At 52.6% G+C, this 142,535-nt stretch overlaps 2 protein-coding genes across 3 annotated transcripts; both read left to right on the forward strand.

Annotated features, from left to right (window-relative positions):
* Positions 1-16,897: 16,897 nt before the first annotated feature.
* On the forward strand, positions 16,898-101,471 carry ABCC8 (ATP binding cassette subfamily C member 8). Of its 2 annotated transcripts, none has more exons than XM_056130876.1 (39): positions 16,898-17,157; positions 18,440-18,581; positions 23,614-23,735; positions 31,906-32,072; positions 35,202-35,444; positions 36,471-36,659; positions 46,448-46,612; positions 50,412-50,567; positions 53,531-53,665; positions 53,838-54,000; positions 60,615-60,655; positions 61,942-62,087; positions 64,209-64,314; positions 64,478-64,585; positions 64,943-65,018; positions 65,618-65,723; positions 75,743-75,778; positions 77,435-77,470; positions 78,420-78,518; positions 79,468-79,552; positions 80,396-80,476; positions 82,477-82,614; positions 84,681-84,806; positions 85,973-86,072; positions 86,302-86,546; positions 86,680-86,846; positions 88,335-88,404; positions 88,829-88,986; positions 91,155-91,247; positions 95,337-95,439; positions 96,763-96,876; positions 97,138-97,258; positions 97,395-97,525; positions 98,551-98,629; positions 98,769-98,877; positions 99,321-99,424; positions 100,218-100,351; positions 100,827-100,889; positions 101,247-101,471. In XM_056130876.1, exons 1-39 carry the CDS (start codon positions 17,010-17,012, stop codon positions 101,382-101,384), a joined length of 4,743 nt encoding a protein of 1,580 aa, XP_055986851.1. In that variant the 5' UTR covers positions 16,898-17,009; the 3' UTR covers positions 101,385-101,471. The 2 variants fall into 2 exon arrangements, with proteins under 2 accessions (XP_055986851.1, XP_055986859.1); XM_056130884.1 differs by having other exon boundaries at positions 75,746-75,778.
* Positions 101,472-105,380: 3,909 nt separating this feature from the next.
* On the forward strand, positions 105,381-106,748 carry KCNJ11 (potassium inwardly rectifying channel subfamily J member 11). Its single transcript, XM_056130898.1, has one exon. It carries the CDS (start codon positions 105,546-105,548, stop codon positions 106,707-106,709), a length of 1,164 nt encoding a protein of 387 aa, XP_055986873.1. The 5' UTR covers positions 105,381-105,545; the 3' UTR covers positions 106,710-106,748.
* The last annotated feature ends 35,787 nt before the right edge of the window (positions 106,749-142,535 follow it).

Consider the following 142,535-nt stretch of genomic DNA (forward strand, 5'->3'; position numbering starts at 1 on the left):
GGGAGCCCCAGGCTTGGCAGGGCCAGGGCGACCAGGAATCTTCCAAGCCGGTCCAAAGAACCAGGGTTGACTTGTCCGCGTTCATGTCCTGTGCTGACCTGTCCGGGGGTGGGGGGCTTTGCTCAGACCACCCTCTGCTTTGTGCCTTCTCTCTCCCTCGGCTTCCACTGGGGGGCACTGTGGAGGCGGTTCCCAACCTGGGCTGGGGCTTTCTCTATGGGAAAGACAGCGCAGCAGGCTGGACTTGGTGTGGCCTCAGTCTACCATTGGCATCCTGGGGGCAGATCCAAGCCTGGCTGGTTGACTTTGCCATTCCAAGTTTCTGGGTCCCTCCGAGCCTCCTGCCTCCTCCGGCTGCTCCGCGTAGCCCCATCCTTGCATCAGTGAGCACTGTCTCTTGGGGAGTGCCCCAGCCCTGTGCCTTCTGGTGCTTTCCTCCCTCAAGCCAGGCGCCCCTCTGCTGTGCTTGGCCTCCTGTGTGCCGTGTCCCTGGTTGGTGGTTAGCTACATGGGGCTTGCCCCCAAGAGTCTCCCAACTTGTGCTGTTGGCAGGGGGAGGAGGGGAGGGGGTATGAGGGGGCGTGTTTCCAAAATTGAGGCCCTGCTCTGGGCCAAAGGTGCACCCACAAGACCCACTCCCACTCGCTCTGCTCCCTCTCCCCCCAGGACCTTTTTCTGAAGTCCACGCGGAGAGAGCAAATTCACCCCTGGAAGCCAGTGAGCGCTGGACTTAACCCTCCCAAATACGTGGCCTTGAGAGACACCAGCCTGGAGCTGCCCTGCAAAGCCAGAACCAGCACCCAGGGCCTGCGGACAACCCCCAAGCCCCAGGCTAGGGCTGGGAAGAAGGATCGAAGGGCTAAGTCCATGGCCACATGCCGGAGCCCAGCACCCCATGATCCCAAGCACAGCCGAGCGTGGCCCTGAGACAAACAAAACTGGAACACGGGGACACCCTTTCAAGGCCAGCATGGAGGGAAGGAGCAGACAACCATCCTGAAGAGATTCTGGCATCCAGACCCTCCCTCTGCTCTTGCCTCTGCCCTGGTGAATTTGTCTCCCTCCTCACCCTGTCCTTGCTCATCTCTGCTGGTCTCGCTGCCGGGAAACTCAGAACTCAATAATAAAGCAAACACTCCAAGCCTGCAGGCCCGCGTGTGGGTTTGGACAGCAGACGCCAGGCTGGCAACAAAAGCCTCCCAGGGCTTTAGGAAACAGAGCCTGTGCTGGGTCTCAAGCAGGACAGACTCTGGCAAGGACCAGAGGCGCGCCTGGACAGGAGGGTGCGGCGGGGCCGGGAGCTGCCTCTCCTAAAGGCCAACATGAGACCCTAGGGGGGAGGGAGGTGCAGGGGTCCACTCGGCCCACAATGTTGCATCCAACGAAACCTCCCAGAGGGGAGGCATGGGTAAAGGTAGGAAGGTATCACCCCCAGGTGCTGGGAGGAAGCAAATCAGGGTCCTCCTGGTTTGGGGCCCCACAGGGCGCTCTCAGACTAGCTCCAGATCAAAGGCAGGCCTGTGTCCATGTGGGCATCTCATGGGAACGCAAGGCAAGGAGACACGGTGTCCCTGGGCTCCCTAAGAACTGGAGGCAGAGGGTGGCTCTGGGTCTCTGTGTCCCGGGGGCCACATAGGCCACCTGTCTCTGTCATGGCTCAGCTCCACTGTGGCCATCACAATCGCCTGCCTCCCTCCTCCTCCACCACCTGCCTCAATCCCCATTTCCCAGGTCCTGAAGCAGCATCTGATTGGGCCGACTCAGCAGAGCGAGCAGCCAGGGCCCAAGCAAAGGTAGAAGCAGCCGTGACTGGGAACAAAAGCTTGTCATACCCAACACGGCTGGTGAGAGAGGGCAGGGGCCACGGGCAGTAGTGGGGAAAGGGGGCAGGGTTTGCAAATTGCTGGATGTTCTGATCTCAGAGGACACTAAAGCCACCTTGCTGTGATGCTCGGGGACCAGATGGTGTTGGTGTCAGGGACTACACGCAGGGCCTCACCCCGGCAAGGCATGTGCTGTACCCCATGAACCACATACCTGGCCCCTGTGTATTTTCTTTCTTTCTTTCTTTCTTTCTTTCTTTCTTTCTTTCTTTCTTTCTTTCCTTCCTTCCTTCCTTCCTTCTTTCTTTCTTTCTTTCTTTCTTTCTTTCTTTTTGCCTTTTTTGGGTCACACCTGGAGATGTTCAGGGCTTACTCCTAGCTCTGCACTCAGAAATTACTCCTGGCGTGCTCGGGAACCTTAGGGGATGCTGAGGATCAAACCTGGATCAGTGGTGACCACGACCACGGCCATCCTGTTGTTCGTCGATTGCCTCGAGCAGGCCCCAGTAACGTCTCTTTCGTCCTAGCCCTGAGATTTTTTAAAAAGTGCCATATTAAAGGCTCTTTCAGGGTTAGGAAAATGAGACCCATCATTGTTACTGGCATTTGGCATATTGGGTACACCACGGGGAGTTTGCCAGACTCCACCGTGTGGGCAGGTTATATTCGGTAACCTGCCATTTTGTCCAAAGTAAGAATGAGTGGATCAGTTGCATGCAAGGCAAATGCCCTACCCACTGCATCTAGCTCCTAAGTTAGCTCTGAAGACAAAGGTAAAAGGAAGAGGCTTCTATTTGCTGGCACCCCCGGGTGCCAGGCCTGAGGGGGACCTTGGATTCTGGAGCCTCAAGTGCAATGGCTGTCTGGAGTGTGGCCTCCCAGAGGCGTGGTGACCCCAGCTGAGGCAGAGACGCCTCTGACCGCATCCAGACCCAGTCCCTGTGCTTATCTTCTCCCTTCAACAACCCTGCGAGGTCAGCTCTATTATTACCACCAACCTTTCTTCATTAAGAGCAGATTAAGGTAACAGAGGGGTGTGGCGTGGACCAGGTTACCTGGGTGCAACCCACAAGGCAGCCCTCCCAGCCCCACTGTGGACTCAGAGACCCCCCCCCCCACACACACACACACACTCCACCCGACTTGCTACATTCAGTGGCGCTGGCTCTGCCAGGCAGCCCTGCCCACAATGGTGTGGATTTGAGCTGCTGGCACCTCGCTCCTCCCCACAAGTGAAGAATAAGAATGTGCTGTCCAGGGCTGGTTATGTCCTCTTGTGTCCGACAGACACCACCACCCAGGCCTTCAGCGGGATCATGCCTGACATTTCACCATTTGAAGTTCATCTCTGGCTATTCTTAGTTATTGGCACATGGAGCTAAGGAGTTTATCAGTGCTCGTGGGGACCTGATGAGTGAGGCAAAGAGGACTTTGAAGCCCCTGGTCAGAGGGAGAAGCGCAGGGAAGATGTGTCACTGGGCAGGGTGGGAGGAGGAACCACAGGGAGGCTGTGGACACGGGTGACTTATGTCCTGACTCATAAGGTCACCTCAGGCTGGGCAGGGTAGATAAGCCATAATGAACTTTAGCTTTCATTATTATTCTTTTTTTAACTCATTGACTCTGTGGCATCGTCAGTGGCTCACACTTGCCTGTGACTTAACACCAGTTGCAGCACCAGCCGTAATGGGAGCCCCACCCCGCGGGGCTCAACACACCTGCCTGTGGGGTCAACTTGACAGGCCAGTGCTCGGGCCAGGGGTCGTGGAGCTCATCAGCGCTCCACCCAGCTGTGCCCCAGAGACCAGGCAGTGCCAGGGACCGAACTCAGGGCCTCACACTTACCAAGCCTGTGCTTGACCCTTTTGAGCCATGTTCCCACTCCATCCAGCTCCCTTTATTCTGAGGTCTAACTTCCTCTTCGCTCTCATCAAATCCCTGGAGTGTCCTGGAAGGCAAAGCTGTGCCCCGTTGAGCCGAACACACTCAGCATTTTCAATCTTGTGCAGAGAATGTGTACAGACCTCCTCTGGGGGTCTTGAAGTCCAGCAGGGAAGCTGGCTCGGACCTGGGAATTCACATCAGGGGTTCAGGCTGAGTACTCACCACTATGACCCAAGCAGGCCAAGAAGTGCCCACACTCATCACCAGTTCAGCCCCCAAACGTCCTCCCCTAGCCACCCCAGGCCAGCCACTGACAGCTGAGCAGATCCATCCCACCAGGTTCACCCACCCTGTTTGCAAACCCCCCCTTTGGCCACCTTTGAATCTATCCCCCCTCGCCGGGTATTCAGGGAAATAGAGGCCAAGGTGGGGGTGACTCCTCCAGGCGTTCCCCCAGTGCTAACAGAGCTGCCGTTTCTGCAGCAGCACGTACTAGAGCCAAGTCTGCCAACAGCGGGGGAGCCTCAAAGATTGCCCCCCTCCCCACATGGAATGGGCAGCGTTTTCTGCATCTCTCTGGCACAGCTTCCCACAGCTGGTCCCCTGGCTGCGCGTGCCTCACCTCCACATCTGGAAGCTGGAGCTCAGGCTGCGTTTCCAGAACAGCCCCTCTGGGTCTGTGCAGGGCTTGGGAGCTTGTTTTCATCCTCTTCCAGCCAATTCCCAAGACAGACTTGGATAAGGATCTATTTCCTGAGCTGAAAACCCTTTTCTTCTCCCGGCCCTTCAGTGACCCCTTCTTGGTTCCCTGGGGCCCCGGCTGGGGCCCCGGCTAGCCATGCCTCTGTGAGAACTAGGGGGAGACTCAGCCCCCCTCCCACCCTGGGAAAGGCAGGTGGGGCTGGGGTAGGCGGAGGCAGAGAGCAGGGACCACACCCGCCGGCCTTAATAGGACCGAAACTGCGAATGACAAGATGTTGGCTGGGCCAGGTACTGAACAAGTAGTGCAACCATTTCTGCATAAGGACAAAACTGGAGAGGGAGACTGCGGTGTGTCCATGAAGGAAAACAAGCCAGACTTAAGGAACAAGCCTGAGGGGAACAAGGCGGGAGGAGGCAGAACCCGGGTGTAGGACCAGCAGGGCCATCCCAGGAGCTTGTTGTCATTAGCCACTGTGCTCTGCGGCTTCCAGTGGAGGAGAGGAGAGGATTTCAGGAGCACCAGGAAGAAGTTCCCAGTGGTCCAAGATTGCAGCCCTGCCTCTGGTTCATTGAGCCACTGCTGCAGGGTGAGCCAGCCAATGCCTACCTCTCTAACTCTGCATGGGGGACTTCCTGTCCTTAGGAAGAGTCCAGACTTCTCAGTCTGCCATTCAGAGCCCTACATCACCTGGTCCCCGACATCCTCTCCATCCCAGGCTCTTGCCAGTCATTGCATTAATCTCAACCACCTGAAGCTTTTCAGTATCCTGGGCTTGCCATGCACTTCTTGGTCTTTGTATAGCTTCTTGGTTTTTGTTTTTGTTTTTTGGGGTTTTTTTTTTTTGGCTTTTAGCTTTTTGGCTTTTGGGCTCACACCCAGCAATGGCAATGCTCAAGGGTGACTCCTGGCTCTGCACTCAGGAATTACTCCTGGCAGTGCTCAGGGAACTCTGTGGGATGCTAGGGGATGAACCCAGGTCGGCAACATGCAAAGCAAATGCCAAACCTGCTATATTGTCACTCAGGCCTGTTGATCTCTGTACATTTTCAATTTCCCCATCCAACTTATGGCTCATGAACCGCTGTCTATCCTCCAAGTCCCAGGTCCATTGTAGAAACAGAACACTAGGCCTGGCATAAAAATAGTGCTCAGCTGAATTTTAGTTTTCTGCTTTGGGTTATGAGGGGCAATATCCCAACTCAAGATGACCATTCAAGTGAAAAGGCAGGAGTCCTGGATGTCGGATCTGGCTGTATCCAGAGGCTCAACCAAGTAAGCTAGGAATCTGTTCTGATCATCTGTGATTGTCAGAGATAAAGAAAGGAAAGGAAGAGAGACAGACAGAATCAGAGAGTCTAAGAAGTTGGCTCAGAGGTGATGGGAGGGAAACTGGGGACACTGACTGGTGCTGGGAAATGCACATTGGTGGAGGCATGGGTATTGGAATACTGTAGGACTGAAACCAAATTATGAACAGCTTTGTACAGATCTATCTCACAGTGATTCAATAGCAATAACAAAATTTAAAAAAAAAGTAAACTCACACAAGTGTGAGGAAAGTTCAGCACAGGCCAGCAGGCCCCAGACCTGGGGAAGTCAGAGTGAGAGTCGCCTCTTCCTCAGGAGACTTTTAGCTTTTTTCTGTTGAGGTCTTGGACTGGATGAGGCCTAATCACAGAATGGAGGAACAGCTTTTTTTTTATTCTACGTTGGCTCACTATCAAAAAACTACCTTCATAGGTCAAGATGTATTAGATCCAATGGGTTTGACCAAATATCTGAGTCTCATGGCATCACCTAGCTGGCACAGAAGCTCCCCTCCCCCCAACCACCACCACCGTCTCCTGGCTCTGCCCTACTCTGGAAGCTTCATTGCTGAGAGGCCTTTCCTGTGGTGCCAAGACCACCTCCAGTACCCAAAGCCAATACTGGCAGGCAGCGGAAGCCCAGAGGGAAGCATATGCCTCCTTTCAACAGTTTCAGATAATCTCGAGGATTCGCTCAGATTCCTTGGACTAGGGGGTGAGGCCAGGAAAGTGCCTTGACTGGCTGAGACACGCTGAGCCCAGGTTCGATCGCTGGCACCACATGGTCCCCTGAGCACCGCCAGAGCCCATGGCGGGAGTAGCCCCTGAACGACACCAAGTATGGCCCCAAAAGAAAACTTCAAATCTCAAACAAGCCTAGAATGAAGGTGAGAGAGCCAGGAAGCAGCAAACCAACACCGTGTGGTTGGCTGAGGCCACATAGTTTGCCTTGTCGGGGTGGAAAGAACAAGGAACAAAGCACAGCGCTCAGGAGCCCTCAGCATCGGGGGCTGCTGATGCCGCCCTGTTCTCACCTCCTGTTTGACTATTCCAACACTGCAGCCACTGGGACTGTACAACACTGGAGTTTGGGGGACTACTAACTTGTTCCACTTAGCATCTTGTCTTCAGACCTCATCCGTGTGTGAGAATGTCCCTCCTGTCTAGGCCAAGTACTGCTCTGCTGCGTGGATATGCCACACCTTACCTACCCTGCCTCTGTCCATGGACACAGGGCAGCAAGGCGCGGAGGAGGGGGGTGCTGCCACCGTCAGCTGCAGTGAAAAAGGATGCTGTGAACATGGTGTGCATGGAGCTCAGCAAGACCTGAGCTCCATGCACTTCATGTTCACAGCATCCGTTTTACTCTCTTGTGTGGGGCAGAGAAATAGCTGCAATTGCTTGGATATTCTTTATTCAGAGATTTGCACCATATCATAACTGTGTTTAATCTCTCTTCCTTCCCCTCCCTCGCCTCTCCTCCCCTCCCTTCCCTTCTTCCATTCCCTTCCTCCCTTCCCTTCTCCTTTCCCCTCCCCTCCCCTCCACACCCCTTCTCTTCTCTTCCCATCCCTTCCCTTCATCCCTCCCTCCCTCCCTCCTTCCTTCCTTCTTTCCTTCCTTCCTTCCTTCCTTCCTTCCTTCCTTCCTTCCTTCTTTCCTCCTTCCTTCCTTCCTTCTTTCCCTACCCACCATACTATCTCCCCAGCCCCTGATAGATACATCATAGGTACACATGATCACTGACCAAATTCTTCATCAATTCTTTCATTCATTCATTCATTTAAGAGATACTCATTGAGCCTTGGCACCTCTTCTGGGCCAGAACCAATGCTCCTCGACTCTGCCTCAGCCCTCCATCAGCTCCCAGCCCAGAGGGAGAGACTTGGAAGGGGTCAGCAAGATGGGGATTGAGAGAGAGCGCAGTGACAGGGACCATACAAAAGTCTGGGAGACAGAGAGGCCTGCATTCAGGGGCTATCCTTAGGGGAGGGCAGGGAAGGTTTCTTTGGGGAAATGACATTTGTACCCCGTATTGAAAACGGAGGTTCAGGCAGTCTATGGGTGTAGCCCCACAGAGGGGTCATGGGCTCTGGGAACTCTTTATTAGCGCAACTGTTCCACACAGGGCTCACACCACAAGGCCTCTCCACTGTGGGCTGCCAATGTAGTCAATCTGGAGGGACGAACTCTGTGGGAAGAGGTCCTCAGCTGGAAATCCCTGGGGATGAGCACTGCAGGGCGAGCACCCTTCCCCTCACCCCACTCACACACCCAAGACTTGTCTCGGTGTCCTTTCTGCCATGGAGACTTTACCAGTTCACTCACTGCATCTGGGCGTTTTCTCTGCAGCTTCCCTCCCTTCACACGGTCTACAAAGGGAACCCTCCCAACCCAGCTTCCCTTTCCCCAGCCAGTATCCACCCTCCCCAGGGCCAGCTTTCTCCATATAGCTTCTAAAGAGCTCCCTCTCTGAGCCCAATCAACTCCCCATCTGACCCTGCCTTTTTATAGTAGATTTGTGCTATTCTGCATTTTTTTTTTTGCTTCTTAGGTCACACCCAGCGATGCAACAGGGGCTACTCCTGGCTCTGCACTCAGGAATTACTCCTGACGGTGCTCGGGGATGCTGGGAATTAAACCTGGGTTGGCCACATGCAGGGCAAATGCCCTACTCGCTGTGCTATCACTCCAGTCCCTATTCTACATTTTTATGCAATTGTTTGGGGGGGGAGAGAAGCCACACCTAGCAAGTGCTCAGGGCTTACTCCAGTCTGCACTCGGGGAGCACTCTTGGTGGGGCTCAAGGGGGAACATATGGGATGCCAGAGTTTTGAACCTGGGTCAGCCACGTGCAAGGCAAGCACCCCATGGAATTTGGGGCATCATAGTTTAACTCCTCTATATGTGTGTAGAATTCATCAGCTGCCCCCAAAGATTCAGGGCCACCCCATCACCCAAAGACCGCTTTGCCCCTCCTGCCTTGCCAACCATTTACTTTAGCAACCACTTATTTTATTGGCGAATGTGCTGTGGTTTGCAATATTGTTAATGAAAATTTTCCCTAAGCCTAGGAGAGAGTTTTGGGGTTTTTGCCAATTTTTTTTGTACTCAGATTCAATTTTTTTTTGTACTCAGATTCTCCCTGTGGTGTACCCAATATGCCAAATACCAGTAACAATGATGGGTCTCATTCTCCTAAAGAGCCTTGAATATAATCTCAGGGCTAGGATGAAGGAGACGTTACTGGGGCCTGCTCAAGGCAATCGACGATTAACAGGATGATTTGTGATTGATTTGTGACTCAGATTGATGCAAAATAACTGAAGAGAGGACAACGGTCCCAGAAAATTCAATAATTTCTCTATCACTCCAACCCCAAATCAGAAAAGGACACAAAATTAGTAATCCAAAGACAGACAGCTATCTCTGATTGAATATGTATGCAAAAGTACGAAGCAAAATCTTGGTAAACCAATTCCAGCAAAACATCAGGAGATCCATACATCATGACCAAGTGGGACTCGGGCCAAGGGATACAAGAATGAGGGTGAACATACACTAATTAATTTGTGTGATACACCACAGTCACTAAAAGAAATGCAAAAATCACTTGAGCATGACAATAGATGCTGGAAAAGCCTTCAACAAGAATCAGCTTCCATTAGTGATAAAGAGGCAGGATAAATTGGGAATAAAAGGAACATACCTCAGCATAATGAAGGTTTAAATAGAAAAAAAACATAAACATGTACTTTTTTTCAGGTTCCTACAAACAGGAACAATTTATTTTCTCCTCTTATTCCTTATCGGGTACAACGAGGTGCCGAGCATGTATCGAAGTGGCATGTATTGGACATAACAATGTGGCACAACAGTGTGGCATGTATCAAGCCACCAGGAGGATTTGCTAAGACAGATAGCTAAACTGTATTCCTTACGTTTCAGGTTGAGTAGGTCTGGGGTAAGCCAGAGAAATTATATTTCTAAGAGATTCCTGGTGGTGCTCGGAGGACCAAATGGGATGCTGGGCATCGAACCCGAGTCAGCCGCGTGCCAGGCAAACGCCCTCCCCACTGTGCTATCGCCCCAGCACAGCGGTAGGGCATTTGCCTTGCACGCAGCCAACATGGCCGACCCGAGTTCGATTCCTCCGCCCCTCTCGGAGAGCCCGGCAAGCTACCGAGATTATCTCGCCCGCACGGCAGAGCCTGGCAAGCTCCCCGTGCATATCCGATATGCCAAACACAGTAACAACAAAGTCTCCAATGGAGACGTTACTGGGTCCGCTCGAGCAAATCGATGATCAACGGGAGGGCCTTTTACTTTCACGGCAGAGCCTGGCAAGCTCCCCGTGACGTATTCGATATGCCAAACACAGTAACAACAAAGTCTCCAATGGAGACGTTACTGGGCCCACTCGAGCAAATCGATGAACAACGGGAGAGCCTTTACCTTTACCTTAAGAGATTCCTGGCACTGTGAGTGCTCTGAGACCGAACTTTGAGATCCAATGCTTGTGAAGCAGCCGGTCCCAAGCCCTCCAGTCTCCAGGTGAGCATTTCACTGATGGTGGGAGCCTGGGCAGCTCTCACGGCCACCTGGGGTCTCAGCTTCCTAAAGACACAAAAGCCTTCTTTGCATGTCATGGGAAACCAATTGGCACCATTAATTTCCTACTAGCTGACTGGGCAGTTTCTACAGCTCTGGGTCTCAGCACTCATTAACTGAGTGAGTTCATTTCCCCATTCTGGGAGAAGGCACATGTCCTGCCCCACATAGAGTTAGGACCCCTTTTTCAATAGTCTGAAGAGCACGTATGGCACACTGGAGACCCAGGTTTGATCCTTGACTCTGCACAGTTCGCTGAGAACTGCCAGGAGAGACCCTTAAGCATATAGCCAGGAATTGCCCTTGAGCATCACTGGGTGTGACACCCTTCCCCCCGCCCACCTCAAAGAAATGCGAGCACACACACACACACACACACACACACACACACACACACACACAAATAAGGAAGATCACAATGAATGATGTGGGAGTTCTGAGGCTTAAGGAAGGACAGAGCATCCCACTGTTCTCCCCATTGATTCGGCAACAGAATTGCATTCGATTTCTCCAGCACCAGTGGAAAAGGCAAAGTTTCCTTGCACACCAAAGGGTCATGAAACAAGACTTCTAAACAAGACTTCCAAGCCCCCCTCCACACACAATGAATTAAGTGATGGTCTTGCAAAGGCACACTGGCTCACCAACAAGCTTCATATTAAGCATATACACACCCATTTGAATTTCTAATGTGCTTCTGGCAGTTAAAAATATTTATGGGGAGGGGGTGGCAGAGCTATAGAACAGCGGGTAGGGTGTTTGCCTTGCATGTGGTCAACCCGGGTTCAATCCCCGGCATCTCTCCTGAGCACTGACTGGAGTAGTTCCTGAGTGCAGAATCAGGAGTAACCCCTGAGCATTGCTGGGGGTGACCAAAAAAAGTAAAAATATCTCTGGGGGAATGGATAGATAGTGTAAGGACTCGGGCTTTTATGTGCCTTATATGTGGTGACAATAATTCGATTTCTGGCACTATATGGTCCCCTGGACACTCCCAGGTGTCATTTTTGAGCATGGAGTCAGGAATAGCCCCTGAGCATCACTGGGTATGACCCAAACCCTCACCTTCTAATTAATAATAATACTAAAACACTAAAATATCAGATAGGCTGGACATGTAATGAGGTTTGGAGATGACCACTGGACTAAAGCTGTTACCAACTGGATTCCACGGAACGTCAAAAGATCACGTGGGTGCCCACCTACGAGATGGTCAGACTTCTTCGTCAAGACCCTGAACAATCGGTTTGAGGCTCTTCATGTTCCTAGACCGAGCAGATGCCATTGGGCTACACTAGCACACGACAGGGACGAATGGAGACGTTACTGGCGCCTGCTTGAGCAAATCGATGAGTAACAAGATTTCAAGTGATCAAGTGACTAAAATAAAGCTAAAACAGGGAGAAATCCATTGTAGGGAGTGGGAGATGGGGAGTTCTAAATGTTTGCTATGAGTACTGCAGATGATATCATTTTGACTTTCCCACGGAATTTGGCAAGGCTCCATATGCAATCTTGGCTGGGGAGCTGGTGCTTCTGAAGCCTGCCTGAAAGGAAGAATTTGGCCTCAAAAGGGCCTCAAGGTATAGCAATCAAACCGGGCAGATGAGGCTGCCTTCTGGATCAGGTGACTGTAAGGACAGTGGTCCTGGATCCAAACTGAAATGCTCGGGAACTTCCTTTAATTTAGATTTCAGGGGTGGGGGGTGTTGAAAGGGAGGGGCACTGAGTCCTTGGGAGAGGGAGGTGGGTACGGTACTGATGGATATAGTATTGAGATTTATATGGGAAACCATCATTGTATATGGGAAATTTTCATTAACAATATTGCAAACCACAGCACATTAGCATTAAAATAAAATATTAAAATAAAATATTTATTTTATTATAAATATAATAATTTTTAAAAAGAAAATGTTATTGTATCAAAAATAGTTTCAAAACTGATTAAAATCACTATTTAGGGGTTGGAGTGAGAGTACAGCAGGTAGGATGTTTGCCTTGCACGTGGCCGACCGGGCTTGATTCCCAGCATCCCATATGGTCCTCCGAGCACTGCAAGGAGTAACTCCTGAGTGCAAAGCCAGGAGTAACCCCTGTGCATCACCAGGTGTGACCCAAAAAACAAAACAAAAAAACCACCATATAGTCAAATAAATTTTGATCAATAAAGTAATACTTTTATAATTTCTATCTTAATATAATAATTTCTATGTTAGGCTCTCATCCCACCAATTTGACAGAAAGCAGTAATATCAGCTCTCCTCCACTTCCCCATTAGGGGGACCAAGAGCATAGGGCTGAGGTATCATCCATCTTGTTCCTGTACCCATGCAGTGATGGGTGACAGACTCAGAGGTTCCTCCTGAGTCTGTCCATCTGGGCTGGGAAAAGGGGCGCATTCCTCTAAACAATCTTAGAGTGAATTTTCTGGTGCAATCTACTTTTTCCCTTTCCCCCCTCCAACGGAAAGGAGATAATGGAAATGCTTCCATTTCCATTCCCAGGAAAGGGGAAATGATTTCTCTCCCAGTTTCAAGCCAATGGGTTTTGTCTGTAACACTCTTATAATGGTTCTCCAGTCCTTTAAGCCTCACGATGGACATGGGCTTTGCAACACCCATCACCTTCTTTCCACCTGCCACAGCCTGGCAGCCAGTGATGAGGAAGAGGAGGTGTGGGGGGGAGTAGAGACCCCTTCCCAGCACTCTTTAGATCCCCAGGGTTAGAGCTGCAGAGTGCCCAATCTGTTTATTTTATCTGTTTACCAGCCCTCAACAGATTTGGGTTACTGAAAGGGTTGGTTGTCGGGCTTATTGTGTCATCATCATCATCATCATCATCATCATCATCATCATCATCATCACCATCATCCTGATTGGGCCCTCTGTCAGGACCACTGACACCCCTGGGTCAGAGAGGACATGACTCAGCTGGAGGGCGCTTGCCTTAAGTAATATGTGCGGCCCCAAGTTCCATTTCCAGCTTTGCCAAAAACAAAACAAAACAAAACATATCTTTCAACCCAAAGAAACAGGATACAAAGGTTTGAACAACTTCAGAGCTGGAAGAATTTTTTTTTTGATTTATTGAATCAATACTATGCAGCTGTTAGAAAAAATGAAGTCATGAAAATTGCTTATAAGTGGATGGACATGGAGAGTATCATGCTGAGTGAAGTGAGTCAGGAGGAGAGGACAGACATAGAAGGACTGCACTCATTTGTGGGATATAAAATAACAGTATGAGACGAACACCCAAGGACAGTAGAGACAAGGGCCAAGAGGATTGCTCCACAATTAGAAGCCTGCCTCAAGTGCCAGGAGGAGAGGACATTTGGGATAGAGAAGGGACTATCATAACAATGATGGTTAGAGGGTTCATTCTGGAGGGATTAATTTGGAGAGCAGTCTTCCCACCAGCTCTCCCCACTTCCTCACATCGAGAGGGCATGGCCTTCCTTGGCCACACCTACCCAGTAGCCCAATGAGATGCAGGTGCCTGAAATCCAGCCGGGATTTTTCCTTCTGGTCTGAGGACAGCTGCAGGTTCTCAGAGAAACACCTAAACTCGGAGGCCCCTGGGTCTTCCAGTCCAAGGCGTGGTGGGAAGGGGAGAAAGGAGTTTCCTGCTTTGCCAGTGATTGGAAAGCCTGCGCACCAGCCCTTCTCCAGAGAGACAACGTCTGTGTTTCTGCTGTAGGTATCAATGTTTCACATAGCATAGATGTGCCTGAACATCTTTTCATGTCATTGTGTGTAAACCTACTTGAGTCTGTGATTTAATCAGTCCTCTAATGATAGGCATTTAGGACGTTTCCAAGAGTACAGTCCAGCAGAAGCAGTTGCACTAGAGAGACCTGTAGGGAAGGTCTAGAGATGCCCAATACCGTCTCGTCTTGGCTGATGTGCCCTCAATAGTCTGTTTGGTCTAGGTCAGCTTGAGCTGAGCACAGCTTTTTCTTGACTACAAATGATCCAGAAGAGGCAGGAATGTGGAGTCTGCTGCAGGCAGTGATGAGGAAGGGGAAGATCACTAGATAATCCTCATTGATCTTCAGTTCACAGCTGGTCCCTGAATCAGGAACTAACAGCGGAGCCCTAAGACTTCTTACAACCAAGAGGATAGAGAGCCAAAGTGGGCTCTGCGCCCAGATGTGTTCCTGACTCATCACCTGGGAACCTCCACTCAGCCCCCTGCATACTGTTTGGGAGGCCCCTTCACAAAAGCAGGAATAAGTAGCCCAAAGGGGCCCTGCATGTGAACCCCTGTATGATGCCTCTAGGTATAGGGATCCCCGAAATCTTGTATGGTCCCCTGCGCCCGTCAGGAGTCACTCCTGAGTGCAAGAGCCAGAAGTAAGCCCTGAGCACAGGTAAGAGTGGTCCCTAAACAAAAACAAACAAACAAACAAAAACCAGGCCAGAGCTGCAGAAAAAGCACACGTAGTAGAGCACATGCCTACTACCCTGGACCTCAAGCACCCCATGATACCTCCCCCCGAATCCCAGGAGTATGACCTTGGTGCCTGTGGGAGCAACACTATTCTCCCCACTTCCAGGACCTACCTGCTGGCAGACAATCAAAGCGGGTGGCCTTACTCCCCCACCCTCTGCCCATATACCACTGGGTGTGGCCCCTGAAATAAATGTAAAATAAATCATGTGAATACACTCTATTTTTACTTAAAAAGAAAACCAGCATTGCTGAAAGTGTGGAAAACAGATGGCAACTACAAAACACAAAACGGCAACACTGTAAAGATTAAGAAAACACTTGGAATAACAACAAAATGAGATTCTTATCTTTCTGAACTTTAGTTGTCTTTATTTCCCTTTTTTTTTTTTAAGAGAAAGGGAATGTAATAAGAACAAGTGCCACTCGGGCTGGAAATATAGTACACACACAATGACCTTGCACACCATTGTTGACCTGGGTTCAATCCCTGGAACCCCGTATGGTTCCCTGAGCCCACCAAAAGTGATTCCTATGTAGAGCCAGGAGTAAACCTTGAGCATCGCTGTGGGTGGCCCCCAAACAAACAAAACTAGTGCTGGGTAGTTAATATACATTGCAGGTGGTTTCCAAGCTAAGCTCGACCTGAAGACTTGAATATGGCTCTGACCATAGGAAACACGCGATTTCTTTCCCGCTTTTCACTGACATTGAGTCAAGCTTTTCTCATTGGCTGCAGAGACACCATGAGCAATGTCAGCAGACACACTCACCCGGGTTAATCGACTCCTGTTGCTGGGGCTGGACACTCACTGCCAAGTTCTTGCTAAGTTGGCCGAGGTTGCCATTTCAGGGAGATCCCCGAAGTCACAGCCTTGTCTAGACACTAAGCTCCTGCCCTCTCCAGACAACTCAGCACACCTCAACCCTCCTCTGCCATGGTGCCCGCTTCTGTTCTACCTCTCCAAGGCCAGAGGCAGCATGGACGCCTGACCTGGCTGTGCCCTGGAAGTGTTTGAGCTCCAACACAGCCTCGAAACAGTACCAAGAAACTGAAAAGCGATGAAAAGATCTTCCCTTGCTACCCACCTCTCACCCCAAAACACATATAGTGCTCCATACTCCTAATTCAGGAAATCCTTCTAAAGTCTATCTCTATGTCCACTTCTCTTTCTTCATAACACATAAACTTTCTTGGCCATGGACCAGTGCTAATCTCTGCAGACCTGTAGGATGGGCAAGGCATTATCTTGACAGTTTCTCCAGGCCCTAGAACTCCAGCTGACATTCTCTCTTTCCACTAACTCCTTCCTTCACTCTCCCTAAGTGCACTCCCATGAGTGCCTCGTTTTCAGTCTTGGACCGGGACCATTGTACCCAGTCACTTGCCAGTGCTCCTTGACATTAATAGGCATAGATGCAAGTGCAAAGGCTTGGGGAGGAGGGGAGGAGCCACGGTCAAGGTAATGCAAGGCATGGCCTCCCTGTATTGCCCCTGGCAAGGAGACCTGGTTCCAGGGCACCTTCATGTAACCTCCCTCAGTTTCATCACTCGGAAAATGGGCATGATTATTAATAAACAGCAGTGCTGGGAGACCCTGTATTGTGAAAGGCAACCAAGTCATGCATCTGGGACCACTTTTGGTTTCGTGTGGGGGCCACACCTAGCAGCGCTCAGGGTTTATTCCTGGCTCTGTGCTCAGGGATCACTCCTGGAGTGCCGGTGGGGAGGGGATGAGGGGGATCGAACCAAAGCTGCATGCCAGTCAATGCATGCACCCCCTGTACTATCTCGCAGGCCCCTGGAACAATCTTTAAATACATCCCAAGCAGCACCCCAGTTCCTTACAAATGGGCAGGGGGTGGGGGGCAGAGGAACTCCACAATATTGCCACCAAGAGCCCGGACTCTACATTCCCCCGGGCAGGACACTCTAAGCGTGGTCGACAGCGCCCACTCGGGACCCACGCGCACCTTCCTCCTCGCCTTTCCGCCCAGCCCCGTCCCACCCAAAGTGGGGCGCGCCCACCCACCCCCGCTTCCCCAGCGCAGGCGCGCCGCGGGCCCCTAGCCGCGCGTCCCCGGGCAGGTGGAGCGCGGCGGGGCGGGCCCGGGCGGGTCGGGTGGGGGCGGGGGCCTGCGGGCCGGGCCGGGCCGCCGCGTCGGGGACGGAGGGACAGAGGCACCGCGCCGCGCCGAGCCCGCGGCCCCCGCGCCCGCGCCGCCATGCCCCTGGCCTTCTGCGGCAGCGAGAACCATTCGGCCGCCTACCGGGTGGACCAGGGCGTCCTCAACAACGGCTGCTTCGTGGACGCGCTCAACGTGGTGCCGCACGTCTTCCTGCTCTTCATCACCTTCCCCATCCTCTTCATCGGTGAGCCGGGGCGCGGGGCGGGCGCGGCGGGAGGAGGCGCACCGGGTCCCCTGGCGGCCCGCCACCCGCCTCCCGGGCTCTGCTGGCGGTGCGTTCTGCTCGCGGCACCCCGCACCCGCTTCCAATCCCCACCCCCGACTCTCCGGGAACCCGCGCCCCTCCCCAACGCAGCGGACCCACCTGGCCCCCCGCCCCCCGCCCCAGCGCAAGTTTTGCCCGCGGCGGGAACGAGCTGGGATGCAGAAAGGGAAAGCTGGGGCGTCTGTGCGCACTGTCCCCGCGGTGGCGCTGCATAGGGCCACCCCTCCCCCCCAAGGCACCCTCCAGGTCGACCGCTCCACTCCGGGGCCCAGGGAGGAGAAAGCACCCCGCTTTCGGCGAGGCCTGGAGGGAGGCCCCGTGCACCCCCGTGCTTCCTCCCGTCCCGCCCCTCACTGCCCCGAGCAGAGCCTCTGACATGTGGGGGACTCCTGCCCCCTCCAAGCCCAAACTTGGAAACGCATCCCCCCACCCCCCTTCCGCTGCCGCCCCAGCGGCGCGTCTCCAGAACGCAACTTCCCAGGCTGGGGACTGTGCACCAACTCCCGGGTGCAGCCTCGCTGGCGGCCCCCAGCGCCGGTGCTTGGAAACCGGCGGCAGTTTGCAAGTGTGGGACCCCGCTGTCTCTGGGACCATCCGGGAGGCCCCTGCACCCGGCGCTCCCCCCATACATCTCTCTTCAAGATCTGGAATATCCCGAGATGGGGCTCACCGTCCCCAGCGTGAAGTGTCTGTCTATCCCTTGCCTCCCCGCAAATGTGTTGATTCACTCTGAGAGAAAAAAAAAAAAATTTAAAGGCAAGCCTGAAAAATTCATCTGTAGCTTTGGGGGAAGAAAGGAAATTTTGTCACGACTTTTAAAAGAGGAGGATGATGCAAAGGCAAAGTTGCTAGTGTCTGACGAAGACAATGAGAAATGTGGAAGAAAGCAGTGGCAACATATGCTCAAATGGGATGGGGGGAAAAAAAACATCTCCTCTACACTTCTGTTCTCAGCCAAATGGTTTTGTTATTTGATGAGTTGTCACACAAGAGGTCAGCCTGGGGGGTCGCTGCCTCTCAAGTGGGCAGATGAGTCGATGCTTCATGCACATTTAGTTCTAGGGCCAGACATGTGCGCGGTGCAGGTGTGCCAGTGAGGCCCTACTGTGGACCTACCCAGTGCCCGAGCATTCTCCTGGGCTTCACGCACCCCTCATCCCCGCGAGCCAGGCTTCCCGACTCCTCCCGTCTCCCCTTGCAGGATGGGGCAGTCAGAGCTCCAAAGTGCACATCCACCACAGCACCTGGCTCCACTTCCCCGGGCACAACCTCCGCTGGATCCTCACCTTCATCCTGCTCTTCGTCCTGGTGTGTGAGATCTCGGAGGGCATCCTGTCTGATGGGTGAGTGATACTCGGAGAGCTTCCGGGGCCCTCCACAGCACTCAGGGAGACCTCCCCCCCCCTTCACCCGCCTTCCACACGCCAGAACTGTGGTACCGATAATGCAACCGCTAAGAAATCAACATATAATAAATCGACTGTGGGCTGAAGAAACCCAGTGTCTCCTGCGTGCTAGCTTCGCTATGCAAAGGGCTAAGTACCGGAAGGACCTAGGCTGGCCCTCAGCAGGGGATACCAATGTATATGACCCACCATAGAAATAGCCCAAGAGCCCCCGAGGTGCTCCAGCCCATGGTAGTTAGGAAAATTCAGAATCCCTCTGATCCAGGGCCTGAAGATGACTCAGAGAACCAGAGCTCAGGCTTTGCAATGTGCAAGTCCCGAATTCAGTTCCTGACACCATGTGATCCCCCATGCCCCAGCAGGTGAGGTGACCCAGATGGTCCCTGAGCACTGCTTAGGAGTCCCCTCCCCTCCAAGTAACCAAGGAGAAAGCAGTCAAAAATTACACCTAGACAACTTTTCCTGGTTCCCAGTTGTTTATTTATTCCCAGATTCTCAGCCTGGCTTCACAAACCAACCCCTCACCCCCTCTGCCAGCCTTACTCTCCACTTCTCCCCCATCCACACCCCTCTCTGCTCTGTCATGGCACTGACACATGGTATTTAGCGTCTGAAAGGCCGTAGAGTTGGAATCTGAAGGTTAATGTATCTATGTCGTCACAGAATCGGGCGCACTGCAGAGCCCCACGGTTAGTGAGCTCTGCAGAGGAAAGGGGGAGCACGGAGACCTCACAAGAGGGCAGAGGAGGCCGGGGCAGGTGGACTGCATGGTGGTGGTGGTGGGGGTGGGGGTGGGGTGGCTCCGGAGCTGGGCTGGAAGGATCTGACAATGGAGGAGCTGCAGGGGTGGGGAGAGAGAGCGCAAAGGCATCACCCACTAAAGTAGGTGTGGGAGGAGCACTGTGATGGAGTGGGGACCCAGAGGAAGGATGAAGCTGAGGCCTGGAAAGCAGGCGCAGAAGGGCCCTAGGAGGGTTTTTCCCCCCCAGAGTGGCCTGGAATTCCATTTATTTTACATTTGCTTCGTTTTTGGGGGGGGGGTCACACCCAGCTGATGCTCAGGGGTTTCTCCTGGCTCTGCACTCAGGAATCACTCCTGGAGGTGCTTGGGGGACCATATGGGATGCTGAGAATCGAACCCGGGTCGGCCGCATGCAAGGCAAACACCTTAACAGCTATGCTATTGCTCCAGCCCCTTTTAATTAATTTTTTTACAGTGTGTTCATGATTGGATTTTAGTCATACAGTATTCCGACACCCATCCCTCCACTGTACATTTCCCACTACTAAGGTCCCCAGGTTTTTTCCCATCACTCCCTAACCACCATCCCCTGCCCACCTCTATGGCAGGCATTTTTCTTCTCTTCCTAGGAGGCTTCTAAGGCCAGGTTGAGGGCATAGGCTTTGTCAGAGTTTAGTACAGTGAAGGGAAGTGATGTCGCCAGCATGGTTCTCAGGGAGAGCTGATAGTGGTCTGAAGGAAGGGGTGTGTGCCAGCATATGGGGGCACAGCACCATCTCACCCAGGAAGCACAGAAGAATTGTGCTGGCCCTGTCCCCAGCGTGGAGGCCTGAGACGGCCTGAGACTCCTCAGACTGTGCTCTGCCCAGCCCCGCAGCCGCTCCCGACTGCCCACACACCACCCCGACCTTCCTACCCGCAGTGACCCTGTTTCGGGTAGTCAACTCTGGATCTCTGCTTGCCGTGGGGCTCCCCCTGGCTGCCGATGCCCCCACACAGCCACAATGCCAGCAGGTGATCAGGTTGTCTCCCCTCCCCTCACCACAACCCAAACCAGCAGGACTGCCAACGGAAGAGTTGTGGGAGCTGACCCAGTGGGGTGTACTCACGTCCAAACACCCGTATTACTCAGGGAGCCAGGGAGGAAGGTGCCCCTGCCCAGAGGGAATGTACAGGTCTCCCTTGGTGCTCCATGCCAGCCAGGGGGCTTTGTACCCATCACATAGCCTTTCTGAGCTTCACTCTTTCCCTTTTTTGGGGGGGGGGTCAAACCTGGCGATGCACAGGGGTCACTCCTGGCTCATGCACTCAGGAATTACTCCTGGCAGTGCTCGGGGGACCATATGGGATGCTGGGAATCGAACATAGCCGCATGCAAGGCAAACGCGCTACCCGCTGTGCTATCGCTCCAGCCTCTGAGCTTCACTCTTTCTACCTGTGCAAAGGCTGTGAGCATTCTGCCTGGCTAAGCTGTGGTGGCCACAGGGGCCCTGGGGGATGACCTGAGTGCAGTTAGCCTCCCGGGCACCGAGTGCCATTACCCTGTGTTGACAGCGTGCCCTGACCCTGGGAGATGGCAGAGAATTGGGTCTGTGGGTGCCTGGCACCTGGTCTTCGCTGGCTTCCTCTGGGCAGGGAAACAGGAAGGAGGGGACTGAGAAGGGGGCAGACAGGAGGAGAAGCACAGACCCTGCTGCCCGTGGCCCCTCAGTTCACCAGGGCATGGGGTCGCAGACCTGTCTGGACCGCTAGGGGGCAGGGACCCCTGGGGAAGGGGTGGAAGCCATGGTCACCGAACTGGAGTCCAGTTTAGGGCAAACCTCCTCAAGTGATTCATGCACGCATCTGGAGAATCTCCTCTAGTGCTCTGTGTTTTCTTCCTGTATCACTGTATCACTGTCATCCTGTTGTTCATCGATTTACCCGAGTGGGTGCCAGTAACGTCTCCATTCATCCCAGCCCTGAGATTTTATCAGCCTCTCTCTCCTTACTCATCTTTCCCAACCATTGGTGGCTTTTTCAGGGTCATGGGAATGAGACGTGTTATTGTTACTGTTTTTGGCATATTGAATATGCCATGGGGAGCTTGCCAGGCTTTGTTGTGCGTGTGTGATACTCTCAGTAGCTTGCTGGGCTCTCTGAGATATATATATGTATATATTTATTTATATTATTTATATTGCACATATATATATTTTCCTCTATGATTTGTTGCCTACTGTCACCGGTATGTGCAAAGCTTCAAATTTGTTTCTGCTCTTCTCTGAATTCACATCCAGCAAGACAGTGTCTTTAGTGAGGAAAAAAAGAAACACTTTTAACAATGTAACTAGGATGTGTTTCCCCCTTCCCCCCAAACACACATGGGAAAACTCTAAGTCTAAAACTTGTACCTACTTTCTTAGCTAATTCCATGTATATGATTCAATTGAAGAGCTAAAATCTATCAAGTCACATCATAAAACATTTATTTCAGTTACGGCCATCATTTTAGTTAATTTTATATAATATTAGTCATTTCTGTCTTCTGTGAAAAAAGTGAATTTAATTAAACTTATATGATTTTAGATGTCTTTGTGCAAGAAGGCTGGAGAGATAGCTTAAGTCATTTGCCTTTTATGGGGCTATGAACCTAACCTATGCTTTGAATCCTAGCACTATATTATGGTCTTCTAAGCACCTCCAGCTGTGCATCCTGAGCACAGAGCAGTAGTATCAAAAATTTTTGAGAGAGTATAGAGATATTCAACATTATTTCACAGAGTTCAGAGGCACGGGTTTGGTCTTGGAGATTTCCAGTGTTTCCAGCAGTGTCTGGTTGACTTCCTATTCCTCCCTCCCTTTTTTTTTTTTTTTGCTACAAATATCCAATCATTGAGTCCTAAAGAACATCTACATTTGAGGTTTCATTTAACGAGAAATATGAGGTGGTTTTTTCTTGTTGGTTTGGCAGCTCATTGATAGCGTGGGGAACCCTCCTCCCTGCATCCTAACACTGTCCTCTGTGTACCCACCAAGTCCTTCCTCATCATCATAGGATGGCTGCCCTACTCCAGGTGTCACTTTGGAAACCACTGGCGAATGCAAAGGGACGTGGTTGTGTCCTTCCTTGGCTCCCTCCTGTAGAAAGCAAACCCCACGCTCCTGAGCTGGGCAGCAGAGTACAGGGGATGTGACTTCATGCCGTTAGCCTCTCTCTTCCTCGGGCAAAAGATCATCCCCTGTAGACTTCGTGTTAGCTTGAATTGGACCAACCACTGACCAAGGCGTGTAGAATTGCTTGACTGTGTGATCCAATCACTGTCTCTGTCCTAGACTGGGTATATCCCCCGGTGACTTTCAGCCAACTACCCAGTCTGTCGATTCAATTAGAGGGCCTGAGGATGCTGTTGGGGATACTTGGGTGCCTGGCTTTACAGGGGCCTCTAGGCCACACCCAGTGATGCTGTGTGATGTCAGTACTTGAACCCTGTTGGTTTGGTAACTGCCGTACTATCTTTTGGCTCTGCCTCCCACCGGGTCTCATCACCAGAGCAGAGTCCTCCCCCCACAACACCCCATGATAGCTGTTGAAGGTAAAATGGCCAGGATACATGCTGGTGTAGGTGACCCCAAGAAAGCAGTGACCTCGAGCTTGTTTCTTAGCCCTTCTGTGCCCCCAGATATCTCACCTTTGTCAGGAGGACTCTCATTCTACTTCACAGGAGTTTGTGAAATTAGATAAACCAGATGCATTTGCATCCATCCTGTGCTCAGAACGCTGCCTGGCACCCGGTAAGCACTCAGTCAATATTGATTGTTGACAGCCTGGCCAACCCAGCCCCTGTGTCTATGCCAATTCACATGGCTCGTGTCCACTGGGGCTGCTGCTGAAAATTGTGCTGTCCAGGCCCCTGCTCTGCCTCGGGTCGCCAGGGCTGAGCTGAGCTCAGTCCCCGGAAAAGTGGTTCAGTTTGTGGCCGTGAGCACTGACACTGGCTTCCAGCCCTGTGCTCTGTCAGCCAGAAGCCAGGGAGAGAAGCCACCATCCAGGGGAGCCATGAGCCCTCCCCACGTCCTTATGTGGTCCCATGTACCCCTCAGTTAAAGGAATGTGGGGCATGGGTGGAGAAGAGCTGTCTGAGTAGGGAGTGGGCTGTCCCTCTGATGGGTGCTGGGCTGGTCTTTGTGGGCTACACAGCACATCTGTATCCACTCTCTCTCTCTTCCCCTCCTGTCCTGTCCCAGGGTCACCGAATCCCGCCATCTCCACCTGTATATGCCAGCGGGGATGGCGTTCCTGGCGGCTGTCACCTCCGTGGTCTACTATCACAACATCGAGACCTCCAACTTCCCCAAGCTGCTGATCGGTAGGGGAAGGGTGGGGAGGGCAAGGGATGGGCCCCCCTGCATTCATCTCCACTGCCCCCTCCAGCCCCCCACCAGCATGTGCTGTGGATTCGCTGGTGTCAGATTCGATCCCTGTGCACCAGAGGTTGGAAAGTGCAGAAGCAAAGCCCCCAACTCGAGTGAAATTTCACAGCCTGGAGGAGAGAGACAGCCAGGCGCAGACAGGGGACAGGGGAGCAGACAAGCAGGAAGGAATGGAGCTCTGAGGAGGGCAGACTGGGGAAGGGGGTGAGGGCTGGCCTCAGGCTGCAGGGTGTGGCAGGCAAGCTCTCTGCTAGTATGGCGGGTGGGGTGGGGGAAACACCACTGAGAGGAGCAGAGGGGCCAGTGTGGGTCACAGCAGCTGAGTGAGGGGAGCAAAAGCCAGAGAGCAGGTCAGGGGGTGAGAAAGCCGTGAGCAGTGTCCAGGCGTCTGACATGAGCACGTGGCAGAAGGAGAGGGGGATGTTCCCTGCCAACATAGTCAGGGGGCAAAGGAGGGAGGATGGGTCAGTTTTTTTTTTCTTTTTGGGTCACACCCAGTGATGCACAGGGACTTTACTCTGGGACTCTGCCTCTGTTCCTTCCGAGGCCAGCATCCCCCTGTCCTTTCTTAGTTCCCAACTAAGTCCTCCGGCCTTGGCTCTAACATGGCTCTCATATGCTTCCACCCATGTCGGTGGTTTGCTCTGGACCGTGGGTTCTCTTGCTAGGCTCTGCACTCAGGAATTACCCCTGGTGGTGCTCAGGAGACCATATGGGAGGCCGGGGATAGAACCCAGGTCGGCCGTGCTTGCAAGGTAAACGCCCTACCCACTGTGCTATCACTCCAGCCCTGAGAAACTCAGTTTGAAGTGTCAGGTGAGCACTTGGAGGGTGAGTCAGGCCTGGAGGAACACAGCAAAGGCTCGTAGGCACGGGAAGCACAAGGGCGGGTGTGAGCAGAGCAAGGGTCCTGTAGCACAAGCTGTGATTTGCCAACAGGGTGTGGCTCTGGAGGAGCAGGACTCTGGGACACAGGCAGAAACCACTGGTGCTGGAAGCTGGAGAGATAGGACCGCAGGAAAGGCTGTCCAACAGTGCGGAAGGCCTTGCATGAGGCAGACCCAGGTTTGATCCCCTGCATCTCATATGGCCCCCTGAGCACTGCCAGGAGTGATTTCCTTTTTTTGGGGGGGGGGGGGCTACACCCGGCGATGCACAGGAGTTACTGGTTCATACACTCAGGAATTATTCCTGGCAGTGCTCGGGGGACCATATGGGATGCTGGGAATCAAACCCGGGTCGGCTGCGGGCAAGGCAAACGCCCTACTGCTCTACTATTGATCCAGCCCCCTTAAATTTTGTATTTTAATGAATCATCGTGAGATACATTTACAGACTTAGAGACTTTCATGATTGTGTTTCAGTAAAACAATGTTCAAGTACCCACCCCTCCACCAGTGCCCATTCCCCAACCCCAATGTTCCCAGTATCCCCCCACCCCCATCCCTTCCCACCTCCTGCCTCTGTGGCAGGCACAATTCTTCTTACTCTCTTTGTCCTATTGGATGTTATGGTTTGCAATACAGGTGAAAAAGCAGCCATCATGTTTGGCCCATAGTCTACTTTCAACATGGAGCGATCCTTCCAATCATCATTTATTTAGTGCTCCTCTCTCCATCCCAGCTACCTTGCCAGGAGTGATTTCCGAGCACAGAGCCAGGAGTAAGCCCTGAGCTCCGCCAGGTGTGGTTCAACAACAACAACAACAACAAAGTCATTAGAAGCTAGTGGTGCTGGCTGTGGGCTTCCCTGGAGGAGGCGCTATGTGCAGGCTGGACTCTCAGCTTCACGTAGGCCAGGTCTCACTCACTCTCCCTAGGGGCCCTGCTGACTTGTCTCAGGTGTGGGCGCTGAAGCACAGGTTAGAAATAATGACAGCACCTACTGTGCGACAGACACTCATTCAGCACCTACTGTGTGACAGGCACGGCTCTCTGTGTGTTTGAGGCATTAACTCAGTCCTTTCAGCAGTGCTATGCAGTGCCACTAGTATCCTTCTTTACAGATGGGGAAACTGAGACTTCAAAGAGGTTCAGAGCCTGGTAGGAGTCAGCTCAGTTCAGCATGGGGCAGAGCCAGAAATGAAGTCTTAGGAGCTGGGTGTCTTGGCAGAGCCCTCCACCTCCAGGCCCGCCACTGGGTTGGGCTGGGTCTGCGGGTCCAAAGCCTGGGCTGTCCATCTGCCTGTCAGGCTGGGTCCGGGCTGTGTGTCATCAAGTGGGCCTGATGTCTAGCTGTCGCCCTATCTAGTGGAACATTCTATGCAGCGCCAGACCCTGTGGTGGTGTCGGGTGGGTGTGGAGCCGTGGCTCTGCCCTCCTAGTGTAAGGTGGGAGCAGGCCCCACCAGCATCCTTGGGGTGACTCCCCCACACCCTGCAGGGCTGGGCCCATGTGAGTGTGGTTGGGGGACTTGGAGAGCAGCAGCTTGAGAGCAGGAAGTACTAAGTCTAGACCCCAGAGAGCTTCCCACTCAAGCGTCTGCTGGCTGCTGCTGGCGCGCAGAGAGCCCCCGCATTAACCCTGGCCCGGTGGGGGTGTCCCCGCAGCCCTCTCGCAGGCATCTGGCGAATGTCTCTCATTCTCCAGAAAGCACACAGTGTTCTCGGCTTCCACACAAATTACCACTCATGGAGGGACTGGTCCTTCCCCCACGAGCAGGGACTAACTCCCGCCTTTCTCTGTGCTGAGGGTTGAGCCTCTGGCGGGATTGGCAGTGGTGGAGCAGGGGAGAAAGGGGAGGACGCACCCAAGAAGGCACGGGGATGGATGAATGGAGGACAGGAAGACAGTGGGAGGCGGGGAACAGGTGGGGAGCAGCTCACCCTCGGAGGAGGCTACCAGTGTGGTCACAGTCCAGAGCCTAGCAAGAGAACCCACGGTCCAGAGCAAACCACCGACATGGGTGGAAGCATATGAGAGCCATGTTAGAGCCAAGACCGGAGGACTTAGTTGGGAACTAAGAAAGGACAGGGGGATGCTGGCCTCGGAAGGAACAGAGGCAGAGTCCCAGAGTAAAGGGAAGCAAAACACACGAGGAAAAAACCAGCAGAGGGAGTAGAACATGAAGGCTGCAGGGGCAGGTGGGGCCTGCACCAGGCAGGGCCCTCCAGGACCTCACCTGAGGCCAAGGGTGTTGAGAATGTATGCATGTGTGTGCATAGTGACATATATAATGTAGCCATGCCAGGTCCCAGAAAGATGGAACAGGGTAAGGTGCTTGCCTTGCACAAAACTGACCCAGGGTCAATCCCTGGCACCATATATGCCTCCCTGACCACCACCAACTATGATCCCTGAGCACAGATCCAGGTGTAGGTTCTGAGTACCACTGGAGGTGACTCAAAAATCAAACAAACCAAAAGCCAATGAAACAATATTTTTTTGGAAGGGTGATACCCAATCATGCTCGGGGTTAATTCAGGCTTGATGTATGGGGGTTGTTTCCAGTTTGGTGCTCAGGGAGCTATGTGGTGTTGAGGGTCAAACCCAGGACCCCCACATACAAAGGATTTGTTCCTTCCCTTTCACTATCTCCCCAGACCTCCCCCCAACCCAGTTTAACTACTTTTAATTACACAGTTCGGTGGCATTGAGTATGTTCACGCTGATGGGCCATCTCCACCCAACTGCAAAATCTTTTCTCTTCCCAAATCGGAACCCTGAACTCATTCTTCAACAACTTCCTCTTTTCTCCTTGCCTCTAAGCCCCCTCAAAATACCATTTCTATCAGGGGCCGGAGCAATAGCACAGTGGATAGGGCGTTTGCCTTGCACACGGCTGACCCGGGTTCGATCCCCGGCATCCCATATGGTCCCCCAAGCACTACCAGGAGTAATTCCTGAGCGCAGAGCCAGGAGCAACCCCTGAGCATCACTGGGTGTGATCCACCAAAAAAAAAAATAGATCTACGAATCAGCCCACACTCAGCTATCTCAGATATGTTTGTCTATTTGTGACTGGCTGACTGGCTCATTTATTGTCACATGATATATTAAGGTTCACTCATGTTGTAGAATGCTCCTACCAATGCCAAAATATTCTTCCTTTTTTAAGAGTTGCATAATGTTTTATTGTCTGCACAGTGACCTTTGCATTAACAGTAGGTTTAAGGCACCCTTGCATTCTGTATATTTTACATAACTGTTGTCTTTGTCCGTAATGAACCAAAATCATTCGTTGGTCTCCACAGAGGACTGACTTCAGGTCCTGCCCCAGGCCAAGGGAGCCCTTGTCCCTCCTATTCCATACCCTCCCACACTCTCTCTCCAGTTCCACATCCACAGATTCAGGCAACTGGCCATGGTGGGATGAACCTGTGAATGGTGAAGACAAGATTGTGGAGAGCCAATGTATTTCTTGAATACCAAATCCATGTATAAATGGAACCTCACAGCTCAGACTCATTTTTTACAGGTGGCCTCTATGAACCCCATGTGGTTATCTATCATCTATTGGTGGATGCATGGAGAGCTTCCACCCTTTAGTTATGAATCAGCTGCTGTGAGCCGGGGTGCACGGAGACCATCTTTGGCTGTCTCCATTGCTTTCTAAAGACTAGCTTGACATGAGAGCCCTCCCTGTCCCAAGGGAGCCAGCCCTGGCAGCCGAAAACCTCCACAATGCAACCACCACCATGCTCAAGGCCACTCCTCACACGCTCAGGCCACGCCCCACATATGAGTGAACTTATTCCAGGACCGAGACACATCATAAGACACTCCCTATCCATTTTCCATAATTACCACACCATATTTGATGGGGTTCAGGCAGTAGGCAACAAATCATAGAGGGAAATATATATATATACACATACATGTGCATATATGCATATTTTCAAACATATATATCAAAGCTCACATCACCCAAACTTTAACAATATATTAGTGGTATCCTATAGAATGTCATAATGGCTCCTGACAAAATAGAACAATCTTCACACTGTCTCCTATATGAACACTTTTTTTGTAGGCAGCTTCAAGCAGTTCTTTATAACAGACAATACAAAATATATTATTTTGGTTTTGTTTTGGGGACAGGGATTGGGGCTTGGGATGGAAACATCCCAAATTTGGTGGTGGGGAGGTATAATGGTGGTGGGATTGGTGTTTGAATATTAAATGTAATAAAATATTGTGAACTAAGTTATAAAGGTAAAGGTAAAGGCCCTCCCGTTGATCGTCGATTTGCTCGAGCGGGCCCAGTAACGTCTCCATTGGAGACTTTGTTGTTACTGTGTCTGGCATATCGAATACTCTCGGTAGCTTGCCGGGCTCTCCGAGAGGGGCGGAGGAATCGAACTCGGGTCGGCCATGTTGGCCGCTTGTAAGGCGAACGCCCTACCCACTGTGCTATTATAAATTTTTTTAAAAAATTTAAAAAGACTAGCTTAACAGTGGGCAAGAGGGGATGGAGGGAAACGTGAGGAGGATCCAGGTAGTCTAGGGGAGAACAGCTGGGGGCTTGGAGCCAGGCTGCCACAGAGAGGGGGAGAAGGGAATGGAATCAAGATGGTCAGCAGGTAAACCAGGTCAGAGGTGGGAAATGGGGAAGGGGAGGGAGATGGCCAGGGTCATGCCAGTGCAGATGCCCACCAGATCCTGTGCTGAGTTTCTGGCCTTTTCCTCCCCTCTCAGTTGAGCACTAAGCTCTTGCTTCTGCTGCTGCTTCTGTTGTGTGTGTGTGTGTGTGTGTGTACAGGCTGAAGATTCGCACTGGAGACTGTGACTGGAGACAATCCTTGGGTTTATTTCTTATTGCCGACTCCCTGTGCAATCTCGGGCATGAGCTTAGACTCCCTGACCCTCCCTCAGTTTCCACATCTGGACAGGAATAGTCGGTCCTTGCCTAAGTCAGAGGGTTGTTACAACCATCACATCAGACTGTGTCTATTAAGTATTAGAGGCAAGACCAGCATGAAGCATGTTTGCAAGTCTTGGCCCCCCTCGTGAAGGACTGAACAGGTTCTGATGCTGGGGTGTGTGGGGATGGGGGATGTAGGTATTGGAGGCAAGTGATTGGCCTCCTTTCTGGCGACCTGGAGATCTGAGACCTGTCTAATTGAACGAACTTTCACCTAGTCCTGTGAGTTGGTAGCAGAAAAGCATAAAGGGGTGCCAGGGAATTTCAGCTGCCTTTATCTGCGTCTGGCCCAGGCTTTGTGAGGGGGTGGTCTGTAGCAGCCAACAGATGTTATGGCAGGAGTGGTGGTTAGGGGACTAGAGGAGAGAATCCACGCATATGTATGGGCCCCAGTTGGAAACCGGAAGATAATGAAAATATTAACAGGGCTGGAGAAATAACTCAGCCGCCTGACTTCGAACCCCAGTACTGCATGGTCCTCCAGGACAGACCCCAGAGCGCAGAACCTAGAGCAGCTCCCCAGAGGTTGCCTGCCCCCCAAATGCCATTTTTTTTAGGAGATAGAAATATCAACTTATATCCAGTGAGCGTTCACTGCATTCTCACTGTGCTGAGCTCCCTCCACCATGCTCACATAGCCTTCGAGGAAGTACTCACTGCATCTTTAAAGTTTGGTGGTTGTAGTTTGGATCTCGTGTTGTCTTCAGTGTTGCTGAGTCTATATAGCTATACCACTCCTCACGTTGACCATACTGAGGTGGATGAAATCAGCTACTCAAGGCCGTGTCTTAAGCTATTAAGTCCAAGCTGCGACCCCAGGCATTCCTGACCATTTTGCTTACTGCCTCTCCGGACTGGGACCCCAGTTTTGTAAGCCAATCCCTGCTCCCTGAAGGGCATCATCAGGCTGAAATGGGCACTGGACTAGGTGTTTTGTTTTGTTTGGGGGGATGGAGGGAAGCTGTGGGCAGGGGCCTAAACACTGACCCTCGATTGAGCACTAGTTTATAGGGAGCTTGGGGAGGTCACCCTCCCCTCTCTGGACCTCAATTTCTTTGTCAGTCAAAAGAATGAGTTGGATTAAAGGTGATCTTCTGCTTGGGTTGGAGTAATAGTACCGTGGGAAGGGCACTTACCTGGCATGCAGCCGACCTGGGTTCAATCCCTGGCACCTCATATGGACCCCCCGCCTTCACCGAGCACTGCCAGGAGCGATTTCTGAGTGCAGAGCCAAGAGTAACCCTTGAGCATCACCAGGTGTGGCCCCCAAACCATAAAAATTAAAAAAAAATCTCAGCTTGAGAATCCCAAAAGGAAGTCAATAGAAAGGGTGTGGTTATCACTGTGTGACAGAACCTGCTGTGTGACCTCAGATCAGTTACTCAACCTCTCTGGTCAGGTAACTTGGGGCAACTATGCCACTTCCCTCATCAAATTATGTAAGGGGTAAGTGATCATAAGGTTATGTAAAGAGTAAGTGAGATGATCCCTAAAGGACTTACTGGCCACAGTCTGGAATATGTTAAATCCTCTTGATTTAAATTTTTAAATTTTATTTAAGAACCGTGATTTACAACGTTATTGATAGTTGTGTTTTAGACACATAGTGTTCTAGTACCGATCCCATCACCAGTGTCAACTTGCCTCCACATTGTTCCCTAGTTCCCTCCCAACAGCCCACCCCCCAGCCTGCCACCTTGACAGGCACATTTTAAAGTTTGGTGGTTGTAGTTTGGATCTCGTGTTGTCTTCAGTGTTGCTGAGTCTATATAGCTATACCACTCCTCACGTTGACCATACACCCAGGACCCTGACCCCTGTTTCCCCGTTATTTCCCTTCGTTTTATTGGTGTTTGGGGGCCACACCTGGCAATGCCCAGGGATTATTTCTGGAGGCTCCGTGCTGAGGGATCACTCCTGGCATCACTTCTGGTGGACTCGGAGGACCAATGGGATGTTGGGATTCAAACCTGGGTCTGCTGCGTTCAAGGCAAACACCCTATTTGCTGTACGGTCATCCCAGCCCCTGATCATTCGTGTTTTCAACATGTTTGCATGTGCATGCGTCAGTTCAAAAGGCACCCTCCTGTGGGCATACCCGTCCCATGCCCATCCCCACCCCTCCCTGCCCTCCCACACCCTGGCCCAAGCATGAGCACACACGCGCACGAGCACACACACACACACACACACACACACACACACACACACGCATACATGCACTCCATTCTCTCTCCTCTGCAGCCCTGCTTGTCTACTGGACTCTGGCCTTCATCACCAAGACCATCAAGTTTGTCAAGTTCTACGACCATGCCATCGGCTTCTCCCAGCTGCGCTTCTGCCTCACGGGGCTGCTGGTGCTCCTCTACGGGATGCTGCTTCTGGTGGAGCTCAATGTCATCAGGGTGCGGGTAAGCACCCCGCAGGGCAGACCTGAGGCAGCTTCCTGCCCTGCTTCCTAATCGTGCCCCAAAGGGAAACTGAGGCCATGGGAGGTGTTTCAGGAGAAGTCCCTCAGACCCAGCTGCCCTCTGGGTCCGGGGGGGGGGGGGGGGGGGGGGGGGGGGAGAGGAGGTGACAGGATGAAGGACTCTGGGTGAAGGACTCCAGTCTTCATCCTGCAGATGCGTGCTTGTGAGTTCCAGATGATGGAAGGTTGTACTTGTTTGAACATATTGGTCACTTGAACACCTGCTTCAATGAAAAGGCCTGCATGTCTTTTTTTTGGGGGGTGGGGGGTGATGCATAGAGGTTATTCCTGGCTCTGCACTCAGGAATTACTCCTGGCGGTGCTCAGGGGACCATATGGGATTCTGGGAATCGAACCCAGGTCTGCCGTGTGCAAGGCAAACGCCCTACCTGCTGTGCTATCACTCCAGCCCCGCCTGCATGCCTTTTGTCTTAATCTCTTGCCTTTTTAGCTTGCTCCCTTCCCTGAGTTCTGTATACACATCTCTCTCCTTCCTTGGGGAATCCAGATTTTTATCAGTATGATAGCACACATTTGTATGTATTCAAGGTTCCTTAAGGGGTTTACTTAGTGATTTGCACAGTACAGAGCTGTCTGTGCTCCTACCTCAACTCATCTGTAGTTCAAGGGGCTACTCCTGGCTCTTTGTTCAGGGGTCTCTTTTAGCAGTGCTCAGGGGACCATATATAGTGCCAGTGATGGAACTAGGGTCAGCTGGGTGGCTGCAAGGCAAGTACCCTACCTGCTGTGTAAACATGCAAAGGATAAACAAAATGCAAAGTTTAGAAGCATTCCTATTCAATTTTCATTTTCTAAAAATGAAATCATATTATACACAGTTTCCTGTGGCTTGCTTCTCTCCTGGGCTGCCCTCTTGTGTGACTAAACTAATTGAGTTTTCCTAATGGCCACAAAATATTTACACGCAGCTGTGTTTATTCTTCCCTGACCCTCATGATGGACATTCAGGGTTTTTATTACCAAGTTTTTGCCTTCACGACGAATGGTGTATCCACATCCTTTCTCTATGTATTGCTCCTTCTCATTTCTTCGAGACTCGAAGGTGGAGAGTTGCTGGGTGGAGGGGTGGTATATTTTACATGAGGGGAGATGGAGCTTGTCACTCTCCATCCAGACTGTGATCTTGGGCAGTGAGTAGGAAACTTCCCCCCCCCCCCCCCCGCACATACTGTATCACTGTATCACTGTCATCCTGTTGTTCATCGATTTCCTGGAGCAGGCACCAGTAATATCTCCTTCGTCCTAGCCCTGAGATTTTAGAAAGTGCCACATTCGAGGCTCTTTCATGGTCAGGTGAATGAGACCCATCATTGTTACTGGGTTTTGGCATATTGAATACGCCATGGGGAGTTTGCCAGACTCTGCCATGTGGGCAAGATACTCTTGGTAGCCTGGTGGGTTCTCCAAGAGTAAGAACTAGATAGTAAGAGGTTGTGTGGCTTTGAATTCGAGCTTCAGGGAGCTGGGTTTTATAGTCTCTGGGTCTTGGCCGTTGATGAGATAACATGGCGCTGGGGGCAGTTGGTGTGTATAACACCTACCTACTGGAAGATGGGGGATCTGGGTGGAGGAGGCCCAGTCCCGATCCAAACAGGCTTGGAGATCTCAGCATCGGGTCCCACATGCCTGGGTTCCTCTGCTGGTTAGTTCGGATGAGCCTCACGCATGAAGGGACCCCACACACACACTATTTCTAATTTGGGCAGCCCCAATGCGTGTGCAGTCTGGGCTTTCATTGTCATTTCCCTGACTTCTCTGCCTTTCCTTAGGTTTGATGCATGGGGGTTTACAGATGCAGGGCACAGAGCTGCTCCTACGCTCCTACACCCCCTACGCTCCTACCTGAACTCATCCGCACACAGTCCTGTGCCATATGCCCCACCTCCTGTTAGGAGCACACTGGCAGGGAGCCCCATGCATGGCCACCATGCCAGTCTGTGGGAGAGGCAGCACTGAAATTCAGGCCTGCCTGGCTCTGTGCCCTTCTGACCCAGCTGGGAGCTGCAGAGAGACCAGTCTCAGGTGGAGATTCTGCTCTGCCCTGGCCCAGGGAGTCAGAGGAGACCTCAAGAAAAGACTTCAGGGGCTGGAGCTATAGCATAGCAGGTAGGGCCTTGCGCACACCCGACCCGTCGGGTTTGATTCCCAGCATCCCGTATGTTCCCCTGAGCACTGCCAGGAGCAATTCCTGAGTGCAGAGCCAGGAGTAACCCCCGTGCATTGTTGGGTGTGACCCAAAAAGGAAAAAAAAAGAAAGAAAAGAAAAGACTTCAGGAGCCGGTCTCACATGCTGGGGGAAACAGCAGCTGAGATAGAGAAGAAACCACCAAGTAAATGATGTTTGGCGGGTCCGCTTGGAATGAGAGATGTGTGCTGAAAGTAGACTATAATGAACATAATGGCCAGTTAGTACCCGTATTGCAAACCATAACACCCAAAAGGAGAGAGAGAGAGAGAGAGAGAGTAAAAAGAAATGTGCCTGCCACAGAGGCGGGGGTGGGGTGGGGGATAGTTGGGGTGGCAGAAGGGATACTGGGAACACTGGTGGTGGAGAATGGGCACTGGTGGAGGGATGGGTACTTGATCATTATATGACTGAAATGTGATGACGAACCTTTGTAACTCTGTAACTGTATCTCACGGTGATTCATTAAAATTAAAAGAAAAAAATTTAAAAAGAAAAGAAAAGAAAAGACTCCAGGGTCTGGAGAGATAGTATAGTGGTTAGGGCACTTGCCTGCCCACAGCCCATCCAGGGTTCCATCCCTATCATCACCAACCCTGAGCCCCACCAGGAGTGATCCCTGAGCACAGAGCCGGGAGTAGCCCTAAGCACAGCCAGGCGTTGCCCACACAAGCAACAACAACAACAAAATTGTTAAGGAAAAGTCCCAAGTCCTGGGATGGATGGCCAAGGGGTGAGCAAAGGACTTTGTCTAGGGATTAGGCCAGAGGAGCCCCCCACCCTCACCCCCCAGCTGTTAGAGGACAAGGGTGGGGTCACAGGGCCATGCTGCCATGGTACTCATCCCTCCTGGTGGTCCCGCAGAGATACATCTTCTTCAAGAACCCGAGGGAGGTGAAGCCCCCTGAAGACCTGCAGGACCTGGGGGTGCGCTTCCTGCAGCCCTTTGTGAACCTGCTGTCTAAAGGCACCTACTGGTGGATGAACGCTTTCATCAAGACGGCGCACCGGAAGCCCATCGACCTCCGCGCCATCGGGAAGCTGCCCATCGCCATGCGGGCCCTCACCAACTACCGGCGGCTCTGCGAGGCCTTCGATGCTCAGGAGGTCAGCGTGGTCACCAGCGCGAGTCTCTGAGGGCCTCCGGGGACTGACTCCTAGTGGGGCAAGTTAGGACATGAGCCTTGTAGGTGGGGAAGTGTGCCCCAAACCCCACAGCCTAGCAGGCACAAGCCCAGGACTGAAGATCTGTGACACAGTCACAGCTGGACTGGTCCCTGGACTTTAGGCCATCTGATCTAACTCAGTCCAGATGGGGAAACTGAGGCCCAGAGAGGGTCAGCGATACCCCTGGGTGCCCCCTGTACCTTTGCTGCACCCTTTTGGAGCTTGAGGAGTACCAAGGAGAGGCTATTTGTTCACTTTCAAATAGAGCCTTTAGTGGGGCCAGAGCAATAGCACAGCAGGCAGGGTATTTGCCTTGCACGTGGTCGACCCAGGTTTGATTCCCAGCATCCCATATGAGCACCACCAGGAGTAATTCCTGAGTGCAGAGCCAGGAATTCACATCCCTGTGCATTGCCGGGCGTGACCCAAAAAGAAAAAAAAAAAAAACAGGGACTTTAGTCCCCGGAGTCAAGATAACTGAGGCAAGGGTGCCCCCATTGCACCCAGAGGAAGTTGAGGCCCAGAGAATGACTGTGAGCAGCCCAAGGCTGGCCTTGAGCTGAGGGGTAGCACAGATGGTCTCCCGCCTCCTTGCCCAGTGCCCTGTGCTGCCTCTGCTTTGACATCCAGAGAGCAGGGAAGGAGACAGCTGCAGGGGCAGGTGACCATGCACTGACCACCTCCTTAAAGTGCTTTCCTCCTCTGACTGCTTCTGGGGCCTTAACTTATCACCTGGCCTCAGTTTCCCCCAGGTAACCCCCAGCAGCAGTGATAAGGCCCCCAAGTGTGTCCTGGGTATTTCCATGTCTTTTCTCCCTGAGTCCAGTTGTTTGCAGCAGATGTGGTCCCCGGGTTTCTCAAGGGAGCAGGGGGTTTCCTTTGGGGGGGGGGGGGGCGGCAAGAAGGCAGTGGCCCGGGAAAGGCACCCTCAGCCTCCCTCACCTGGCCGTGGGTCTCTCTGGGCAGCGGAAGGACTCGCAGAGCCTGCAGGGTGCCCGGGCCATCTGGCGGGCGCTGTGCCATGCCTTTGGGAGACGCCTGGTCCTCAGCAGCACTTTCCGCATCCTGGCCGACCTGCTGGGCTTCGCCGGGCCCCTGTGCATCTTCGGGATCGTGGACCACTTGGGGAAGGAGAACCACGTCTTCCAGCCACAGGTAAGGCTTCGCTGGGGAGTGGGCGGCCAACAGGTGTGAGCTGGGCTCCTGCACAGAGCCCCCCAGCAGTAGCCCTCCTTAGAAGTGCTCAGCCGCTGGTTGGCAGAAATGCCTCTCAGGACTGTTGGCACCCACCCTCCTGCCCCCACCGTGCACTGTGCAGCAGAAGTCACCCTGGAAGCTGCAGGAACCAGCCAGTGTCAGCAGCTCCTGCTGTGACCTTTTGGTCCATGTCATCTCAGGAGACTCACTTGTCAGGGAGCTGGCTTCCCCCTGCTGAGAAGTCTTGGCACCTGAGGTTCTGCAGGGGCTCATGGGGACTGTTTTTGAGGGCCCAGGGACAACTCATGGGGAGGACTAATTATCCCCCTAGGTTTGATTTAGCACTGCCTCCGTTTTACTAGTATGCTGGGATTTCTCATCAAAAATTCATAAGGGGTTCTGGAGTGATCGCACAGCGGGTAGGGCATTTGCCTTGCATGCGGTCGACCTGGATTCAATTCCCAGCATCCCATATGGTCCCCTGAGCACCGCCAGGAGTAATTCCTGAGTGCAAAGACAGGAGTAACCCCTGTGCATCATCAGGTGTGACCCAAAAAAGCAAAAAAATAAAATAAAATTTGTAAGGGACCATAGAGAAGCTCAAAGGGTAGGAGGGAGTGTGTGCTTTTCTTGTGTCTCTTTTGGGCCATGCCTGACTGTGCTCAGGGCTTTCTCCTGGCTCTGTACTCGGATTAACACTGGCAGTGTTTGTGGCGGGGGGGGGGGGGGGGGGGAACCCTATGTGGTGTTGGGGATTAAGCCGGGGATTTAACCCCAGTTGGCTGTGTGTGAGTTCCAGAAGTGCCTTATGTACTATACTGTCTCTGGCCACTGGAGCACTTACTTTGCATGCAAGAGGCATAGATTGGATCCCTCATACTAGAGTATCCCCAAGCATTACTGAGGGCACTCCCCATCATTGTGCTCGGAGTGGTTCCTAGCAATGCCAGGAATGATGTGGCAAAATGTTTCCAATTCATAAAAATAATGGAGGGCCCAAAGAGATAGGACAGCAGGGAGGGCACTTGCCTTGCACACAGTTGATCCGGGTTTAATCCCCAGCGTGCCCATATGGTTCCCCAGCCTGCCAGGAGTAAGCCCTGAGCACCACCAGGCGTGGCCCAAAGACAGAACAAAACAAGAATAAGTGAAACCCATTGAACTACATACTCTCCAATAGCCTTTTCTCACTCTAAAAGTGCTACAATCTGAACTTAGTTGTAGAAAAGAGAGACATTCTTTCTGGGATTTGTTTTCTACACGGGGGCAACAGTATCCATCCTGGGGGTGGAGGGTGGGCTGTGTGGTGGGGGTTGAGGGCCATGTAGTGGTCCATAGACGTGTAGTCTTTCTTCTTTTGCTTTGCTGCCCTTAGGTGTCACAAAATAGAAAACTTCTCACTTCTATTAATGAGACTCGGTTTTATTTTCTCAGCAAGATCATCATCTTTAACAAGCAGCAGAACAAAAGTGATGCTGTGAATTACTAAGTAGGGAGCTTAATAATGCATGACATGCCTTTGTGTAATGTTATTCATCTCATGGGCTCCAAAACTGGAGATATTATTTAATCCTCAAGAGGTTTCTATTAATTTTTTTTTGAGCTATAATTACTCAGTGAACGCATCTAGTCGGGACTCTCAGACACTCCAAGTCTCTCTCATCTGTTGTTTAGTGAATGTTTATTCAGCCACACTGTGTGCCAGAGTCAGTGGGGCTGGGGAGTATTGAGACAATGGCATGAGGAGATTGTGGGCTGTAGAGATAGCCACATGTTCCCACACTTATGTCGCCTGCCACATCTTTTTTTTCTGCCACACCAGAAAAAAAAATTATTCTGCGACCCCACCGGGAATCTAACTTCTTTTTTTTTCTTTTTGGGTCACACCCAGCAATGCACAGGGGTTACTCCTGGCTCTGCACTCAGTGGTGGTGCTCGGGGGACCATATGGGATGCTGGGAATTGAACCTGGGTCAGCCCCGTGCAAGGCAAAAGCCCTACCCGCTGTGCTATCACTCCAGCCCCAAATCTAACTTCTTTAAGTGACCGCACAGAAAATAAACCCCATTGAACTGTAGGTTACTACCTCTCCTCCAACTTCCAGCACACTTCCTGGCCCGCTGGGAGAAAGTATCAGCCACCTTGGAAACACTAAGTATATGTCTGCATACCCTGTAAATCCCAAGTCAACCTTTTAGGGTTAGGGTTGTATTCCTTTTGTACTTCTTTTACTAATAGCTTGGGGGCAGAGCGATAGCAGGGGTGGAGCAATAGCACAGTGGGTAGGGCATGAGGCTGACCCGGGTTGGATTCTTCTGTCCCTCTTGGAGAGCCCGGCAAGCTACCGAGAGTATCCTGCCTGCACAGCAGAGCCTGGCAAACTCCCTATGGCGTATTCCATATGCCAAAAACAGTAACAAGTCTCACAATGGAGACGTTACTGGTACCCACTCGAGCAAATCGATGAACAACAGGAGGGCATTGCCACAGTGCTGCAGTGCTACTAATAGCTTGATGGAGGTATAATTGACCTACCAATCTTCTTATGAGTCAAATGTTTTGGTGGGGGTGCTGAGTAATTTTTTTCCCCTCAGGGTGGCCGCAGCTACAGGCAAGGCACATGTCTTAATGTCTGTTGGCCAAATGTTTACTCCTTTTTACAGACATAAACATGGGGCTCAGAAACGCTAATGAACTCTCCACAGGGATGCTCTGCTGGTTCGTGTTGGTCGGGATTTGATCCCAAGTCTCTTGTACAGCTGAGCACACACAACCGTGATGCCAATTGGGTTATTTTTATTATCAAGCCATCACTTCCAGCCAAGGACTCTGAAATTCAAGGGAAGAGAGAAAAATCTGCTTGCAGAATTTTTATGCGATGTGTTAAACACCACTCTTAGAAGGAAGGAACACAAGGAGAACTACAGCAGGTGACTAATTAATTCTGTCAGTGGTTCTCCAGCTTTCTAGAGAGGCTTTCCTTGCAGTGGGCTATGACAGATGAGTACAACCTAGACAGGCTAAGTTGGGCAAACTTTTTATGCAGTCAAGAATGCCAACATTCGAGGGCCAGATCAATAATACAACAGGGAGGGTGTTTGGCTTGCACGCAGGCCGACCCGGTTTCAATTCTCGGCATCCTATATCGTCCCCCGAGCACTGCCAGGAGTGATTCCTGAGTGCAGAGCTAGGAGTAACCCCTGGGCATCGCCAGGTGTGACCCAAAAAGCCAAAAAAAAATGCCAAGACTCTTTGTGCCTTAAACTTTAGTGGGTTTTGAAGTCTTTGGAGCCTCTAAAATCGATTCAACCCAGAAAGAGAAAGGGACTGTTTCTTTTTTTTTTTTTCTTTCTTTCTTTTTTTATTAATGAAACACCATGAGGTACAGTTGTAGAGCTACAAATTTTTGTGCTTGGGTTTCAGTTATACTGTGATCAAGTACCCATCCCTCCACCAGTGCCCATTTTCCACCACCACTGATCCCAGTATCCCTCCCACCCCTCATCCCTCCCATCCCACCTTGCCTCTGTGACAGGCCATTCCCTTTTGTTCTCTCTCTCCTTTTGGGTGCTGTGGTTTGCAAAAGAGGCATTGAGTGTCAATCATGTTCAGTCTATAGTCTATTTTCAGCATGCATTTCCCATCCTGGGAGGACCCTCCCAACACCCTTTATTGGTGCTTCCTTCTCTATCTGAACTGCCTTTTCCCCTAGCATGTGGAGCTGGCCTCTAAGCCATGGAGTGAACCTCCTGGTACTTATCTCGGCTATTCTTGGGTGTTAGTCTCCTATTTTGTTACTTTATATTCCCCAGATGAATGCAGTCTTTCTATGTCTGTCCCTCTCTTTCTGACTCATTTCGCTTAGCATGATACTTTCCATGTAGTACCACTTGTATGTAAATTTCATGACTTCATCTTTTCTAACAACTACATAGTGCTTCATTGTGTAGATGTACCAAAGTTTCTTTAACCAGTCATCTGTTCTTGGGTACTCGGGTTTTTTTCCAGATTTTGGCTGTTGTGAATAATGCAGCAATGAACATAGACGTGCAAATGTCATTTTGACTGTACTTTTTTGCCTCTCCAGAATATATTCCCAGGAGTGGTATTGCTGGGTCAAATGGGAGCTCAATTTCTAATTTTTTGAGAATCGTCCATACTGTTTTCCAAAAGGGCTGAATCAGTCAGCATTCCCACCAGCAGTGAAGGAGGGGACCATTTCTCTTGTTTCTCTTGTCCAAAAGAGTGCCATTTTTCATTTTGGTCTGACCTCAGACATCACCAGAATACTCCCCATTCTGCCACAGCAGCAGCATGGAGCCAGTTATCTGTGTGCGGAGAAGTCACAAGAGCCAGCCCCCTTGTCAGACTGGCCACATTTACTTCTTCCTGCATTTCTCAAAGCACACGAGATTCTATCTGAGGCAGGATGTGATAAGAGCAGCCCTGGAGTGGGGCGTGTGGTTCTCATGGTAGAACATGAGCACATCTCTGGCACATGGCTGGCTGTGGTCTTGGGGTCCCTGAAGCTCTACCCAGCTCAGAAGCACTTACGTTTAGTTCCTGTGAACATGTGCGTTGTCGTCTCTTTCCTCCCCTATATATTTCTGTTCCAACGCTGAGATTGCCTGCCGTCTCGTTGGAATGTTCTTGTCCCAGTTACTTGTCAGCACATCCAGCCCGAGACAGATGGCCTTGCCTCAGTGGCAGCAGGGCCTTATCGGATTTCATATTTGTTCCCTGCAGCCAGATACAATCAGCAAATCAGAGACATAGAAACGGGGGCTGAAAGTAAATATAGCCACCAGTGTCAGCAACCAAGAATCCTCCATCCCGCCGTTGCCGGGGATTTGGCTTCATTCTCCTTTGAGCTCCCGGACCCGGAAAATGGGGAACGGGGTCATGCATTGAGGCCATTAGGTTTGTCCCCCTGTCTCCCCACCCACCCTCGTCGCCCCCAGCAGCTGTAAACTAGAGAGGGGAGGAGCTCTGCTGGGCCTCACGAACACAGGAAGGGCAGTGCTCCAGCCTCGGGGGGCAGCATCCCTGCACACTGCACAGCCGGGCACCCACTGCTTCCTCCGCGCCTGTCCTCGCTTCCCCTCCCGGGATGCGCACTGTTGGCAAGAATCTCGCTGCCCTTGGCGTCACAAGGACAAACCTTTCCTCTTTAAAGACAGAGGTGTGGCGGATGCCCCCCAGCCCTGCAGCCCTTCCACTGGGCTCTTTCCAGCCCCATCCCTCCCTCCCCACCCCCACCCGCAATCTGTCACCTGCCAGGGGAGGCGCTGATCTGGCGGGAGGGTGAGAAAATTGGATTCATAAAGTACTGCTGGCACTGCAGCCTGCCAGGGCTGCTCAGGGCTGTCAGCTGAGCAGAGGGAGGAAGAACGGGCTGGGCTGCTTGGGAGCGGAAGAGCTCCCAGAGCCTCTACCCCACTGTGGGGACGCGTGTGTAGGTTGGGGGAGGGGGGCGGCGTGTGTTTCTGAATGAGTCCCCTGGAAGCCAGTTTCCATTCTCTCTGTGTGTCTTCTCTTTGTCCTCCCCACCTCGGTACGTCTTTCTTCATGTCCTCTGCATTTGTGGCCACCACCATGGGTGATTCAGGACCCCTGTGTGCATTTCTGTGCTTTTATTCTGTGAGCATGTGGGCTGCTCTCGTGGCAGTGCTCCTGTACCTGCTCTGGCCTGGAGTGCCTCCCTCCCCTCTCTCGTCTCCTTTCTGCTGCCAGGACTCAGCTCAGGTGTCCCCTCTTCCAGGAAGCCTTCCAGTGATCGACCTCAAGGTTCCTCTTCTCCACTTCCCTAACTTCCTATGCCCGCACCATCTAAGCACCCCTGATCTCTTTGCCCAGTGTGAACTTGAGTCCTCTGAGATAGGAACTGCCTAGGCTGACCTCGGGGTGCCCAGCACTCAGCTGCAGAGCCAGAAAAGAAGCACTTCTTCCGCAGAGAAGGCAGAAGCCGTCTTCGATCCAGGGCTTATGCTTACTGGACCTTTGGGGGCTGTGCTATGGCATGAAATTCCCACCACAACTCTCCGATGTAGAAACCTCTCGTGGGCTCATTTTACAGCTGAGGCTCAGGGAGGGAGAGGAGCTTACGCAAGGGCACAGTGAGTCAGAGGACCTGGCCATGCCAGGCCAGCGCTGTCCTCTCCCTCCAGCCCTGTCGCCAGTTTCCCTAGGCATCGCAGCTCTGCTGTACGATCCGGGAGTCCTGGGAGCACACTCTCCTGTCACTTAGGGTGTTCTCAGCCAGCGAGGGGCCACGTACACAAGGAGATCTCAGAGCCTGGACTATGCCACCTAGGTGTGTCACAGGTGGTGCCACCTAGATGTTGTTACACTCTGTCCTGCTCACACAAGGAGAAAATAACCCAGTGGCGCATTTCTCAAATGCATCCCCGCTGTTACAACTGGACTGCGTCCCAAGGGACTTCACCATTCTCTAGGGTTTGGAAGCTTTTGTGGATTTTTTATACTTTTCCCCCTACTGCCCTCCCACCCCGCCTTCCACACAGCTATTTCTTGGTGTTAAGTTACTTCTTCTGTGATAAATTCCCAGGATAGGCTTGGTTGCTTTGAAATAACAAACTGAGCCAGGGAGATAGTACAGGTGCTTGCCTTGCATGTTATTGACTCCTGTTTGGTCCCATTAACTACATATGGTTCCCCCGAGTGCCACCAGGTAGGAATATCTCTGAGCACAGAGCCAGAAGACAGCCCTGAGTGCCGCTGAGAAAACAAAAAGTAAACGAATCAAATAACAGACTCCCGTGTCCGGAGACAGTTGTCTGAGAAGAAGGTCGAAGAGTTTCAGTACATGTTACACAGGACCGGAGCTTCCCAAGTCAGCATGCCAGAACCAGACAAGTGGCGTGGTTCAGTCCCCTCCAAATCACAAGTTTGTGGCAGAGACTAGGAGACGCCAGGTCAAATGTCTGGATGAGGCGCAGGCCCTCGATAAGCGTTGCTGGCGTCACACACGTTCATGTTCCCATGTGTTCTCTTACCAGCTGTGACCTTGAATCGGCTGCTGGAGGGTGGGCTGAGGATGGTGCCCTTCTTGTGAGGGTGTTGTGAGGATGGAATCTGCACAGATTAGCATTGTGCCCTGCCCCTGGCTTCCCTGTGAGCTCAGCTCTCTCCCAACAGAATAATTTTAGGATCCAGGTTACTTCTCCTGCCTCACTCCTATCTCACTTACCTCCCTTCTTCCCGCTGCCTTTCCTGCTGGTGATAGCACAGAGGTAGGGCGTTTGCCTTGCACACAGCCTACTTGGCTGACCCGAGTTCGATTCCTCTGCCCCTCTCAGAGAGCTTGACAAGCTACCGAGAGTATCTCACCCGCACGGCAAAGCCTGGCAAGCTACCCGTGACGTATTTGGTATGCCAAACACAGTAACAACAAGTCTCACAAAGGAGAGGTTACTGGGCTCGCTCGAGCACATTGTGACAAGTCAGATGGGATCTGGATCTTAAGGCCTTTCACTAAGAATCTGCAAGCATCATAGGACCAGAGACATAGAGCAGGGGTGAAGGGACTTGCCTCTCAGGAAGCCACCTTCGGTGCTGCACATAATTCCACGAGCACTGCTGAACTCCGTGCCGAGCACAGAGCCAGGGAGAGTCCCTGCATACCACCCAATGAGGCCCAATTGCCCCTCCCACTCCATCTCTCAGTCTGTTCCCTGTGTCTGCATCCTACTATTCCCCAAAGAAACCCACCCTCTCAACACACACACACCCAAGGAAGGGAGAGAGAGCTATTTGCAGGAACAGCTCCATCAAGCAGTGCTCGCTGACTTAAAGAGCCCATTGAACCAAGAGACAAGAATGTGTCTGTGGGGAATAGGAGACTAACATCCAAGGATATAAGGGAATGCACCTGCCACCGAGGTGGGGGGTGTGGGGCAGGGGAAGATGGGTGGGGGTGGTTGGGAGGGATACTGGGAACATTGGTGGTGGAGAATGGGCATTGGTGGAGAGATGGATACTCGATCATTGTATGACTGAAATGTAAGCACAAAAGTTTGTAAGTTTGTAACTGTACCTCATGGTGATTCATTAAAAAATAAAATTAATAGTAATAATAAAAATAAATAAATAAAAGATCTAATGGATGCAAGAAAAGAAGATAACAAAAAAAATAACATAAGTGAAATATAAGTTTCCATAAATTTTTTTTTATTTTATTGAATCACCGTGAGAAAGTTACAAGTCTTCATGTTTGGGTTACAGTCACACAATGATCAAACACCCATCCCTCCACCAGTGCACATTCCCCACCACCAATCTCCCCAGTATACCCCCCTTCCCCACCCTCCCCCTGCCTCCATGGCAGACAATATTCCCCATATTCTCTCTACTTTTGGGCATTATGATTTGCAATACAGACACTGAGAGGTCATCATGTTTGGTCCATTATCTACGTTCGACATACATCTCCCATCCCGACTGATTCTTCCAGCCATCATTTTCTTAGTGATTCCTTCGTTATTCCAGCTGCCTTTTCTCCTCCGCTTATGAGGCAGGCTTCCAGCTAAGTTTCCATAAATTTTAAAGAAGATTGGATTAGGCATAGATTTTTGAATAAGCTTTCTGAACATTTTTTGGATTATTTTATTTTAACAGATAAATAAAATATAGGTTATATTGTAAAAAAAAAAAAAAAAGAATGTGTCTGTGGGGAGGAAGCCCTGTCTACCCGATGGAGCCAGGAATTCTTGACCCAAGAAGAGGACATAGTTTAGAACCCTGACCTTGATTCTCTGTCCCCCAGGCAGGACATGGCCTCAGGCACCTTCCCATCATTTCCTTTCCCCCCTCCACAGCTGACAGCCACTCCCACAGCCTCCCAAATAGCTGACTGGGCTCAGGGCAGCGTCTCTGAAGGGGAAGAGGTTGAACTATAGCTTCATGGAAATATTGCTCTGGCCCTGCTGGCGAGTCATGAACCTCATCCAGATCAAAGTTTTCCTGGGAGCTGGGGATGCTGAATTTGGAAACAGATGGGCTGTTGGTCCCTGGTATCATTAGCAACAGAGTCAAACATTTGTTTCTCTCCGCTGCATCTCATGTGAGATCTGGCCGGAGGTGCAGCTGAAAAGACCCTTCCCGGGGAAAGGACTTCAGGGCGGGGGTCAAGAATCTTTGCCAACTTTTCCAGCTGATGAGTTCCCTTCTCTGGGCTGGGAACCCTGCAGGGGCCTGTTCTCACTGGTCTTCTCTGCTCCCAAATAACTCCACAACAGACTGTTGGGGAGTATGGGACGAGGCCTGGAGCTGGCTCCGATCCCATAAGCAGAGACCGTGCATCGTGGGGTTGGCTCTAACAGCTGTGCTCGGGGTTGTACTGTGATTCATTCTGCTTATTCTCGTTCCATTCAGAGGGAGCGCCTCTGGGTCCGCTGGCCACAATACTGAGACTCACACTGGCACAAGGTTGGACCTGAGCCCTGTTCTTCTCCCTCAGAGGTGGACTGAGAAGTCTAAACCAGGGGTTTTCAACCTCTTGAGACTTTCACATTCTCACCAGTTCATGGCTCGGTGCCTGAAACCACTGGTCTAGACTGCCCTCTCTGAGGCCAGGAGAATGCTTTATTTGAGGTGTTGTCAGCAGTTTCATAGGTTTGACAAGCGTGGACAGTTCTAGAATAGAGGCTATAATGGGATAGGGACAGATACTAACCGGGTCATCTAGCAGATCATAACCGCCACCTGCAAATTTCTCTTTCCCACAGACACAGTTCCTGGGGGTCTACTTTGTCTCCTCCCAAGAGTTCCTGGCCAACGCCTATGTCTTAGCCGTGCTGCTCTTCCTTGCCCTCCTCCTGCAAAGGACATTTCTGCAGGCGTCCTACTACGTGGCCATTGAAACGGGAATTAACTTGAGAGGAGCCATACAGGTATTTGCATGATTTCTCCCCCTTCTTTTCATAGTAAAACTGGCCTTATTCCTCCTCAAGGATACTCAGTTATATCTGCTCTGAATTTGTTTGCTGCCTTTACCCCGTGCCTTGAAACGATGCCCATCCATATGGCAATGTGAGATAGCGGAAGATGTCCTGGGCTGCAATGGGGGAAGGTGATGCTTGTCGCCCGGCCCTGACTGTGCACGAGCTGCGCAGCCTTGAATGGGACCAAACTTATGCATAGAGCACACAAACTCTTTCCTGCTGGGTATAGATGTGGTGCAAAATCCTCCTTCAGACCCTCCTCTAGTCTTCTCCAGATGCAAAAAAGAAAAAAAAAGAAAAAGAAGGAAGGAAGAAAGAAAGAAAGAAAGAAAGAAAGAAAGAAAGAAAGAAAGAAAGAAAGAAAGAAAGGTTTATGGCATACTATAACATTGTACTCTTGTGAGGGAGCCACTGTGACCCATCTATTATTTCGAGGTCACAGTGAGAGACTGGGTCTTCTTCCGGGTCACAGCGCGACTCTGGGTCTGGGTCTTCTTCCGGGTCACAGTGGGAGACTGGGTCTCCTAGGTGCCTGCAATCATGCTTCTGTCAGCTGGGGCTCCTTGCTCAAAGCTGGTTGGAAGGTTGAGCCGAGTTAGGAAGCATTCTGAGCCCCTTTTAGACAAGGTGGTGATAAGGGTTGTCTAAATCACAGGGTTCCCACAAGAATGTGGCTGCGGTTGTTGAAGCAGGGCGTCTCAGGGAGAGGGTGGTTTACATAAGACAATTTGTTTTCATCTTGAGTTGGGACTGGTGCGGCTGCTACACAATCCCCCTTTCTGCAGTGTTGCTCTGCCAGTCTTCTCACGTGACTTTTGTCTCCTGAGTCAAGAGGATGCTAGAAATTGCCACTATTTCTGGCAGTGCCTGGCAGTGAGAAGAAAGGTGGAACCATAGGAGGAAATTCTGCTTCTTTAAAAGCCGTGATGTAGGTCTCTGGAGAGATAGTACAGGGGTTAAGGCACTTGCCTTGCACCTGGCTAACTTTAAAGAATCCCTGGCACTAATAGGGCCAGGAATAAGTCCTGAGTACTGCTGGGTGTGGTCCCAATTCCACCCAACCCTTGCAAACAAACAAACAAATAAACATGGGGGCCGTGAAAGAAATTAAAATCAAACCATAACGCACAAGCTCTCCCCAGTGGTGAGAACTTGACCACTGGTCATCCGTCGAAAGGCTACAAAGTGTGGTCTTTATCCTAGACATCTACATGTGCCTGCTAAAAATTCTCCTTGGAAAAGCGGGAAAAAATGGGGGAACCACTAACAGGTTTCACTATTTCCCCCTGAAGGCAGCAGAATTCTCAGAAGTTATCAAATCCCAAAATGTGTGTGTGTGTGTGTGTGTGTGTGTGTGTGTGTGTGTGTGTTTTAACCAAAAAAAAAAAATACGAGTTCTTGAAGAATGTTCCTCGGAATCATTGAGTGGTCCCTCTGGGATTCAAGATCAGAAGGTTTTCAGAAAAGGGACTAAAAGGAGAAAGGGACAGCCTGGGCTGGGAGCAGTGCCAGGGTCCAAGTTTATCTCGGTGACATTTATATGAAGAGGCAGCCTCAGAGTTGTGTAGTACGCAAACTGTGTGGCTGCCCATGGCAGAACTGCTCACACCCACTGGTGTTTCACTGAGGAAGCAAAGTCAGTCCACGGGAACGGCATCCTGTGAGAATGATTGGAAGTGCTGAGACTATCTAAGACCAATTCAGACTCGCTGGGGTTCAGAGGTGGAAAGAGCACAGGAAAATTCAAGATTATCCAAGATTCACTGGAGTTTCAGAGGTGGTAGGAACCAAATTGTCTCTGAGATCAGAGAACCTCTCATAAAATCTCAGCCTCCCCCCCAGACCTCACCAGTGACAGCAGGTATACACCACCACCAGCAACAGCCAATTTTCTAGTTGAATGGTTTTGTAATTTAATTTCCCTGCTATTCGAATGTCATAAATCACACAGGCCCAATATTTTCTCATTATGTTAAAAGAGTCAAATATTTTTTTATGTATTAGCATGTAATTGGTTTTATCAAACTGTCAGTGAATCTTTTGCATTAGTAAGAAGGATTAATGTGTGTGGCGCAAAAAGGAAATGCTGGCATTAATTATGGAAACAAATTAGAAAGAAAGGGATTCTTCTTCCTTTCAGAAGACTTACAGAAAATAGGTACAGGTCTATATCTTCAGAATAATCTTGAGAATAATCACTGTTCTTGCATAAGTCATTAGGCACAATTCCTGTACTATATATAGGGTTTTTTTTTTATATGCATGTACCAGCTCTCAAGTAACTATATGCCTGCGTCCTCTGTTTTTTCACATTATGCTTGATTTGATCAACGCTCTTTCACTGAAACTACATGTATCGTTTCTCTTTGGAGACTGATTTCACCTAACTTAGAATGTGCTTCGATTTGTCTAAAGAAGGTCATTGCAATTATTTTAAACCTTCCCGTGGTATATATCAAGTCACGAAGTGGCTTAGAATCAGCTCACGCTGTAAGCAAACCTGACCCACAGGAAAGCCTGGCCTTACTTGAAGGATAGATTAAGGGTTGAGAATCATCTTACCACAGAACACATGGTCTAATTTCACTTAGGAGTTGGCATCTCAGGGGCCGTAGTGATAGCACAGCTGATAGGGCGCTTGCCTTGCTGACCCAGTTAGATTTTTGGTATGCCACATGGTCTCCTGGTTCCACCAGGAGTGATCCCTGAGTGCAGAGCTAGGAGTAAGCCCTGAACAACACCAGGTGTGCCCTCCCTCATTTCCCCCAAAAGAGCTGACATCCCTTGGATATTTAAAAGAAAAAAAATTTTTTTTCTTGTTGGAGAACATGGAGCTGAAAGTTGCCATCTTTCTGGAGACAGAATCTCTGCACAAGCAGCGCTTTTAGTTTCAGACCTCAGGAGAGGCCATTGCTCCATCTGATCTTACCTGCCCTCAGGAGTCAGGAGAGGGCCATGGGGGTGCTGGACAGCAGTGGGGCTGACTGATGTTCATAACGCTGGCACAAGCTGAGCCCTTATTTTGTTTCAAGGCTCCATTAAGTTGGACTTTCCCAGAACTTTCTCACTTCCTGGTTGTAAATAGTCACTTTGGAACAGAAGGCTTGTCCCAGTTTTTCATTTTTGTGGCTCTGAGATGTATTGTCCACTGGCATCTGGTAAATCAAGAAAACAACTGAACACGAAGATCTGCTTTTAAGGTTTATGAGCTAATTAAGTTGAGAAAGAGAGAGAGATTTATCCAGGAAGGGTGTTGGTTGCCTTACCCTCTTGCGATAGCACAGTGGTAGGGCATTTGCCTTGCACGCAGCCGACATGGCCAACCCGAGTTCAATTCCTCCGCCCCTCTCGGAGAGCCCGGCAAGCTACCAAGAGTATCTCGCCCGCACGACAGAGCCTGGCAAGCTACCCGTGATGTATTCGATATGCCAAACACAGTAACAACAAAGTCTCCAAAGGAGACGTTACTGGGCCTGCTTGAGCAAATCAATGAACAACGGGAGGGTCTTTACCTTTACCTTTTACCCCTCCTTGAAATTCTGCCTCTCTGACTCCCTGTCTTTTCTTTGCCTCCCAGAGCGTTTGTTTCCTTGTGTGTAGAGCTGGAAGAGTTACACAGCGCCCCCTTACAGAGCTGCTCAGAGGGCCCATGAGGAAAAGCCTGCAAAGACTGAACACAGTGTAGACACACAGTGCCCTGGGTCCTCAGCACAGGTGATGAGTATAAAACCTTCTCTCTCATTTCCAGACCAAGATTTATAATAAAATTATGCATTTGTCCACCTCCAACCTATCCATGGGCGAGATGACCGCCGGACAGATCTGTAACCTGGTTGCCATCGACACCAACCAGCTCATGTGGTTTTTCTTTCTGTGCCCAAACCTCTGGGCTATGCCAGTCCAGGTAAGGAGGGCTTGGGGAGGTGACAGGGGGCATGAATACAGAATCTGTTGGTCCTTGTCGAGTGATTAGGAGTCGACCTCTTCCAGTCCACGTTGCTGTCTGCACTGTCATCTTCTGGGGTGTCAGGAGCTGTACCCCTGGCACCTTGTACTATTTCACATTTGGCAAGAGATCTGGCCAGGAGCTGGCGTGATAGTAGAGCAGATGGGGCGTTTGCCTTGTACATGGCTGACCCGGGTTTGATTCCCAGCATCCCATATGGTCCCCCAAGCACTGCCAGGAGTAATTCCTGAGAGCAAAGCCAGAAGTAACCCCTGTGCATCACCAGGTGTGACCCAAAAAGGAAAAAAAGAGAGAGAGAGAGAGAGCTCACCATTTCTCTCGATGATCAGGGAAGATGATATTGTGATGCCTTTAAAACAAACTACAGCCAATATTAAACATACGTGTGTAAGATAATTCTGCACAGGGCATGCTTGCAGGGCTGGGCCTATGGCTGAGTGGCAGAGCATACAGTTTGCATGCTTGAGGCTCTGGGTTGGTGCTTGGAGTTGTTCTGGGGTCACAGTGCCCAGGGGAAGGACAGCTTGGCATGGTGGTCAGGACTTGCTCTAGGTGGTACTGGGGGTCAGGTTGGGGCAGGGATTGAACCAGGGGATCCTGTGTACAAAGCACACGCTCACCCCTTTGGGCCCTCTCCCTGGCCCAAAGTATAAAACCTCACGAAGTATTTTTCCTCAAAAAAGAATAAATTCCAAAATAGCCGGCTCGGTGCACACATGACTAAATTGGGATGTGTATTTATACACTTGCGTGGATTCACACAGAAACAAGAACTGGAAGGCTGCATGGTAGGATTACAAACGATTTTTATTTTCTTTCTGCTCAGTATGCATTTATCTCTGATAGTCAAAAGTAGGGTTGCTGTTAGAGTCACGACTGGGGCTGGCTAAGAAGGAGCTGCAGTCTCCCCACACCATGACGGCAGGAGAGTCCCAGGCAGGACTGCGCTGACACCAGCCCATCCACAGTCCCTCCTCACTAAATTGTGATCCCAACACATCTTTGCTCAGGGTCCCAGACCATCCCTAGAAAAATGCCAACCCCAGGGGACTGCTTAGTGCAGCTAAATCATCTGCACTTAGTGAGTGAGACAGGCTGATTCAATATTTAAACTCTCTGAACCTCAGTCTCTCTATCTGTGAAATGGGAATGATCCCCACCCTGGGCAGCTGCTATGATGATTCCATTAGTTGATATCAGCCAAGCCCCAAAGCCAGCCATGGACGAATAAACGGGTAAGTGATCAGCTGCCTCTCACTGGCAGGTTGTGATGTCAAGGCTTTACTAGGCTGAAATCCAAAGCTTCTCTGGATGCAGATTTCATCAGCCTGAATCTCTGGTCCATTTCACTGTTCCTTCTCAGCTGTTCAGCTTATATTTGAAAATGTTAAAAAAAAAAATAAATAGAAGGGAAAGCTTATGCAGAGAGGCAGCTCCTTGAGAGAGGGATGGAGGATAGGATTCTGATGGATGTTCACCCCCCAGACCCCTTGGCCATCCCTGGTCCCTGGAACAAGAGGCTAAAAAGGCTGGAGAAGGGATTGGTGAGCGCTTCTAACCCAGTTCCTGGTCTTTTGTCCCTTCTGTTGTGCTTTTGGTTGGCGGGGGCAGGGGGAGTCATTTGAGGGCCACACCCGGTGGTACACAGGGCTTACTCTTAGTTCTCTGTTCAGGGATCACTCCTGGTTGTCTCAGGGAACCATATAGGGGTGCCTGGGATAGACCCCAGGTCCGCTATGCACAAGGCAAGCTCCCTACCCTCTTTACTATCGCTCCAGCTCCTGTTGTGTTTTTTGGAACCACCGTTGTGATTTTTTCTCACCAAGCCTGCTGCGTTGGCATCCTTACTCTTCCGTTTAATGTTTAGCTCACATGCAACATTGCTAGAAATATTAATACTAAAAGCTAATAGCCACCTGCCCTGCGTCTGGTTCTGTTCCAGACTCTCAACCCTGGGGAGTAGAAAATTATTTCCACATAAATCAATTACCTTTGCTCATGGATCAAGAAGTATCATTTACTTTGATGTTCATCATTGCTCACAGGCTTTCCCTTTGCACTTAGAGCTGTAGTCAGCTCTCAAGATTTAGGAGTTGCTACAGTGTCTTTGTTCTGGTCAGGATTCATTGTGCAAGCCTGGTGGTAGCAGGGTACCGGGATTTCACAATACCACTGGGGGCTCAGAAGGCCCATTCCTTGTCCAGGATGACTCTGACTGATTTGAAAAAAAAAAATTTGCCATCTAGACCTTTTAAAAGATAAGAACTTGAGCCATGCTTGCCTTGCACATGGCCAATCCAGTTTCAATCCCCGACATCCCATATGGGCCCTCAAACACTGCCAGGAGTAATTCCTGAATAAGCCCTGCCTTTCGAGGCTCCAGCCTTTGAAGGCAACCCGGGAAGTTGTCATCCTGACGCTCTGGGGGCTAGCAAGAGTCATTTATACTTCTCATGAATATTCAGAAGCAGGCGATATTTCCATACAGCTAGCGGCACTGCTTGGTGAATTCTCCTTTCAGAGCACTCTGGGCAAGCTCACTAAAATTTCAAAGGTGCCAGGAGCAGAAGAAAGAAGAGCAAATGCTCAGAGCCCAGACTGAGTCTGTCTGGCATGAAAGGGGCAGTCTTGCTTTTTAGCTCATGCAGAGCACAGTCTGGTGGCCCAGGGTCCAGACTCAACCCAGAGGTTCCACTGTGAACCTCAGACTCACCCAGGGTTACCGCACGCCCGCCCTCCTGCAGAGATGGGGACCTTCTGTATGCCCCGCTTTGTCCCTCCTCCACCACCTGGGAGACAGTTTAAAAACCTGGACACCATGGCACGTCCCCTTCCAATGGGACTGCGTCAGGCGGGGGGTGGGTTTTGAAGGCATTCACCCCCAGAAACCCTCCTCGCAGATCATCGTGGGCGTGATTCTTCTCTACTACATCCTCGGAGTCAGTGCCTTAATTGGAGCGGCGGTCATCATCCTGCTGGCCCCTGTCCAGTACTTTGTGGCCACCAAGCTCTCCCAGGCCCAGCGGAGCACACTGGTGAGTGTCCCTCTCCCCACCCCCAGGCCATGCATGTCCACTCTATCCATGCCTCTTTGTCTGTGAAGTTTCTTTGTCTGTGAAGTAGGACGAATGTGAATGGAGGCGGGGGGGGGGGGGGGGGGGGAGGCAGGAGGCCCCAGGTCAGCTCTGACTTGGTCATCCCCGGCAGGAATATTCCAACGAGAGGCTGAAGCAAACCAACGAGATGCTCCGTGGCATCAAACTGCTCAAGCTGTACGCCTGGGAAAATATCTTCTGCACCAGGGTGGAGAGGACACGTAAGAAGGAGATGACCAGTCTCAGGGCCTTCGCTGTCTACACGTCCATCTCCAGTGAGTCTGCTGCCACTGCTGCTGCTGGGGAGCTGGGATAAGGGCTGGGGTGGGGTCAGGGTCTGAGGGGGCAGCCAGAGGGAAGGGGGGAAACTGGGAGGCTTTGGGATCATCCCATCCAGGCCAGCCCCGAAGTGTCTTGGAAGCTAGTGGACTATCCAGTCAGGTACCCTGAATACTGAGCCCACCTTGAGTGGAGCAGTGCTGGACTGCCGGACACAGAGGTGGGAGACGGACAGGACCATGGAGATGCAGATGGGTTAGCAACAAGCAGCAGAAGATGGTGCTTCCCGGCTGTGTGTGAGGATGTCTTTGCTTTAAATCAGACAGAGCAGCCTGGACCCCAGGGGAAGCATCCATCTGCCTAGAAGGAGAAAGGTCCTCTATCCCATTGCTGTTGTTGATTTGGGGGGCGGGGGCGGGAAACACACCCAGTGATGCTCAGGGGCTGCCCCTGATCCTGTGCTTGAGGCTCACCTCTGGTGGTGCTGGGGCCAAGGTGGGGGTGGGGGGGATGGAAGCCAGGTCTCAGCATTATGAATCATCTCCTGACCCGAAGAAGGTGTTCTCTGAAGAACAGAAGCTCTTGCTTACAGTGCTCACAGGGGGAGGGTGACACATGACCAGGTGCTCTAGGAACCTCAAGTCCAGCAAATTGAGCCAAACAGGCCTAAAGCTTTTTTTTTTTAAATTCCTAAATCTGGGGCTGGAGCCATAGTACAGCGGGTAGGGTGTTGCACACGACCAAACTGGGTTCGATTCCCAGCATCCCATATGGTCCCCTGAGCACTGCCAGGAGTAATTCCTGAGTGCAAAGCCAGGAGTAACCCCTGAGCATCGCCGGGTGTGACTCAAAAAGCAAAAATAAAATAAATTTAAAAATTCCTAGATCTGGGGCTAGAGCGATCGTACAGCGGGTAGGGTGTTTACCTTGCACGCAGCCGACCTAGGTTCAATCCCCAGCATCCCATATGGTCCCTCAAGCACCACCAGGAGTGACTTCTGAGTGCAGAGCCAGGAGTAACCCCTGAGCATCATTGTGACCCAAAAAGGAAAAAAAAAATGTCCTAGATCCCAACAGACACACCTATTACTCCCGTTTCCAGAGAACAAGGAAATCTAGTGACAAACTCTGACTGAACAAGGAGCAGATAATGAATTAATATCACAGGAGAATTTCTGCAGGGGCAGGAATCAGAGAATTGGTCCCTCAAGACCTGGAGGTGAATAGATAGTCTGAAAGAGATAATAGAATGCTTATGATCACAAGAAATCACTCAAGGCAAGTGTACCGCCAACAAGGTCCAAACATAAAGCACCAGAAGAAAGAGGGTCAGATGAGCTTCCACGGTGGAAATTTCACTTCCTGAATTTCTTTGTGTTTGGGTCACACCCAGCGGTGCTCAGGGCTTACTTCTGACTCTGCATTCAGGGATCATTCCTGGTGGCCTCAGGAAACCATCTGGGGGTGCTGAGGATGGGCCGTGTGCAAGGCAAGAGCCCTACCCACTGAACCATCACTCTGACCCTCAGTTACTGAATTTGAAGCACCACTATCCAGGGTAAAGAGAGTATCTGTGTGGGGCCACAGAGATAGCATGGCAGGTAAGGTGCCTGCCCTGCACACAACCAATCTAGGTTTGATCCCTGGAATCCCATATGGTCTCCAGTGCAGTGCCAGGAGTAATTCCTGTGCTCAGAGCCAGGAGTAGTCCCTGAGCAAAAACCAAACCCCCTGCAAAAGGAGGGCATCTGTGAATATGTGAACCCAAATATCTTTGTGAACCAGGAAGGGGAGGGGTGAATGGAAGATGTTTTCTGCCAGGCCACTGGGGGAGAGGTGTGTCTCTCAGATGGGAAATTGAGGGGCACCTCCTTAAGGCCCTCCTGACCTGAACCCCATGGCTTAGTGACATTCTCCCATGTTTGGTTCTGAGCCTCCTGCTGTTTCTCATGAAGAGCTGGAGGCTGAGTTGAGGGACCAGACTCAGAACACAGTGGGACACTATTTCTGTGCTGTTTTCTCAGGGTGGAAGACATACTCAGCTGGGCACCGAGGAGGAGAACAGGGCACCCCCACTGCTCCTCCACCTAGAATTGACCCTTCTGCTATGACCAAGAAAGTTCCGGGGCCTCTGGGGGTGGCAGGCAGGGGCTGGAGAGCCAGGAAAGTGCAAGGAAAGGAGCTCACACAGCTGTGCTGCCAGTGGTCACGTGGCTCTGCTGGGGCCAGTGGCCACCCCACCCCCCAAGGGGCTCCCCAAGCAGGACATGCACTGAGCGTGTCCTAGGCCCCAGGTGGGGTTTGGGGTCCAGCCAGTAGGGTCAAACTGTCCCCCAGCCGCAGCAGCTTCTGGGTGTGTGTCCTGCCAGGGTGTGTGTGTGTCAGGCAGTTGGGCATGAGGCTGACAGCTGGAGCTGCACCAAAACAGGGTTGGCCCTAGAGTCTCCCATTTCCTCTCAGCTCCAACTCTGGGGTCTTGAGGGCCACCAATCCCCTGGGGAGAGACATCTAGGGAGCTAGAGAGAGACAGCCCCAGGCCCCCACCAGCCTCCTTCCTCTGCCAGCCCTGCCTTTCCCCGAGACCAGTGACCCCTGGTTATGGAGCTGCACTCCAGGTCCAGGTGGCTCCGTCTAGGTATTCCCCCAGGGACAGGGGCTATAGTGTCCCACAGCCAGGACACTCCTCCTACAACCAGGGGAGGTTGGCCAGCTTCCTGTTGCTGCCAGGGGAGAGAGAGGCAAGAGGAAGAGCAGGGAAATCGGAGACCCCAGGACCCTATGCGCAGAGTAGGGACAGCACCCTATGAGTGGGGGCAGCTGGCGGCCACTTGGCCCCTGGAGGACGTGCACCCATGTTCTGCTTTTCTGCAGCAGCCTGGGATGCTTGTTGAAGTCCTTGGCAGTCTAAGATGCCTCAGTTCCCAGCTAGCCCTCAGCAGAGGGGCCAGGGCCTTGGGAAGGGCCCCCAGGCTCTGAGGAAAAGGTCTTTGTTGTCACAAACCAATAGGACTCTGGGGGGAAAGAAGGGTCTGCCCAGAGCTCCAGAGCAAGGCCAGGACTCAGCCACCTGCAAGACTGAGCAGAGCAGCCTGGGCTGGTCCCGGGGGGTTCAGAAGAGCAGGAGGGAACCCCCAGGGGACCTGTGAAAGCCCAGGCCATCAATGTTTGCTTTCCCTCCCATATCTGTCTTGGTGTGGGCTCTGGGGGTGGGGGGGGGGGAATGAAGGTGCTCCCCTCCTAGCTGCAGGTAACATTTGGGGGTTACTGGGGGAAGTGAGACCCCCCCCCAGATGCAGGTAGATAATTTGAGTGCATTTTCATTGACCTCCTGGGCCTCCTATCTTCTATTTTGTCCTCAGGGATTAGGACACAGGTCATTAGCTGCAGGTAATGGGGCAGCTTTCATCCTCCCGGTGCCAGCCTCATGGGCCCGAATCCTGTTTCCTGACGGGGCCCAGCAGCCTGGCTCAGTCTGCTCAGTCCTGTGGGGAGACTCAGTGACACCCTCCCTCCCCCCATTGCCTGCTGTCAGCATCCCTGAGTGCAGGGCAGAGCACCCAGAGTGGAAAAGCAAACAATTCTCGTTTCCCTGGGTATCAAAATCTGTCTGGGAAAGCCGCTCCCTGTTCTCTGGGGGTTTGGCCTCTGCTGGGAAGCCAGTGAGCATCCATATAGCTGGCCCTGAGCACTCAGCTATGTGCACTTAATCCTCATTATCTGGGCAGTGGGGGCAGGGAAGGCCCCATTGAACAGAAGAGAAGATGGAGGTGATGTGAACTTCAGGGAGATGTGAAGACTCTGTGAGATCTAAAGCGAATAAAGAACGGAGATGAGGGGCTGGAGCAATAGTGCAGTGGGTAGGGTGTTTGCCTTGCACATGGCCGACCCGGTTTGATTCCCGGCATCCCATATGGTCCCCCGAGCACTGCCAGGAGTAGTTCCTGAGTGCAAAAGTCAGGAGTAACCCCTGTGCATCGCTGGGTGTGACCCATAAAGGAGAAAAAAAAAAAGAACGGAGATGAAGGATGCCCAAGTGGAAAGGGCACTCCTCACCCCTGCTCTATGTAAGTGGCTGTGTGTGTGTGTGTGTGTGGGGGGGGGGGGGGTGCCTCGATGGATGGGCGGGGCTTCGCTGGGACACGCCCCTTCGACGGGAGCTCACTTTCTTTAAAGAAGCTGTGACCTCAGGGTCCAGGCTGGCCATGTGCTTGGGAACCAGTTTTGCAGGACTGACAGTGGTGCTGGACTCTCCAGTCAGCCAGCCAAGGTCTCGCTGTTTCCTCTGTCAGTGAGTCACACCCAGTGATGCTTGGGGCTTAAAAAAAATCAATATATATAATATATATATTTTAAATACTGAGCCGATTTTAATCTTCTGTAAGAAAATTGCTTTCTCTTAGGAGATATATACCAAAGTAGTTAGGCCTAAATAGGCATCGTGTTCGCAAATGTTTCAGGACTGGACTTTATAGCTACATTTTTATTTACCTAGCAAGAGAGAAGGGAAGAAAGAAAGGATAAAGCAAACAGTGAAATGTTTGCACTTGGATCATTCCTGAAGGGGCTCCGGGTCACCATATGTGATGCCTGGGATCGAACCCAGACCTGCCAATGTTCAACACCAAAGCCACTGTACTCTCTGGCCTTCTGTGTCCTTTATGAGACTTCCATTCCAGCCCCTTCTCTCCTCTGTACCATATTCTAGTGAGGCCCTGGGCCTGGATTTTTTTCGAGGGGGAGAGAGGGAGACAGGGATTGTACCTAGAAACTATCAAAGACTTCTCTGTGCTCAGATGTGAGCCCTGGCAGTATTCAGGGGACCATAGGTGGTGCAGCGGAACTAACCAGGGACAGCCGCGTGCAAGGCAAGCACCTCACCCACTGAGCTCTCTCTCCATCCCAACGCCCTGCACTTTGGAGAGGAAGCAGGTCCTTAGCATGGTGGCCTCATGGGGACAGTGCCATGAGCCATGGCTGGCCTGCATGAATCAGAACCAGGGCCCTGCTTTCCCTTCTATGACTCTCATCTGTCCATGCCTCTTTGTGTCTTTCAGTCATTGATCTCACACGTGTTAGCTGAGCATCTACTAGGTACCAGGACCTATGCTGGGTATAGGAGGTGCAGAACCCTGACTTCGGGGGAGTTCTCAGTCTAGGAAGGAAGACAGGGTCACAGCAACTCTCTGAGGGGCAGGGGCAGGAAGGGATGCAGTGAGCTCCTGCAAGGACTGGGTCTCACCTGCTCTTAGGAGCCTGGGCTTCCCAGGAGGCAAATAATGAGGAAAATAGAAAATCGAATCTTCATCCTTTAACATCTTCCAGAACAGGGCAGAAATTAGTCCTGTCATAAGCATTCTCTCTGTAGCTGCATCAGTTCAGCGACACTCATTTTTAAATTTATTTATAGCTTGTCTCATTCCTCAAAAGAGTTCAGGCAGCTCCAAGAATAAAGACGATGAATAGGAGAAATAGAGAGATTTGAAACATCACAAGCAGGGAACACTGGCAGGTGAACAAAAGGTCAGATATCACCTAATTTCTGACTTCAGGGCCTTCCCACATTTATGGAAACAACCTCTTTGCGTTCCCATTTGCCGTGGGTTTTGTTTTGGGTGGCTGGTTGCAGTGGTTGTGGTTTTGTTTCACTCTGACAGCTAATGCTATAGCAAACACCATTTTGCCAAAGGCTTTGTGTGTTTCTTGAGTGATTTATTCAGGGCAGATTCCCAGGAGAGGGATAATAGGATCAGATCTGAACTGTGTGGTTCAAGCTCCAATGCACCAGATTGCTTTCTAGGAGAGATGGACCTATGTTCAGCCTAACTCCCAGACTGTTCTTGAGCTCAGAATGACCCGAAAGAAACCTGTGGGAGAGGTCATGGCAGGGGTGGGGGCGGGGGGGAGTGTGCTGGGGGCTGAGGTGGTGGGGGAGGGGTGCCGTGCCTTCTGTAGATGGAGAATTGGCTCACTGACGGAGATGAATAGAGAGGGACAGAAGAGGGGACCAGAAAGACAGCTCAAGGGGGGGGGGGGGGGAGACCTGGGTCCAACCCCTATCACTGCATGATCCCTCAGCACTGTTAGGATCCACATACTCCCACCCCAGCGCAGACCTGGACTTAACCCCTGAGCACCTCCTTGTCTGGACCCCAAACAAACCAGCAAACCCAACATCATGAGCCGGAGGATAGTGTGGAAGATAGTACGGGATGCAGGTGTTTACCTTGCTTGCAGCTGAATCCAGCTTGATCCCTGGCACCCCATATGGTCCCCCTAGAAACCCTGAATCCAGGAGCAGGCATAAGCCCTGAGCACTGCCAGGTGTGGCCCAAATCTTTAAATCCTCCTCTACACACACACACACACACACACACACACACACGCACGCAAAATAAAGACTCATATCTCAGGGCTCGGGAAATAGCTCAGCATATGTGAGGCCCTGGGTTCGATCCCCGACACTACAAAGCAACAATAAAACCAAATCCACATCTCAGAGATGTGAGACAAGAGTCCTAAGGGAAACGAGGGCAAGGTTCTGGCCCTCCCATCCCACCCCCCAGCCCCCCAAGGCTGCTCTGCCTCCTGACCCCGCTCTCTTCCTCCACAGTCTTCATGAACACCGCCATCCCCATTGCTGCCGTCCTCATCGTAAGTGGAACCTCTCCAACTGGTGGGGAGTGGGGGCGGGCTGGGGTCATGGAGCCACCCCAACTTCAGGTGGCTCCTCGGCTGGGCTGGAAACAGGGGGAGGGATTAAGAGGATAGGGAGGGGTCCCCCAGCTTGGACAGCCCAGTGGGTTCATCTGCAGAGAAATCAAACTTAAAAAAAAAAGAAAAGAAAAGAAAAGAAAAGAAAAAAGAAAATGCTGAGGCTTAACTCTACCATGCAGCATGTTTGCTGGGGGTATATGGGGTCGCGGGACAGGGGAGCCGGGAGCCAGTGGCCTGTCCCCCTGCCAGCAGCTTCTACACTGCTCTGCCAGGTTTTTTTTTCTGGGTACAGAATAAAACATTTTCTACAAAAATAGGCTTGGGTTGCAGATTCTGTCTTCTGCCTTTTGAGATTTAAGAATGTGGCAGCGACCCAGCCACATTGTGAAATAGGATGCTGTGTCAGGCTTTGGCCCGGTGCTCCGTGTGAGCGAGGGTGGGCTGTGGGTGCCCATAGCCTGTAGCTCCCATCCCCTGGGCTCCCCCGAGACCGACCCCCCCACCCCCTGGGCTGGGCAGTACTTTGAAAGGAAGCATGGGTTTTTATCCCTGTCCCCAAAGCCAGCATCTCGCTATGGCCATGAGCCCACAGCCTGTCAGATGTGCCCAGGAATTCACTACACGACTGACTGACTGGCTGGGTCATCGTCGTCGGGGTCTTTGGGGAGCTCTGGGTCGCAGAGGTCACTACCAGCCAGCAGCAGTGGTGGGTTGGAGTTGGGAGAAGCATGGAGGGTAAGGGAGGATAATGTTTGTATCTGTTTTTTCTTGTACTGAGGATGGGCTCTCTGAGGATGGAGCCTCCCCAAGCCGGACAGCTCCTCCCTGCCCTGCAGCCTGAAGTCCTAGACGGCTGTGAGGGGCAGGAGGACAATGCCTCAGACCCAATGGCCCCTTCTTCCTGTAGTTCCTGCCCTTCCACTTCTTTCCCAGAGGCTGAGCTGCCAGACTGGGTGACTCCTCTCTCTCTCTCTCTCTCTCTCTCTCTCTCTCTCTCTCTCTCTCTCTCTCTCTCTCTCTCACACACACACACACACACACACACACACACACACACTTGCACATACACTCACCCACATGCCTACACTCACACTTACACACACACTCTCACACAAACACACATACTCTCTCTCAAACACACACACACACACACACACACACACACACACACACACACACACACACACACACACCTCCCCTCTTACTTGTGTCTCTGTCCACAGACTTTTGTGGGCCACGTCAACTTCTTCAAAGGCACCGGCTTCTCCCCCTCAGTGGCCTTCGCCTCCCTCTCCCTCTTCCACATCCTGGTCACGCCGCTGTTCCTGCTGTCCAGTGTGGTCCGGTCCACAGTCAAAGCTCTTGTCAGGTGAGAGGAGGGTCGGCAAGGGTCCTGGGTGGCCCTTGAACTGCCACGGCCACGGTGGCCATCAGAATTCCCGCTTGTTTGGTCTCTAACCTTGGCTGCCCCATGAATATGGCCCCCCTCTGAAGCTGGTCCCAGCTGCTTAGAGGACATGAGGCAGGACGAGCCCGCCCAGGGCACAGTGTGGAGCGTGGAGTCCAGTGCTGCCCGTTGGTCCCAGATTCCCCTTTTAAAGCCTTCCATGGCAAGCACTTTCCCCCTACCGTGGTGGCCCCTGGATTTCAGAAGCTCCCTCTGAATTCTTGCTTGCCCATGCTGAGCAGCCTCTGTTCTCCACGGGTCTCTGCGTCTCCATGGATCCCTTTTGGGGAGAAGCGTCCCCCGTGTTCCTGCATGTCCTGTCCCCAGTAGGCCTGCAGCTCTGTGGGGCCCTCTGGGGGACCTTCCCGAAGGCCCGCTGGGGAAAGGCCTGAGGCACAGACCCTGGCTGGGGAGCAGCGTGAAGACCTCCTTGGAAAGCGAGGCCTGTGGGCTCTCTCAGTGCCCTCCCAGCACCCCTGGAACCGGGCAGGAACAAACACCCCTGAACCCCAGCTCCTTGAGCCTGGTGGGAAGTGACAGGGGCATGTCAGGGGACCCCGCCAGGTCCTAGGCCGTTGATAGGACCAGAAGGGGAAGCCTGTTACACCAAGGAGCCTCTAGTGGGGGTCAGGGATGGGAGGGGGCCCAGCATCAGAACTGTGGTCGTTTCTTATCTGACCTGGAAGTGGATTTACTCCCAGGGCAGGGTCAGAGGTGCCTCGGCACTTCCGCACCCCCCCCCACCTAGCCTCACCCCAGTCCTGTGTGTCCATGTGGAAACCACAGATCCCAGGATGCCACACCTGTTGGAAATCCCTTGTCTGACCCGGAAGTATTTCCATATGCAAACTCCCTGTCACCATGGTAGCTGAGCCCTTTGCAGGGGGAGAGGAGAGGTGGGTGGCTGGGATAGGAAGCCACACACCTCAAGGCCACCAGCTCACAGACAGGGACACGGGTTTATGTGCAGACTTCTCAGAACACATCTCCTGAGCACCCAGATGACCCCAGCCTTGAGGGTTGGAAGACTTGTCTCACCTTGGGGCCTTAAGGACACTTCTTTGAAGGGAATGAGGTGTAGACAAGCCATTCCCAAGCTGCCCAGAACCGCCGAACCCCAAGGAGAACGAAGGGATCAGGAGCTGTGCCCGAGACGGCTCCTCTGCGTCCCAAGGAAAGTTCCTGAGGGTTAGCTGGAGACTCACCTTCTCCACCATGAGCTGAGAGTCGCTTCTGCCAGAAGTCTTCTAAATAGGCATAAACAAATGATACGTTCTCAAAAACACAGAGGCCAGCATGCTCAAGAAATATTCGTTCTTGAGGCTGGAGAGAAAGCAGTTGGTTTAAGGCACTTGCTTTGCATGTGACTGACCCTGTTTGATCCCCAGCATTGCCTATGACCCTCCCCCAAGCACCTCCAGGAGTGATCCCTGAGCACAGAGCTAGGAGTAAGTCCTGAGCACTTCTGGGTGTGGCTGAAAAACAACAACAAAACACAACACATAGGAGCTGGAGCCATCGCACAGTGGGTAGGGTGTTTGCCTTGCACGCGGCTGACCCGGGTTCGATTCCTAGCATCCCATATGGTCCTCTGAGCCCTGCCAGGAGTAATTTCTGAATGCATGAGCCAGGAATAACCCCTCTGTAATGCCGGGTGTGACCCATAAAGTTATTAATATACTTATTAATAAATAAATAAGTAAAACACAACAAATATTTTCCATTGTTACTAACCAATCCTGATCCTTACTAACCTTAATACAAACCAACCTCTCACCCTTCGCTTATCCCAGACTAACCAACTTTAATGTGAAATCACCCCTAGAACTAGCCAATCAATCCCCCACAACCTACTCCAGCAGACCCATCAGCCCTAACACTTCATACCCCCCACCATGGAATCCCCTTCTCTCTGGTTTTCGGAGGGGGTCGGGAGAGGGAATCACTCTGTGCTGACCTCTCAGACGGCGCCCTCCTCCCTCACCCCTGCCCTTTGCCCGGGGCAGAGGTGCAGGGATCCCTGTGCTCTCTCTCTCTCTGCAGCGTGCAGAAGCTCAGTGAGTTCCTGGCCAGCGCTGAGACCCGTGAGGAACAGTGTGCACCCCGGGAGCCCCCGCCCCAGCGCCAGTCCTGCAAGTACCAGGCGGTGGTGAGCACGCGCACTAGCCCCTGCCAGCCCGTGTTTCTCCCCAATGCCAGTGGCTTGCGCCCCGCCCTGCCCTTCCCTCCCATAGAGGGGAGCCCCTTCCACTCCCCCCCCACCCCGCACAGCTCCCCGCTGTGGGGCCTCATCTCCCTCCGCCCATCTCCAGCCCCTCAAGGTGGTGAATCGGAAGCGTCCAGCGCGGGAGGATTGCCAGGGCCTCCCGCAGAGCCTGGCCCCCGATGTGGACGGGGATGCTGACAACTGCTGTGTCCAGGTGAGTCCCAGAACTTGCGACTCCACGGCCACCCCCCTCCCACCCCTGCACCAGGACCAGGAGGGAGCCTGAGGTCCGAAGCCCTCAGTCCTTGAGGTCACACAACCTGCCCAGGTCATCCTGGCTGTCCCCAGACCAGGAGTGCCACTCCTCTGTCCACCGGGAGGGACCACCTGTGGCTCCCCAAGAAGCACCGCTGGCGCAGTTGGCATGAGTGGGCCCTTGTAGGCTGCCCTGCCCTGGATCCAGCAGGGAGAGGCCAAGGAAGGGGCAGAGGGGAGGGGAGATGAGACCGTGGCTGAGAGCCTCGCCTGCCTCTCTCTGCTCTCTCGGGCGGCGGTGCGTCCCTCAATGAAGATCATTGGAGGCTTCTTCACCTGGACCCCCGATGGAATCCCCACCCTGTCCAACATCACCATCCGGATTCCCCGAGGTATGACCCTGGGTTGGGGCTGGGTCCCCAGTGCCCCTCCCCATGTCCCAGCAGACTGCTGGTGGCGGGGGGGTGGGGGGGGACAAGACACATGAGCATTTGCTGCGCTCATCTGCGAGGTGCTCTTGGCGGGTGCTCTGAGGTCTGAGCACTGGAGAGGGAGTCCGTGCTTGGTGGGAGCACTGTGCAAGGTCAGGACAGGAGTGCAGAGGTGAGGGCTGCTCTGGTGGAGAGAAGGGATGCTTGGCCCAGAAGAGCATACCTGAATCGCGCTGACTGCATTGTTGGGGATGCTGGGAGTGTGCAGGGTCACTTGGGCCATGGGGCAGAGGGCACGATCTGAGCAGCAAAGCATGGAGGTGAGGTGGAGGGCAAACCCAGGGGAAACCTGCTGGGGGCGCCGAGAGGAGCGGAGATCATTCAGGGAGACACCCGACAAAAAGCACCAAGGAGCCAGGAGGAGGCTGTAGTTTCTATGTAGTTTCTAGAAGGAAGGGCTCAAAGGGGGGCTGGACTTCTTGCAGACCCTGGGTGAGAGGCAAGCTTCCAGGGCCCTGGGGTGGGGGTTGTTCAGACTCCCCCTGGCCTCATCCCTGCAGGCCAGCTGACCATGATCGTGGGACAGGTGGGCTGTGGCAAATCCTCGCTCCTCCTCGCCACCCTGGGCGAAATGCAGAAGATCTCGGGCGCTGTCTTCTGGAACAGGTATCAGAGGCATCCTCAGGGCCCCGTAAGTGGAGAGAAGCCCAAGGCAGGCAGCCAGGTAGCACTCCTTTCAACCCCGCCCCCGGCCCCTTCCACTGGAGCATAAAGGCACACATTTATTTTGGGCATCCACTGTGTGTGCAGTGAGGGTTCCCTAAATGTAATTCATTGTTAGTCTCAGTAGCAATGTCTACAATGTCTCATCCGTCTCTGTTAAACCCTTACAGGGTACTTTGCTAAATGCTTTGCATGATTTTATCCATATAACCACCAGCCAAGTAAGTACCAAGGACAGTTTTCATTGTATGGAGGAGAGTCGCGCTGGGGGCCCCGAATTCACCCCGCGGAGCAAGTAGCAAGTGGCAGAGCTGGAATGTGACTCGGTTGTGTGGCTCCAAGCCCCCTTCTCCCCCTCGGCTGCAAGCCTCTCTGGGTGGCAGGGACCACCAGAGCAGCAACTTCCCGCTTGGCTCCATCATTAGCCACGAGGAGACAAAAACCACTCAGTGGGTGTTGAAAGGAGTCAAAAAACCCAGAATGTGGGTTTCTAGGCAAAGATCACTATCTTAATTAAAGAGCCAGAACCCCAGGCGAAGTCCATCACGAATCTATTATTTATGCACACCTGTCTAAAAAGCACTTGACTCGAGCTGATAAAAGATGCATGTAAAATAGGAGCTTTTGAAAAAGCAGGAAAGAGCAGACATGAGGAGCATGTGAAAGATGTTTGGAAACCTGGTGGACAGTGGACAGCTGCTGCAGGCTGCATCGCAGGGTGGAGCAGTTGGGTAGCTCAGGGACAGGGGCCTGGGCGGGGGGGCAGTTTGTCATGTCCCCTAGACATGGAAATGGCAGCTTATGCAGCAGAGGGACCAGTTTCCCTGAATCAGCATTGCCAGGGGAGAGATACCCTTCAAGATGCTAGGTTTTCAGGAGCATGAGCTTGATACTGAGCAGAGAGAAAGATCTTGGGGGGCCAGAGCAATAGTACAGCGGGGAAGCTGTTTGCCTCACACATGGTTGACTTAGGTTCAATTCCTGGCATCCCATATGGTCCCGGAGCCCACCTAAGAGTGATCCCTGAGTGCAGGAGTAGGAGTAAACCCTGAGCACTGCTGGTTGTGGCCCAAAAATTAAAATAAAATGGTAACAGCTACAACAACAAAAAGAAAGATCTTGGGCCCCAATGGCTGGATATCTGCAGGTACCCCATTTCCTGCCTTGCCACAGTTACCCTGAATTGTAGTGCACCCCAAGGCAGCAACTTCCCCCCTTGGTGGGGCTCTGGGCTGGCAGATGAGCCATTTGGGTTTCTTGTGCCCTCAGCCTCCTGAACTTAAGTCCATGGGGAACGTTGTATGTTTGCATGCAGAGGGGGTCTCTGCCTCATTTCCTTCTTATTTAGTTTTCCTTTACTTACTTATCTTTGATGTTTGAGTGCCTAGTCCCAGTAGTGCTCAAGACTTTCTCCTAGCTCTGTGCTCAGGGATCACTTCTGGTGGGGCTCCAGGAACCATATGGGGTACAAGGGAGCAAACCAGAGCCAGCTGCAGGCAAAGCAAATATCTTAGTCCCTGTGCTATTTCTTCAATCCCCCACTTATTATTTGTGGGGTTCTCGAAAGACAGACAAAGAAAGCCTACTGGGTTTAGGTCCATTTTTTCCAGTTCTGTGTACTAGAGCTTTTGGCAGAGGAACTGGCCCATGGCAGAAAGAGCATCCAGGAAGGGGAGACAACCCCCGGGAACTATGGACTGAAGGCAACTGGAATGGATTGTGCATGTGCTATGGGCCAGCCCTTTGCCCTGCACATAACAAGCACAATCCCATTGAAGCCTTCCACTGACTGAGGCTGGGTTTCATAGAAGTCGGAGCTAGAGCTCAGAGGGGTTGGATGGCTCACTGGTTAGTACATGGATCCTGGTAGAGACCCAAGCCTAGATTTTTTTTTTTTTACCCCTCCTTATTGTCTTGGTCTGGGTGCCTTAGTTTTCCTCTTAGGAATTATTCTCCAAGCTCCATGTGGAGGCCAGATGGATATAAATGAACCCGGGGGACCCACATGGGACTCTGGGGTACACCTGCACCCCCGTGCATCACCCACCACCATCCAACCCTTTCTGTGCCTGGCCTCTGGACATCACCTTTTTCTCTCATCACCATCACAATTATTTGATATTGTTATGGACATATTATAATGCAACAGGAAGTAGAAATATTATCCTAGGTGAGATTCACTAATGTTATACAAGTAGCACTGTAATTGTCCTCCTGTTGTTCATCGATTTGCTTGAGCGGGCACCAGTAATGTCACCATTGTGAGACTTGTTGTTACTGTTTTTGGCATATCGAATACACCACAGGGAACTTGCCAGGCTCTGCTGTGCAGGCGAGATACTCTCGGTAGCTTGCTGGGCTCTCCGAGAGGGACGAAAGAATTGAATCCGGGTCAGCCACATGCAAGGCAAACGCCCTACCCACTGTGCTATAGTTCCAGCCCGTTATGAGTATCCACTTGAAAACCCAACATAAAAATATTAGCAGTAGAAAAGAGTTTGATGAATGGTCACTTGAAGGAAAATATGTTTTTGGAAAAAAACTTTTCTACCTGAGTGGGCATGTGGCTTCTGTGGCAGATAGCACATGCTTTCTGTCACACATGGTCAGGTGTGTGAGTGTGGTTTACAGCCCATCCTGGGAAGCTGAGATAATGCAAATGCATCTCAGCTCACACCTACCCGCGGGTGCCTTCACTCTTCCATATATATTGAACACCCACTGTGTGCAACCCCCTGGCACCACGGTAGGAATGCAAAGAGGATTAGGACAAGGCCCTTGTTTCTGAGGGAGGAGAAAAGTGATCAGTCATTGAACTCCGTGAGCCCTGAGTCCCTCAGAGAAAGCTCTCTGTGCATGTGGTCTTTGCATCTTAAAGGACACGTGTGGTTTATGGTAGGGATGTGACAGGGTTAGGGAAGAAGATGTTCCAGGTAGCCGGGGGAAGGCTTGATGATGTGAAAGGTGCAGCAGTGGAGGTGGGGACCAGTGAGACTTAGCCCAGGAGGGATTCAAGTGGGAGAGTACTTGGCCTTGCCTGGGTTCTATCCCTCGTACCTCCTGGTCCCTCAGCACTGCCAGCCATGACCCTGATGGGCCCCAAAATATTTTTTATTTTAAAAAAATGTATCTGAAATAGGAGCAATAGTACACCAGGTAGGGCGCTTGCTTGATGTGAGGCTGATCTGACTTGATCCCCTACATCCCATATGGTTCCCTGAGTATGATCAGGAGTCATCCCTGAACACAAAGCCAAGAGTAAGCCCTGAGCGCCACGGAGTGTGGCCCAAATACTGCAACAAAAGCAAAGTGTTGTAAAAGTTGTAGAGGAATCAGGCTGAGAGGCCAGAGGAGACCAGGCTTGGGGCTGGAGGGGGAGTCGGAGAGAGCCAGTCCACTTGGCTTCTTCTTCATCTTACAACCCAAGATGTGTGCACAGACCCTCTTCTGGACAAGACAAATGTGGGGGCTGGGTGGTGAGGGCCCCTCCATTTCTTATAGGCATTCTGTGACTCCCACACAGGAGATGGTGTCCTTGCAGTGTGAGCCAAGAACAGTTAGCAGTTGACCTAACGCCCCTCCTGTCCTCAACCCAAGGCGAGGCTGATGGTTTTCATCCACCCCTGTCCCTGGCCAAGGGAGCCAGCATCAGAGGAAGGTTCAGGAGGCTGAGATAGCAGGCGAAGACGGCTCTGGGCAACCAGTGCTCTGTACAGGCCTTCATTTGTTCCTTTGATGAACAAATGGGCAGTGAGTTTGAGCAAACTCTGAGGCCAGGCTTCAAACTCAATCTCCGAGCTTTGTTTTTCTACCAGTTCTCCTTGGTTGTTCATGGGCTTGACATGAGATTTAGCCTAGAAGGGAGTCAAAGCCCTATAAATATTATTAAAATACTATTCTTTGACCGGCAACGCCTGGCAAGCTACCCATGACATATTCAATATGCCAAACACAGTAACAACAAGTCTCACAATGGAGACGTTACTGGGCCCGCTTGAGCAAATTGATGAACAACGGGAGGACAGTGCTACGGTGCAGTGATACTATTCTTTGACAATGCACCTCTATGCCAAGAACAGAATTTCCCTATTGCTATTTAATTATTCTAGCCTATCTCCCCAGCGAGATGTAGTCAGCTCACAAGGGAGGGAGGCCAGATCCTTTAGTTTCCCGGATCCACAGCACTTTGGCTAAGTGAATTCTCTTTAAAATGAATGGACCCGGGAGTAATATGACCCGCGAAGACTTGCATTGCAAATGTGTGTTTCCATCTCTTTCCTCTCCAGAAGTCTTTGCCTAAGCGATCCCCTACCCAGCCCTACGCCGACCACCCAGCTCTCCTCACAGTATTTGTAATGACTCATACCGAGCGCCCACCTCACTCTTAAAAGGCCTCCGCGTTTTCTTGTGTGCGACCATGAGTGCTGCATTTTTTTTTTAACAAATTGAAGGTTTGTGACAACCTAACACCAAGCAAGTTTGCAGGCACCATTTCCCCAGAGCCTGTATTTCACGTCCCGTCTGTCACATTTAATTAAGGTGTGTGCACTGTTTTTTTAAACATGTCACCGCACACTAAATATAGACTACAGTGCCGTGCAAACAGCCCTTTTATATGCACAAGGAAACCAAAATACCTAGGACTTGCTCTAATGCCACATTCATGTTAGAGTCTGTCTGGGGCTCAGTGGCGAGGTCTCCTGTACGTCCTGGCTCTGGAGTGATGTGCGGATGACTCCATCTCCCACATGGTAGCAGCTCCTGGAGGGCATGCCTGGTGATCGGGCGACCCAGTGGTCAGTGTGGGGTGCGCCCACTCATGTCCCACTCTGTGTGAACCAACGAGAAGAAATAGGTGCTGCCTGCAAGGAGCTCCCAGGTCTGGGTTGGGGATGGAGGAATCAGGAAGCACAGAGGTGTATAAGCAGCACTCCCCACCATGAATGGGCCAGGAGAATCCATGGGGGGAGTCTCTCTGCCTGGAGCATATTCTGCACCCCCAACCACCCCCCCCCACACACACACACACCAGCTCCCAGCCCCCTCTCAGGGGAGAGGCCTGCTGCTAAGAGCAGCCAGTGACCTGCCTGCCTCTGCTTGGTGCCGCGCAGCCTGGGAATTTGTACGCTCACTCCTGCGTCTTGGAGAGGAAAACGTTTTTATAGAACGGCACATATACTCCTATGAAATGCTTTCTCTGGAAATAAAAAAAAGACAACCATTAGTGAGCTGGAGCGAAGGGCTTTAAATGTCCCCAGGGAGCCCTCAGGAAGCAAGGCCGCAGGAAAGCAGTGGGAGAGGGGGCTGAGAACAGGGCACCTCGGAACAGCATGCAGAGCTGCCTCCTGGAGCTCCCTACCCACCCGACCCCTGTTCGTGTCCCCCACCCCATAAGGCTCCCTCGTATGAACTTCCTTTTAAAAAAATGTACTGTGTTGGGTCCAGAGTGATAAGTACAGTGGGTAGGGAGTTTGCCTTGCACACAGCCAATGCAGGTTTGATCCCCAGCACCCCAGATGGTCCCCTGAGCCTGCCAGCAGTGACCCCTGAGTGCAGAGCCAGGAGTAAGCCCTAAGCATGTCCAGATGTGTACCCCCCAGGAGACACTCCCAGCAGTGCTCGGGGGACCAGAAAGAGCTAGGAATCCAACCCAAGCTCCTGCCTGCCCAGCCTGTGCACTGGCCTCTCATCCAAACTTTTCTGTTTGCATCTGAAGTCAGGGCCCAGCTTGCCCCCGGTCTACCCTACAGGTTGTTGCGCTGAGTGAGGCCGCCCCAGAGGTGAGAAGTCAATTGGCCGCTCTCAGAACTGTCCATCGCGGCGGGGTCTGCCCGTACAGTTCTCTGAGCCCCTGGGGAGTTGGGGTGGGGCGTCTGGGTGCACCCCAAGGGTCCTGGGGGGAGGCAGGGATGGAGATATGGGACAGACAGGAGATAAGATGATAAGCCAGGCCTGGCCACCAGATGGTGCCTGGTTCTTGCTTGCCAGCTGTGTGACCTTGGGCAGGATGCTTCACCTCTCAGAGGCTCACCCAGACAAGGACAAAACCCTTCCTCTCTCTGAGTTTTGGCGTGAGGAGCCCGGGACCCAGGTGTAGGGTATTGTCTCAGGGCAGAGAGGCCCAGCCAAGTGGGCTGTGTGGATCGTGGAGCCTCACGACCCCGAATCCTCTTCCGAACTCCATCTCCGTGTCTTTCCTTTTCCCTCCTTGCTGGGTCTGCAGTAAGTCATGCTCATCTGTTCCTCCTCTCCCCGCACCTGTGGGCCCAGAGGTCAAGCTTCACCCTCCAGCCCAGAAGCTTCCATGCAACTTACAACGAGCTGTGTATGTTCTCCCGGCACAGCTGGGAGGTTTACACTGGCCTCCAATGTGGCTGAGTTTCACAGTCAAGTGAGCAGAGTAACACCCCCTGGGTTAGCAAGTCAGAGCTCACGTGGCCACTGTCCACGCTGCCTGCCCCCGTGTGAGCGGTCACCTCCTCTGCCTGGAGCCCCTCCTTCCATCCTCACGCTCTCAGAATCCCCAGCCAGACCCTGCTCTTTAACTTCAGTGAGTCAGCAGGTAGGATATTTGCCTTGCACACAGCCGACCCAGGTTCGATTCCTGCATCCCTCTCAGAGAGCCTGGCAAGCTACCGAGAGTATCCCGCCCGCACGGCAGAGCCTGGCAAGCTCCCCGTGGTGTATTTGATATGCCAAAAACAGTAACAACAAGTCTCACAATGGAGACGTTACTGGTGCCTGCTCAAACAAATCGATGAGCTACGGGAGGACAGTGCAGTGCTACAGTTCACATCACTTCCTCCTCCAAACTGTTGGGTTTTTTAAAATAACTTTATTTTATCTGATTCTAGCAGAATACATAGGAATTCGAAAGAATACACAAGTGTAAAGTAGCTTTAGAAAATGCCCAAAAGGCCCACGCCTGCAGCTCGTCAGTCTTTGCTCTCACTGCATAAGTCTGTGCAGACTTGCCCCTGAAATTTCGGTCGCCCTCTCTTGCTTCTCCTTCTCTTGGGCCTCCCCACCCCCTGACTTCTGTTCTTACCTCACCCATGCTGACACCTGGTGCACCTGAGGATCTGCTTGGCACCTTGCTTGAAGATGCCCGTGCCGTGCTCCTAGCTGGCTGGAAAGAGAGGCTTGTGTTTGGAGAAATGGGAGGATTCCCCTTGCTCAGAGTGACCCCAGAGGTGCAGGCAGAGAGGGATCAAGCGATCCCCCCAAATCACGGAGAAAATTTGTGAAAAATGGTGTGTTAAGTGCACCATTTGGGGGGCAGCAGGGGGCTTGGAATCACACCCTGTAGTGCTCAGGGCTGACTCCTGGCTCTGCACTCAGGGATCACTCCTGGTGGGGTGCAGGGGACCATATGAGCTGCCTGGGATCAGACCTGGTCGGCTGAGTACAAGGCAAGCGCATGCTGGCCGCACATGCACCAGTTGTTAAGCCTTTTTAGATTATAACACACCCACTGAGGCTTGGGGATTCTGGGGCTGCCTGGGAATGAGAAGAGGAACCTGGATCCACACCCTGTTTCCCTCTTTCCTCGTCATATGACATTGGGCACATCAAGCAAACTCTGAGCCTTAGTTCCCCCATCTGCCAATTAGGGCAGACAAAGACACCCCGGGATGGGCGGAGGGTGGTTTGGGGAATGAAGTGAAAGCCAGCAAGTCACACGGTGCCTGCCTGTGGGGCGAGGCCCGCCCCAGCTCCTTCCCAGATGATTAGCATGTTAGTTAGCAACTTCCAATTATTCCCAACCTTTGTGGGGGCTGATGAAAAGATGTTCTTCCTGCCTTGACATCCCCCTGGAGATTAAAAAAAAAAAGAAAGAAAGAAACACCTCACCCAGGAACTGATTAGAGAAGAAGGTAGTCCATTATAAGTGCTAATTGCAAGGCCCAGACTATTTGCAAACTGAGTTAGGGCCCCCGGAGAGCCCTGGCATGCTGGGCCCTCAGGGAAGTTCAGATGCACAGAGAGAGCCCTCCCCTGCCTGTCTACAGAGCCCGGGAGATGCTATCTGGGTTGGGCCGCAGATGGGGATGTGTAGCTTCAGGATTCTTATCTCTGTCTTCCCGGCTTTTCATCTATCACACATCCCCAGTGTGTTCGTAAATGACAGCGCTGAGGGGCCCAGGGAACAGGAAGTCAGCTCTCACTGAGAACATGAAATGAGACCCAGCAAGATCAGATGCCCAGAGCAGAGAGGAAATTACAAACTGCTCAGAGTGGAGACCTCCAGCCGGTTCTGGCCTCGAGCAGGGAACAGAATGGCCGTTCCTCAGGGTTCTCTCCAGTGCGACTGTCGTCTGTCTTGGTTTTCCTGACCGGAAAATCGATCAGAGCCTCTAAGCCTCAGAGCCGGGCATTGAGTCTGCAGTGCAGTCCCCTAGCAAGGTCCTCAAGAGCATGAGTCTTTGGAGGCAAACTGTTCTCTCTGCCACTGACTGGCTGTGTGATTCTGAGCAAGTGACTTAGCCTCTCTGAGTCTCTCTCTCTATCTCTGTCTGTGTATGTGTGTGTGTGTGTGTGTGTGTGCGCGCGCGCGCGCGCGCGCACATGCGCGAACCATCAGAAAGAATCCCTTTCCTGGGTTATTTTGAGCTTTCAAAGAAATGATCTACCACAGTGCTTACGGTGGAACAGTGATGGTAGCTCATTTTTGTATTATTAAAGTAAGATTGGCATAAAAACAGAGCACTTTGTCTGTACCCAAATAGTGGGTGTTCGAAGTACACATTTCACTGGCTGTTTCTGAAAGGCTGAGAGATGGCGTGGGGTGGGAGAGAGAGCCAACAAAGTTGGTGCCAGAATCCAGGTCACCTCATTCGATGTTTCACTTTGTTGTTGTTATTGTTTGGTTTTGGGGGCCACACGTGATGGTGCTCAGGAATTACTCCTGACTCTGTGCTCGGGGATCACTCCAGGTGGGGCTGAGGGAACCGTAGGTGGTGCTGGGGATCTGACCCTGTGCTTGCAAGGCAAGTGCCTTCCTTGCCATACTATCGCTCCAGCCCTCATTCAGAGTCTTTCAAAAAATAATTATTTTAGGTGTCAGAAAGATAGTACAGCTAGTACAGTAGGTGAGGTAATTGCCATGAACATGCTGACCCCATTACCATCTATGATCCCCCCAAACCCTCACAGGAGGTGTTTCCCTAAGCACAGAGCCAGGAGTATGCCCCAAGCATAGCCAGATGTGACCCCCCCAAAACAAAACAAAAATATTTTACTGTAATAGATAGTATTAAAATTTTAAATCAGTGCATGACACTGAGCGATAGCACAGTGGTAGGGCATTTGCCTTGCGCGCAGCCAGCCCGACCGAGCCGGGTTCGATTCCTCCGCCCCTCTCGGAGAGCCTGGCAAGCTACCGAGAGTATCTCGCCTGCATGACAAAGCCTGGCAAGCTACCCATGATGTATTCAATATGCCAAACACAGTAACAACAAGTCTCACGATGGAGACGTTACTGGGCCTGCTCGAGCAAATCGATGAACAATGGGAGGACACAGTGCATGACATTTATGTTTTGATAAGATGGGAAGGACCATTTAAAAAATGCACATCTTAACTACACACAGTGCACACTGTTATGTTATTTATTTAGTACATTTGCAATTCCGTGACTTCAATGATTGGGTCCTAATCAAAGTCTGGAAACTCTGATTGAGAGGAGAGAAGTGAGACCTCAGGAAAGTTTTTCTCTCACGAGCACCATTGTCCTGGCTCCAAAGTGCATGGTGGTGCGGGAACACGGGCTCTAGCCTTGCTCTTTGGAGAGAGCCCGGCCGGGTGCAGTGGAGACAGAGAAGAGCCGTTTCTGCCCCCAGAACCCACCTGGAGCCCCCTGGGACTTGGGGGCCGGGGGTGCTGGGCGCTGCTTCTCCCCAAAGACCTGGGTGGTATGGAGTGGGATGTAACCATGTTGGTCTCCCCCTTTTGTGCCCCAGCAGCCTTCCTGACAGCGAGATGGGAGAGGACTCCAGGTACTGTCTGGGAACCATTGTGAGGGTGGGTCCCCAGAAGGAAAGGGGCCTGGCAGGGTGGGCACGGAATCAGGCGGTGCAGCCCACCCAGGCTTTGGAAGGGAAGCATTCCCGTCTGGGGGAGGGGACACTTGCAGATCACAGCACGGCTCATGGCTTCCAAAGGACCGTGTGAGCTCTCTCGCGTGGGTATAAGAGGGTGTTGGGTGGCAGGGGGCGGGGGGGGGGTGGAGGTGGGGGGCTGGGGGGAGGGGTGGAGTGGACAGAAGCAGACCTGGACTGCCAGGGAGGGGGCTGGTGGGAAGGGAGAGGGGGCATGACTACGGAGGAGTCGGGCTTTCTCCCCAGGGCTATGGTGATGTAGAGGAATTAGACAGGGGTGATGGTGGGGCAGCCTCATGAGGACAATAAACACCCTGACCTGGACATGAGCTGTGGCCGGGAGAAGACAATCAGAGAAAATATGTGTGAGAAGGCCACAGCGTTGTCATTTAAAAATGGCAGCTGATGGGGCTGGAGCGATAGCACAGCGGGTAGGGCATTTGCCTTGCATGCAGCCGACCCGGGTTCGATTGTCAGCACCCCATATGGTTCCCTGGGCACCTCCAGGAGTAATTCCTGAGTGCAGAGTCAGGGGTAACCCCTGTGCACCGCCGGGTGTGACCCAAAAAGCAAAAAGAACAAACAAAACAAAACATGGCAGCTGAGAAGCACCCTCAGCAGGAACAGTGGGTGTTAGGAAAGAGAGAAGAGGAAGCCCACCCTAGCTATGTGCGGGTCTGAACGCCTCACTCGGGTAGTAGAATCATAGGGTCCCTGACCCCCCAAAACCCTCCCACCTTGCACCCCCCCCCCCCAGGAATAAGCGAGGCCCTCTGGCCGGGGATAGCATCTGTGGGCAGGCTGATGCCCACTTGTCAATGATTTGCTCTTCTGAACTCTGCATCCCAGCACCCACAAGGACCCGCATTCGGGGGCGCTCTCTGCCCTCTCTCTCACCAGTGCCAGGTGATGACGACAGGCCCAGCCTCTGTCACCCCTCACCCCGTACCCACAGTTCTGGAGCCAAAATCCAGACCAGACAGTGCATGACAAATGCAGACATATGTAGAGACACAGAATAGGGCGCTGGGAGGGCTCCAGGCAGCCCGAATGTGCAGGTACTGTGCTGGCCACTCCCTCATGGCTCCCCGAGCGTCCATACTTGTCTTCTGGAAGGGTCACGTGTGGCCTTCTCAGTGGCCCCCTTCCCTGGGCTGTAGCCCCCCCACCCCGACACTCAGATCAAGCACCCCGGTCCCCAGGGCCTTGTGGCATCACATTGGCCCACAGCCTCATCTGCCTTTGAACCCCAAAACACGGTCAGGTCAGCGGGAGCCCATGTTGGGGCTCAGGCTGCCCCACTGCAGGAAATTCCCCTTCCAACCTCCCCCTCACCAGGGTCCCAGGGGTCCCCTTCTGTGCATTTCTGACACTGCCCTGGGCTCAGGTCATGGAGGGGTGCCCCCAGGTGGCACCTCCATGCCTGTCCCCTCTGCTGTGGTGGCTGCAGATTGGGTCACAGACCACAAAGGCGCGGTCAGGCTGGGTGTGGGGGGCACCCGTGTCCCAGAGAAACGGGAAGCCTGAAGCCGTGTCCTTCCTTTCCTGCCGCAGCCCGGAGCGGGAGCCTGGGGCCGACTCGGATGTCAGGTACAGGGGATTCGGGCTGGCTGTTCTTGGGCCAAGGAGCCTTGAGTTGCAGCCCAGCCTGGGGGGTATTCTGCAGAGCTGCCTCCTTCCTTTGTCCTGCCTGGATCCTCTGTATTGGCCTCACGGTTCCCTATGGGCTTCCAAACCCATCTCTCTCTCTCTCTCTCTCTCTCTCTCTCTCTCTCTCTCTCTCTCTCTCTCTCCTCCCTCCCTCCCTCCCTCTCTCTGTCTCTGTCTCTTTGTCTCTGTCTCTGTCTTTTTCTCTCTCTCTCTCTGTCTGTCTCTCTATCTCTCTCTTGATCTCTCTCTGTCTTTGTCTCTCTCTGTCTCTGTTTCTGTGTGTCTCTCTCTTCTCTCTCCTCTCTCTCTGTCTCTGTCTCTCTCTTTCTCTGTCTGTCTTTCTGGCTCTCTATCTCCATTTCTCTCTCTATCTCTCTGTCCTCTCTCTGTCTCTCTCTGTCTCTTTCTGTCTCTTTCTATCTCTGTCTTTCTCTCTCTGTGTCTGACTCTGGCTCTCTGTCTCTCTCTGTCTCTGCCTCTCTGTTTCTGTCTCTCTGTCTCTCTTTTTCTCTGTCTTTATCTCTGTCTCTCTCTGTCTCTCTCTGTCTCTCTCTCTCTCTCTGTCTCTCTCTCTCTCTGCTCCCTGCTGACATCTAAGGGTTAGACATCACCCCAGGAGGCTGGGGATTTGAGGTCACCCCTGGGCTCCTCCCTGCCTCTGACAGACTTCAGGGTAGTGACAGAGCAAGGAGGGGGTGACCACCCCCCAGATCCCCACCCCAGTTCTGAGCATCCAAACTTGCCTGCAGCCCTATAGGGAAAGAGAGGCTCCCTCAGGTGACACCGAGCAGATTTCTGCAGCTGCCCCTTCCCACCACTCCCTCCCTGCCCGCCACCCGCCTGTCAGTGGCCTCTGGGGACCCCCGACTCCACCCCTGCTCTGTTCCAGGCGGAGAGGCCCCGTGGCCTACGCTTCCCAGAAGCCCTGGCTGCTCAATGCGACAGTGGAGGAGAACATCACCTTCGAGAGCCCCTTCAACAAACAGCGGTAAAAGCCTCGGGCTGGGATGGAGACCAGCAGGGCTGGGCCGGGCTTGGCTAGCAGGTCCCTGAGTCCCAGCCGGTGGCCCTGCCGCCCCCTCTGTCCTCTGTCCCCCCACCCGCCCCCTACCTTCCCGTGACTCCCTGGGTTCCAGCCTGTCCCAGAGGGTCCGTCTGGACAGAATCCAGATGTCCTGGCCTGGGCCTCGGGGATGCCCAGCTTTGGGGGGGCTTCTGGGGGAGCTGGTCCAGGCCTTCTAGATGTTAGCTGACTCCCGCTGCCAGTGTCCAGGCCCTGAGCCAGGCTCCCTCTGGTGATAATAATAGCGGCATTCCTGCAGGATGGCAGGGGAGGGATCATGGTGGCCCCCTAGGACCCCTCCCCACCATCCCAGGATGACACAGATGCTATTTCTAGCCCCATTTTGCAGCTGGGGGAAACCCAAGTTGGAGAAGGCTTGGTCTCTTGCTCCTCGCCATTCAGTGACAGAAACTGGTCTCGAATCCAAGGCTGCCTGACAACTCACAACCCGAGCTGGCACCCGCCCACGCTGAGTGGGCCAGAGAAGGAGGACAAGCGCAGGCTGGGCAAATATTTGCCAAACCATCATCATTAGGGCCTGAAGCAACCCACTGTGATTTTTTTCCCTGGCAGCGCCCCAAGTCTGGGTTCTGGCCCTCACTTCTCCCAACACACAGGGCCCTGGGGTTCTCTTTGGTCATTTAGGCGGCATATTTGTTCTCATCCAGTTTCATCCTTCAAATATTTAACTTGCCCCGAGACCGCGTGAGGAGCTGCCCTCAGCTCTTTTCAGGCTCACGGGGTGTTTGCTCGCGCCCAAGCAGGAGGCCCATTAGTGCCACCACCCAGCCCGTGCCCAGCTGCCCAGACACTAATGACTCCAAGTACTGATGACCCCACTCCAGCAGCCTGAGCTCCTATGTCCCCTCTCCAGGTACAAGATGGTCATCGAGGCCTGCTCCCTGCAGCCGGACATTGATATCCTGCCCCACGGAGACCAGACCCAGATTGGGGAACGGGTCAGTAAAGCCTGCCAGCATGTTCTCAGTCTCTCAGACAACCCACCCTCCCCCGCTGACCTCCACTGGGCCCCAAGGTCCTTCTAGAGAGAGCAGGTCACTGGGAATTGAGAGGGTACAGCCTGAAGAGCCACAGACAGTGGGGTTCAGATGAGGACTTTCAACCCAGGGAAGCTGAGAAGATCCAGGGTAGGTTCTTAGCCCTGCACAATCAAAGATCAGATTAGCACCTCCCCGCCCGAAGGTGACTGGCAGCCCCTTCTTGCCTTCCTGCAGGCCCCGGAGCTCACCCGGAGCCACACAATTCTGTGCCTGGCTCAGGGTTTTCTTCCTGAGCCGTTTCCACATGGGGATCCCTTCTCCACAAGCTCATACAAAAGGATTCTCTGTGATTGTCCTGTGCTTGATTTAAATAACTGCTTCCTGGAACTGGGGCATAGCTGGAGCACACGCTTCGCACGCGAGAGCCCCAGATTTTGATCCCCCAGCATGGGTCCCTGCCTGATTGCCAGGAGCAGCCCCCAAGCACCAAGCCCAGAGTAGCTCCCAAAGCACTGCTGAGTATGACCCAACCCCCGCCCCCAGCTCCCCACTCCCCCCCCCCACATACATCCTCTCTTCCTCTGTCCTGGTTTTCAGTATCAGAGGGTCCCTATCACCTTTCGTGATGACTTTTCAGAGACTGGGGCTCATGCTTCCCTGAAGTCAATAAAACTTCCTTCTGTCTTAAAGTGGAGAAGGAGAAGACAGAGAGATGCATGGAACCAAAAGATCAAGGCAGGGCCAGGACAGGCTCGCCCGAAGGTTGGCGGGGTTGTGACTGTCCCTCCCCTTTGGTGACAGGGCATCAACCTGTCTGGTGGTCAGCGCCAGAGAATCAGCGTGGCCCGAGCCCTCTACCAGCACACCAATGTCGTCTTCTTGGTGAGTGCCCTGCTGGCACCCGGCTTGGGGTTCTATCACTGTTGTGCATGCACACACATACACACTCACATACACACAGTTCCGCACACACATCACATACACATTCCCACATACACATACACACTCCCACATACACATACACACTCCCACATATGCATACACATGCACACACATATGCACACACACAAACACACCACACTCACATAGGCACATACACTCTCACATATGCATACACTCACACAGCACTCAGACATACACTTACAGACTCACACTCATATACACACTCACATATATACACATACACACATATACACACTCACACACTCACACTCACATAGACACATTCTCACACATGCACACATTCAGACATGTGGTATTGACACATACACACACACTCACACATTCATATACACACTCACATATATTCACATACACACTCACACATACACACTCTCATGCTCACACATATACACTCACACATACATATCACTCACATACACCTTCATATTCTCACATACACATTTGCACATGCTCACATACTTACAGTAACACATACCCATTCATGCTTTCACATTATACATGCTCGCATACACTAACACACATACTCAAATGCACATACACACATTCATACACACTCAATATATATACAAGCTCACTTTTATATAAACACTGATACACATATACATGCTTACACAAACTCACATTCACATGCATATACTCTCACACTCAGCAACCTTGCTTTCTCAGAGCAAAATTCTCCTGCTAGAAATACTGTATACTCTATGATGGGGAAACTGAGGTCAGGACGAGGTGGTCCCTGCTGTGGACATGTGAGTCATAGTTACAGGTCCCCTCCCTCTAGGACAGACCCAACCTGTACTTAGCCTGATGCTGAGAACAGTAGTTACATGGAAGGCATGTGCTGCTGTTTCTATCACAGTCCCAGAGCAGACGTCGCCAGTGGACCACTGCACTCTCCCATGGAAATTCAGCCTCATAATTCCTCTCAGCTCTGCTCTGCAGGGGACCACTAGTGATCAAACCAGAAGGTCCACAGACTAGCTACCTCTGTCCTAACTCATGCCAAGTTCTGTGTTAGTTGTCTTGGTTGATACTGAAGAATTCTAAACCCTTGGCCTGCAAGGTTTAGGATCTCATTAGGGAGATCACAGTCAAAAGCCATAGCTTGTGTGAAAGCTCAATTGCGTGGAAAAGGCGATGAGGGACTTTGTCCAGGGAGATCATTGTGAGGGTTCTGTGTTCAGGGAGGTCTTCCTGGAAGAAGGTCAAAGGTAAAACTGAACCAGAGGGAAAGAGGTCATTGGGATGGGAAGTTGGAAGGAGGGATCTCAGGTTTCTGATCTCGGCTTTGTTCTTTCTTCCTCTGAAACCTCCAGCTACAAAACACGTTTCAGCGTGGGATGGTTCTTTATTCTGGTGGCCATCCGACCCTCCCCACCCTTTACAAAGTGCTTGTTCCCTCACGAGCCCACTTGAGCTTTCAACAACCCGTCAGGAGGAGAGTGAAGTGGGTCTTTGTGTTCCCTTCAGCCAGCACTTAGTAAGCTCCTAATAACTCCGTCACCAGCTGAGGCACGAGGAAGAAGCCTCAGTCAGGGTTGGGTCACACTGGTCCGGTCTGGCTTTGTGCAAGGTGCCACTGGAATAGAGAGGGCCAGGACCAGCAGTTGGGAGAGGCCTTGATTTCCGTTGTAAGTTGGACTGTAGAGGCCATTAGGAAGCCACTGAAGGCTCAGGGGTCAGGAATGCGATGGGAGAATGAGAATGTGATTGGATAACATGTTTGGGAGGGATCATGGATAACAGCCTCGTGTTAAGAGGAAGCAGCTGAAGCCCAGAGAGGTGAAGTGCATTGTCCAAGGCCACACGGCAGATAAACATTAGTTCTTAAACCAAAGCAATATAAGTCTGGTGGGTTTGTGAGTCACGGTTCCTCCTCACCACCCCCCAACTTGCTCCTTCCTCTCCCCTCTGCCCAGGATGACCCTTTCTCGGCTCTGGATGTGCACCTAAGCGACCACTTGATGCAGGCCGGGATCCTTGAGCTGCTCCGGGATGATAAGAGGACCGTGGTTCTCGTGACCCACAAGCTGCAGTACCTGCCACATGCCGACTGGGTGAGGGGCCACAGAGGCCTTTCCAGGGAGGGCTGAGGTGACAGAGACCGTTGGTGTCTCGGTTGCAAAGCAGTGAGACCAGCACGGGGTGACTTCCTGCAGGTCGGGCCACTCAGGGAGGCACGGCATGGCCCAGACTTTGGCCTCACCCTGGTGTCGCTGTCCCCAGCCTGGCCCTGTGGGGACCTCAGAGCTGGCAACAAGCTGGCAAAAAGCAGCAGGCCCTGAGATCCTACCTACCAACCTCCTGCACCTGCCCGGGACAGTGACAAACCCTGGCCTCCGTGAGGCCTCTGTGGCTTGAGGAAGCTGGAGGCTCCCTCTGCCAGCTGAGGACTGACAGAGTGAAGTTCAGATCAAGCAGAAACACGGCAATAAACAATAGCAGCCATCACAGAAACTTCCATATTATTACTAGAGTGTAATTTGATGAGGCCCTACGTGGCCTAAATTCCTGTGTTCCTCAAGAGAGAAGAGTCACTTTTCAGTTCATTAAGCAGCATTTCATTTTTTTTTTTAAGGGAGGAAGGATGATAGGAAGGGAAGGAGGAATCCTTTTTTTTTTTTTTTTGCTTTTTGGGTCACACCCAGCAATACTCAGGGGTTACTCCTGACTCTTCATTCAGGAATTACTCCTGGCAGTGCTCAGGAGACCATATGAGATTCCGGGGACTGAATCTGGTCGGTCACATGCAAGGCAAATGCCCTCTCCGCTGTACTATGATTCCGGCCCCAGAATTTATTTCTAAGATGGAAATCCTATGACTTTCTTTTTTTTTTGCTTTTTGGGTCACACCCGGTGATGCAAAGGGGTTACTCCTGGCTCTGCACTCAGGAGTTACTCCTGGCGGTGCTCAGGGGACCATATGGGATGCTGGGAATCAAACCCGGGTCGGCCGTGTGCAAGGCAGACGCCCTGCCTGCTGTGCTATCTCTCCAGCCCCACCTGTGACATTTTAAACCTGGGTTCTGCCGGATTTCGATTTACATTTGCTCCTGGAAATTGATGTGCCTCCCTCCCCACTGCAGCTCCGTGGATATACTGAGTGGCCCTGCTAATTCCCCCCTCCCCCCACTGCCCCCACACACAAATAAGTCTTCCTTCTTTACAGGGTGAGAGCCTCCCTCTGTTAGGACAAAAATTAATACGAGAAACAAACAAAAAAATCATACTTAAAAGCAAGTTGTTTGAGGCGGAGGAGATAGAACAGTGGATAGGATGCTTGCCTTCCCCACAGCCACCTGGACTGGATTCAATTCCCAGCATCTCATAATATGCCCCAAGTCCCCCAGGAGTAATCCTCTGAAAACAGAGCCAGGAATAAGCCCTGAGCATTGCCAGTGTCGCCCCCCAAAACATAAATAAATAAAAAGAAGCTGTTAAAGCAGGTGCAGAGGGTTTGGGTGTGTGTTTGCACAGTGATGAATGATGGCTAGGCAGTTCAAGCCTCTCCTGAATCCAAAGAAGGCAAAGCCCAATGTGCCCAGGCCCTTGAAGCACTCTTGGACTGGCCCCAGACGCCCCTCCCAAAACCCCAGCCTGGGGAGGGCGGGGTGCAAGGAGACACGTAGGTCTGAGTGAAGAGCAGTTGTACGTGAGTGTGAAACTTGAGTGTTTCCAATAATACGCATCGTGTTGACTTCGAGGAGGCGGGGCCATGCATACTTGGATCCACAGGTCTTTGCCAACCTTGGGGAACCTCCAGGCGCCCTGTGGCTGGCACTCAGGGTGGCATGCCATTAGCCAGTTCCGTGCATGTAAACAGCTGCCACCCACAGAGACGGGGTGGGCACCCAGGCGGCCTGGCCAGGATGTGCCCTGCAGAAACTCCCATGCTGATTAAGACTTGCCCCGCCCCCACTCCCGCCCATTACCCCTTAGGATGGACATAGTTCCGTTGATGAAGTTAGGGCACCTGCTCGCCGCAGTGGCAGAACCCACGATGGTCTGCGGTGGGAAAGGGCTGTGTGTGTCCCTATAAGGGTCCCTGGTCAGGCAGGCATGTGACTGCCATCCCCACTCCCCAGCTAGCCCCCAAGGGCTGGGTCTGTTTCTCCCTTTCCAGATCATCGCTATGAAGGACGGGACCATCCAGCGGGAGGGCACACTCAAGGACTTCCAGAGATCTGAGTGCCAGCTCTTCGAGCACTGGAAGACCCTCATGAACCGGCAGGACCAAGAGTTGGAGAAGGTGGGGGCCTCCGGGAGGGCCAGGGAAGGCTCAGCTAGAGTCTGAACTCATGAAGCCCTTCCAGTTCTCACTGTCCCAGCAAGCCCCTGCACCTTAAGGACAGAGGTGGGAGCTGGGCATGAGTTGGCCCCAAGTAGAGCTTGTATCTGTGCAAGGTTCCAAGGGAGCAGGCGGATACCTTTACCCATCCCAAGATACTCAGAGCCTATTAAGTTGCCAAAACCCATCTCCAGTTGTCTGGGCAAAGAAAATAAAAGAGGGGGATTTTCTGACTCATGAAGGCCCCAAGGCCCAGGGGTGTCCAGGCTTCTGGTGAAATGGGAATCGGATCCAGGTAGGCACACAGAGTTGCCAGAAGCCTGTTTTTACTTCCTTTGCTTCTGCTCCCCTCAGAAAGACTCCCTTGGTGTAGAAGAAAGGAGGGTCATAGGTGGTCTTGGGTTTCCGTCCTCCCAGCTCAACTCTGCCATGAGGGGCTGCATCCCCCCAGGTTAGCCATCATCCCAGCGTTGTCGCCCATGGATCCAGTTCGCCCTGAACAAATCACCCTGACCAAATCATTATGGCCAGAGATGAGGAGCATGACCTTTGACTAGTCCTGAGTCGTGTGCCCACCCAGAAGGGTCACCCCACCTGAGTCTAACAGAGGGGAGAAGAAGTCTTCCACAGGGACCCCAGGGTGCTGTGGGCTGCTGAAGGAAAGTCAGTTCTGGCTTTGTTTGTTTGGGACGTCACCCTGTGGTGCTCAGGGCTTGCTGCTGGCTCTGCACTGAGGGATTACCCCGGGCCGGGCTCAGGGAACCATATATGGTGCCAGAGAAGGAGTGAATTCTGGCAAGACCAACATGTCCATGGGCTGGAGAGAGAGATTACAAGGTTTCAGTTGCATGTCTGGTACGTGGCTGATCTGGACACAATCCCTGGTACCAGTGTCCATGGGCTGGAGAGAGAAAGTACAGGGTTTCAGTTGCTTGTCTGGTATGTGGCTGATTGGACACTATTCCCGGTACCACATGGTCTCCCAAGCATCGCCGGGAGTAACCCCCAAACATCCACAGGGACCCTCCCCCGGTCAGGGGCAGCCTGGAAACCTGATATGGTCCTCCCCACCTTTTCCCTCCTCACCCGCCCACACCCCAAGGACACTGGCCTCCTGTGTCTTTCAGGAGACTGTCACCGAGAGAAAAGTTACAGAGCCCCCGCAGGGCCTGCCCCGCGCCATGTCCTCCAAGGATGGCTTCCTGCTGGACGAGGAGGAGGAGGAAGGTACCCAGGACACAGGCGTGGACTCACCGCCTGAAGTCTAATCCACAGAGCAGACTCTTGGGTTGGGGGCATTGGCAGTGGTGAGAGAGATTGAACTAAGGCCCTTCCCCACGTCGGTGTGCCTCAGTTTCCCCATCTGTCAGTGCGAATAACACTCCCCCCTTCCATCTCACGGCCCCTTGGAAGGATGTGGAGCGGGAGGTCATGGGTGGGTTTCTGCGGCCCACAGAGGAGGCTGCGGAGAGCGAGGAGGAGGACAATCTGTCGTCTGTGCTGCACCAGCGCGCCAAGATCCCGTGGCGGGCCTGCGCCAAGTACCTGTCGTCGGCCGGCGTCCTGCTCCTATCTCTGCTCGTCTTCTCGCAGCTACTCAAGCACATGGTCCTGGTGGCGATCGATTACTGGCTGGCCAAGTGGACCGACAGCACCTTGACCCCGATCCCTGGGCCGGTTGGGAACTGCTCCCTCAGCCAGGTGGGGGATGTCCGTGAGTGAGGGGCAAAGAAAAAAAAATCAAGAAAGCAGAGGAGAGAAAAAGGGGTGGGTGGGGTGCCGGTGCTGAACCCTGGGCCCCCCGGAACCCTGCTTCGTGCTCTGCCCACCCCAGGAGTGTGCTCTGGACCAGACTGTGTATGCCATGGTGTTTACGGTGCTCTGTGGACTGGGCATCGTGCTCTGCTTAGTCACGTCTGTCACCGTGGAGTGGACCGGACTGAAGGTGGCCAAGAGGTTGCACCGAAGTCTGCTCAACCGGATCATCCTGGCTCCCATGAGGTACGTCCCACCCACCCGGGTCCTCATGTGCTGATGTTGGTGTAGGTCACAGTCCCTTCCGCGGTGCAAAAAAGCAAGGGGGCTTGTCCTTATTCAGCGAGGGCCTGCCGCGAGGATAGTTCATCTCCTCACCTCAGCACTGTGCAGTGGGCATCTCCGGCCCTGCCTCTAGCGATGCTGCCCTTCCTGACACAGGTGCCTTCGAGGGGTCAGCTCTGCAAGCCCCACCCCACTCTCTCTGTTCCCAGCAAGTCGACCTGGGGTATAGACCCCACACCCCTATGTCCTGCCAGTAGTGATCTCTGAGCACAGGGCCAGGGGTGAGCCCTGAGCAACGCCAGTTGTAGCCCCAAAACCACCAAAAAGAAAAATACCCAAAACTCACAAAAACTCCCTTTGGCGATAATGAATTCCCTTCATGGGAAGCAGTTCTGAGAGGCTACTGATCCATTGACTGCCCAACTCTGTCTTTGATTTGTCTTTCTTGGAGAAACATTGAGTTTTTAATAATATATAGATTGTTGAACTCTAGCATTGTTCAAATTCAATGTTATGGTCACCATCCAAAGTCTAGTTTCCAGGGCTGGAGCGATAGCACAGAAGGTAGGGCGTTTGCCTGGGTTCAATTCCCAGCATCCCATATGATCCCCTGAGCACCACCAGGAGTAATTCCTGAGTGCATGAGCCAGGAGTAACCCCCATGCATTGCCAAGTGTGACCCCCAAAAAAGCAAAAAAAAAATCTAGTTTCAATCCCCCACCATATAATGGGCCCCATTTACCCAGCCTGTATCTCTCTTCCTCCCATAAGCATCCTTTTGTTCTTAGGATCTGACAGTTTGCTTTTTGTTTGGTTTGTTTGGTTCAAGAGTTTTCCATGTATGAGTAAAATCATACAGTATTGGTCTTTTTCCATCTGACCTATTTCACAGAACCAACGCAGTTTTAAACCACGACAGGCAGGTCGTGCGCCTGGACAGTTCCCAACGCCAGGCCTCACCATCTGACTCTGTGCTCTGAGATTTTCAGCCTCTTGAGCAATCCCTGACCCACAGACACAGCCTCAGAGTTTCCTTGACCTGCCTTTGCCCCAGATCCATGATTCGGAAATTCTCTGGAGGGTCAGACTGACTCCAGGTCATCGCCAGAGTCATGTCAGCCAGTAGACAGGCTGTCCCCAGGGCTCCTGTGTCCCCGACACATGTCCCTCTGGCAGTAACACTGTCCGAGGGAGGACACAGCTCAGCCAGGTGGAGTGGCCACCTCTGAGGGGGAGAGTTTGTGGTACGCACACCCTCTGTGCACTGTGGACTGTGGGAATTCTCCGGGATACAGCCCCAGTGACCTCAGGCCACCGAGGCAGCCACCCACCACAGCCCATTCTGGCTCAGGAAGAGCCCCGAGTGGCTGGAATGAAAACAGCAGGTTCCTCCCTTGGGGCACAGGACGGAAGCCCACATGGGAACGAATGAGTTCATTCATTTCTTAGGTTCTTTGAGACCACGCCTCTGGGAAGCATCCTGAACAGGTTCTCATCTGACTGTAACACCATCGACCAGGTACTCAGGACTGTGGCCTCTGTTCAGAGGCTGGACCCAAACCCCCTAGGAGGGAGCTCCCCCGATGGGGTGATCATACCTTGAGGAGCTCAGTGTCCCCCATGATAACGCTTCCCCATGAAGTCCCTTCCAGAAGGCAACCACTTCCTTTTGGTTTCCCGCCAAGGCCCCTCCCTGACTTATTTCTGTAAAGTTCTAGTATGTTCTGAAGCAAGGTAACTGGTTTTCCGGAGAATGTTCATTCTGATGCAGCCTGTGCTCTTTACTAGGGCTTATGAAACCAAGAGCTGCTTCCTGCTCTCAGGGGCCCTGCAGGCAGCCAGGGAGATGAGACAGATGCCTCAGGGAAGCTGGCCCCTGTACCCAGGGTTGGGCATGGTCAGGCATCAGCCTTCCCTTTCCCATCCTCCTCTCCTGCCCTCAGCACATCCCATCCACACTGGAGTGCCTGAGCCGCTCAACCCTGCTCTGCGTCTCCGCGCTGGCCGTCATCTCCTACGTCACCCCGGTGTTCCTCGTGACCCTCCTGCCCCTGGCTGTGGTGTGCTACTTCATCCAGAAGTACTTCCGGGTGGCATCCAGGTGACGGCCGCTTTGCCCACCCCTGGGGAGGGTGATGGGCTGTGGGCATTGGGGAACCTCTTAGGAGAAGCAGCAGCATCCAAGGAGCCAAGTTCCCTCATCGGGGGGGGGGGGGGGGGGGGCCGGGGACAGAAACAGTAGCCAACTGGAGTTCTGAGATCTGTTCCCCCTGAGAGGACCGTCTGCCTGCCCCCATCCTGCTGCTCCCTGGGCTGTTCCCAGGGGAAAGCCAGTGGGGAGAGGAATTGCTGGATTTGGGGGTATGCAGACACGCAGGCACTTCCTTCAGTTGCCACCTGCTTCCCTGGAGAGATGGCAGAGGCCAGGCAGAGGCGCATGGCTGAGGCATGAAGCTGGGGAGTGCTGGGAGGGCTGTCAGCCACCCACACCCCCCAGAGCCTGGATGTGTGGGTGCCCCTCAGCTCTGGTCCTGGGCTACGTGCACCCTCCCAGGCCTGGCTGCCTGTGTACCTTGATATGAAACACCTTCTGAGATTGTTCTCTGGGAAGTTCTTTCTCAGAGCCAGCCTGATCAACGCCCAGATTCAGAGGGTGGTAGGGAAATCTTTAGAGAACCTCCAGTGTTTCCCGAACTGCCAGACAACCTGGGAGGGGGTCCTGGAGTCATAGGTCACAGCAATCACTAAAAAGAAAATGAGAGGGCCTGAGAAATAGGAGGGTACATTAGGCACTTGCCTCGCACATGGCCGACCCCAAAACAATCCTCAGCACCCCACATGGTCCCCAGAGCCCTACTTGGCGTGGTCCCTGAACACAGAGCCAGAAATGATCCCTGAACACAGAGCCAGGAATGATCCCTGAGCACTGCTGGGGGTGACCCAACACCCAACTATGTTTTTTAAAAAAGCAAACAAACACACAACTCCCCCCCCCGCTCAAAAAAAAAAAACATTTTTTAATGAAAAAAATTTAATGCAGTAGAACAGAAAATGGGGCTGGAGAGATAGCACAGACGGGGTGCTTGTTTTGCATGTGGCCAACCTAGATTCGATCGCCAGTATCCCATACGGTCCCCCATGCACCACCAGGAGTGATTCCTGAGTGCAGAGTCAGGAGGAGCCTTGAGCATCATTGGATGTGACCCCCCAAACACACACACACACACACATACACACACGTCTCTGTGTATACATATATATGTATATGTGTCTATATAATATATACGTGTATCAGAAAATACTAGATCATTCAAAAGTAAGCTTTGCTTTGTGAAACCTCTGTTCTGGATTGTGGGGGGAGTGTGACCATCACTTCACAATAGCAAAAGTATTTCGCATCGCAGACTCTAGTCTGAGAGGTTTCGTGCCTTTCCCTTGTGTGTGCAAAGTCAGTTAGAAACCGGAGTCAACTTGCTGATTAGCCTCAATGATAGTGAAATTTAGATACATTTGGACTGTCACTCCCTTGCCCACAAAGCTCAAGAGTGGTATAAATGGCTTTTTGCTCGAGGACCCAGAACCACCAGGTGCCCCTGGGAACACACTGGGCCATCAATATGCACACACTCACCATAGCCCTCAAAACAGCGCACAAGCAGTTCTACAAAGTTCCTGCCTCCTGCCAGAAGAAACCTCCCTGTTCCCTTGGCACCTACTCAGACTCTGGGGACAGTTTATCCACGAAACTTGCTTCGGGCCTCCCAACCTTTCCTCCCTGTGCCAAGGCGCTGGTCGAGGTCAGCCAGGGTAATTGATGCTATTGCCATGGAAACCTCCAGCCACCATCCCTCCCGTTATTGCTCCTTAGAATCTGGCCCTGGGGTTGGTCCCCACCAATGGGGTGGCTCTTGGGGTAGGGAAGATTAGCTCAGCGCTTGGTCCTTCTGGTCCTGTGGATCAGGGACATGCAGGCAGCCAGCCGGGCTTCTGGCCCAGTTGGGCTACGTTGCCAGAAGTGCAGAAGGTTAGGTGTGAGGCCACAGGTGCCTGGCGTGACAGGAAGTGTCCCTGTACGCTCTGTTGTGACGCTTCCATAAACCAGCTCCAGCGCAATCCTCACCGCAGTTTGATGAGGTGATACTAGTGTCCTCCCTCAGTGAGAAAAGGAGGCCTGGAGAGGTGAAGTCACTCTCCTCCCTCTGGGGGCTGGCCGCGGGGAGGCGCCCGAGCCTCCCTCCCCTGACCTATCTTCCTCTGCTTCCCACGCAGGGACCTGCAGCAGCTGGATGATGCCACCCAGCTTCCCCTGCTCTCGCACTTTGCCGAAACCGTGGAGGGTCTCACCACCATCAGGGCCTTCAGGTATATGGGGTCATGCGGGGAGCTGCCAGGCTGCCACAGGTCACGAGAGGTCATGCTCCTGAGCTCACTCAGGAAGGCCCAGGAAATACCTCTCCAGGCCCAGGTGCTGCCCACAGAGGGTGTGCCAGTAGGTTCTGTGTGAGTCAAAGAGGAAAATCCTCGGCCCCGCAGCCAGGCCCAGCGCTGCCAGAAAATGAGCAGAATGTGGAAAGACACAAGACTGAGCAAAAGAAATATAGCACAGCGGGTAGGGCGTTTGCCTTGCACACGGCTGACCTGGGTTCGATTCCCAGCATCCCATATAGTCCCCCAGCACCACCAAGAGTAATTCCTGAGTGCATGAGCCAGGAGTAACCCCTGTTCATCGTCGAACGTGACCCAAAAAGAAAAAAAAATGTTCATCTATCCGTGCCCACAGGGGTTCTTCCAGCCCAGGGGTTGGCCCTGCAGACCCCTTTAACAGAAACCATGCTCAGTGTTTCCTGTAACCGTCTCATTCACTCTGTACCTGCAACCCTAGGGGGAAGCACGCTTACTCCCATTTCACAGATGGAAAAGTAAGCCTCAGAGAAGTTACAGGACTTCTCTGTACAAAGACCCACAGAGCTTTACCTTAAACCTGCTCATTCATCCAACAGACATTGATCGAGGTGGGGAGATAGCTCAGAGAGTTAAGGCACAAGTTTGGCACAAGAAAAGCCCAGATTCGATCCCCAGAATCACAGCAAGTACCCCCAAGCAACATGCCTGCAATAACTCCTGAGACCTGACGGGTGTGGCCCAGAGAACAAGAACAAATTGACTGAGCACTCACCATGTGCCAAGACCCATGCCAAGCCCTAAAGACAGACGTGAGTCACATGAGTCCCTGCCCTGGAGACATTTATAGCCCAGGCTTTGAAGCAGCCAGGAACGCTTCATGTGACAGATACTCTGCGGTCACAGTATGTTCCCCTGCCAGGTTAGTATGTGACAGATACTCTGAGTAAAGGAGCGAGAACGGAGCACTTCCGTTCAGAAGAGAAGCAATCACGGAGGCCTGCATAAGGACGTTTCATTGGCACTAGGATTGGAAGGGTCCAAGAGAGTTCACTAGGTTGGAGAAATTCTCTGGAGGCTTCGGTACCTCTGCTCTCCTGTGCCCTGATTTTAGGCTGGAGTGGCACCTCTGAGGCAGACTGAAGAGTGGCATAGATGCTGTTTTCCACCCCCGCCCAGGCATCTCTCCTTAAGGCAGACAGGCCAGAGACCCCTGACTCATATACTTCGGTTTTGGTCTCTGAGTCTCCCCTGACGAGTATTTTTAGCTTGGCACAGCTGTGCAGGGTGTGAGAGCAGCCATGTGATATCAGCCCGGTGCCCAGGAGTAATCCTGGGGCTCAAAGGTTCCACCAGGAGAGGGGCAGGGAGACGAAGGTCTGCTCTCCCCAGCCCCTGCATTCCAGCTGCGGCCCCTGGCGAGGTGTCCAGGCCTCTGGGGCAGCGCTGCAGCCTGTTTCTGAACTCCAGGAGCTGGTAGGGGGCTCTCTGGGTCTTGTGTGAGGAGAGGAAAGTCCAGCAGAGACTGGCCTGGCCTGCCCCTCGACCTACCTGCCCCTGTGCTGGGTGTATGGCCCAAGGGTTTTCCAGCCTCTTTTTCTCCTCCAGCCCAGCCTTAACACCCAGGTCTCCAGGCACCCCAGGGCCTCCCTGCTGCTCTCAGAACTCTTGGCATCCATCTCATTATTTCTGTCCCAGAGGCCTTTAGGGCTGAGCCTGGGCCAGAGAGATTGTGACTTCCCCAGAGTCAGCCAGAGCCCCCTCCAGGAATGCTGGGTGGCCCCAAGGGTCCTGTCCTCAGCCTCAGACCTGCCCAACGGTCAGCACAAGGAACTGCTACACACCCCAGCCTTGCCTCCTGCCCTCATGCATGTGGACACTGGTTTTCATTATCCCAGCCTGTGTTTGTTTGTTCACTGGCTTCTTCCCGCCACACTTACCACGTACTAGGCAAGGTGCTAAGTACTGTGGTTTAAGTACCGTGTGTGTCTCTGAATGAGTGTGTGTGTGTGTGTGTGTGTGTGTGTGTGTGTGTGTGTAAACATGGAGACTATGGCATCAGTGTGAGGAGCTGCATCCTGCAGATGGTGCCCAGCCAGTGAGAGCCATACTGGCCCACAGACCCAGGCCTGGCTGGCCCTCTGGTTTATCTAAGAGGCCCCATTTTCCTCAAAGTTCCAAGAATACTCAGTTTGGTACACTCAGAGCTAAGCTCAGACCTCCATTCTGTCTCCACATGGGACCCATTTGACTGAGGGGGGAATGTGAGTCTTACTCCTGACACAGACAGAAGCAGGTAACAAGATGTGGATGTTGACTGCAGCCTACACTGGGGCTCTTCCCACTGTCCTCCCTGTCACACATCTGTCCCTCAAGTTAGACCCTGAGGTTCTCAGCCTCAGAACCTCCTGTCTCCACCCATGAGTGCACACACACATACACACAGATATACACACATGCATGTACACACATATGCACACATGCATACACATGCATACACATGCACAGATGTGTATGCATGTGCATATACACATTAACACATGTGCACGCACATGCATATACATGTGCACACATTCATAAACATGCACACACATGCATATGTGTGCACACATTCATAAACACATGCACACACGTGTACGCACATGCATATACACATGCATGCACATGCACACACCTGCACGCACATACATATACATGTGAACACATTCATAAACACATGCACACATATGCATATACGTGTGCACACATTCATAAACACATGAACACACATGCACACACGTGCACACACATTCGGTTCACAAACCAGCCTCCATCTGGACATATTCAAGCAGAATAAACACCTAGAGTGTAAAGCCAGCGCCCAGCCAGGCACCTCTGCATTCCCAACAGTCCCTCTGGTTGGGCCCCCTGAAGTGACTTTCACACATTCCTTTATTCAATGTCCAGGAAGTGCTCCTGCCTCTCCCTGGGCCTGGTCCACCCCTGCCAGCTCTTACAGGAGTGGCCAGCGAGCCCACCTGGCCAGAGAGAGGGGCAGGGCCAAGCCTGGGAGCACAGACAAGAACATGATGAGGCGCAAGGACAGAAAAGGGCCTGCAGGGCAATGTCTGTCCTGGGGGGGACAGGAGGGGCTCACCCCATCTGGCCAGCACAGCGCCAGGCAGTGGGCATGCACGGATGAGCAAGAGTCTCGGCAGGGAGCCCAGATGCGTTGATGGCTGGGGTCAATGAGCAAGGTTACGAAGCACACAGGCCTGAGAGGGCCACTAGTGAGGAACAGAGAGCAGAAGGCACAGCATGGGCAAAGGCCGGGGGTGGAAAAGCACTGAAGCTTGTCACTGAACTGGAAAAGAGCCATCTCCCAGGAATGTGTGAGCACAGGGGGTGCCTTAGCTCAGGGCTGCTCAGGAAGGGGGCTCTTTATTCTTAAAGCAGCAACGGGAGGCCAAGGGTCTATCAGATGGGGCTGAGAGGCTGTCATTGATGATTGACAGGGGTGTGCTGGTGGGAGGGGCAGGCAGAGGGCTGAGGAGGCCAGCAGGTAGCCCAGCAGGAGACAGATGCGTCCTTGGGGGCTGGAAGGTGGGGAGGGCAGTAGGCAGAGCACCCCGCAGAGGGAAGGGCTATTTTTAGAGAATGGAGAGACTTGCTGAGGAGCTGGATGTGAACTCCCATGGTACTCGTGTTTTTGGCCGAGCTGCTGGGTGAAGGGAGGTATCCTGGAGAACCCTAGAACGAGGAAGCCCAGAGAGGAGCCAGATCTTGCCGTAAAGAAGAGCCAGGGGCCAGGGTGTAACTTGGTGGCAGGTAGAGTGCAGGGCCCCTGTGGAGGACACAGAGACCCACTGACCGGAGGTTTGGAAAAGACCATGGTGAAGCCGGAGCTCTCAGTGTGCTTGAATCACTTAGAGGGGGCTAGGAGGCATCCCAGAGAGAAACGCCCAGCCCCAACCCCAGGCATAAGGGGGCAAGTCTGGTGGCTGGTGCTGCAGATCCCCAAGAGCTCCCTGGAACGGGCTGTTTCCTACTGCCGTGCTCATCTCCCCCCAGATACGAGGCCCGGTTCCAGCAGAAGCTCCTTGAATACACAGACTCCAACAACATCGCCTCGCTCTTCCTCACTGCAGCCAACAGATGGCTAGAAGTCCGCATGGCAAGTGCCACCTTGGAGGACTGGGATGACGGTGAAAGCAGGAGCACACGGGGAGAGATCACGGGCACATGGGGAGAGATCACGGGCACACAGGAAGAGATCATGGGCACACAGGAGAGATCATGGGCACACAGATTACAGGCACACATGAAGAGATCATGGGCACACACGGAGAGATCACAGGCACATAGAGATCACGGGCACACAGGGAGAGATCATGGGCATACAGGAAGAGATCATCGGCACACAGGAGAGATCACGGGCACACAGGAGAGATCATGGGCATACAGGAACAATCACAGGCACACAGGGAGAGATCATAGGCACACAGGGAGACATCACAGGCACACGGGGAGAGATCATGGGGACATGGGGAGAGATCATGGGCACACGGGGAGAGATCACGGGTACACAGGAGAGATCATGGGCACACAGAGATTACAGGCACACACGGAGAGATCACAGGCACACATGGAGAGATCACAGGCACACAGGAAGAGATCATGGGCACATAGAGATCACGGGCACATGGAGAGATAATGGACATACAGGGAGAGGTCATGGGCACACACGGAGAGATCATGGGCACATAAAGAGAGATCACGGGCACACAGGGAGAGATCATGGGCACATAGGAGAGATCAAGGGCACACAGGAGAGATCGCACAGGCACACACAGGAGAGGTCATGGGCATACACGGAACAATCATGGGCACACAGGAAGAGATTACGGGCACATGGGGAGAGATCACGGGCACACAGGAAGAGATCACGGGCACACAGGAAGAGATCACGGACACACATGGAGAGATCATGGGCATATGGGCAAGAGATCATGGGCACATTTGAGGACACACAGTTCCTTGCCCTTCTCCAAACCACGGTGGTCCTCCCAGGGGCGGACCCACAAAGCCCCTCCTGGGTCCTTTGTATAGGCCATGGGTGGCTAGGGGAGGTAATTCCTGAGCCATGAAGAATTGCCTCTAAGGCAGGTGGTGTCTAAACTGTACATTCTGGGTGAGGCCCAGGCTGGGGTGAGGACGGGAGCCCAGCTGGCCACTCACCATGCCTCTGGGGCTCCGCCTTTGCTGGGCCGTGTGTGTGTGTGTGTGTGTGTGTGTGTGTGTGTGTGTGTGTGTGTGTGAAGAGAGAGAGAGAGAGAGAGAGAGTGCATGCAGACATGTGTGTGTGCATTTGTGTGTTTGCGTGTGTGTGTGTGTTTGTGTGTGTATGTGTCTGACCGGGTGAGTGATGGGGTTCAGGCTGAGACTCCGGGTCCTGTGGCCCCAGCCCCCAGCCCCAGGCCAGCTTCTCCCTCCACAGGAATACATCGGAGCATGTGTGGTGCTCATCGCGGCCGTGACCTCCATCTCCAACTCCCTGCACAGGGAGCTGAGTGCCGGCCTGGTGGGCCTGGGCCTCACCTATGCCCTCATGGTGAGTGGCCACGGGTAGGCAGGGGGCAGATGGGCCAGTACTAGGGAAGTGATGGGGACCTTCCCCAACACATGCTTCAGGACTCGCCCCTGCCGGCTGTGAGAGTTGGCTGAACTTCCTGCTGCTGCAGAGACCAGGCAGGTGAGGGACCAAGTCCCTGCTGCCTCTCCACCAGCCAGTGGGCAACCAAGGCCCAGCCCCCAACCCCCAGGCCCTCCTCAGCTGGGGGAAGTTGGTCACGTGTACCCCCTCTCACCCCAGGTCTCCAACTACCTCAACTGGATGGTGCGGAACCTGGCAGACATGGAGATTCAGCTGGGGGCTGTGAAACGCATCCACGGGCTCCTGAACACAGAGGCCGAGAGCTACGAGGGGCTGCTGGGTGAGGGCATGGAGAGAGCATGGGGAAGAAGGCCCCATCAAGGGCTGGACGGGGGGAGGATGGAGCCTTTAGGAAGCTCTTCCTGGAGACCAGCTGTGGTCCAGGCCTGCGTGCTGACCCCCAGCCTGACCTGCAGCACCATCACTGATCCCCAAGAACTGGCCAGACCAGGGCAAGATCCAGATCCAGAACCTGAGCGTGCGCTACGACAGCTCCCTGAAGCCGGTGCTGAAGCACGTCAATGCCCTCATCTCCCCAGGACAGAAGGTGCGTGGCGGGACAGGGAGCCTGCACCCTAAACCCAGGTCTCCAGGCTCCGGGACCTGCACCCTGACCAGACACCGGCCAATGCCCTGACTTCTCTCTCTTCCTGCTGTCTCCTCATCCCTCAAAACAGAGGTGCTCTGGCTTAAAAGGCTTTGTCAGGGGCTGGAGCGATAGCACAACGGGTAGGGTGTTTGTCTTGCATGTGGCTGACCTGGGTTGAGTCCCAGCATCCCATATGGTCCCCCGAGCAGCACCAGGAGTGATTCCTGAGTGCAGAGCCAGGAATAACCCCTGAGCATCCCCGGGTGTGACCCAAAAGAACAAAAACAAAAAAAAATGAAGGCTTTGTCAGGGTGCCCCGCAAATTGTCAGGGGCTCTCCCGGGTCCCAGGTCCCTGAGCTGCAGAGCAGAGGTCTTAAGGCAGAGAATAAGCTCCCTCCCACCCCATTTGCAATCCCAAGGAGACAAAGTGACCCCTCTCTTGTCTCCTTCCTCATGTCCCTCAGCTCCTTGGCTACCCCTCCCCTGTTCCTCTCCCCCCTCCCCCACTGCTCTCTCACACTCACGTCCATCAGCACCCAAGTACTGGGGCCTGCCTGAGGGGCACACATAGGGTCATCCCTGCACACCACACTTAGCCCCCGCAGCCCATGCCTGCTACAGCCATGCACACAGCTATGCCGGCACCCCAACTCTGCTGCACCCACATCCCAGGCATGCCCAGGCTCACACCCAGAGCAGGAGACAAGCACAAACCCAGCCAAAGAGATGCTGGCCAGAGATGTAGCTCGGGAGAATACCGGGGTGCAGAGGGTCATCTACAGGCTGAGCCCCCAACCCTGTAGAAGCCTGGGGCTCCACCCCCAGCACCGCCAGGGGGATCCCCCAAGCACATAGCCAGGAGGAGTTCCTGAGCACCACTGGGTGTGGCCCCAAAAGCATCTGCCCACCTACCTCCCACCTAAAAGATGCTCTGAGTCCCCAGCCCCCACCCAGAGCCCCCCTAACCTGCTCCTCTCTGCAGATCGGGATCTGCGGCCGCACGGGCAGCGGGAAGTCCTCCTTCTCACTCGCCTTCTTCCGCATGGTGGACATGTTCGAAGGTGAGTGGCCAGGGGTTTGGGGGGGAGGGGACCCCAGGCACCCATGGGAGGCAGAGGGGGTCGCAGCCCTGCTCCTGGCCCATGGCCCCGCTGAGTCCGGGGACACCGTGTGCCCTCCCACCCCGCCACCACCACACAGGCCGCATCATCATCGATGGCATCGACATCGCCAAGCTGCCCCTGCACACGCTGCGTTCGCGTCTGTCCATCATCCTACAGGACCCCGTTCTCTTCAGCGGCACCATCCGGTGAGTGCCCCTTGACCCAGCCCCAGCAGCGCCCAGGGGTTGGGCATGAGACCAGAGCATGCAGCTGCGGCTCCACCCCCAGGACCCCGTAGTTCCCCAGTACCGCCGAGGGGACCCCCGAGCACAGAGCCAGCTGGGTGTGACCCTAAACTCCCTCTCCCTCCCCCCCAAAAAAGATGCTCTGGGACCTCAAAGCCCCCCAGAACCCTCGCGGCAAACCGGCTCCTACCTGCAGGTCAGGGTCCCCGACATCACCACCCACGCAGGCAGGGAGCCCCGCGTAGACCACGTCCACTCTCCCCGCCCTTCTCTTTCCTGTCATATCTGGGCAGGCACTGGTGTGGGGCACCCCGACCCTCAGATCTGGGGTGCCAGCCAGCCAGGCCCCGCCCGGTCCTCACACCGGGTCCTTTGTGGACCTTCCCTTGCCTGTCCCTGTCCAGCTTTAACCTGGACCCGGAGAAGAAGTGCTCGGACAGCACGCTGTGGGAGGCACTGGAGATCGCGCAGCTCAAGCTGGTGGTCAAGGCACTGCCCGGAGGACTCGGTAACTGGCCCTGGCTGGGCCCTGGAGGATCCTACAGGGGCCACTACACAGGGGAGGCACCATGTCTTAGATGGGTCCATTCCCTTGCCCCACCCCCCCCCCACCCCACCATTCAGGCTCAGCAGACAGAAGCTGAGAGGGTTGCTGGCCCCCCAGGTCACGTGACTGCTCAGGTCAGGGCTGGCCCCCTGCAATGAGGGTAGAGTTAGAGTGCAGTGAGGCAGAGTCTGCAAGTCTTCGGCACCACAGCAGTCCGGGCAGCCTTGGCCCTCCCTGTCCATCCCCTCCCTCCCCTGGAGGAACAGGAGGGCAGGTTGTGAGCAGTTCCAGGCTGTGGTCAGCAGTCCAGGCTTCAGAGAAGACGGCTACGCCTGCCATCAGCAGGGCTTCACTGTGTTTGCTGCTGGTGGGCTGATGGTCCTCGGCCCCAGGGCACAGGCCCCCCAGGGCTGGTCTGGGTCTCTGACTGCAGCCTCATCAGACACCGGATTGGCTAAGGCTCCTGACCACACACACACACACACACACACACACACACACACACACACACACACACAATGTGCCTGAATGCACACTTCCCGACATCCCCTACTGCACCCTCTCCTCCACTCAGAACTCAAGGTTTGCCAGGGCAGTGTCTCAGAGGACTAGAGCATGTGCGGGAGACCCAGGTTCAACCCCTGGCACCACACAGACCCCTGAGAATAAGCTGGGAGTGACACCCACCCACCCACCCCTGAAAAAAGCACAGGATTAAGGAGACCTGCTCACCCTCTCGCTGGGCTGATTTCAGACGCCATCATCACTGAAGGCGGGGAGAATTTCAGCCAAGGCCAGCGGCAGCTGTTCTGTCTGGCACGTGCCTTTGTGAGGAAGACCAGCATCTTCATCATGGATGAGGCCACAGCTTCCATTGACATGGCCACGGTCAGTCCCTGCTACTTCTGGTAGTGGGCAGGGCAGGGATGGACATGGCCAGAGCTGGGTTTTGCCACTTCTGATGGTGGGTGGTGAAAGAGGGTCTTGTCCAGGTTGCTGGGGAGAAGTTTGCACCAAGAGGTCTGTAAACCTCAAAGGCTATCGATGATGATAAGAGCAGCCTGGGGGACCCTGATTCCAGCTCACCTTCACACACACAAGCTCACCGACTTCACTCTACCACCCACAAGCTTCCCTCAGCACCCACACCCAGGCTCAGAGCTGAGTTCCTGACAGTCTTGACCTGCCCCTGAGCCCTGGTTTGTGCTCTGGGGATAGTTCCATGGTGAGGTGGAGGGAGTGGGGAGATGAGGCTAGAGTCAGGGTCTGACAAGAGCAGAGCCACAAACTGGGGCGCATGTCCCTGACGCCAGAGGAGCCCCATCATGGGCAGGTGAACCAACTGCTGTGACTCCCCCCACAGGAGAACATCTTGCAGAAGGTGGTGATGACGGCCTTTGCCGACCGCACCGTGGTCACCATAGCGGTAAGGGACCCAGGGAGGATGAGGTGCAAGGACTACCCCAAGAGTGGGCATACCTGGGGCTCACCTGCGGTTGGCCATGGAGAAAGGAACCTGGAGCAGTGCAGGGAGCCTGGGCTGCAGGACTGGAGTGTAGGGGTGCACCTGCGCCCCTCATACCTCTTCATCCTGGTTCTGTGGGTCCCGTGAGCCAGGCTGGGGTTACTTGTCTACAGGAAGGAAGTCAGGAGATCTCTGAGTCTGAAAGCTGGGGGGGAGCTGAGGCCTGTGGAGAGAGAAGGTGGCGGGCGGATGAAGCACTGGGGCCACAGAGCCACCAACACCCTTCCCCACCCCCTCATGGCGCCCCCTGTCTCCCAGCACCGAGTCCACACCATCCTGAGTGCTGACCTGGTCATCGTCCTGAAGCGCGGCGCCATCCTTGAGTTCGATGAGCCAGAGAAGCTGCTCAGCCGCAAGGACAGTGTCTTCGCCTCCTTCGTCCGCGCAGACAAGTGACTGTCAGAGCCCCAGGGACCTCCCCCCACCCACCCACTTCTGGTTTTCTAATTGTAAATCACTTGTAAATAAAAAGATTATTTCCTACAGGAGGCCTGGTGTCCAAGGGTGGGGTGTGTGGGACCAGCCTGACCCAGACAGGACCATCAAAGGAGTCTAGACGCATCTAAGGAGAGTCTGGGCCCACCTGAGAAGAGTCTGGGCCCACCTGAGGAGAATCTGGGCCCACCTGAGGAGAGTCTGAGTCCACCTGAGGAGAGTCTGGGCCCATCTGAGGAGAGTTTGAGCCCATCTGAGGAGAGTCTGGGTCCATCTGAGGAGTCTGGGCTGCAGGTGCTTCAGCCCTGACAGGAAGCAGCCTGAAGCCCTTCCCTTAGCTGGCCACTGGCAGGAGGCCCTGGTCACACCACAGGTGCTTCCCTTAGCAGCTCAGGAGGCTGCAAGTCCAAGGTCATGGGGCTTGTTTTCCTTCTTAGGCCTCACTCCTCAGTGGCAGAGGGTGCTTAGGGTGCTTGTTCTCTCTCTCTCTCTCTCTCTCTCTCTCTCTCTCTCTCTCTCTCTCTCTCTCTCTCTCACACACACACACACACACACACACACACACACACACACTCACACAAGATATGCTCATTGCTGAGATACCCATCATCTTAGATACTGTCACTTTAAATGACAAGGGCCCACTCTTGTCATTTAAAGTGTTTACCCCTCCAGAGTCAAATTGTATATATTCTCTCCAGTAACAGCCCAATGGGGAATGTCAGTCTGTGATTTGGGAGATGCAATTCAGTACAGAAGAGCTTATGACATTTTTTTTATCATTATCTCATCAGATAAAGCCACATTTTTGCATGTAGATTGGTCCTGTTTTGACTCACTGTTTTGTTTTTGTTTGGGAGTCACACATAGCAGTGCTAAGAGCTTACTCCCAGTTCTGTGCTCATGAATCATTCCTGGTGGGGCTTAGGGGAACATGAGTGGTGCCGGGGACCAAACTGAGGCCATGTTCAAAGCAAGTGCCTTAACTCTGGTACTACCTCTCCAGTCAGTCCTCTCAATTCATTTAACTCTTGGATTAGAACTGTGGGGCCTAGGACCCCTCAGATCGGCACTGTTTCCATAACCAGCGGCAGGATCCCAACACAAAATAGCTTATACAGAAATGGGAGTTCATTGGGTTCACTGGGTTCGTTGTCAGAAGTGACTGAAAGATCAGCGTAGCTGGATCCAAGCATTTGACATCAGGAATGTATCTCAATTGTGGCTTCTTTTTTTTTTTTCCTCCTCTGAGACAGATGGTCTCCAGTACCTCCAGCTCACTTCCTATGCCCCTCCCACCACCCAAATGGGAAAGTCCTGAGAGCAAATCTCAATGGGGCCTCTCCCTCACCCCATGAGTGTGATCAGAGAGTTGGCATACAGGGAGGGCTAAGCTGGGTCACAGCCCCCATCTCACCCCCAACCCCAAGCAAGGACCCTGAGCAGTAAATGAGAGAAGGGCGGTCCTGCAAAGAGAAAGCCAGGTGGTTGCTGGGAGAAATCGTACCTCAGACACAGGGGCACCCAAACAACAGCTGCCCTTAGGCTTCCTCTTGGTCCTGGGATGGCAGATGCTCACCTGCCAATCATTCCATTCTCATTTACGTGTTGCTCTCTGAACAGACCCTCCCACGTCCTGGGTTGCAGACCCGGGAGTCTCAGGCCTGCATCAGAAGCAAAACAATGTAAGGAGAATGTCCCAGACATTGGAGAGGCTGCCCAGCACAAAGCTTTCTGGGTGTTCCAGGAGCTGGAGGAGCTCCGAGCAGTGAACTTTGCATGAACCAACAGGCTGTCTGGATTTGCATTGAGCATGAAGGAGTGGGAATTAGCAGGGCAGAGAAAGGAAGGGATTCATGGTGGGGAGAAGGGTGTCTGAGGAGGCACGAGATTCTACAGCCCTGGACCTGGGATGTAGCTCAGTGATGGAGCATCTGCCTTGCAGGCACAGGACCACAGTTCTGATGCCTGGCACTGCCCACATGCCAAGTGTGTACAAAGAGGCATTGCTATTTGCCGTCTCCAGCACACTGCAATCCACTGTGTGAGCACAGCAACCAAGTGTCCAAGCTCCAGCTACCTCCACCACAACAAAGGGAAGGGAGACAAAGGGAGAAGAAAGATCAGAGTCTTAACTGCCAGAAGAACTCAGAACCCCCAGAGAAGGGGTGAGGACACAGTGTCCCAATGGCAGAGTGAGCAGGCTTTCTTCCCAGCTGAGAGCTAGGGAATCCCCATTCATATCCCAAACCAAGGACAGCCCTATGCTGGTATCTGCTTTAAAATCATCACCCTTGCCTAGTAGGACCAAGACCTGGGGTACATCAAGTGTACGAGCCAGCCCTAAAACAACCCTTCGGCCCCCTTGCTTCTCCTATATAAGGCAGAACCCAGCCTGCCCAAGGAAGGAGGTAGAAAGCCTGGACCAGCAGTTCAACCTCTCTTTAAAGTGCAGGGGTGGGGCCGGAGGGGATGGCGTCAGGATGGAGAAGACGCAACCAACCACCCCAGCTTCTGGGCTGCAGCAGTCAGCCGGGCCCTCTGGTGGGCGTTAACCGATGTTCTTACACCTACTAATGTTCATTATTCCCCCTGCCCGGGGAGGGAGTTCTCCACTCGCATCCGCTTCTCAAAGGAGGGCCCGTGACTCAGAGAAGACGAAGAGCATCCCCCGAAGAGGAGACATCTCATCTCGCTCAGCCAGTCACGGGGCCGCCCGGAGCCGCAGCCCCGCTCCGTGCCCCTTTCCCCAGCTCTCCCCAACGCCCAGCGCCTTTGTGCCACGCCAAGGGGGGGGGGGGGGGGCAGATATTGACCCAAGTTTCAGGACCTTGGGGAAGGGGAAACGAAGGTGACCGGGGTTGCGCCCCCCCCAGACAGGGAGCGCGGGTCACGAGTCCTTCCACTGCCCCCTCCCGCGCGCCCCAGTTCCTCGGGGCGTGGGCCGGACGGAGGAAGCTCTCCGGGTCCATCTGTTCCAGCAAACCCCCAAGGCGAGCCTGAGAGTCGCAGGAGGCCGGCGGGGAAGGGAGGGGAGGGGAGGCGGGGCCAGCACCGGTGCCCGCCCCGCCCCTGGCACCCGACTGGGTCGGGCTCCCTCTGGCGGCCTCAGGCGCCCCGTTCCACAAGGCGCGCGCCCCCAGCCCGCTATCTTCCACCCCCCCCTCCCCGCCCAACACCTAGCACCCGTCTCTCTCCACGCGCCCACCCAGACGGACGGACGGACGGACTGGAGCAGGGCCCGCGCCGACGCCCGGGCGCCAGGAGGGGGCGGGGAGGCGGCAGCGGCGGCGGCGGCGGCGGCTGCTGGAAGCGCCCGAGCAGGTGCCGCGGCGGGGACGCGCGCGGGCCTGGCGGGGCGCGGGGCGCGGGCAACCGGGTGGCGCTGGTGACCTGGGGGTCGCGAGCTGAGCAGCCGGGGAAGGGGACTGGCGACTTCGCGGAGCGCTGAATCCCCGGGAGACTCAGGACAAACAGACAGAGCGCTGGAGCGGGGTTACCCCCCCCCCCAACCTCCACCTCCCCGAAACGCTACGGGGACGCAATCCCAGCCACGGGGAGGTGAGCGGGTTGGAGTAGGAAAGAAGGGACAGCCCGGGAGGTAAGACTGGGAGTCGGGGGTGGGTCGGCTCATGACACTGAAGCTTGGAGGGGAGCCAGGGGGCAGATATGGGTGAGGCGGCAGGGGACCGGGCCGGGCTAGCGTGAGTGAGGTCTGGCCAGCTAAGTAAGATCCGGAGAGGAGAGGTCACCTTCCTCGAGGTGGGCGCTGAAAAGCCAAACTAAGAGGGGTGAGGGGGTCATAGCCGGGAGGCCTGGGGGTGCCAGGGAGTGGGGCAGTGTTGAGTGGGGAACCAGGACCAGGTAAGGAAACGGTTGGGTGGGGGACTCCAGGACCGGGCAGGAGGGCCAGGGCTGAGGCTGCTCGCAGGTGGAGGTGAGGATGAGGCTGGGTGCGGAGATGGCTCAGAAGTGACACCCGCACACACGCACACACGCACGGACGGACGCACAGAACAGCGTGCCCTAGCAGGGGAGCGCCCCCGCCAGCCAGCGAGGCCCTAGGCTCAGGTCGGGGACGCCCCCCATGGGGGAGGCGTCTCCCCGCCGGTGGCTGGCACCATGCTGTCCCGGAAGGGCATCATTCCTGAGGAGTACGTGCTGACCCGCCTGGCCGAGGACCCCGCTGAGCCGCGATACCGCGCGCGCGAACGCCGGGCCCGTTTCGTGTCCAAGAACGGCAACTGCAACGTGGCGCACAAGAACATCCGCGAGCAGGGCCGCTTCCTGCAGGACGTCTTCACCACGCTGGTGGACCTCAAGTGGCCGCACACGCTGCTCATCTTCACCATGTCCTTCCTGTGCAGCTGGCTGCTCTTCGCCATGGTCTGGTGGCTCATCGCCTTCGCCCACGGGGATCTGGCACCCAGCGAGGGCACCGACGCCGCCTGCGTCACCAACATCCACTCTTTCTCCTCCGCCTTCCTCTTCTCCATCGAGGTCCAGGTGACCATTGGCTTCGGCGGGCGCATGGTGACGGAGGAGTGCCCGCTGGCCATCCTGATCCTCATTGTGCAGAACATCGTGGGGCTCATGATCAATGCCATCATGCTGGGCTGCATCTTCATGAAGACGGCGCAGGCGCACCGGCGCGCCGAGACGCTCATCTTCAGCAAGCACGCGGTCATCGCCGTGCGCCAGGGCCGCCTCTGCTTCATGCTGCGCGTGGGCGACCTCCGCAAGAGCATGATCATCAGCGCCACCATCCACATGCAGGTGGTGCGCAAGACCACCAGCCCTGAGGGCGAGGTGGTGCCCCTGCACCAGGTGGACATCCCCATGGAGAACGGCGTGGGGGGCAACAGCATCTTCCTGGTGGCCCCGCTCATCATCTACCACGTCATCGATGCCAACAGCCCGCTCTACGACCTGGCCCCCAGCGACCTGCACCACCACCAGGACCTCGAGGTCATCGTCATCCTGGAGGGCGTGGTGGAGACCACGGGCATCACCACGCAGGCCCGCACCTCCTACCTGGCCGACGAGATCCTGTGGGGCCAGCGCTTCGTCCCGATTGTGGCCGAGGAGGACGGCCGCTACTCGGTGGACTACTCCAAGTTTGGCAACACCGTCAAAGTGCCCACGCCTCTCTGTACTGCCCGTCAGCTGGACGAGGACCGCAGCCTGCTGGACGCAGTCACCCTGGCCTCCACCCGCGGGCCCCTGCGTAAGCGGAGCGTGGCTGTGGCCAAGGCCAAGCCCAAGTTCAGCATCTCTCTGGATTAGCCAGGCTCCCCCCCCCCAGGACCCCGCCATTGGTGTGTCTGTCCACGGGCAGTGTGGTGTGGTATGTCGCGTGGACATAGTGTGCACCCCTCTCCTGCCCCCGGCCACTTCCGGTCCTGAGGTGGGGCCGGCGCTCTCAGTTCAGCCTCGCCCATGCTGCTCCATAGTCATGACGCTATTTCTGGCCGCTGCAGGTTATTTTTGTCCCGGCTTCTTCCTTCCCAGCTCAGGATGGCTTGCCTCCTGCGAGGGGAGCTGTAGGAAGGGTCAGGCACCTCATCCTGGACCCCCCATGACCCATCAAAGCAGCTGGGCAGGTCTGAGAAAGAACAGGGTCTGGGTTGGGCTGAGCGCAGCTCTGTGGTGTGTGTCTCAGAAAGAGGTGGGGAGATGGCCAGTGGTGATGCGTGTTTCCCCCAGGAGGACTGATGGTGTCTCTCCTGCACAGAGAGGTATGAGGGACAAGGTTCCCCTGCACAGACTTTGGAGGAAACGCAAAGGGTGGAGAGGCACCCTGGACCCTGCCCTGGCATCCCCTGTGTGCTAGGTCCCACAGAGATGCCTGCTGCTTTGTTCTGGCCACTCAGGACAGACAGCTAAAGAGGCGAAGAGAGAGGATCCTGGCCCACCGCACTTGGGGACCCTCATTCTACAATCCAAGCATCTCTATAGCCGCTGCCATTCATTTTCCCAGAGGGGAACCATGGAGGGTCCCTGGGAAAAAAAAGGGACCCGTGGGAAAGTTCAGGAGGCGTGAGTGAGGTCCCCGGAGCAAGGAGGTCCTGGGCCCCCACAGGCTTGACCCCAGTTGAGACTCTTGGAGCAGCGCTGTGTGTCCTGGCCCAGAATTCTGCCTTCTCTGTTGTCAATAAATCCCCTTCATGACCTAAGCTCTGGGCTGTTCTTGCTGGGGGAGGCAGGGAGCCTGTCCGGGGACAGAGAGGGCAGATGCTGGCAGCTGTGCATTCAGGAGGTGCCATGAACCTAAGACTGGCCCACTTCCCCTGTTCAGAAAGACTTTTCAAATCTTTCTGCGTCAGGTCGGTGGCCCTGCCAGCCTGTCCAACCATCTCAGCCTTTGGGCACACACCAGGTTTAAAGCCCGGTGCTGCCTCCACCACCAGGGAGCTGGAGGACCGAGGGGCCGGGAGGGAGGGTCATACAGCACAAATACTTGCTCAGACTGCCGCAGCTGGGAGCATGCCAGCCCCCGCCCAGTTCTAATCCTGGCTCTAGTTCTCAGGCGTTGGCCAAGTCATAACCTCTCTGTGCCTCAGTTGCCTCATCTAGAACACGGCGATACTAAGAATACCTACCTCATGGAGTTGTTGTGGGAGTAAACGAAAACCATGTAAAGTGCTTGAAGTGCCTGGTCCTTGACAAGTGCTCAATAAATGTTACCTATCGTGATGGTTACTGAATCAGCCACAGGATGAGACAACAGATCCAGGAACAAGAGAGGAACTTCAATTCTCTTCCCTCCTGGGGTGGTGAGAGTTTTGATCTTTAGTACAGCCCCCCTCCGAGCTCAGCCCTCCCCACCATGGCTAACCCAGTATCTGATCTTCTGGCCTCTGTGTCTCCCCCTGCAGGTCACCTGCAAGCAGTACAGAGCCACTTTAGTAAGGGGACTGCAACCATTCCGCTCATGTCAAACACTCTCAGTAGTTCCCCAACGCTGGATTGAGGGTATATTCCATCCCAGTCATTTGGGCTTCACCTGCTTTCAGGCCTCGCCCTCAGCCACCCCTTAGCTGTCATAGCCCCTCATTGCAATAACGTTTACTGTCCTAGCCTCAAAGGTATGTGTGTGTGGCTCTCTCCCCTGGATTTCCCAGGTCTCCCTCCTCTCTCTTGAGACCCATGTCAGTCCCAGCCCAGTGATGCCTCACTAAGGTCTTCCCTGCTTCCTCGCAAAGAGATGGTCCCGTCCCTTTCTTCCTGTTGGTGGGATTTTTACTTTTGCCTTTCTTAGGGGGTTGGATGGATGGATGGATAGATGGATGGTTGATGAATGGATGGACAGATGGGTGATAAAAGTAATAATGCATGGGTGGGTTAGTGCATGGGTGGGTAGATGAGTAGATGGATGGGTGGATGAATGGATGGGTGGATGGATGCATAAATGGGTGGATAGATGGATGATGGTGCAGAGGACTAGAAACCTTTGCTGTGGTTTGAGGCCTCCCAAGGGCTTTGCTGCATCAGTGGGAGTTTCTCACGCCCCTCCAGAGGCAGAGCCAAGCAGCCAGGAAGCTGCTCCTGCAGGTCTAGTCAGTGAGCTTGACCCTCTCTGCATCCACAGTCACCTTCCTGACAGACTGATCTGTGCCTGATGTAGAAGAGATGAGACGTCACTCAAAATCCTCACAGGTGAGGGCATGCCTGGTTCTCAGCTTGGTGCCCTGAGGGCCAGACTCACCTTCGGCAGTGCCATCCTTAGGATCCCACCTAGAGAAACCTCCCCGCCCCCCCCCCCCCCCACACACACACACCTCCAGTGGCCGCTGACAGTAAATAAGCAGGACTGTGGGTTCAGCGCCACCTGCTGACCATAGGGGAAACTGACCTGATCCCAGGAAACCAGAGCCACCAGGTCCTACTTCCTAGACTTCCTGTGGGACCCCCTCAGCCCCAAAGCCTGACTCAGAGAGGATCTAGATGGGAAGCAGCGTGCCTTGGTCCAGCTTTGAACTGGGTGATCCTGCTCACCAGTAGCGCTTGCTCCCTGTCTCTTAAGGCACTAGGTTCTTTTTTTTTTTTCTTTTTTTCTTTTCCTCTGGGTCACACCCAGTGATACTCAGGGGGTTACTCCTGGTTTTGCACTCAGGAATCATCACGCCTGGCGGTGCTCGGGGGATATAGATGCTGGGAATTGAACCCGGGTCAGTCACATGCAAGGCAAACGCCCTACCCGCTGTGCTATTGCTCCAGCCCCAGGCACTGGGTTCTTGAAGCTGGACCTGCAAAGCTGACCACCCCCCATGAACACCCCTCTGCCACAGGCATTAGTCTCTGATATTCCTCCTGCAGAATGGCACAAACACCACCTGAGAGCAGATGAAGCTAGTCCACAGCTTGTGGGCATGCCTGGTCCTATCCCTGGGTTGAGGGGCTACACGAGGCGCTCAGAGTGCCAGGGAAGAGGGCCCGACAGATAGAACAGGGAAGGTGCTGGCCTTCTGCCTGGCTGACCCAACACCGCACATGGTCCCTCACACCATGCCACGAGTGATCCCTGAGCACAGAGACAGGAGTAAGGCCTGAGCATCACTGGGTGTGGCTCAATAACCCAAATCCAAGCCTCCTGCAGGTGAGGAAACAGGACCACAAGTTGCATGAACTTGGTAAAAATCTCGCCACACATAGGTTTGGACCAAGTCCCAAGGCCAAATTCTCCTTTCTCCACAGCGTTTCCAGGGATCTGGGCTTCACGTGGCCGTTCCACTCGGGGCAGTTGGCTGTGTCCACACCCAAAGCAGGAGGGAATATGAAACGCAGGAAACCCCTCCCCCCCACCACCCCTCCAGTTCTGAGTTGAAAGAAAGCTAATGTGCCAGCCGCCTACATACCGCTTAAAATATTCAGGGAGCCACGGGCCCTCACTGATCTTTGCTACAAGGGGTTGGGGGGTGGCAACCCAATGGTGCTCAGGGCTTATACCTGGCTCTGTGCTCAGGGCTCACTCCTGGCAGTGTTCAGAGACCATGTATGGTGCCAGGGGTTGAACCTGGGTCAGCCGTGTACAAGGCAAGCTTAACCCCTGTACCTCCAGGCCTCACTGACATTTTCACTCAGCTGTAAGATGGACCCTCCACTGCCTGTTCCTTGCAAGAGGACGGCAACTCTTCCTTCCAGGGTGCCCTCCCCCCAAGTAGCACTGACAGGGCACCCCGATCTGTCCCCAACTCAGACCCGGTGAGGTACGCTCACGGAGAAGGGAAACCAAGGCACCTTCCTCCCTCAGTGAGCAAACAGCTACTCTGGACAAAGGAGGCTGCCAACTCTCCTGGGAACCAGCCCTGGCCTAGTGCCCATGGCTTTGGCCTCCTCAGCCACCACTGCAGACCACATGTGGTCCACTGAGGTGACCCCCCGCCCTTCCTCACCTTCTCCAAAGGCCGTGCCTTCCCCACCCAGTCTTGCCCTCCAACCCCTACAACAGCTTTTCTGGGGAAGGTCTGGCTGAGGGAGCCTGACAGTTCCCTGGGGTCACCTCAGGTACAAGTGACCTCTATAGTAACGAAACATGCACAAAACTCTGTGATAAAAGACGTGGATTCTGCCACCCAGGTCCTGCTGATGGCAGCCTGAGGCAGCTGCGAAAAACAACAGGAAAAACTGGAGGAAGGAGTGGAGTAACAGTGAGAACCAGCTTCCAGAGGGTGGGTTTGTCCACAAGAATCGAAACCACTGGCATCTGGGCAACAGCAAGAGAATGTGGAGAGGGCACTTACTGCCATGTGGCCAACCCAGGTTCAATCCCTGGCACCCCATGTGATCCCCTGAGCACAACCAGGAGTGATCCCAGAGCACGGAGCCAGGAGCGGGCTCTGAGCATCACTGGGTGTGGCTCCCAGACACAACAGTAATGAGATCATTGGTGTCCTGTGAGGCGCACTGGTTTGGGGCTTTCTGCACCTTCAGGGAAAGAGACTGTTTCCATTCTCCAGGGCTCAGAAGGCAGGATGGGGGTCAGGGGTGGGAGGCTGGACCACTGGCATATAAGCCTGTGTGCACTTGCCCCTCTGTCTGGACCTTGAGTCCTCCCCAGCATGATGACACCAAGGAGACAAAGGACAAAGCAACTAACTATGGCTTGTCTTTCCTTTCCTGGGATTAGTGATACCAAACAAGACCACAGCAGGTAGCAGACTCCAGAAGCTACCTTCAGCCCATGGGTGTCACAGACCTCCCTTCCTGAATGGGGTTTGGCACTCGGCAGCACTGACAGTAAATAGCTTCTCCTCTGTGGACCCACTGAAGCAAACAAAGCCAGGTCCGGGCCCCCAGCCACTGTGCTCTCTCCACTCTGTTCCATTTCTCCTGGGTTTTCCCTGATGGAGCAAGGAATTCTCTCAGCATGATGAGAGCAAGGTAGATGCTGGGCTATTCTGAGACTCAAGTTTTTTTCTGTTAAATTCCTACGGTATCCCTCATTTCTTTTCCATATTGAAACTAGAAGGATGGAAATCATCCTATCTTTCTCTCCTTCGCTTCCTGTCTCTCAGGATCCGGCCAGCTTGTTTATTTCTGCGCCCCTCACTCCTTAGCGCCCTTCCTTTCTCCTCCGTCATTCCCTTCTGAGCAACACTATCCATCCATCCTCTCTCCAAAGTTTTATCTTCCTGTAAAAAGACCACATTGCAATTTTATCAATCCAGTCCCCCCTTTCGTATTATTAAACTATTCAATTAAAATTTCTCTAAAAACATTATGATTTATTCTGCTAGACATAAAAAATCTTAACTATCTCCCTGCTTTTCAAAGGGTGTTATCCTTTTTCCACCACTGTGAACACCTTGGATTTCCTTCCTTAGCTCCAATTCTACCTGTACAAAGTTCCTCATTCCATTTCTAAGTTTGGTAGCCACAGACACCATAACACCCACATGATGCCACATTGGCACCCTAGTTGGGGTGGCACGGGGTCTTCTAAACCAAGAGACTAAACAGCAGGTTCTGACCATGCCTGCATTCTCCCTCTTCAGTGAACTTACTTTTATCTGGTTACACTGATTTGGAGCTGGAGCAATAGCATAGCGGGTAGGGCATTTGCCTTGCACGTGGCGGATCTGGCTGGCCTGGGGTTCGATTCCTCCGCCCCTCTCAGAGAGCCCAGGAAGCTATTGAAAGTATTTCGCCCTCACAGCAAAGGCTGGCAAGCTACCCATGACGTATCCGATATGCCAAACACAGTAACAATAAGTGTCGCAATGGAGACGTTACTGGGCCCACTCGAGCAAATCAACAGAAGGACAGTGACAGTGACAGTGATTGATTTGGAGCTGGAGCAATAGCACTGCGGGTAGGGCGTCTGCCTGGGAGGACAGTGCTACAATGCTCCATTGATTTGGGGGAGGGAGCTGGGCCACACCCAACTGTGCTCAGGGCTTATTTCTCTATGCTCAGGGATCACACCTGGCCATGCCCTGGGGACCTATGTGGTGACCCATGCAAGGCAAGTGCCTTCAATCCCCTATGTCCAATATTAATTTCTAGGGCTTTTGTTGTATTTTGTTTGGGGGCTACATCAGGGTTTACTCCTTGCTCGGCGCTCAGGGATCAATCTTAGCTGTGCTCGGAGACCATATAGGGTATAGGGGATCAAACTAGGGCAGTCGCATGCAGGGAAGCACCCTACCCACTGTACTCCTCTCCAGCACTGCCGATAGTGAATTTCAAGAGTGTAAAGGTTTATGATTCAGGGGCGCAATGTACGCACACCATGCCAACCTCCAACATGCCAATGTCACTTCACCACATCCCACTGGGCCCTTCACCCAACCCCTCCCTTCCCCTTGGCAACCTTTATTCAGCATCTAAGGATTTCCTTTCACTGAACATTGTCTGCTCCCTTGCGCTCTTCACACCCCACCTAGGAGTGCACCATGCTGTACCTTACCCAGGACAACGCTTGGCATGACGCCCTCCACATCCTCTTTTCCTGGCTGAGGTGCTTGTACTTTCTCTAATTATGAAAGCGTGAGCTTTCATAATTAAATCACCTTGATTCAGTGATAGAACATAGGGCAAGAGCCAAGCACACCAACCAACAGGTCCCCCCTTAAAAAGAATCTAGATGACATCTGCACTTGTATGTTCATTGCTGTACTATTTACAATAGCCAGTATCTGGAAAAACCCAAGTGCCTGAGAACTAATGACTGGTTAAAGAAACTTTGGTACATCGACACAATGGAATACTATGCAGCTGTTAGAAAAGATGAAGTCATGAAATTTGCATATAGGTGGACTAGCATGGAGAATATCATGTTAAGTGAAATGAGTCAGAAAGAGAGGGACTGACATAGAAAGATTGCACTCACTTGTGGAATATAAAGTAACAGAATGGGAGACCAACACCCAAAAACAGTAGAGATGAAGTGCCAGGAGGATTACTGAACAGCTTAGAAGCCAGCCTCGCATGCTAGGGGAAAAGGCAGCTCAGATAGTGAAGCAACCACCAAATAAAGGGTGCTAGGAGGGACCGCTCGGGATGGGAGATGCGGGTTGAAAGTAGACTATAGACCAAACATGATGGCCACCTAATACCTCTACTGCAAACCACAACACCCAAAAGGAGAGAGAGAGCAAAAGGGAATGCCCTGCCACAGAGGCAAGGAGGAGTGGAGGGGATGGGGTGGGGGTGGTGGGAGGGATGCTGGGACCATTGGTGTTGGAAAACGCGCACTGGTGGAGGGATGGGTACTGAACCATTGTATGACTGAAACGCAAGCACGGAAGTTTGTAAGTCTGGAACTGTACCTCACGGTGATTCACTAATAAAATATTTAAAAAAAAAAAAAAACCTAGAACTATCCAGAAGGAACATCTGCCCTCGACTAAGGATCCAGCTCACCCTCCACAGCCCATCCCTTTCCCTGGTAGTTGGGCACCATCTCCACCCTCCAAAGTCCCCAGACACAGAAAAAGCATGCGTCTGCTGTCAAGAAACAATGCGGACGGTGTCAGGGAGAGAGGACAGTGGGGAGGACACCGTCTTCCCAGTCAACACAGGTTGATCCCAGGCACCCCATATGGTCCCCAGCCCCCCCCCCCCGGGGTGATTCCTGAGCACAGAGCCGGGAGTAAACCCTGAGCACTGCCAGGTGTGGCCCCAAACCAAAAACAAACAACAACAAAAAAATCCCAAAAGAATGACACAGAGCTAGGAAATCTCAAGTGTCATTTATTTTTATTTCTGTTTCTCACAATCATTAAAAAGATTATATAAAACTATTGCTTTCTTCTCCCGAATAAGTTGGGGAGTGGCAGAAGGGAGCTTGTACTTCTCTGCTCAAGCAACTCGCCTCCTCAGACTCAAAGTTAGTGACTCACTGGCTCTGTGAGGGGCCTGAAGGCCGCTGTGTCTGCCTGTGTGGGAATGGCCGACTTCAGCTTCCTGAGACAGTCAGGCACCCCATCCTGGGAGCACTCACTGGTCTTCACTTGAGGAAGAAGAAGTGTCCAAGAGAGATCAGCACCAGTATTCAGGAATGAAGGGAGAGGACATCGGGAAGAGGCTGCGGGCCCTGATGCAGGGTGACATCCGGAAGGACTGAACAGAGCAGGAGCCCGAAAGCGGTCGGTGCTGGTCCAGGTGGCAGAGTATGGACACTGTCGCACCTGGTCAAAACTCAGCCTCCGCGGGGCCGGGCAGACAGTACAGGGGCGACAGCCCTGGCCCTGCACACCGCAGACCTGCCTGGGTTCAATCCCCAGCATCACAGATGGTCCCCTAAACCCGCCAGGAGTGATCTCTGAGCACAGAGTCAGGAGTGAGTCCTGAGCATTGTCAGGTATGGCTCCCAAAAAAACAACAAATAGAACATCTTTGTGGAGAGTTGTATCACTTTTCTTTAAATAAATACAGAAACTCAAAAATATTGGGGGTGGGGATTAAACAAACACAAATATTGGGTGGATCACACACACACACATGAATACTGGAAGATTAAACACACAAATATTGGGGGTAAAACAAACACAAATACGGGGGGTGAAAGAAACACACAGATATTGGGGGGAGGGAGTTAGCACTTCTGAAGTGCTTTGGTTCCCAGAGCTGAAAGTGCTTAAGAGCACTGGGGTGGGGGCAGGGAGGATGTGGTACCCAGGATCCAACCCAGGACCTCCGGTGTGCCAAACATGAGCACTACCACTTCAGCCACACCCCCAGCCCCAGGGCTGTTCTGTTTGGTAAACTGAGGTAACACTGGCTGACAGGATGCTATGTGTCAAGTATACTATTACACAGCTTTGAGAGCTGCCATGCCCTGTTCTCCTCCAAAGAGCTGACGTCTCTGCCACTGTGAAGTAGAACCCACCGCCCACCCCCCACCCTGACTTCTTCCTTTGTGCCCTTATACCCTGGAAACCTGAGTTTGGTCTGGTCTGATCTCTTGCTTTTTTCCTTTATAGCCTAAGAAATCTATGAGTATCTGGTATTTATCTTTCATTTGCAAGTTATTTTGCTTAGTGTAACACTCTCCATCTATGCTATCACAAAGGGCAAGAATTCATCTTTTCTTCCTTTTTTGTGGGCACGGGTCCCGGATCCGGGTGCCTTGGGACTGTGCGGCAGCGGAGGGCGCTAGTGCGGGAGGGCAGGGATCGGGGCAGCGGGGTCAGGCAGGCAAATGCAGAGGCAAGAGCGGGACGGCAGGGCCACTTCTTGAGAGCTGCGGAGAGCCACACCTCCGCCCATGGCCGAATCACGCTAAATGCTCCTGATCTCTAAGCTATGCAGGGTCGGGCCTGGTTGGATGGGAGACTTGGATGGGAGATCGCCTGGAAAAACCCGGTGCTGTAGGCCTTTTGCTTTTTGCCGCCTTGTGGGCCGATTGCTGGTTTCCTCTTCTCCCCCTTTCTCTTTGGCTTCCGACGGGGGAGGGCTGGGGGGTGGGCCCTAGCCCCTGGCCTTGGTCCTGCCCTTAGCCTCCGGCCCCCGCCCCCCAGGCCTGGGCTGCCCGAGGCTGGCCTGAGCTCCCCCCACTCCACCCTCCCCCCCACAGCTCCTCACCGAGACCTTCCAGCACCCCCCTCCCGCCCCCTCTCTCCCTGCGGTCCCGACGCCTTCCTTCCCTCCAGAGGGGCAGGGCGGGGCAGGGCAGGGAAGGACAGGGCCGCTCCGCCAGCGGCCCAGGGGAGGGGGGAGCTTGGGGGCCTCCTAGGGCATCCAGGGAGGACGAGGGTGGGACCCGACCCAAGGGGACGTCCTCACGGGTCGTGGGGGGTGGGACGGGGGCGGGGGGGGCGTGGGGAAGCTGGACGGGCAGGGAAGGCGGGGAGGGTGGAGAGACCCGAGGAGCAGGGCTGAGGGGGTGGGGATGGAGAGGGGCTGAGGGGGGACCCCGGGCGGCCCCCGCCGACCCCAGAAGGCGCTCCCCAGGGCCCCCGCTCCCGCCCGTAACCCCCCACCCCTGGGAGGGAGGCTGGATGAGCTGTCCCCTCTCCTTCAACACACGGGGCGACACCCACAGCCGGAGCCTTCCGGAAACCACGGGGGGGGGGGGCACCCGGCTCCGCGCACACGCGGCCACGCACCCACGCAGGGCACCGTCCAAGCCCGAGTGCTGACAGCACCGGTCGGGGAGCACCGGGGACAGGGGCACCCGGATCTCCTGGCCCACGCGATGGAATCCCCCATCTTCCCATTCACGCGGTCCCCGGACCCGCCCCTGGGCGGTGCCCTGGGCAAGAGCCCGCGGTTGCGCTCTGGCGAGCGCCCGGGGCCAAGTGCAGCATGGACCCCTCTGCCACGCGGAGGCAGGAGGACACACGGCAGGCCGACAGACAGACAGGGTCTGGGAGCGCTGGGCAAAGCTGCTCCCCGGGCCTCCCCGGCAGGCATTGGCCGAGACCCCCACGCCCACCCGCTCCCCCGCCGCGCACACCTGCTCCCAGAGGCGCGGCAACAGAGCAGAGGGCAGTGGCCATGCGCCCGTCCGGCCCCAGCGGAGGCGCCCCGACACCGCCCGTGGGGCGCTGGGGCGGCGCGGGTGCGTGTCCGTGTGTCCGCGTGTGTGCGGCTTTCCGGGCCCTCTGGCTCACATGCACGCACTCGCAGCCCGCCCGGGAGGTCTTGTTGGTGCGGGCCCCGGATCCGGGTGCTGGAGGACTGTGCAGCAGCAGAGGAGGGCACTGGTGCGGGAGGGCAGGCGTAGGGGCAGGCGGGCGGATGCCGGGACACGGCGGGGTGGGAAGGGTCGGGCGCGGGGCAGGCGGCTGGGCCACTTCTTGAGGGGGGGTGGGGGGGGAGAGCAGCGAACTGTCTATGGCCATACCACCCTGAATGCACCGGATCTCAGCTGATCTCGAAGTTAAGCAGGGGCCTGGTTACTGCTTGGATGGGAGATCCCTGTGAATACCGGGTGCTGAAATAAGCCTTTTGCTTTTTGGGGCCTAGTGGGCCCTTTGCCGGTTTCCTTTTCTCAGGGTGGTATAGCCATAGATCCAAGTAGATCCAAGTAGATTCAAGCCTACTCTGATCGGGGCTGAGCATCCTCCACCCAGATCCTCCAAATTCCAGTAGGCGGGGGTCATACCCACCAACTGGCCCCCTGGCGCCGTGTAATCCCATCAATGGCCAAGACTCAGAGACTATAAAATCCAGCTCCCGGAAGCGCACGCGGCCGCGACATCTTATCATCTCATTCCTACTTTGGACAAACTGGCAGGCTACCAAATGTAACCTGCCCACACAGCAGAGTCTGGCAAACTCCCCGTGGCGTACCCAATATGCCAAATACCAGTAACAATGATGGCTCTCATTCTCCTAACTCTGAAAGAGCCTTGAATATGGCACTTTTTTTAAAAGTCTCAGGGCTAGGACGAAGGAGACATTACTGGGGCCTGCTCGAGGCAATCAACGAATAACAGGATGGTTGTGATTGTGACTGATTGTGATTCTTGGGTGTTAGTCTCCTATTTTGTTACTTTATGTTCCCCAGATGAATGCAATCTTTCCATGTCTGTCCCTTTCTTTCTGACTCATTTTGCTTAGCGTGATACTTTCCATGTAGTACCACTTGTTATGTAAATTTCATGACTTCATCTTTTCTATCAGCTACATAGTACTCCATTGTGTAGATGTACCAAAGTTTCTTTAACCAGTCATCTGTTCTCAGGCACTCAGGGTTTTTTTTTTTTCCAGATTCTGGCTATTGTAAAGAGTGCTGCAATGAACAAACAAGTGCAGATGTCACTTCGACTGTACTTTTTTGCATCTCTTGGATATATTCCCAGGAGTGGTATTGCTGGGTCAAATGGGAGCTCAATTTCTAATTCTTTGAGAATCGTTCATACTGTTTTCCAAAAAGGCTGAACCAGTCGGCATTCCCACCAGCAGTGAAGGAGAGTCCCTATCTAGCCACATCCACACCAACACTGGTTGCTTTTGTTCTTTTTGATGTGGGCCAGTCTCTGGTGTGAGATGATATCTCATTGTTGTTTTGATCTGCATCTCCGTGATGATTAATGATGTAGGGAATTTTCTCACGTAGGGAATTTTCTCATGTGCCTTTTTGCCATTCGGATTTCTTCTTTGAGAAAGTTTCTGTTCATTTCGTCACCCCATTTTTTTTTACGTTAGGAAAAACTTTTTTTATATTAAAACTTTTTTTAATAGTGAGACATCATGAGGTACAGTTGCAGACTTACACATTTTTGTGCTTGGGTTTCAATTATACAATGATCAATACCCATCCCTCCTCCAGTGCCCATTTCCCACCACCACGGATCCCAGTATCCCTCCCACCCCCCATCCCACCCTGCCTCTGTGGCAGGGCATTCCCTTTTGTTCTCTCTCTCTTATTGGGTGTTGTGGCACAGAAGAGGCAATGGGTGACAATCATGTTTAGTTTATAGTCTACTTTGCGCATGCTTCTCCCATCCTGGGAGGATCCTCCCAACACCTTTATTTGGTGTTCCCTTCTCTATCTGAGCTCCCTTTTCCCCTAGTATGTGTGGTTGGCCTCCAAGCCATGGAGTAAAATTCCTGGTACTAATCTCGGCCATTCTTGGGTGTTAGTCTCCTATTTTGTTACTTTATGTTCCCCGGATGAATGCAATCTTTCAATGTCTCTCCCTTTCTTTCTGAGTCATTTCGCTTAACATGATACTTTCCATGTAGTACCACTTGTATGTAAATTTCGCGTCACCCCATTTTTTTGATGGGGTTGGATGTTTTCTTCTTGTGGAGTTCAGCCAGTACTTTGTACATCCTTGATATCAACCCCTTGTCGCATGTGTATTGGGTGAATATCCTTTCCCATTCTGTAGACTGTCTTTGTATTTTGGTCACTGTTTTTTTTTTGAGGTGCAGAACTTTCTTAGTTTAAGATTGTCCCATTTGTCTATCTCTGTTTTCACTTGCTTGGCCAGCGGCATGGCACCTTTGAACATACCATTAGCTTCAATGTCATGGAGGGTTTTGCCAACTTTGTCTTCAATGTACCTTATGAATTCCGGTCTGATGTTGAGATCTTTAATCCATTTTGATCTTACTTTTGTACATGGTGTTAGGCAGAGACCTGAGCCCACTTTTTGCATGTAGCCGTCCAGTTTTGGCATCACAATTTGTTAAAGAGGCTTTCCTTGCTCCACTTCACATTTCTTGCTCCCTCATGGAAGATTAGATTACCATATTTTGGGGGGGAAATGTCAGTAAATTCAACCCTGTTCCATTGGTCTGCAGCACGGCTCTTGTTCCAGTACCATGCAGTTTTAACTATTACTGCTTTGTAGTAGAGTTTGAAGTTAGGGAGGTTGATTCCTTCCATATTCTTTTCCCCAAGAATTGCTTTAGCAATTCGTGGGGGCTTATTGTTCCATATGAATGTCAGGAGTGTTTGCTCCATTTCTTTGAAGAATTTCATGGGTATTTTTATAGGGATCGCATTGAATTTGTACAATACTTTGGGAAGTATTGCCATCTTGATGATGTTAATTCTCCCGATCCATGAGCAGGGTATATCTTTCCATTTTCTCATGTCCACTTTTATTTCCTGAAGTAGCGTTTTGTAGTTTTCTTTGTACTGGCTCCATAACTTCCTAAGTTAAGCTGATTCCTAGGTAGTTGATTTTCTGGGGCACAATTGTGAATGGGATTGTTTTTTTCATGTCACTTTCTCTTCTCTCACGATTCCTATATAGGAAAGCCATGGACTATTGGTTACTGATTTTATAACCTGCAAATTTGCTATACCAGTCTGTTGTTTCTAGGAGTATCTTGGTAGAGGTTTTATGGTTCTCTAAGTATAGTATCAGATCATCTGCGAATAGTGAGAGCTTGATTTCTTCCCTTCCTACCTGGACGCCCTTAATATCTTTTTCTTGCCTAACCGCTATTGCAAGTACTTCTAGTACTATATTGAACAGCAGTGGAGAGAGTGGGCATTCTTGTCTCGTCCCCTATCTTAGAGGGAAGGCTCTCAGTTTTTCCCTCCTCTACTTAGTTTTATCAGCATGTGTCAGGCAGCACCGCTCTGTCACGAGGGGCTGGGGCAGGACGGAATGTGTGCCTTTCTCGACACTTACCGGAGCTGGAGTGATAGCACAGTGGGTAAAGCGTTTGCCTTCCACGTAGCCGACATGGTCGGCCCAGGTTCTATTCTTCTGCCCCTCTCGGAGAACCCAGAAAGCTACTGAGAGAGCAAGACACCGAGAGTATCTCACCCGCCTGGCAAGCTACCCATCATGGGTATCTCGCCCGCCTGGCATGCTACCCGTGACGTATTGGATATGCCAAACACAGTAACAATAAGGCCATATTTACAGCATTCAGCCAAAGAGAAGAACAACATGGAGGGTGGGATCCACAGATCCCGAAGGAAAAAAAAAAAAAAAGTTCCAAGAAGAGCCGTGATCATCGGGAAGCCCCAGATGGGGTAGGTACCGCATCCCGCCTCCCCCAGATGGAACCCCGTTGACCCGAAGCCTCTACAACCACAGCTCGAGTATGCGGGAACTTGGACTTTTCCTCAAATATGCCGGGACTGCAACTCCCAGGGAACATCAGATTCCGGAAGTCATGCCCACAGCCCGCCCCCCCAGCGCCATATTTACAGCATTCAGCTGAAGAGAAGAACAACATGGAGGGCGGGATCCACAGATCCCGAAGGAAAAAAAAAACAGGTTCCAAAAAGAGCCGAGATCATCGGGAAGCCCCCGATGGGGTAGGTACCGCATCCCGCCTCCCCCAGATGGAACCCCGGTGACCAGAAGCCTCTACAACCACAGTTCGAGTATGCGGGAACTAGGACTTTTCCTCAAAACCGCGCGGCCGCTCACCTGGCCGCGCGACATCTCTCTATATACAAAGTGATCCATGGGAAGTAAATGACCCAACGTTTCTCTCTGAAAATCATAGTTAAGTTTGGAGCACGGCCACAGCCCCAGAAACACAAGGACTTAATGCAGAACCCGGAAGCTTGGAGCAGAAAAGTGAACGGACCATGCGTTAATCCAGGCCATCAAGTCTGCCAGAGGAGAAAGGGTGTTGCCCCATTCGCCCTCTCTTCTCTGGAAAGAAGGATGGCTGCTGCATGGGAGCCTTGTGGACAGCAGGTATGAGCCGGGGGTGTGGGGGCGACTAAAACCTCATGGGAAGGGGGGCGTTCCGGTCCATCCTTCACGCCCTACCGAGGTCACCAGTTGCCCCCCGCGAGCGGCTCTCCAGCACGGCCACGGCCCCAGAAGCACAAGGACTTAATGCAGAACCCGGCAGCTTGGAGCAGAAAAGTGAACGGACTATGCATTAATCCAGGCCATCAGGTCTGTCCGGAGGGGAAAGGGTGTTGCCCCAGTTGCCTTCTCCTCTCTGGAAAGAAAGATGGTGGCCGCATGGGAGCCTTGAGGACAGCAGGTATGAGCCGGGGGTGTGGGGGCGACTAAAACCTCATGGGAAGGGGGGCGTTCCGGTCCGTCCTTCACGCCCTACCGAGGTCACCAGTTGCCCCCCGCAAGCGGTTCTCCAGCATGGCCACGGCCCCAGAAGCACAAGGACTTAATGCAGAACCCGGCAGCTTGGAGCAGAAAAGTGAACGGACTATGCGTTAATCCAGGCCATCAGGTCTGTCCGGAGGGGAAAGGGTGTTGCCCCAGTCGCCTTCTCCTCTCTGGAAAGAAAGATGGCGGCCGCATGGGAGCCTTGTGGACAGCAGGTATGAGCCGGGGGACTGGGGGCGACTAAAACCTCATGGGAAGGGGGGCGTTTCGGTCCGCCCTTCACGCCCTACTGAGGTCACCAGTTGCCCCCCACTAGCGGCTCTCCAGCACGGCCACGACTCCAGAGCACAGAAACCAATTTCGTGACTATCTGACTTTCAGTAGAAATACTTCCAGGGTCAATAAGTAAAATAGCAGAAATCCAAAACCAACATATAATTCTTGAACCCAGCTGTAGAAAGCAAATCACTTCACAATGCTTTGTCAGCATGTCTGATTTGGGGGTGGGGGGTAAACTCTAAATAATAGTGGTGAATCTTTTATTGAAACAATGAATCTAATCAAAGCAGATAGAGTGTTAACTAGAATTCATCTGCCCCACAGGGACTGGGAGGGGTGGGGGGTGGGGTTTTATTGGGGTTCTTCATGGTAAAAAATAAGTTTTGGTAAAGGGAAATGTGCTTGATATTTGCATGACTGAGACCTAAACCTGAAAGCTTTGTAACCTTTCCCATGGTGATTCAATAAATAAATAAATTAATTAAAAAAAATTTTAAAAAATAAAAAAAAAAATAAATAAAAATACGGATCTGAAAAAAAAAAACCACAGTAACAATAAATGCCACAATGGAGACGTTACTGGGCCCGCTCGAGCAAATCAATGAACAAAGGGAGGACAGTGCTACAGTGCTATTTAGTTTTATACAGACATAATCCTTACTGGATATACCATTTGGGATGATTTTCATGCTTTTTCTTCACTTCTTGAAATTTCATTTCTTCTTCTTTTCTCTTTTCTTCATTCAATGTTTTAAAATATCCTTTGGGCACACACCAGGTTTAAAGACTGGTGCTGTCTCACCACCAGGGAGCTGGAGGGCCAAGAGTCCGGGAGGGTGTGTCCTACACACAGACACTCCCTCGGCAGTGCCACAGCTGGGAGCATGCCAGCCCCTGCCGGTTCTAATTCTGGCTCTAGTTCTCAGGCGTTGGCCAAATCATAAGCTCCCTGTGCCTCAGTTGCCTTAGCTAGAACACATCGATACTAAGAATACTTACCTCATGGAGTTGTGGGAGTAAATAAAAACCATGTAACCCGCTTGAAGTGTCTGGTCCTTGGCAAGCGCTCAATAAATGTTACCTATCATGATGGTTACTGAATCAGTCATAGGATGAGACAACAGATCCAGGAACAAGAAGGGACTTCTATTCTCTTCCCTCCTGGGGTGGTGAGAGTTTTGATCTTTAGTACAGTCCCCCTCCCAGCTCAGCCCTCCCTACCATGACTAAACCAGTTATCTGGTCTTCTGGTCTCTGTGTCTTCCCCTGCAGGTCACCTGCAAGCAGTACAGAGCCACTTTAGTTAGGGGTCTGCAATCATTCCGCTCATGTCACGCACCCTCAGTAGTTCCCCAATGCTGAATTGAGGGTATACTCCATCCCAGCCATTTGGGCTTCACCTGCTTTCACTTGCAGCTCACTGTCTTCTTACTGGAGTCTGTTGCCCTCAGCCACCCACAGCTGCTATAGCCCCTCGTTGCAATAACACTTACTGTCCTAGCCTCAAAAGTATGTGTGTGTGACTCTGTCCCCTGGATTTTCCAGGTCTCCCTCTTCTCTTTTGAGACCCACATCAGTCCCAGCCCTGTGATGCCTCATTAAAGTCTCCTCTGCTTCCTCACAAAGAGATGGGTCCTAGCCTTTCGTCCTGTTGGTGGGATTTCTACTTTTGCCTTTCTTAGGAGTTTGGGTAGCTGTAGTATGATTGGATGAATGGATGGATAGATAGGTGATAAAAGTAATGATGCATGGATGGGTGGGTGGATGAGTAGGTAGATGAATGGTGGATGGATGGATGCATAAATGGGTGGATAGATGGATGATGGTGCAGAGGACTAGAAACCTTTGCTGTGGTTTGAGGCCTCCCAAGGAGGCCTTTGCGGCATCAGTGGGAGTTTCTCACGCCCCTCCAGAGGCAGAGACAAGTAGCCAGGAAGGTGCTCCTGCAGGTCTTGTCACCGAGCTTACCCCTCTCTGCACCCACAGTCACTTTCCTGACAGACTGATCTGTGCCTGATGTAGATGAGATGAAACGTCACTCAAAATCCTCCTGGGTGAGGGCATGCCTGGTTCTTAGTTTGGTGCCCTGAGGGCCAGACTCACCTTCGGCAGTGCCATCCTTGGGATCCCATCTGCAGAAACCTTGCCCTCCTTACACACCTCAGTGCCTGCTGACAGTAAACAAGCAGAACTGCGGGCTCAGCGCCTCCTGCTGGCCCACAGGGGAAACTGACCTGATCCCAGGAACAAGAGCCACTAGGTCCTACTTCCTAGGCTTCCTGTGGGACACCCTCAGCCACAAAGCCTGATTCAGAGAGGTTCTAGACGGGAAGCAAGCATGCTTTGGTCCAGGTGCGTGATCCTGCTCAACAGTAGCGCTCTAAGGCACTGGGTTCTTGAAGCTGAACCTGCAAGCTGACAGCCCCCCCAGGAGCAACCCTCAGCTATAGGCATTAGTCTCTGATATTCCTCCGTGCAGAATGACACAGACACCACCCGAGAGCAGATGAAGCTAGTCCACAGCTTGTGGGCATTCCTGGCCCTATCGCTGGGTTGAGGGGCTACACGAGGCACTCGGAGTGCCAGGGAGGAGGACCCGACAGATAGAAGAGTGAAGCTGCTGGACTTCTGCCTGGCTGACCCAACACACACGTGGTCCCTCACACCATGCCACAAGTGATCCCTGAAAACAGAGGCAGGAGTAAGGCCTGAGCATCCCTGGGTGTTGCTCAATAACCCAAATCAAAGCTGACTGCAGGTGAGAAAACAGGACCAGAAATTGCATGAACTTGGAAAAAATCTTGCCACACATAGGTTAGGACCAAGTCCCAGAGCCAAACTCTCCTTTCTCCACAGCATGTCCAGGGGCCTGAGCTCCACGTGGCCACTCCACTAGGGGCAGATGGCTGTGTCCACACCCAAAGCAGGAGGGAATATAAAATGCAGGAAACCCCTCCCCACCCCACCCCTCCAGTTGAGTTCCAGCAGGCTACATATTCAGGAAGTCACAGGCCCTCATTGATCTGTGCAACATCCTTTCGAGATGAGGCGGCGCCCATCTCATCTTAGATCCAGGACCCCAGGTGTCCCCCGAGATGCCTGAAGAGAAGCAGTTTTGAGTGTCTGCCCTGCCCTCTTCACTCCTGACGGCGGCGCCCATCTCATCTTAGATCCAGGTCAGCACAGCTGCCGGCTCTCGACCCTGGGACCTCCATCTTTCCCTGCAGGACCCCAGGTGTCCCCCGAGATGCCTGAAGAGAAGCAATTTTGAGCGTCTGCCCTGCCCTCTTCACTCTTGACTGCGGCGCCCATCTCATCTTAGATCCAGGACCCCAGGTGTCCCCCGAGATGCCTGAAGAAAAGCAGTTTTGAGCATCTGCCCTGCCCTCTTCACTCCTGACGGTGGCGCCCATCTCATTCCAAACCCAGGGTTCTGTAGAGGCGTGGCCTCCTCAAAAGTGGGCGTGGCCTCAAAGTGGGCATGGCTTAATTGCCAGTGGGCTAAAGCTCAGGCTGCCTCAGGTTGTTTTCCCATACTAAGGAACCTAGTCCCCAAGGAATCTAGTTCCCAACCTACTCAGCAATATGAAGAAACAAAGAAAATCTCCAACACAAGGGGAGAACAATGAAAACAATCTAGACCATTCAGACAATACAGCTCACCTAAGGGACCTCTCTGACATAGAATTCAGATACGAAGTCATCATGATGTTCAATCGACTCAATGAAACAGTCAGACAGACAGCCAGTAATACCACAGAAAAAATCGACAAATTACGAGAAGAAATGAGAGCAGAAATGTCACGATTAAAAGATTCCATAGATGAAATGAGAAACTCAGTTTCTTCTCTTAAAAATAGAGTGACCACAGATGAAGAGAGAATCAGTGAGCTGGAAGATCAGCTGCAACAAGCCAACACGCAACAACAAACAGTGGCAAGGGACCTCAAAATGGCTCTACAGAGAATCAGAGTCCTAGCAGATGATTCCAAGAGGAACAATATTAGAATCATGGGACTACCTGAACCTCAGGGAAACAATCCCAATGAAAAAAACACCGTCAAACAAATCATTGCTGAAAACTTCCCAGAGCTGCACAATGCAGCCATTCAGGTTCAAGGAGCCCGAAGGGTGCCGGCTAAAAGAGACCCCAACAAAAACACTCCAAGACATATCATAGTTAGCATGATCGATACTGCCAATAGAGACACAATACTGCAAGCAGCAAGAGCAAAGAAGGAAATCACATACAAAGGAGCATCCCTTAGATTCACAGCAGACCTATCAGAGGAAACCCTACAAGCCCGAAGGCAGTGGCGAGATATAGTCAAAAAACTCACGGAAATGAATGCTTCCCCAAGAATACTCTATCCGGCTGAACTCTCCCTCAAAATCGAAGGGACGGTACACTGTTTTATAGATAAACAGCAGCTCAGGAACTTCATAGACTCAAAACCAAACCTAAAGCAGGGTCTAAAGGGGCTACTATAAGAAAAGACAAACCCTACAACCACAACACACCCGCACAGAAAGATGACACAAAACCCCATAACCATTCTCTCTCTCAATGTCAACGGTCTAAATTCACCAGTTAAGAGACACAGAGTGGCAAAATGGATACAGAGACAGAACCCAACATTCTGCTGCCTACAAGAAACTCACCTCAACAGCCAGAGCAAACACAGACTCAAAGTCAAAGGATGGAAAACAATCCTGCAAGCACACAACTCCCTCAAAAAAGCTGGGGTGGCCATACTAGTATCCGACAACATTAATTTCACCTTGAAAAAGATTAGAAGGGACAGTGAAGGCTATTTTCTCTTCATCAAGGGATACGTACAACAGGAAGAAATCACACTCTTAAATGTATACACACCTAATGAGGGAACAGCTAAATATTTCAAACAACTGCTAACAGATTTTAAGGAGGACATCACTACCAACACAATAGTACTTGGAGACTTCAACATTGCCTTATCACCTCTGGATAGATCAACAAGAACAAAACCCAGCAAGGAATTATTGGCTTTGAAAGAAATAATAGAAGAGAAAGGGCTTATGGACTTATACAGGGCTTTACACCCCAAAAAGAAAGAATACACATTCTTCTCCAGCGCGTACGGAACATTTTCCAAAATAGACCATGTGCTAGGACACAAAACATACCTCAACAGAATCAAGAAGATAGAAATAGTATCAGCCATCTTTTCAGACCATGATGCACTGAGGATAGAAGTGAATCACACAAAGACACGGAGAACCAAATCAAACACCTGGAAATTGAATAACTCGATGCTGAACAATGAGTGGGTCAGGAACGAAGTCAAGGATGAAATCAAAAGATGGAAGATTGTTTCCACGTGGAAACAAATGAGAATGAAGACACAAACTACCAGATCTTATGGGATGCAGCGAAAGCTGTATTAAGGGGAAAATTTATACCTCTACAAGCATATCTTAAGTCGATAGAAACGATGCACATAAACAATTTGACCTCACAGCTCAAGACCTTAGAAAAGGATCAACAGAAAGAGCCTAAATCAGGCAGAAGGAAAGAGATCATAAAACTTAGAGCAGAAATCAACGACATGGAAAACAAAGAAACAATCCGAAAGATCAATGAAACCAAGAGCTGGTTCTTCGAGAAAATAAATAAGATAGATAAACCACTAGCAACACTCACAAAGAAACAGAGAGAGAGAACCCTAATAAATCGAATCAGAAATAAGAATGGGGATATCACAACAGAAACTAAAGAAATTCAAGCGATCATCAGAGACTACTTTGAAAGTCTGTATGCCACGAAACACGAGAACCTGGAAGAAATGGATAAATTCCTGGATTCCTACCATCTCCCAAAGCTGAATCAAGAAGATGTAGAGTACCTGAATAGACCTATTCACATCAAGGAAATTGAAACTGTAATCAAAAGTCTTCCCAAAAACAAAAGCCCAGGCCCAGACGGATTTACTAGCGAATTTTTCCAAACATTTAAAGAGGACCTATTGCCAATTCTTCTCAAGCTTTTCCAGGAAATTGAATAAACAGAAACTCTCCCAAACAGCTTCTATGAAGCCCATATCTCTCTAATACCAAAAGGAAACAAAGACACCGCAAGAAAAGAAAACTGCAGGCCAATATCCCTGATGAACATAGATGCGAAGATTCTCAACAAAATACTAGCCAATAGAATACAACAACTCATCAAAAAGATCATACATCATGACCAAGTGGGATTCATCCCAGGGATGCAAGGATGGTTCAACATTCGGAAATCAATCAACATAATCCATCATATCAACAAAAGAAAAGATAAAAATCATATGATCATATCAATAGACGCAGAGAAAGCTTTTGACAAGATCCAGCACCCATTCATGATGAAAACCCTTGCCAAAATGGGGATAGAGGGGACTTTCCTCAATATAGTTAAAGCCATCTACCACAAACCTACAGCAAACATCATCCTCAATGGGGAAAAACTGAGACCCTTCCCCCTAAGGTCAGGGACGAGACAAGGATGCCCACTCTCTCCACTACTGTTCAATATAGTACTGGAAGTACTTGCAATAGCGATTAGGCAAGAAAAAGATATTAAGGTCATCCAGATAGGGAAAGAAGAAATTAAGCTCTCACTATTCGCAGATGACATGATACTATACTTAGAGAACCCTAAAACCTCTACCAAGAAACTCCTAGAAACAATAGGCTTGTATAGTAAAGTGGCAGGCTATAAAATCAATACCCAAAAATCCATGGCATTCCTATACGCAAATAGTGAAAGAGAAGAAAGTGACATCAAGAAAACAATCCCATTCACAATTGTGCCCCAGAAAATCAAGTATCTAGGAATCAGCTTAACTAAGGAAGTAAAGGACCTGTACAAAGAAAACTACAAAACGCTACTTCAGGAAATAAAAGAGGACACGAGGAAATGGAAAAACATCCCCTATTCATGGATGGGGAGAATCAACATCATCAAAATGGCAATACTTCCCAAAGCACTGTACAAATTCAATGCAATCCCTATAAGGATACCCATGACATTCTTCAAAGAAATGGAGCAAACACTCCTGAAATTTATATGGAACAATAAGCCCCCACGAATAGCTAAAGCAATTCTCGGGAAAAAGAAAATGGGAGGAATCAACCTCCCTAACTTCAAACTCTACTACAAGGCAGTAATAATTAAAACAGCATGGTACTGGAACAAAAGCAGAGCTGCAGACCAATGGAACAGAGTTGAATATACTGACATTTCCTCCCAAACATATAATCATCTAATTTTTGATAAGGGGGCAAGAAAAGTGAAATGGAGCAGGGAAAACCTCTTCAATAAACTGTGCTGGCAAAATTGAATGGCGACATGCAAAAAATTGGGCTCAGATCTCTGCCTAACACCATACACAAAAGTAAGATCAAAATGGATTTTATGACCTCAACATCAGACCAGAATCCATAATGTTTATTGAAGACAACGTCGGCAAAACTCTCCATGATATTGAAGCTAATGGTATCTTCAAAGATGTCACGCCACTGGCCGAGCAAGTGAAAACAGAGCTAGACTAATGGGACTATCTTAAACTAAGAAGCTTCTGCACCTCAAAAGAAAAAGTGACCAAAATACAAAGACAGCCTACAGAATGGGAAAGGATATTCACCAAATACACATCCGACAAGGGGTTGATATCAAGGATATACAAGGTACTGGTTAAACTCCACAAGAAGAAATCACCCAACCCCATCAAAAAATGGGGTGACGAAATGAACAGAAACTTTCGCAAAAAAGAAATTCGAATGGCAAAAAGGCACATGAGAAAATGCTCTACATCACTAATCATCAGAGAGATGCAGATCAAAACCACAATGAGATATCATTTCACACCACAGAGACTGGCCCACATCCACAAGAACAAAAGCAACCGGTGCTGGCGCGGATGTGGCGAGAAAGGGACCCTCCTTCACCGCTGGTGGGAATGCCGACTGGTACAACCCTTTTGGAAAACAGTATGGACGACTCTCAAAAAATTAGAATTTGATCTGCCATTTGACCCAGCTATAGCACTCCTGGGAATATATCCCAGAAAGGCAAAAAGGTATAGTCGAAGTGACATCTGCAATTGTTTGTTCATTGCAGCACTCTTTACAATAGCCAGAAACTGGAAGAAACCTGAATGCCCAAGAACAGATGACTGGTTAAAGAAACTTTGGTACATTTACACAATGGAGCACTATGTAGCTGTTAGAAAAGATGAAGTTATGAAATTTACATACAAGTGGTACTACATGGAAAGTATCATGTTAAGAGAAATGAGTCAGAAAGAGCGGGATAGACACAGAAAGATTGCATTCATCTGGGGAACATAAAGCAACAAAAAGGGAGATTAACACCCAGGAATGGCTGAGATTAGTACCAGGAATTTTGCTCCATGAATGGAAGGCCAGCCACACGTTCTAGGTGAAAAGAAGCTCAGATAGAGAAGAGAGCACCAAATGAAGGGTGTTGTGAGGACCCTCCCAAGGTGGGAGAAGCATGCTAAAAGTAGTCTATAGACCAAACATGATTGCCACTCAAAGCCTCTCTTGCAAAACACAGTACCCAAAAGAAGAAAGAGAGAACGGGCACTGCAACATCCTTTCGAGATGAGACGTCACTTAAAATCCTCACGGGTGAGGGCCTGCCTGGTTCTCAGCTTGGTGTCATGAGGGTCAGACTCACCTTCAGCAGTGCTATCCTTGGGATCCCATCTACAGAAACCTCCCCCACAGACACACACCTTACACACATCCAGTGGCTGCTGACAATAAACAAGCAGGACGGTGGGCTGAGGGCCACCTGCTAGCCATAGGAGAAACTGACCTGATCCCAGGAAACCAGAGCCACCAGGTCCTATTTTCTAGATTTCCTGTGGGACACCCTCAGCCCCAAAACCTGACTCAGAGAGGATCTAGACAGGGAGCAGCCTTGGCCCAGCTGAGTGATCCTGCTCACCAGTAGCGCTTGCTCCCTCTCTCTAAGGTACTGGATTCTTGAAGCTGGATCTGCAAGCTGACCGCCACCCACAAGCAACGGTCAGCCACAGGCATTAGTCTCTGATATTCTCCAGCAGAATGGCACAAACACCACCTGAGAGTACATGAAGCTAGTCCAGAGACTGTGGGCATGCCTGCCCTATCCCTGGGGTGAGGAGCTACAGGGAGGAGAACCTGACAGATAGGACAAGGAAGCTGCTGGACTTCTGCCTGGCTGACCCAACACCACACATGGTCCCTCACGCCATGCCAGAGTGATCCCTGAAAACAGAGGCAGGAGAAAGGCCTGAGCATCACCGGGTGTGGCTCAATAACCCAAATTCAAGCCTCCTGCAGGTGAGGAAACAGGACCACAAGTTGCATGAACTTGGTAAAAATCTCGCCACACATAGGTTTGGACCAAGTCCCAGAGCCAAACTCTCTCCTTTCTCCACAGCGTTTCCAGGGACCTGGGCTCCACGTGGCCGTTCCACTCGGGGCAGTTGGCTGCGTCCACACCCAAAGCAGGAGGGAATATGTAACGCAGGAAGCCCCTGCCCCATGTCCCTCCAGTTCTGAGTTGAAAGAAGGCTAATGTGCCAGCCGCCTACATACCGCTTAAAATATTCAGAGAGCCACAGGCCCTCACTGATCTTTGGTACAAGCGGTTGGGGGGGGTAACCCAATTATGCTCAGGGCTTATACCTAGCAGTGCTCACTTCTGACAGTGCTCAGAGACCATGTATGGTCCTCAAGGCTCACTTCTGGCAGTGCTCAGAGACGGTGTATGGTGCCATGGGTTGAACCTGAGTCAGCCATGTACAAGGCAAGCTTAATCCCTGTACCTCCAGGCCTCACTGACATTTTCACCCAGCTGTAAGATGGACCCTCAAATTTCTGCACCTTGCAAGAGGACTGGGACCCCTTACTTCCAGAGTGCCGACTCCCCATGTAGCACTGCCAGGGTACCCCGACCTGGCCCCAACTCAAACCAGGTGGTGGAACTCACAGAGAAGGGAAACCAAGGCACCTTCCTCCCTCAGTGAGCAAACAGCTACTCAGAACAAAGGAGGCTCCTGGCTCTCCTAGGAACCAGCCCTAGCCTAGTGCCCATGGCTTTGGCCTCCTCAGCCACCACCGGAGACATCACGTGGCCCACTGAGGTGATCCCTCGCCCTTCCTCACCTTCGCCAGAGGCAGTGCCTTCCCCACCTAGTCTTGGCTTCAGCTCCCCAACAGCTTCTCTGGGGAAGGTCTGGCCCGGGGAGCCTGGGTCCTCCCCACAGTTTCCTGCGGTTGCCTCAGGTACAGGTGACCTCTACAGTAAGGAGACATGCAGAAGAGGTTGGATAGAAGATGTGGATTCTGCTGCCCAGGTCCTGCTGATGGCAGCCTGAGGTAGCTGCGAAGACCAACAGCAGAAGCTGGAGGAAGGAGTGGAATAAAGCAAGAACCAGCTTCCAGAGGGTGGGTTTGTTCATGAAAAGCAAGACCACTGGTATCTGGGCAACAGCTATAGGACAGTAGGGTAGGCACTTACCTGGAAAATGGCCAACCCAGGTTCATTCCCTGGCACCCTATATGATCCCCTGAGCATCACCAGGAGTGATCCCGGAGCACGGAGCCAGAAGTGGGATCTGAGCATCGCTGGGTGTCATTCCTAAACACAACGATAATGAGATAACTGGTGTCCTATGAGGCGCACTGGTTTGGGACTTTCTCCATCTTCACGGAAAGAGACTGTTTCTGCTCTCCAGGACACCAGAAGGTGGGGGGTGGGGGGGAGAAGGAACAGGGTGGGAGGCTGGACCACTGGCATATGAGCCTGCGTGCACTTGCCCCTCTCCCCTGGACCCGGCATGATGCCACAGAGGGGACAATGGGACAAAGCACAAAGCAACTCACTAACTATGCCTTGTCATTCCTTCCCTGGGAGTAGCAATGCAAAACAAGAGCACAGCAGGTCAGCAGACTCCAGAAGCTTCCTTCAGCCCATGGGTGTCACAGGCCTTCCTTGCTGAAGGGGGATTGGCATTCTGCAGCACTGAGAGCAAATAGCTTTTCCTCTCCGTACCCTCTGAGGGAAACGAAGCCCGGCTCCAGGGCCCCAGCCATGTGCTCTCTCCACGCAATTTCATTCAACCTGGGTTTTCCCTGATGGGGCAAGGAACTCGCTCAGCGTGAGGACGACAAGGTAGAAGCTGGGAGGTTCGGAGACTTGAGTTCTTTTTTGTTCAATTCCTACAGTATCCCTGATTTCCTTTCCATATTTGAACTAGAAGGATGGAAATCATCCCATCTTTCTCTCCTTCGACTCCTGTCTCTCAGGGTCAGGCCAGCTTGCTTATTTCTGGGCCCCTCACGCCTTGACACCCTTTCTTTCTCCTCCCCCGTGGTTCCCTTCTGAGCAACACTATCAATCCACCGTTGTCCCATCCTCTCTCCAAAGTTTTATCTTCCCGTAAAAAGACCCCATTGCAATTTAACCCATCCAACCCCCCCTTTCATATTACTAAACTATTCGATTAAAATTGCTTTAAAAAATTGCTTTAAAAATGTTATGATTTGGGGCTGGAGCGATAGCACAACGGGTAGGGCGTTTGCCTTGCACGCAGCTAACATGGCTGACACAGGTTCGATTCCCAGCACCCCATATGGTCCCCTGAGCACCGCCAGGAGCAATTCCTGAGTGCATGAGCCAGGAGTAACCCCTGAGCATAACTGGGTGTGACCCAAAAAGCAAAAAAAAAAAAAGTTATGTTTTATTCTGTTAGACTTAAAAAAATCTAAACTATTTCCCTGCTATTTCAAAGGGTGTTATCGTCTTTCCAGCAATGTGAACAGCTTGGATTTCCTTTGTCAGCTCCAATTCCACCTGTGCAACGTCCTTTCACTTCTCTGCTTGGTAGCCACAGACACCCTAATACCCACATGACACCACGTTGGCCCACATGACACCTCTTCTAAACCAAGAGGCTAAACAGCCGGTCCTGACCATGCCTGAATTCTCCCTCTTTAGTGAACTAAGAACTTCACCTCAGCATCACCCGTCCAGCGTCCAGTAGATTGTAAACAAGGCCTCTCTACTACTACCAAGGTCTTGAAATACAACTGTGTGTTTCTGATAACTGCACAGTGAGCAGCTACACTGGCTTTTTTAATTTTTATCTGGTTACACTGATTTGCGGGAAGAGCTGGGCCACACCCAACTGTGCTCAGGGCTTATTGCATTATGCTCAGAGATCAGAACTGGCCATGCCCTGGGACCTATGTGGTGACTCATGAAAGGCAAATGTCTTAAATTCCCTATGCCCAAATTAATTTGTTTTTTTTTTTGTTGTTGTTGTTGTTTTCTTCTTTGGGGGCTACATCATGTGGTGCTCAGGGTTTACTCCTTGCTTGGCGCTCAGGGACTTATCTTACTGTGCTCGGGAACCGTACGGGGTACAAGGGATGAACCGCATGCTGGGAAGCACCCTTCTCACTGTACTTCTCTCCAGCACTCACAATATTGATTTCTAAGGGTGCAAAGGTTTATGATTTAGGGTGCAATGTCAACATAACATGCTGACCTCCGACAAGTCTCCACCACAGTCCACTGGGCCCTTTTATCCAATCCCTCCCTTCCCCTTGGCAACCTTATTTCAGTGTCTAAGGATTTCCTTTCATTGAACACTGTCTCTCCCTTGCTCTCTTCACACCCCACCTAGGAGTGCACCACGCTGTATTTTAGCCAGGACAACGCTTGGCATGAGGCCTTCCACATCCTTGTTACCTTGCTAAGGTGCCTCTACTTTGTCTAATAATGAAAACGTGAAGCATGAGGCACCTTGAATAAAGAACACAGAGCAGGAGCCAAGCACAACTACCAACAGGTCCCCCCTTAGAAACAAACTAGAACTATCCAGAAGGCGCATCTGCCCTAGACTAAGGATCCAGCTCACCCTCCACTGCCCATCCCTTTCCCTGGTAGTTGGGCACCATCTCCACCCTCCACGGGTCCCCAGACACAGACAAAGCATCTGTCTGCTGTCAAGAAACAATGCAGATGGTACCAGGGAGAGAGGACAGCGGGGAGGACACTGTCTTCCCAGTCAACCCAGGTTGATCCCAGGCATGCCATATGGTCCCCAGTGCCCCACCAGCAGTGATTTCTGAGCACCCAGCCAGGAGCAAGCCCTGAACACTGCGAGGTGTGGCCCCAAACCAAAAACAAACAACAAAAAATCCCAAAAGAATGACACAGAGCTAGGAAATCTCAAGTGTAATTTATTTTTATTTCTGTTTCTCACAATCATTAAAAAGATTATATAAAACTATTGCTTTCTTCTCCTGAACAAGGTGGGGAGGGGCAGAAGGGAGCTTGTACTTCTCTGCTCAAGCAACTCGCCTCCTCAGACTCAAAGTTAGTGACTCACTGGCTCTGTGAGGGGCCTGAAGGCCGCTGTGTCTGCCTGTGTGGGAATGGCCGAGTTCGGCTTCCTGAGATAGTCAGGCACCCCGTCCTGGGAGCACTCACTGGTCTTCACTTGAGGAAGAAGAAGTGTCCAAGAGAGATGGGCACCGGTATTCAGGAATGAAGGGAGAGGAAGTCGGGAAGAGGCTGCGGGCCCTGATGCAGGGTGACATCCGGAAGGACTGAACAGAGCAGGAGCCCGAAAGCGGTCGGTGCTGGTCCAGGTGGCAGAGTATGGACACTGTCGCACCTGGTCAAAACTCAGCCTCCGTGGGGCCGGGCAAACAGTACAGGGGCGACAGCCCTGGCCCTGCACACCGCAGACCTGCCTGGGTTCAATCCCCAGCATCACAGCTGGTCCCCTGAACCCGCCAGGAGTGATCTCTGAGCACAGAGTCAGGAGTGAGTCCTGAGCATTGTCAGGTATGCTCCCCAAAAAACAACAAATAGAACATCTTTGTGGAGAGTTGTATCACTTTTCTTTAAATAAATACAGAAACTCATAAATATTGGGGGTAGGGACTAAACAAACACAAATATTGGGTGGATCACACACACACACACACGAATATTGGAAGATTAAACACACAAATATTGGGGGTAAAACAAACACAAATACGGGGGGTGAAAGAAACACACAGATATTGGGGGGAGGGAGTTGGCACTTCCCAGTGCTTTGGTTCCCAGAGCTGAAAGTGCTTAAGAGCACTGGGGTGGGGGCAGGGAGGATGTGGTACCCAGGATCCAACCCAGGACCTCCGGTGTGCCAAGCATGAGCACTACCACTTCAGCCACACCCCCAGCCCCAGGGCTGTTCTGTTTGGTAAACTGAGGTAACACTGGCTGACAGGATGCTATGTTTCAAGTATATATTACACAGCTTTGAGAGCTGCCATGCCCTGTTCTCCTCCAAAGAGCTGACGTCTCTGCCACTGTGAAGTAGAACCCACCGCCCACCCCCACCCCGACTTCTTCCTTTGTGCCCTTATACCCTGGAAACCTGAGTTTGGTCTGGTCTGATCTCTTGCTTTTTTCCTTTATAGCCTAAGAAATCTATGAGTATCTGGTATTTATCTTTCATTTGCAAGTTATTTTGCTTAGTGTAACACTCTCCATCTATGCTATCACAAAGGGCAAGAATTCATCTTTTCGTTCATTTTTTTTTTCTCTGTTTTGTGTGGGGAACACACCTAGTGGTGTCTGGGGACTACTTCCAATTCGGTGCTTGGTGATTGCTCCTGGCAGTTCTCAGGGGACCAGGCAGAGCTAAGGATGAACCCCGGGCCTCTTGCATACAAAGCACGTGTTCAGCCCATTTCATACTCTCTCCAGAGCAAGGAATCATCTTTTTTGTGGAATAGTACTCCATGGTGAATATTTACCACAATTTCTTTATCCATCCATCTGTTCTTAGAAATTTGGGCTGTTTCTAGGTAGAAGATATTGTAAATACTGCAAAGGGCTGAAGAGATGGCACAGTGAGTAAGGCGCTTGTCTTGCACGCAGCCAACCAGTTTGATCCCTTGCACCAATATGGTCCCTGAGTACTACTAGGATCCTTGCAGGTGTGAGCATCACTGGCAACTAACAAAATATATATATATTTGGTAAAATAATTTGTAAAAAAATATTTTGTGTAACAAAATTTTGTGTGTATGATCTCTTGTATCATACAACAGGTAGTATTTAGAAACTGGGCATACGGTGCAAGTAGTTATGCACCTTAATGTGTGGTTTACAAAGCCCTGAGTTCAATCCCAAATACCATGAGCACCCCTGAGCATCCCCAAGTGGTTCTGATGGCCCACAAGCACCTCTGTGTCTGAGCACCGAACTGCCAGGCCTGCTGGGCCAGGCTCACATCCCCTGGGCACAAATGGGTGTGGCCCTGTGAGGCAGGTTCTCGCACATCCCAGATTTGGCTATGCTGGCACAAGAGGAAGGTGGCTGCCATCTGCTCACCACGGCTATGAACTGGAGACCTGGGCTCGTCCTCTCGCCCAGCAAGCTAGCTTTGACATGTACTCCAGCTTGTACCAGGAGACAAGAAAGCAAATGCAAACATGGCGTACCCCACTCTGGAACTAGCAGACTCTCATATCTGAGTCTGTGCCTGAAGCAAGTCACCAGGTGACTGCCCTATGGCAAAGGGCAGCCCATGACTGAGATTCCTGGCACCGGACAGGGTCACGGAGAAGGAGGCGTGGGGACATCGCTGCAAGCTTCCCCGGAATCAGTACAAGCCTGATACCTGTAGGTCTCCGGAAGAACACTTTGCTGTGGATTTCTCTGTTGGCATTTCAACCTGGAATGTTGAAAACAACAAGAAAAGAAATATGAGGACAAATAGGATGAGCACAAGAAGCACTGGAGCCCGTGTTATTCCATGGGTTTCTCTGGTCTAGGTCCCTTCAGTAGAGTAGGTGATGAATCAGTTGAACCTCTTTGGGTAAGTCATCTCTATTGGTTCCTGTACCTTTCCTAAACCATTTTATCATCAGATGCCTTAGCTTTGTAGATTCTGCCTTGGCATGCCCGTAAATAACTGAGAGCACTTTTACTGCCTAGAAACATTTTTTTTCTTTCCGGCATATGTTCTACACATGTGAGTCACATTCCTCCCTCTAGGTAGAAGCATTTGGGGCTGCAGAGAGGGCAGCGGTGGGGGTGGAACAGCCACTTTAACCACCACGTTTACACTGGTCACCTGAACCTCTAAAGTTTGAGCACTTTTGTATACGTCTGTTTGTGGGGGCATATCTGGAAGTGATCAGGGGTTACTCCTGGAGGGGCTCAGGGGACCATGCATTACTGAGCACTGAACCCAGACTACACATGCAAAGCATGTGCGCGAGCCCACTGCACTCTAAGGATATCTATGGATAGATAAATAGATTGATAATAGATAGACATATACATGTTCTTATTGTTGTTTCTTTTTAGATCACATCCAGCTGCATTGAGGGCTTACTCCTGGCTCTGTGCTAAGGGATCACTCCTGGCAGGCTTGATGGACCACATAGGGTACCAGTTATCAAACCCGGCTGGCTGTGTGCAAGGCAAATGTCTTTCCCACTGTACTCATACTGGCCCCTGGGCCAAACATCTTTAGAAACAAGCTTTAGTTTGGAAATAGTCAAAAAGGGCTAGAAAAATATTAATTTTTTATTATCAAGACACTGATTTACATAGTTTTTCATGATAAGAAGACTAGACATTCTTAGTTAAGCCAGTGCAATGTGGGGCCAGAGAGAGAGACAGAGTACAGTGGATGAGATAGTTGCCTTGAACGCTGCCTGTCTGTGTTTAATCCCCAGCACTACGTATGGTCCCCTGCCAGGAGTGATTCCTGAGCCCAGAGCTACTAGGTATGGCCCCAAAACCAATAAAGAGTAAAATCTCGTGGGAAGCTGTATGTTGGACAGAGGGGCACCCAGGGGGTGGGCAGTGTGGGGACTTCACCCCTAAGCTCTCAGTTTCTATGTGCGAAAACAAGACTGCCCGGGCATAGCCAGTGAGGCTCAAATACTGACAGGGGGAAGGGCATTTGGCCAATACGAGATTGGGTAGGACAATCTTCTCCAACACAGCATCAGAAATCACAAAGCACACTGACAACATCCCAACCGAGAGGCTGGAGCTCCGTGGTAGGGCAGCTGCCTTGCACATGTGAGACCCTGGGTCTGAGCCCCCAGTACTGCCTCCCACCCACCCCAGTGCCATCACCAAAGAATAAAATCCCATTTTCAATCCTGAGCCTTCCCCAACATCCTCCAGTCTTTATAATCCTGAACCCCCAGATCCAATCCTAAACACAGAATTAGATTTTTTTAGACCCCCTTACCTCAGCCAACCGTTTCTGAATGCTACAATGAGCACAATGACCAGAATGATGAAACACACAACAGAATGACAATCATTTTGATTCGATATTCTGCAGAGAGAAAGAAGAGAATGTTAAGAGAAAACTCAAAGTGATCACACCACCCCTACTTAGATCTCTGTGGCTGTGTGTCTCCACCATGTCCACGGTACAAGCCCGACTCCTGCCTCCATCCCCTCTTCACCCCCCGCAGTGTGCTCTGGGCTTGCCCAAAGTGCTCTTCAGTCCTCAACACCATGCACGTGCACACACACCAGCCACAAGCAGGCTCCAGCCGCACACACATGTGCACGCCCCTTGCACACTGCTATCGCCCAAGCGTCTGAATCTTCATGAATGGCCTCCTGGGAATCCCATGGACCATGGGTATGATGACTGGACGTGGGGCTTCAGGAACATGTTAGGTCCTGAGGGTTAAGTGTCCACCTGCCCCCTGCTCAGTGGATTTTGTGCACCTAGGAAAGAGCCCCCAAGAGACTTCTGTCCCTTCCTGCATGAGGATACAGCAAGTCTGCAGGTGGGATGAGGGCCCTCACCCATCCATGCTGACATCCTGATCTCAGATGGAAGCAAATACTTTGCTGCTGTGTGTAAGCCACTGAGGCTGTTTCAACCTCTTACATGAAAGCAGCTTGGTTGGGAAAAACAGTACAGGGGCTCAGGTTCCTGCTTTGCACACAGCTGAGCCCAGATGAACTGCCTAGGTCCCACCAGGAGTAACCCTGAGTGCAGAGCCAGAAACCCTGAGCATCACGGGGCATATCCTAACTCCTGGCCCCCCATAAATAAACTGCCCAAACAGGAAAAGAAATGTATACACACCCCGGACAAGCCCTTCATATCACACATTATTTCCTGTATGCATGCTTCAGTCCCACAACACTCCACCAAGACCTGAACCCTGAGCACAGACCTCCCTTGTCCTTACTGCCAGGGACAATTCCCCTCTCCCTCCAGGACAATGCCAAGCCCCATCTGGCACACACAGACTCCAGTGCCCCGCTGTTTCCGGGTCCAGGTCAGCCAGTGCCCTACGGGGGTGCTCTTGGCTCAACAGCAGGGCATGGGACCAGCAAAGGATCCCATCCGGTACCAGAGCCATGGCCAAAAAAGCCAGGATATGATCTCGGTGATCACCTCTCCTCTGAGCTGGCTTCTCTTAAGCCAGAAGGTTCCCAAATTCATGTGATCTAGCATATCCTTTGCAGAAAAATACTATGCATCACACCCAACACCCCCTTCTCCACTCCAGGCCAGCTACTTTTTATTGGTTTTTGTTTGTTTGCTTTTGGGGCCACACCCAGCAATGCTCTCGGGTTATTCCTGGCTCTGAACTCAGGAATTACTTCTGGCAGTGCTCGAGGACCATACGGGATGCTGGGGATCAAACCCAGGTCGGTTTTCTGAAAGGCAAATGCCATACCCGCTCTGCTATCGCTCCAGCCCCTACTGGTTTGTTTTTGGCAGTGCTCAGGGTTTATTCTTGGCTCTGCACTCAGGGATCACTCTTGATCGTGCTTGGGGGGACCATATAGGGTGCCAGGGATCAAACTTAGGTTTACTGTGTGCAAGGCAAGTACCCTACTTGCTGTACTACCTCTCAGGCCCCCCAAAGCTACCTTCTGTAAAGGATCAAGAGGAAAGAGCTCCCCTATCCTGCCTGAAGTTACAGCTATCCCCCTGGATGGCTCCAGTGTCCTTCACCAGGGAGCAGGATTGCCCACTTTAGGAAAGTCTGTCCTAGACCAAGGGTCCAGCGTCCAGGCCAGAGGTAGAGGACCACTCTCCTCTACAGCCTCTTGATCAGCACAGAAGCAGAATAACCAGCTTGGCCTCCCCTGTGCCTGGCATGGCCTGAAGTCTGAGCGGAAGAGGGGTGGCACGGTAGGGCCCTTGGGCTCTGACAGACCCTAGTCTTGAGAGACATGCACATGACTGACCTTTTCATAGAGGCCACCTAGATCGCTTAACTAAAAAAAGTAAAGGTAAAGGCCCTCCCGTTGATCGTCGATTTGCTCGAGCGGGCCCAGTAACGTCTCCATTGGAGACTTTGTTGTTACTCTGTCTGGCATATCGAATACTCTCGGTAGCTTGCCGGGCTCTCCGAGAGGGGCGGAGGAATCGAACTCAGGTCGGCCATGTTGGCCGCTTGTAAGGCTAACGCCCTACCCGCTGTGATAACTGCTGTGAGCAAATATCCAGCCCTGATTCCCCTAGGATGAGCACTCCCACCCCCGCCCTGGCTTATGGGTCTTGACTGTCAGCTCTGGGGCTGACACACCCCAGCCCCTCCCCCAGATGGCCTGGGCAGAAGCCCTAGGTGTTACTCCCTATATATGTTATCCCCCTACTCACCTGGCCTGTTGGGGGCGCTGTTCCTCACCTGGCAGGTGAGTAAGTCTGAGGGCTCTATGTCAGGACACCAGTACAGGGCCTTGCTGTCCTGCTCTGAGGGCTTTCGCTTCAAGGTGCAGTTGGCGCTGAACGTATTCTGTGGAGAGGAGCAACTTGACATGCAGGTGACT

This window comes from Sorex fumeus, unplaced genomic scaffold, assembly GCF_029834395.1.
Source record: "Sorex fumeus unplaced genomic scaffold, SorFum_2.1 ptg000007l, whole genome shotgun sequence".
NCBI lineage: Eukaryota > Metazoa > Chordata > Mammalia > Eulipotyphla > Soricidae > Sorex > Sorex fumeus.

Coding starts and splice junctions, on each gene's coding strand:
- ABCC8 (XM_056130876.1), top strand. CDS start 17,010: ATGCCCCTGGCCTTCTGCGGCAGCGAGAACCATTCGGCCGCCTACCGG. Junction 18,582..23,613: donor GAGGGCATCCTGTCTGATGG/GTGAGTGATACT, acceptor GTCCTGTCCCAG/GGTCACCGAATCCCGCCATC. Junction 100,890..101,246: donor GCACCGTGGTCACCATAGCG/GTAAGGGACCCA, acceptor CCTGTCTCCCAG/CACCGAGTCCACACCATCCT.
- KCNJ11 (XM_056130898.1), top strand. CDS start 105,546: ATGCTGTCCCGGAAGGGCATCATTCCTGAGGAGTACGTGCTGACCCGC.